General features: G+C 50.0%; 3 protein-coding genes across 8 annotated transcripts; 1 reads left to right on the top strand and 2 right to left on the bottom strand.

The window, feature by feature from the left end:
- Positions 1 to 24,360: 24,360 nt before the first annotated feature.
- Positions 24,361 to 67,601, bottom strand: SCARA3 (scavenger receptor class A member 3). 3 transcript variants are annotated; one of them, XM_060102598.1, is made up of 7 exons: positions 66,926 to 67,601; positions 45,871 to 45,972; positions 44,528 to 44,647; positions 43,114 to 43,212; positions 41,084 to 42,127; positions 38,555 to 38,695; positions 24,361 to 26,061 (listed from the first exon to the last, which is right to left on the bottom strand). In XM_060102598.1, the coding sequence occupies exons 1-7, from the start codon at positions 66,930 to 66,932 to the stop codon at positions 25,610 to 25,612; spliced, it is 1,965 nt and encodes a 654-aa protein (XP_059958581.1). In that variant the 5' UTR covers positions 66,933 to 67,601; the 3' UTR covers positions 24,361 to 25,609. The 3 variants fall into 3 exon arrangements, with proteins under 3 accessions (XP_059958581.1, XP_059958582.1, XP_059958584.1); XM_060102601.1 differs by lacking the exon at positions 24,361 to 26,061 and adding an exon at positions 38,179 to 38,216; XM_060102599.1 differs by lacking the exon at positions 38,555 to 38,695.
- CLU (clusterin) lies at positions 66,433 to 96,008 on the top strand. 4 transcript variants are annotated; one of them, XM_060102605.1, is made up of 11 exons: positions 66,441 to 66,533; positions 66,744 to 66,813; positions 68,983 to 69,136; positions 84,557 to 84,673; positions 85,954 to 86,102; positions 88,435 to 88,605; positions 90,116 to 90,527; positions 91,580 to 91,684; positions 94,386 to 94,615; positions 95,337 to 95,506; positions 95,758 to 96,008. In XM_060102605.1, exons 4-11 carry the CDS (start codon positions 84,595 to 84,597, stop codon positions 95,765 to 95,767), a joined length of 1,326 nt encoding a protein of 441 aa, XP_059958588.1. In that variant the 5' UTR covers positions 66,441 to 66,533; positions 66,744 to 66,813; positions 68,983 to 69,136; positions 84,557 to 84,594; the 3' UTR covers positions 95,768 to 96,008. The 4 variants fall into 4 exon arrangements, with proteins under 4 accessions (XP_059958586.1, XP_059958588.1, XP_059958587.1 ...); XM_060102604.1 differs by lacking the exon at positions 68,983 to 69,136; XM_060102603.1 differs by lacking the exons at positions 66,744 to 66,813; positions 68,983 to 69,136 and having other exon boundaries at positions 66,433 to 66,533.
- A 9,494-nt stretch (positions 96,009 to 105,502) lies between these two features.
- LOC132491709 (L-gulonolactone oxidase) lies at positions 105,503 to 128,362 on the bottom strand. The gene is made up of 13 exons (XM_060100537.1): positions 128,298 to 128,362; positions 126,368 to 126,485; positions 125,492 to 125,593; positions 122,714 to 122,839; positions 121,009 to 121,103; positions 117,031 to 117,121; positions 113,729 to 113,914; positions 112,974 to 113,081; positions 112,047 to 112,123; positions 108,179 to 108,328; positions 107,141 to 107,305; positions 106,285 to 106,375; positions 105,503 to 105,631 (listed from the first exon to the last, which is right to left on the bottom strand). The coding sequence occupies exons 1-13, from the start codon at positions 128,360 to 128,362 to the stop codon at positions 105,503 to 105,505; spliced, it is 1,503 nt and encodes a 500-aa protein (XP_059956520.1).
- Positions 128,363 to 128,864: the final 502 nt, after the last annotated feature.

The raw sequence follows: 128,864 nt of genomic DNA, 5'->3' as shown, positions 1-128,864 counted from the left end.
CTTGAGCATGAATCCTCAGCCTCCACTGCTCTCTTCAACCTCTCCCTCCTGGATCTTCTTCCCACTGCACACGCCCTCTCCAGCCATACTGAATTCCTCTGCTAAGCCATGCTCCCGCTTAATGCCAAGCCCATGCCATGTTGCTTTTTTGCTTTCCTTTTTCTTTTCAAGAACTCCTACTTAGACCCTGCCAGTGTCAGCTTAGATGGCATTTCCTCTGGATAGGTTTTCCTGGCCCCAAGACTAGTAGCTGTTCCTCTATACATCCCTAGGGTAACACCACTTGTCTTCATTAAGCTACCAGCTCCTCCTCCTGAGCAGGGACCATAGTTTGATGACTGTTGCTTCCCCAGTGCCTAGCCCAGTGCCTGACACGTAGTAGATACTCAATAAATACTTGTCAAACAAATGAATATATGAATAAATGATTGGATTCCCACGTTCAGATGCAGAAAGTGAGGTGGGAGAGGCCAAACGAATTATTCAAGGTCATCCAGCAGGGATCTGCACAGAGGTCCCTCTGGCTTCAAAGCCTATTGAATGATGGGCACCTCGTCCTTCAAGTGCACTTGCTTTCCTAGTCCCAGGCCTCTGACTCAGAGATGTCAGCCTTGGTGGCCCTGGGGATTAGATTTCCAGGGCCCTCTGGGGTGGTTTACCGTCGGCACTGATCTCCAGTATCTCCTGCCTGGGTCTACCAAGGTCCTGCAGAGGTCCCTGCCAGCCAAGTGCCTGTGATAAAAGACAGCAGCCCCAGAGGGAGGCAGGTGGGGGCCTCCGAATCAGCTCCAGTCTCCTTGGACCCGCCCTCCTTCCCCCTCCCCTCCTCATCCCCCTCAACTCTCATTTTCTCTGGCCCCGGTACCTGGAGAAAGTCAGGTTGCGAGGATTTTCGGGGGGGGGATGCAGTGGTGCCCTCGCTAAGTGCTCCCTTAACGAGCAGAGGAGTGAGTTCCATTTTGGCCCAATTCAGAGGACACTGCCCTCTGGGGATCAGTCCAGGCTGAAAGTTCCGATTATTTTGCAGCTTTTGCAGCAAACATCCACTCCAAAAACATGATGTCACCAAAGGAGGCTTGATTACCCTGTGGGGTGCTGGCAGCAAAGACACCCCTCCCCCATCTCCAGCAGGTCCTCCCTCAGGGGCGAGACAAGAACACTCATGTCAAAGCAGGAATGGTGCTTCTGAGGGGAGTTGGCCCGGTGTCGTGTGTGTGTGTGTGTGTCTGTGTGTGAGAGAGAGAGAGAGAGAGACCCAGAAACCAGAGATGGGAAACAAAGCCTATGCAGGAGTTCTGAAAGGCTTTGATGAACTATCTCTGCAGCTCTAAGCACAGCTAGTTCAGGAAGCTTCCCTCCAGTCCAGCTCAGCCCAGGGTCTTTACTATTGACCTGCAAAGTGAAGGGGGCTCCAGCTAATATTTCTTCTGCTCCCCTAATGCCTTCCTCTTTGAGAGGCCAGCACTGAGCCCCAAGAATCTGCAAGGCAACCATGAACCCCTCATGTCCACACGTTTTCCCTTCCTCCCTTGCTTCGTTCACTCCTTTTCCTTTTGCTTCTATTCTTTCCTCATTCTGCATGTTCCTCTTTTTCCTTTTTCCTTTCTTCTGCTTCCTCTTCTCATCTTCTTTTCACGTTAAGCTAATAACATCTAACCTTTATTTATCCATGATGAGAGGCCAGCCCCTCATTTATCTTAACACCTTATGGGTAGTGTGTCATTTCATAAAAAGTTTTTCCTTTAAGTGTTTTATAAGAGTAATCTTGCTTGTTGTAAAAAAAAAAAAAAAATAGAACGTACAGGTGAGCTGAAACCAAACAAAAAACAACAACAAAAAGTTAAAGTCCCACCGTAATCACATCTTTGACATTGTGGTGTACGTTCTCCCAGATTTCGCTTTAAGAATGGACACTTCCAAATCTACTAGGAGATTCTTTAGAAGTCAGGAGTCCTGGGTCCGCAGTTGAAGCTCGGCCTTGAGCACATCACAGCCCCTCGGCCTCCCGTCTGGGGCTCAGTGTCCCCGGGCGGCACCTGCATCGCAGGAAGAGGCCTGCCCCTGCCAGCTGGTAGCACGCCCAGGTCAAGAGACCAGATTTTTTTTGCTCTCAAGAAAGCCCCAGCCCGTTGCCTTTTGCCACCATCCCGAGAATCAGAGCTGGATTCCGGGCATGGCCACACACCTCTTCGCATCCCCTCAGGCCCAGCCTGACTTCTCAGCTTTCACTGTTTCTGCCAATGCGTTGGAAATGGCAGGGCTCCTGTGTTCCCTCCACCTGCACTAACAGAGGGAACGTGCTGCCCCAGCACTCCTTCCACGTGCTCAGCATCCCCTGCCAGGCCCAGGTGCCCCACGGATGCAGGTGCCCCCGGGAGGCTCCTCTCCTGGATGGCTTGGGGCTGTTTCTTCCCTGGAGCATCATGGCCAAGTTTCCGTGGCCCTGCATGCGTGGACCCTGGGCCAGGGCTGTGGGTGTGGGCAGCTTTGGGTTCCATGTGGGCTCTGAACAGGAAGGGCTTTCATGTGGGTGCCATCTGGACTCCTGGGCCTGGCCCCGGCCCTGGCAGGGCCCGACGAGGGGGAGCTGCAGTGAGAAAAACACTTTGTGTTTGGGAGCCTGTTGGTGGCACGGGAGGACGGCAGGGCAAAGCGTTCGTGCAGGCTGAGAGCACAGAGACCAGTGGACCCTGTGGGAAGGAGACGAGAAAGCCGCTGCCACCTAAGAAGCAGCCTCGGCAGAGACACCGGGCAGAAAAGTCCGTCGGGTGGTGATGGAAAACAATTTCTCGAGCCTGCCTTTGCTCTCTCCGTCTCTACAGGCTCACTGAGCCTAATCAGGTCAAGCATCCAGCTCCCGCTGCCAGACATGGTGGCATTGTTTCAATCCCCCGCCCTACCCCCCCCCGCCATCCCCTCCCCCCCTGAGAACCGAGTTCTGACAAAGGAGGCCCTGAGGGACAGGCCTGGGAGGACAGAGGCCAAGGGCTGGGGAGGCAGGGTCACTCCTTCTCTCCTCCCTCCCGCTGGTTATTTTTCTCCCTGGGACTTAAGGGAGAAAACAAGGCTGCCTCTGGAAGACCCGGAGGCTGTTTTTGTTTACATAAAGGCACTTTCTGAGCAAACTGCTCCCTGAAAGGTCAGCGCTCATCCCAGGCAGCGCTGGGACCCAGGGCGGGTTTGGGAGATGTGGGGAGAAAGGAAACCGCAGGCCACTTGAGGTCAGATGACTTCACCGGAGAGGGGAGGGGAGCTTCCTGGAGACGGGGCTCTGGGAGCCTCTTGCTGCTCCGTAGAACTCGAACAGGGCTTGTTTATCTGTCTTCCAGAGCACCCCACAGCATGGCAGAGAGGCCAGAGCCACGGGCGGGACACAAGGGAGCTTGGCATCTGGGCCCGTATCCCACAGCCTCTGGCTTCACCTCCCTAGGCCTGAGTGTGCATGAGGGCACCAAGTAGAAGCACCTTGAGAACCCCCCAACCCATATATTCTAGGTGTTCAGCAAACATTTTCTGAGCAAACGCCCTGCACCTGGTATGATACTAAACCCAGGGGCCCGGGGAAGGTGACCGATAGCCCTGGTTTGCCTGGGATTCTCCCAGTTGTAGTACTGAGCACCTGGGTGTTTGGTCAGGCCAGCCCCAGACCTCAGGCAGCTCAGGATCTGGAAACAATGTCAGCTGTATAACAGCATGTGATGAGCGGCCTAATAGAGGGTAAACAAGGGCGTGGAACTCGAGAGACGCAGGGACTAGCTCTTGGGAGGAGAGCTGGGAAATTTCACTACGGTGACACCGGTTAGCAACGAGGAGCCATGGCTGGATTTCTTTTGTTGTTGTTGTTGTTGTTTTTTTGCGGTACGCGGGCCTCTCACTGTTGTGGCCTCTCCCGTTGCGGAGCACAGGCTCTGGACACGCAGGCTCAGCGGCCATGGCTCACAGGCCTATCCACTCCGCGGCATGTGGGATCTTCCCGGACTGGGGCACGAACCCGTGTCCCCTGCATCGGCAGGCGGGCTCTCAACCACTGCGCCACCAGGGAAGGCCCAGATTTCTTTTTTTAATAGCTGTATTGAGGTATAGTTTATTTTTATTTCTATTTTTTTTAACTTAGAAAAATCTTTATGTATTTATTTACTTTTGGCTGCGTTGGGTCTTTGTTGCTGTGTGTGGGTTTTCTCTAGTTGCAGCGAGCGGGGGCTACTCTTCATTGCGGTGCGCAGGCTTCTCATTGCAGTAGCTTCTCTTGTTGCAGAGCACGGGCTCTAGGTGCACGGGCTTCAGTAGTTGTGGCACATGGGCTCAGTAGTTGTGGCACACGGGTCACTAGTTGTGGCTTGCGGGCCCTAGAGCACAGGCTCAGTAGTTGTGGCGCACGGGCTTAGTTGCTCCGCGGCATGTGAGATCTTCCCGGACCAGGGCTCGAACCTGTGTCCCCTGCATTGGCAGGCGGATTCTTAACCACTGCACCACCAGGGAAGCCCGAGTTCAATGAATTTTAACAAATATACGTATGTTTTAACAAATATGTATACAACAAATATATATATATATATCCGTGTAACTGTGACACCAGTCAGAATATTTACATCACCCCAGAAACTCCCCTAGTGCTCCTTTAGCGTCAATCCCTTGCTCACCATCCCATCCCAGGTGATCACTTACCTGGTTCCTGTAACTATAGATTAATTTTACCTGTTCTTAAGCTTCTTATAAAAGGAATCATACAATCTGTACTCTTTAGAGTCTGACTTCCTTTGTTCAGCCTCATGTTTTTGAGATTCACCCAAGATGTTATATGTCTCAGTAGTTTGTTCCTTTTTTTACTCCAGAGAATGGATATACCACAATTTTTTTTTTTTTTTTTTTTTTTTTTTTTTTTTTTTTTTTTTTTTTGCAGTACGCGGGCCTCTCACTGTTGTGGCCTCTCCCGTTGCGGAGCACAGGCTCCGGATGCGCAGGCTCAGCGGCCATGGCCCACGGGCCCAGCCGCTCCGCGGCATGTGGGATCTTCCCGGACCGGGGCACGAATCCATGTCCCCTGCATTGGGGACATTTGTAGTTGTGATCTGTGCAGGTACAGTCCTCATCCAAGGACTCATGGGTGACCCAAGCACAATTTTGGGGTCTCTTATATGCACATATCTCTCATTCAATGCCCTGCTCTGCAGATTCCAGTTGCTTCAGCTGCTGCAAACTCTGAACCCTGACTCCTCAGCTCAGCAAAACTGCTATGCTTAGATTAGACTTCAGACCTCTGCCTTCAGTTACAAAACTGTCTCCAGGGTGATCATGGTGTTTACCTCGTGGGTTTTCTTTCTCTCAGAAACCATAGTCTTAGATTTCCTTTTATCCACTATCTGAAAACAGTTGTGTCATATATTTTTTCTAGTTTTATGGTTGTTTATAATGGAAAGACTATACCTGTTATCCTGTGATATCCAGAAGTGGAAGTCACCCAGTGGATTTCAGACAGGCAAGTCTCAAAATCACTTCAATTCGTATCATATGGTAAGGTGTTGAGGAGACCACTTAGGAAACTGTACCACATTTTCTACTCCCTTTACATTCCTTCCTTTTTCTGGATCTTTTTTTCCAGTTATAGCCCTGCCCTCTGATGATTTGCTCCTGCTGGGACTTGAAGTGATAAACAGATGTGTTTAATTCCTTTGGGTCAGTATTATGTCCTGGCAGTTCATAAATCGGCACAAGTCTCTCTCTTTTGTGGATAGCTTGCATTCCTCCTCCGTGTCACGTTCACAAATTAGATCATGAATAACCTGTACTGACCAAACTATCAGGGAGGTAAGCTTCTTATTGATCAGAGCCCCATTTACTTCTTCCTACACCTCCCTGCCCTTCTCCTTCTGAGAGGATCATTTCCTCAATTATCTGCTCATTCGTTTCTTATTCTATACGTGTTTTTCCTCTCTCTACTTTATTTCTTATTAAAAATTTTTTTTCTGGGGTCATATGAATATGTATATATCTTTGTATAAATTGATTTATATGTATTTATACATATAAATTCATATACATATATATGATTTACACAACCTGATGGGGGATGTTCATGCATATGTTAGTGAGAATGTGTGTGGCATAATTTCTGTGGAATGAAGTTGGCAAAGTGAGGTTGGAGAACATCCAGAGGGAGAGAGAACTATTTATTTACTAAGCATTGACTCTGAGTCAAGGCACTAAAATATACCCTTTACACACAAACTTCATTTAATCTTCATTACTACTCTATGAAGTAAGGATTCTTATACTTAGTTTTCAAAAGGAAAGCTGGGGCTCAATGAGGTAAATGTAACTTGCCTCAGACACAGCTGGTAAACAACAGAGGAAGGAGTTAAATCAGTGTTTCTCTGGCTCATATGTGGGCTCTTTTCACATACAGTACTTTCTCCCTAGAAAGATGTCTGTTAATAAAAGTGATCAAAGGGCATGTAGTTCCCTGACTCCTGAGGGTGGGAAGAAGATGTATGGGGAAGTAGACCTATGGTCCAGTATTGCCTTGATGGAAATGGTCAGATCTTAGGAATCCCCTCTAATAATCTCCCACCTGGAATCTGAGTGATCTGTGAGGGTTTGTGATCAGGCACTGGAGAATGAAGAGGGTGGGAGAACTTAGCCGAGGGGATCAGAGATTTAAGTAATTGAAAACTGCAGAAAAGGAGTCATAGGATTCACAAGGAAATGGTTCCAAATCTAGGAGGAGAAGGGATTGAGGATGAGGTCACAAGGAGAACAGAACCCTCAGGTGACAAAAAGGTCGCTGAAACTTACAGGAATCCACGGGGGGCGGGATTAATGAAGCAGACAGACAGCCTTCCCAGAAGTCACTCACACATGAAGAGACAGGAACTGGGTGAGTGCAACCAGCCTCCCCTGGTCTCAGCAAGGGGTGCCAACATCACTTATTAGATCATCAGGATGAAACGAGTGGTTCTAGTTAGAAACCTTGGCACGTTATGAAAGTATATTGAAATGAAGCATCATGTCATGACAAGTGCGAGAAGAAGGGAAGGAGTCAGAGAGTTTGAAGAAGAGAAGAAAGTAAAGGAACGTAAGGATTGCTCAGAGATTCTGCCACCCTGGCCAAGGGAGACAGACTGAACTGGGTGGGGTTCAAAAACGGGGTGGCTAGAAAGCTGTGCTCTGATGAATCCTGATGATTTGCTAAGTTCTCTCCAGGCTCAATTAAATGTAAACACTCCTTGCTTTGGAAAGGTGGCGTGACATCTTTACTTTTTCATATTTTAAAATAAAAATAATTGATGAACACATTCACAAAATCCAAAAGGTGCCAAAGAATATACAGGGAAATGTAGGTCTCCCCTCACCTCTGTCACCCACTTCCCCAGCCCTGCTTTCCATAGGGACTCCTATTATCAGGCTTACGTGGCTCCTTCCAAAGAGATCTGCAGTGTTTAGAAACAGCTATGAATATATTGATAGCTTTCACAAAATGACAGCACACTGTACGTGTTCTTTTGCACTTTGCTTTTTATACATTTTAACTTTTTGAATATTTTTTGGAAATTATTCCTTATCAGTAGCTAGACAACTGCCTTATTACTTTTTAAGAGCCACATACTTTTCCATTGTAGAGCTGTATCATAATTTAACTAGTTTCCTACTGATGGGAATTCAGGTTAACTTCCAGTCTTTCGCTATTACATACTGCATAGTCGGCAATAAACATCCTTGAACATACATCACTCTGTGTGTGTGTGTGTATGTGTGTGTGTGTGTGTGTGTGGTATGAGGGAGCAGGGAGGACCTAGGAGTGGAGGCGCAGGGTCAAAGGATACGTGCATTTTGAACAATGGAGAATGGTTGTCTCCCTTTTTTAAATGCCTGCTGGCTGCTCATTTGTGAAACCATCTGCCTGATGGGAGGAAATTGATCAGATATACCACAACATACGCTCTTTGTTTCAGTTCTTCCAACAATGCTGTGAGGTACAGAGGCAAGTCCTTCCTATATTTTGTCCAAGAAAGTCAAGCCCAGCAAGGCGCTGGCAATCCCAGTGTAACCCGGCAACTTCCGGTCCGTCTCTTGGGTACCCTAACACTGGGAAAGGTTGCAACTCTCTGGATAAAGGACAGAGATGCTAGGTCTCTAGAACTATGTGTCCTTCATGATAAATAACCGAAATCAGCTTTCTGGTCCAAACCGGTCTTAGCTGTGGGTCTGGGGTCTTCTGCTGCCTCCAGCTCAGCTTGAGCAGAGCTAAGAGAGCACAGCTGGGCCTGCTTCCAACCCACCAGGTTCTGTGATGTCTTGGGGTCCTGAGACAACGTGGCCGGGCCACCCCCAGACACAGGATTCCCCAGATCCTAGAGCATTTAGATGTCTTTTTAGTGTCTGCCTACCCACATCCAAACACAAGAGGACTTTTGTTCTGAAATGGGGCCTTGGGGAGCCTGCCCTAGCCACCCGAACCCCTCCTCTGTGACGTGGGGAGATGATGAGCTATAAACAAGATGGGGCTCAATGCGTTACTAGCATCGCTTTGGGTCACTTGGTTTAGCTTGGAACCACCACGGAATAATCACGCTTTTGATGGGAAGCCCCATTTCATTTCCTTGTTCCTAGGGCGTTTCTACCCCCAGCCTGGCCTATAACCCTTTCCCTCTTAGCTTTCCAGGTTTTGAGGAAACAAAAGCTGTTCCCAGTGTCCCCCCAAGTCAACCCCTTGGTTGGAACTGGGGTGTCTACAAGACCCCCCACCCCGCCAAGCCCAGAGAATGTCTCCCCTGGGCACTGCCAGAACTGGTTTATGAAATTTCTCTCTCAGACCTTTCGAGTTGCCTGGGCACACACTCCTCTTAGATGCTGTTTCTGATTTCAGGTCTTTTCTGACTGACTGGTTCGGTCCTAACGTGTTCAGAGTATTTCCCAAGGAATTCCAAGTTCTAAGGAAGGGCCTTGGGGCTGCTTAGGAAAGCCTCTTTAACTAAAGAGTTCCCCACCCCCTTTTAAAAAATTGTGAACTATATCATACATTCAGCAAAGTACAAAAACATATATGTACAGTTTAAAAATAAAATTAAAGCCAACACCCATGGAACCATCACCAGGTATAGACATAGAATATTGCCAGTACTCTAGAAGCCCCCTCTGTGGCCCTCCCTAATCTATTTGATATGTTGAAATTCAGGTGAGAGCTCTCCTCCTAAGCAAGTCTGAAAAACAATGAGTCACTGTCATTCTGGAATGCCCCTCCAGCTATACTCACAGCATCCAGTCACACACAGGGCTGTCTTCTCCCGGGCCTATGAAGCTCTGGAACTTTGCTCACATCCAGTCCTGCCTCCCAGCCCACCAATGGGTTAAGAAGAAATATTAGCAGGTAAAAAACTTCACAAATGAATTGTATTCGTGAGGGAGAGGTGGCTGTTTACGGTCAATCTTCCTTTGCCTTTTTTTTTTTTTTGAAAGTCTTTTTGGTAGGTTGGTTTGTCTTAGGCCGCTGTCAAGGACTTTGGTGGTTCCTTCCCCTTTACCCTGTGTCTTTTCTATCGCTTTCCTTCCTTCCTTCCTTCCTTCCTTCCTCCTCATTAGTTATCACTGACCATCAGGCATCGTGGGCCCAAAAAACATTCCCTCCTGTAGATGGAAATAATTTTAGAGTACAAACTGCGCATAGGTCACTAATTACAGGTGCAATTACTGGTCACAGAATCAAGTGCTGTCCATCATTTTTAGCTAGAATCCCTGAAGGACAGGAATTCAATAAATATTTTTAAACCACTGAAAGTTTCCTGGGTTGCTGTATCGTTCGGGATCCACTTGGAAGTAGAAATCACACCAGTTATTCAGATAGAGAGTATTTAATACAAAGAAGTGTGGACTGGGGTAAAGTCGTCCATCAGAGAAAAGGCAAGGAGGGAACCCTAAGGGACCACAGAGGCAGGAAGCAGTCACCACCCCCAGGGCTGGTAGAACAAAGGGTCAAGACTGAAGTATTGAAACTCAGAAACTTGGAAGAGGGGCCCATAAGGCTGAAACTCGGATGTCTGAGGACGGGGCTGACCCTGGTATCTCTGAGCTCGGAGAGGGGGATCAAGCCCTGTGATGAGGGGCATCAGCCATCTGGTATCAGTGTTTCCAACAGGGGAGGGGAGGGGCATGCCATCAGGCTGCTTCTGTGTTTGACAGACTTCAAACTGGATTCAGCTGCTGTTATAGGTGAAGAAGGGAGGTTGGGGTGATGCTCACAAGAAACAAAAGCCCACAGGAAGCAGGTGGGAAGGAGTGAGTCTCCTTCTCCTGGCTTCGATCTCTGTCTACTAACCCCTCTGGGCAGAGCGTAACCGGAAGCCAGGTGAGTGAGAGAGTCCTGGCATCACGAAGCAGTCTTGGAGCAGGGTGCAGAGTTTGGGACAGACAGACAGTAGCTTCATAACTGACCCAGTAGGTCTGACAGGTAACCCAGGACTGGCTCCCCTGAGACCACGAGCCAGGGGCTGTATTTAGTCCGTCTCCGCTCACAGGGATGGAGCACTCGATTCTGGAGAAGCAAAGATGAACGTGTGAAACACAGTGCCTGCCATCAGGAGCTCACAGTCTGGTGGGAGAGCACGTATGCCTGCAGGTTATTACAGGGTGGACAGTATATGTGAAATGCTCCCTATTTACAGTTCCCCCACCATCATCCTATTTATTTCTCCTCCTACTTGCAGAGAGATGATCAGGGAAGGCCCCCCTGGGGAGGTGACATTTGCGTGGAATTCTGAAGGAAGCGGCAGCAGCCATATGAAGGTCATGGGGAAGAGAGTTCCAGGCGGTGATACCTACCGTGTTCATACCCTGAGGCTGGCGCCTGTCTGTTCTGTTTGAGGAAGATCAAGGCCACCGTGCCTGGAGGCAGGTGGGGGGCAGAGGCACAGTTAGAGGAGCCAGCAGGGAGCAGGGCAGGGGAACCTCCCGAGCCTTGTTAAGGAGTTGGGATAGGGCTTCCCTGGTGGCGCAGTGGTTGAGCGTCCGCCTGCCGATGCAGGGGACGCGGGTTCGTGCCCCGGTCCGGGAAGATCCCACATGTCGCGGAGCAGCTGGGCCCGTGAGCCATGGCCGCTGAACCTGCGCGTCCGGAGCCTGTGCTCCGCAATGGAAGAGGCCACAACAGTGAGAGGCCCGCGTACCAGAAAAATAAATAAATAAAATAAAATAAAATAAAATAAAATATACACACTACTGTATATAAAATAGATAACCAACAAGGACCTACTGTTTAGCACAGGGAACTCTACTCAATGTCTTATAATAACCTACAGTGGAAAAGAATCTAAAAAGATTCTATATATAACTTCTATATATAGAACTTCTATATATATCTATATATATATCTATATATAGAAGTTCTATATATATCTATCTATATAGAAGTTCTATATCTATCTATATATCTATATATATCTATGTATCTATATCTATCTATCTATATATATATCTATATATATATATCTATATATCACTTTGCTGTACACCTGAAACTAACAGAACATTGGAAATCTATTTTTCAAGAAAACTTTTTTAAAAATTAAAGAAAAGAGAAAATTTCCAACATACACAATGGTAACATGACTGGATACCGAACCCCATGTCCCCATCATCCAGTTTTACAATTATCAATGTTTTGCCAATTGTGTTTGATTTGTCATATCCCATTGAGTACTTTAAAGCAAATTCCAGACATCAAATCATTTCCCCTCTAAACATTTCAGGTGTGTACCTCTAACATACAGAGGCTTTCAAAAAACCATAATCACAATACGTTATCACACTTAATTTCTTAAATGGTCTAATCATAAAGCTGTGTTCAAGTTTCTAAGATTTTCTCAAAGATGTCTTTATAAGTTGGTTAGTTTAAATTAAAGTCCAAAGTTCACACGTTGCATTCGGTTGATATGTCTCTTGAGTTTCTCTCTTCAATACACTTTGACTTGAAGATGAATTTTAAGTCTCTTTTAATCTATCACATTCCCTCTTCTCTTTGCTTTTCCCATGCTATTTATTTGCTGAAGAAACTGAGTCATTCTGGGTTTGACCGGCTGACACCTCAAGCTCATGCAGATGGTATTAACATGTTTCTTTGGAGCCATTGTATGTAAACTGGAAGACAGATCTAGAGGCTGGATTACAATCAGGGTCAATTATCTTTTCTTTCTTTTTTTTTTTGGCAAGTTTACTGACTAGGTGGAACTGTGTACTTTGTACTGCTTCATAGCAGGAGGTATGTAATGTCTGGTTCTCTTAAAGGAAATAATTTCTCATTTTTTTATTTTTATTGGAGTACAGTTGATTTACAATGTTATGTTAGTTTCAGGTGTACAGCAAAGTGAATCAATTGTACATATACTAAAGGGAATAATTTCAATTCACCTCAATGAAAGATTTTGCTGTGGACTTTTTGGGTAGATAATATATTTCAGGTTTAAAAGTTCCCTTTTATTCCTAGTTGGAAAAGATTTCTTAAGAGTCATGAATGGATGCTTCATTTACTACATGCTTTTTCTGCATCTGTTTATGTATTTCCTTTTCTGGTTTTGGTAACAAGATTTTCTCTCACAGGATAAGTTGGGGAACGCTCCCTACTTTTCTCTGTTCTCTGGAAGAGTTTGTGTTGGATTAGAATTGCTGTTCTTTGAACATTTTCATAGAATTTGCCTTTAAGTCTTTCTGCATGGGCCTGGTGTTTTCCTTGTGTGGGTATTTTTAACCACTGATTTAATTTCTTTAATGGTTTCTAAATATTCAGGTTTTAGACTCTTGAGTCAGTTTTGGTGAGTTGCACTTTCCAACGAATTTGTTTGTTTCATCTAAGTTTTCAAATTTATTGGCATCAAATGTTCATATTATTTCCTCTCAATGTCAACTTTTTCATTCCTAATGTTCTTTATTTATGCCTTCTTTCATTTTTTTTGATCAATATTGCCTAAAGTTGATCAGTTTTATTAGGCTTTTAAAAGAACCAACTTCTGGCTTTTTTGATCCTCTCTATTCAAAACGTTCTTTTTCCCATTTCATTAATTGTTGCCCTTTATTATTTCCTTCTTCTATTTTCTTTATATGTATTCCTCCTGTTCACTTCCTCACACTTTTTAAGTTGGACACTTACCTCATGAATTTTAGCCTTTCTTTTTTTTCTAATTAATATGAGTGTTTAAGGTTATTAATTTTCTCTCCAAGTATGCCTCAGCTACACTGCTCAACTTCTGAGACTTAGTCTTTTCATTATAAGATTATTTAAAAATATTTTCTATATCTATTTCAGCCTAATTTTTATTATAATTTCTTTTTTGACTCAAGTTTTGGGAAGTGAATTTCTACTTTATGATTTTTAAAAAATTGAGTGTTAAGCACATATATACAATGGAATATTACTCAGCCATAAAAAGAAACGAAATTATGCTATTTGTAATGAGGTGGATGGACCTAGAGGCTGTCATACAGAGTGAAGTAAGTCAGAAAGAGAAAGACAAATACCGTATGCTAACACATATATATGGAATTTAAGAAAAAAAATGTCATGAAGAACCTAGGGGTAAGACAGGAATAAAGACACAGACCTACTAGAGAATGGGCTTGAGGATATGGGGAGGGGGAAGGGTAAGCTGTGACAAAGTGAGAGAGTGGCATGGACATATATACACTACCAAACGTAAAACAGATAGCTAGTGGGAAGCAGCTGCATAGCCCAGGGAGATCAGCTCGGTGCTTTGTGACCACCTAGAGGGGTGGGATAGGGAGGGTGGGAGGGAGGGAGATGCAAGAGGGAAGAGATATGGGAACATATGTATATGTATAACCGATTCACTTTGTTATAAAGCAGAAACTAACATACCATTGTAAAGCAATTATACTCCAATAAAGATGTTTAAAAAAATTTGAGTGTTAGTTTATATTCAGTGAAATGCCCAGATCATGTGTATAGTTTGTTGAGTTTTACCAAATGCATAACTCTGTATACATCACACATCTATCAATACGTAGACCCTTTCCACGACAGCAGATAGTTGCATTATGCTCTTTCCATCCACCCCTACTCTTCTTCTGCACAGTCTAAGGCAGCAACTGTTCTGATCCTGAGCATCACAGAGTCACTTTGCCTCTTCTAAAATTTACTGTAAACGGAATCGTACTGTATGTCTTCGTTCGTGTCTAGCTTTTTTCTCCAGTGTAGCGGTTTTCAGCGTTGTTGCGTGTATCTTTTGTTTTTCTCTCTCTTCCTCCTCTTCTTCATCCTCCTCCCACTCCGTCTCCCCGCTCCCTCTTTTGAGTAGTTCATATTCCATTGCACGAAGATACCGCAATTTATTTATCCAGTCCCCTGTTGATGGATAGTTGGGCTGCTTCCAGTTTTCAGTGATTATGATGAAAGCGGCTGTGAATGTTTTTGTGTAAGTCTTTTTGTGGGATATGTTTTTATTTCTCTTGGGTAAATACCTAGGCGTGGAGGTGCTGAGTCATAGGGTGAGTGCTTGTTTACCTTTCCAAGAAACTGCCAAAGAGTTTCCCAAAGACGTTCTACCATGTTCACACTCCCACCAGGAACATCCTCACTAACACTGGACATTTTAAGTCTTGTTTTTTTTTAAGTCTCTTTAATTTTAATTATTTTAGTGAGTAAGCTGTGGTATCCTAGTTATTTTTTAAAATCAGTTTTACTGATGGATGATTTACATACAATAAAATGCACACATTTTAAATATATAATCTGGTGGGTTTTGACAAATGTCTACAACTGTATCACCACCAACCCTACTCAAGATATAGAACATTTCCATCACCTCACAAAATTCCCTCATGCTCCTTCGCAGCAAATTACACCCTACTTCTTCCCCAGGTAACCATTAAACTTATTCCTACCACTTTTGATTTGTTATGCCTATTCTAGAGTTTCATATAAATGGACTCATACATGAGATACATTTTTTTTTTGGTATGGCTTCTTTCACTCAGCGTAATTATTTTCTTGTTTATTGCTGAGTGGCATTCCATTGTATGGATGTACCACAACTTGTTTATGCAGTCTCCTGAGGGTGGATATTTGATTTGTTTTTACTTTTTGGCTATTATGAATAAATCTTCTATGAATATTCTTGAACAAATATTTTTGAATATATGTTTTTATTTTTCTTGGATAAGTTCCTAGGAGTGGAATGGCTGAACTGTATGACAGGTGTATGCTTAAATTTTTAGGAAACTACCAACCTGTTTTCCAAAGAGGTTGTATCATTTTACATTTCCACCAGTGGTGTAATTGGGTTTTCAATTGCTTCTCATCCTAACACTTGGCATGGTCTGTCTTTTTTTTTAAATAAATTTATTTATTCATTTATTTATTCTTGGCTGTGATGGGTCTTCATTGCTGCGTGCGGGCTTTCTCTAGTTGTGTCGAGCAGGGGCTACTCTTCGTTGTGGTGTGCAGACTTCTCATTGCAGTGGCTTCTCTTGTTGCAGAGCATGGGCTCTAGGTGACCAGGCTTCAGTGGTTGTGGCACGCGGGCTCAGTAGTTGTGGCTCGCGGGCTCTAGAGCGCAGGCTCAATAGTTGTGGTGTACGGGCTTAGTTGCTCAGCAGAATGTGGGATCTTCCCAGACCAGGGCTCAAACCCATGTCCCCTGCATTGGCAGGCGGATTCTTAACCACTGTGCCACCAGGGAAGTCCTGGTCTGTCTTTTTAATTTTAGCTATTCTAACAGGTGTGTAGTGGTATCTCATGGTGGTTTTAATTTGTCTTTTCCTAATCACTAATGATGTTGATCATCTTTTCATGTGCTAGTATCTTTTGAGAAGTGTCTGTTCAAGCATTTCACCTATTTTTATGGGTTGTTTATCTTATTGTTACTGAGTTGCAAGAGATATTTATATATTCTATTTATAAATTATTTGTCAAATATTTTCTCCCAATGTGTGACATGCCTTATCATTTACTTAACTGGCTCTCTTTTTTTTTTTTTTTGCTGTACGCGGGCCTCTCACTGCTGTGGCCTCTCCCGTTGCGGAGCACAGGCTCCGGACGCGCAGGCTCAGCGGCCATGGCTCACGGGCCCAGCCGCTCCGCGGCATGTGGGATCTTCCCAGACCAGGGCACAAACCCGTGTCCCCTGCATCAGCAGGTGGACTCTCAACCACTGCGCCACCAGGGAAGCCCTTAACTGGCTCTCTTAATGTGCAGATTTTAATTTTATGAAATCTACTTTATTATATTTTTCTTTTATGGTTAATGCTATTCTTGTTTCAGCTGAGAAATCTTTGCCACTCCAGGATCATGAAGGTATTTTTCTGCATTTTATTCAGAAGCTCTGTAATTTTAGTTTTTAAGTTTAGGTCTTGATCCATCTTGAATTGACTTTTGTGTATAGTATGAAGTAGGGGTCAAGATGTATATTTTTTCCTGTTTAGATATTCAATTGTTCCAGTACCATTTTTAAAGAATCTTTCTTTTTCTCATTGATTTCTTTTGATGCTTTTGTGAAAAAAAATCAGTTGACCATTTAGTATTGACCTTTTTTCTGACTCTGCTCTGTTCTGTTTGTCTATCTTTGTGCCAATACCATACTGTCTTGATTACTATATCTTCATATTAACCACTGAAATCAGGCAATGTAAGTCCTCCAAATTCGTTCTTTTTTCCAATAATTTTTTTCTTTTCTCTTTTGCTATTCTATGTCATTTATTTCTATGTGTCTTTTAGCATCAGCTTCTCCATTTCTACAAAAAAACATGCAGGAACTTTGTTTGGGACTGCACTGACTATATATCAGTTTGGGGAGAATACATGATATTGAGTCTTCCAATCCATGAACATGTGTATCTCTCCATTTATTCTGGTCTTTCGAAATTTCTCTGAGCAGCATTTTATAATTTTATATGTAGAGATTTTATACAAATTTTGTTAAATTTATTCCCAAGTATTTTATGTTCTTTGATTTAAAAAGCTTTCTTCTTTTTTAATATAGTCGTTTAAAGCTCTATACTTCCTTCTAAGCACTGCTTTATCTGCGTCCAACAAATATTGGTATGTCGTGCTTACAATATAAGTTTAGAATGAATATTCAACCGTTGCTGGGTGCAGTGTTCTCACATCATTAGGTCAAATCGGTTGACAGTATTGTTCAAATTTCTATATCCTCATGGCTTTTCTGCTTACTTATTCTGTTTCAAATACTGAGAGAGGGGTGTTGTGTTTAGGCCTTGTTGCTGTTGGTCTAGAATTAGTTCAGAGTCAGCGCACAGGCCTGCACAGATTCTTGCCCTGTATATTTCAGCCAACCACTCAGGGGAGCTCTATGCAGATTTCTGGGGATCCACCTCTGCACAGCTCCCTCCTGCCCAGTACCCTGTCCGGTACCCAATTCTAGCTGCCTTGGCAACCCTAAACTCTGACCTCTTTTCCTTCCAACCCGTGGGACCAATGATCTCTGAATGAACAAACTCAGTGGGATGCCCACACTGCCTATTCAGTGTTTAAATGTTTCTATGTCCAGAAGAAGGTTGTTTTGTGAAGCTGAAGTAAAAACAACAATGGATGATGGGGAGCAAGTTCCAAATTATAAACTTGTGGGTCAGGCTGGTTGGAGGCATTTGGAGGTTTTGGGAGTTCAGAAAAAGAAGCAACCATCAGGTTATAAATCTGGTTAAAGTCATCAAGTGGAGATTCTTCCTTTCATATGGGGGAACTCTGCTTTATCACAAGGGACAATGTCAGAAGAAACAGAGTTGGCTTAGGGCAGAGGTGTTCAAATGTTTTGATCACAACCCCCATTAATAAAAAAAATTGGATTATTTCTTTGATCTCCTAATATATGTAAATTTATTTATGAATTATTTTCTGTTTTTCTATTATTGGTTAATGTCTCAAAGCCAAATTACACTTAGAATGATGTTGATCATGAAGGATAATAAATATAAATCTATTTTCAAGTCATAGTTTTGATCAGTCCACACTTTTTTGGCCAACTTCATGTCTGATCTGATTATGTGAAAACAAAGTGTGACCCTGAATGAATAAAACACAACAAGAAGATGTTTTAATATTTAAAAGTTTGTTCCTCCCCGCTGGAGGGTTTGGCGGGGCACCCGTTTTGGAGACCTTGGGTCTGGGGAGAAGGACGTAGGGAGGTTAGCAGCCTGGCTAAAGATCGGCATCTGGCTTCCTTGTGGAAGCCTCCAACTTTCACAGCAGGGAGCACACTCCTGTCTCCAAGTCCTTCACTGTTCTCACTAGTCCATTGTCATGTTTAGTGATGAGGCAGCCAGGATGGGGAAGCCTGGTAGCCCTGAGACTTGGGGCCTTGTCACAACTTTGTCACTAGCTTGCTTTGGGACTTTGAGCAAGTCTGTTTCTGTGGATCTCGGTTTTCTCAGGCCCCACTGAATTCCCAATCCCACCGATCTGGAGGAAGTAGCTCTGAGACAGGCTGGGACGTGGGGCCCTTTGCTACAATGCTTACACCGGGACAAACATTTCCTTGAGCAACAAAATACAAAGAAGCTATAAGGGACTAAAAATAACTGCATGTGGGTGCAATTGGGGCAAATTCTGGACAAAAAGATACAAAAAGACCAAAGAAAACCCCCACTGCCACTTCTGAAGAGCAGGGGGCAAAAGAAGCATACTGTGCATGCCACCTGCATCCAGCACCACCTAAGGGGTAGGCAAAACTCCTAAGCCACCTCTCTGGCCTGACCCCTGGACACATCCCTACCCTCACCCCATATAAGGAACCAGCTCGTGCCCCTGCTTGGGGACGAGGGGCCCCAATAAACCCTTGCCTGAATTTCTTGTCTGGCCTCTTATCAATTTTTATGGACTGGGGAAGGCCAAGAACCCTGGTCGGCATTAGCTCGGCATAGCTGGCTTCCATTCATCCTGGGTTCAAATCTACATAATATATACGTGGCCTTGAGCAACTTACTGTTTTGAGCCTTGTTTTCTGACCTATAAAATGTAAAGACATTTAGTTCATGAGGATTAAATGAGATACTATACATAAATCGAAAAAAAAATATTTTCCTTTCTCTGTCTCTTATGCCTGTGGTTCTCAGGTTTTACCTGGGGTGTTGGAATTCCCTGGGGAATTCTCCCCCACACTCCTCCTGTCCCACCCCATCTCTGTGGTCCTGAAGCACTGGGTCTGGGGTGCAGGCCCGCAGTCTGAATTTTTGCGGGTTCCTGGGTGGTTGCCCTGCTGAGGGCACTGCACCAGCCTTTGCACCTCTCCCACTACATCAGACACAGAGCCTTGCCCTTTGAAGCATTCAAAAGAAAACAAAAGGACTAGACAGGTGAAGGCAAGGAAAACAAGTCCCCAGGGAGGTTGCTCAGTACGCCGCCAGCCTATGTGTCCAGGCAGCTCCTTGCCAGCCCTGCCCGCCCTATTGGAATGTAGGGCGTGGTCAGAATGTATTTGTCAGTTCTTCACTCTCCTCTCCTGTGGCTCTGTTTTGACAGTGTGTCCAGGGCTGGCATGGCAGGCGTTGCCAGCTCAGCCCTGGCTGGGGAAGAGGAGCAGGAGGAAGGCCTGGAGGTTCTGCCCAGCCCACTGTCCTGCCCCGGCTGGCAGGGCACTGAGGCTGCTGGGGAGGAAGGGTGGGCAGGTCGGGGGTCTTTAGAGGTGCTCAGGGACGTGCCCCAGGCCTGTGACCTCCAGGAAGCCCCTTGCTCTGCTTAGAAGAAGGCTCAGGAGCTCTTCAAGATTTTGCACATCTGGTGGAGATGAAAACAACCCAACAGTGAAGGCCGTGATCCTAAGCCACCGACTGCACCCCACTGCTGTTGCCTCTCAGTCTGGATGCAGACTTTCCTGCCTTGGCCCTGGCAAATTCCAGGAAAGCAACCAAGCAGGGCAGGAGGAACAGCACTTGCTTAGAACTGTAGGACAGAGGGGTCAGGCACATCCGATGACTCCCAGATGGAGTCGAGACCAGGCCACTCTCTTTGTTTCCTGATGAAGAAAGTGAAGGTTAGAGAGGGCGGTGCTGGGCCGACTTTCCCCCGATAAATGGAGGACCCAGCAGGGAGCAAGCACGACCCACCCCTATTCCATGTCCACCGAGGGTCTCTATCGTGAAGCCCACCCAATCTCCCCACTGGATGCGGGTTGGATCTATTTCCCAACGTTTATGCACAGAACAAGATACTGATTCACAGAGTTTGCTGCAAACTTTACAATTCTGACTGCCGGCCCTGCTAACCCCTGTGGTCAGCTCTTAGGATTTTCGGCAATACCTACAATGGTCCAGATGCCCTGAAGGGCCGTGTTAGTACCAGGAGTGTTTGATGACATGAGACAGAGAGAGGGATTGCAGGGGGAGTACTTTCTGGGGAACGTGCAGCGGTTGGTGCCCATTGGTCCTAACCAACAGCAAACTGAAATTGCGGCAAAACCAGAGACATGAGAACTTGCTTTGCCCAGGAACCGAGACACCAGAGTTCTGGTCCCGGTTGGTCAACGAGCCCTTCAGCCCCTCTCAGCCTTTGGTTTCCTACCTGAAAAGTAAAGAGGTTGAGCCCGATGAATTACAGCTTGTTCCAGGCTCTAACCAGGCAGGGAATGTGGGTGGGAGTGTGCAGGACCTGGAGTTCTGGCCACTCATCTACAGAGGAAAATGGTGAGTAATATTGCCATCCAGGAAGCCTGGGTCTGTAGGATAAACACCACCATGATGATGCCTGATGTTTACGGGATGGTAACCCTTGCCGGGCACCAGACATTGAATTGTGTCCCCGGAAAATCCATATGTTGAGGCCCTAACCCTCAGTGTGCCTGTAACTCAAGACAGGGTCTTACGAGGAAATGAAGGTTAAATGAGGTCATAAGGGTGGGGCCCTGATCTGATAGGACTGTGGCCTTCCAAGAAGAGGAAGAGAGCCTTCCCCCTGCCTCTTTCTCTCTGTCTCTCTCTCCCCTTCCCCCACACTTCCTCTCCCGCTACCATGTGAGGGCAGAGCCAGAAGGCAGCCATCTGTAAGCCAGGAAGAGCTGGTGCCTTGATCTTGGACTTCAAGCCTCCAGAACTCTGAGAAAATAAGTTTCTGTTGTCTAAGCCATCCACTCTGTGGTATTTTGTTATGGCGGCCTGGGCTGACTAAGACACTGGGAAACTGGCCAAGAGCATCATCTTACTTAATCCCCTCAGCAACCTCATTCGGTAGGTCCAGTTGTAATCCCTATTTTACAGGGGAGGAAACAGAACCACAGAGAAGTTAAATCACCCAAGACTGAGGTTCAATAGAGAAACGTCTAAAAACTCATTATCGGACTTCTCTGGCGGTCCAGTGGTTAAGGTGCTGCTCTCCCAATGCAGGAGGTGTGGGTTCAATCCCTGGTCAGGGAAGATCCTGCATGCTGCACGGCATGGCCCGAAGAAACAGAAAAGTGGAATTGTATAAATAAATAGATAGATAGATAGATAAATAAATAAAGTGTCCCAGATTTGACCAGTGGGAACCCCTTTAGGCTGGCTCCTGTGTCCTTTAAAAACAAACAAACAAAAAGACACAAAAACAACAACAACAACAACTCACTATGTGACTTTGGGAAGTTAATTAATCTCTTCAAGCCTTAGTTTCCCCATCTATATAGTGGGAATAATAATAATATATGTAGATACAATATAGAGAGAGATTATAGATTTATAGACATTATAGCTGCATTACAAATTGTAGTGAGGGTTAAATGAATAAATATATGAAAAGTGCTTAGAATGGTATTCTGTTGCATCGTAGCTCTCCCGTCGGTGTTTGCTATTATTACTGTCGAGGTTATTCTCCTGTTCCTCTGTTGCCAAACACAGATTTTGTGGCCAGCTTTGCTCATGGTCACTCTTGCTCTGGTGCCTCTAATTTTTTACCACGTGATCCCTCTCCCTCCGCCTCTTCCCCTGTGGTCACAGCCCACTGGATCAGGGTAGACCCCTGACCCGCAGGGTGAGCGATCAGATTGCTCTCCTAGGGCTGGGAACTGGAGATTGTAGGACCGGGTCGTTTGGTGGTCAGCCGTCGCCCTGTTATGCTGGGCCTCCTGCACACAGAAGACGCCGGTCAACAGAAAGGGGACAAAGAGGAGCAGGAAGGGGAGGGCAGGGGCCACTGAGAGGAGAGAGATAGGAGACTGGCTGGTTCTCTGGAGTGAAGACGGATGCTTGAGACGCTGGCAGCTTTCCACATCTAGTCACCCTGAGGTGCAGTTGTACGTCAAGTCTCCATAGCCTTGATTTCACCCGCTGCATCCCTATCATGACTGCCTGCTCCTGATTTCCTTGCTAGAGCTTGAGAGGGCTTCTGGGACCAGGGAAACCAGAGGTGGTGGTGACTGCCTGGATGGACCCCAAGGGCCCGTCTCCACCCTGTGCCTGCAAATCAAGCTGATCCCCCAAAACCACACGGTCAGGGATGTGTTGGTGGCCATTGTCCAGGACCCATGAGTTTTTCTTAGGTGTTTTTGCTTATGTTCTGAAATCAACTCAGTTTTTCATCCTTGCAGCCTTGTCTCTCATTCTGGCCCCCAACTCATCCCTTGGAATTCATCCCAGACCTAACTTTTCTGGACTTGGACTCTGGGACGTTGGCTTGCTCCAACGCCTGCGTTTTCCTGCTCTCGTTTCCCTGGCCCAGCTCTCTGGATACCTGCGCCCATGCCGGCCCCTCCCACCCAGGGGTACCCCTGCCAGGCCTGTCATCCACCCTACCCAGGACAATGAGTAGTGAGAGTTTCCTGGAGGTTTTCCTGGGGACCCAGACTGTGAAATGACAGCACTAGATGGTCCTCACTGCGTGCCCCAAGGCCCAGCACCTCTGTGCCACGACCCGTTCTTCTCCAGCCCCCAGCCTGCCCCGCACGAGGCGGAGACGCATCTTTCACTACTGCTCCCTCCTCTATGAGAGGCGAGCCCCCAGGCAAGGCCGCTTCAGCCCTGTAACCCCGTAGTACCTAACTCACTGCCCAGCACATCTCAGTTGTTGACGGGGGCAGGTGGGGCAGGGACCCTGAGCCACCACGGGGAGTAAGGAAGTGGTGGGCGCCTCATGCCATGGTCCCTGGGGCCCCATCCCCGTCCTTCCACCTCTCTGCTCGCTTCCTCTACCAAACACCCTATGAGGCTTAATTTCAAGTGCTGACTTGACCGGGCCACGGGATGCTCAGATGTCGGATTAAACATTATTTCTGGGTGTATCGGTGGAAGTGTTTCCGGAAGAGATGAGCATTCGAATGAGGTGAGCATTTGAATGGGTGCACTGAGTAGAGAAGATGGCCCTTCACTAAAGCAGGTGGGCAGCCTTTCAGTCTGTTGAGGGCCTGAATAGGACAAAAAGGTGGAGGAAGGGAGAATCCTCTCTCTGCCTGACTGTGTGAGCTGGAACATCTGTCTTCTGCCCTAGGGCTGGAACCGTACCATTGGCTCTCCTGGGCCTCCAGCTTGGGGATGGCAGATCATGGCACTTCTCAGCCTTCCTTTCTCTGGAGAATTCTGACTAAGATGCTCCCCCCAACCCCTGCCCCCCACCCAAAAAAGTAAAAAAGCAAAACGAGGCACAGGGCTTTCACTAGGCCATGTTTTACTGACGAATGAGGTTACTATGCTACCATAGTCTGAATGTTCGTGTCCACCCCCCCAAATTTCTATGTTGAAATCTAACCCCCAGTGTGATGGGCTCAGGAGGGGGGGCGCCTTTGGGAAGGGATTAGGTCACGAGGGTGGATGACTCTCATCATTTATGTTGTTTCTGCTGTTTAGAAGTCACCCAGTCTGTGGTGTTCTGTTACAGCAGCCTGAACAGACTAAGACATATGCCTTGAAAGCCAGCCGAGGGCACAGCCCCTTCACGCACCCCTGATTCCTGGAACAGGCCCGGCTGATTCACAGAGGACCCAGCTGTCCTTTGTTTCCTGTGGACCCTGGAGGGCCAGGTCCTTTGGAGCAGGTCTGGTCTCCTCCCCCTTTTCTGTTTTATCTCCTTGTCTTAGGGACAAGACGGGGGAGCAGGGGGTATCACTCAGGTGTCCTGTCTTATTTTCCAATCTCGTTCTAGCCCAAGAGCTCTAGGGCCCTGCTGTGAGATTAGCAGGCTCACCTTGCTTCCACTGGGTTCCTGCTCGCTGTGGCTAATCCCTCAGCCACGCTTGGTCCCTGGCCCCTGCAGGACCACTGGGAACTCCCAGCAGAACTCAAGTGTTTCCAGAGTCAAGGGCCAGGGGGTCTGACCTGGACTCCACAGTGGGGCTGCATATCTAAGGGACCCCTTGTGCACTGGTTCCCCTTCAAAGGCCAGGGGAGGTGGAGCCCCTGAAGGCATCACGGTCCCCGTCAGGCAGAAAGGACCAGAAGACACCTCCCTCCTGGAAATAGCTCTTTACTGAGTCGGTGGTACTACGTGGCATGATATCATATGTAGACAGGAGAACTACACGGCAGTGAGGGCAGGAGTGCAAGCCAGTTGCACACCTGTTACAAGAAGGGGGGAAGGCTTCTGGGAGGGGGAGGGGCCGGTCTCTGGGTCAGGCTGGGGAGGGGACCGCTGTAAGCCCCCATCCCAGGGGTGGTCGTTATCTGTTAGAACACAAAGGAGGAGCAGCTTCCCTGCGAGTTTGCCCTTCTGGGGGTGTCCCAGTCCTCCTTGCTGCTGGCTGTGCAGGAGGCTGAAGGTGGGTGAGGGGTGACGTCAAAGGGAGCCGGGGCCCCTTCCCCTCATCTGGTCAAGCTGCCCATGCAGAGAGGCCTGGGGCCATTCTGGGTCACGGTGGGGTGAGGTCAGGAGGAGAGCAGGCCGGGGGAAGGGAGAGCGGCCCAGCGGTCAGCCCCCCCCCAGTTGCCACAAAGCAGTCACCCCCCGGATCGGAACGGGGCCTTCTACTTTGGTAGAACGTTCCAGGGCCTGGAGAGTGTCCCGGTGCAGATGAAGCTCCTGCTTGGATTCCTTCTGGGATGCTCCTGAGAGGCGGACGCAAGGATGAAGCGAGGAATTTTCTGGAGATGTGGAAAAAAATGCTGAACTCCTGGGGGCACAGTGCTCAGGGCCCAGGTGGAGTTGCTGTGTCCCGTGTGAGTTCCCGGGACTCTGCTTCCATGGTTACAGGGAAGGTCTTGTGGTTGCCAAGTCCACCTCGTCCCTCGAGTTTGAACCATAATCCCCTGCAAAGCTTCTCCTGGGTGTTTTCAACCCCTGGGAGCCTCAGGGAACTGCCCGCCAGCTAGGATGGGTGTGAAGATGCTAGAAAGACTAGCGCTGGTCACCAATTCAGAGCCAGAATTAAGACCGCTGCCCCGAGGTAGCCACTTCCCTGGCAGGCTCAGCCACAGGAGAGGGGGCTTCTCCTGCCCTCTCCTCCCGCCCAGCCAAGGAAACCCAGTCAGCCCCCTGGCCAGCAGGGAAATGTGCGTGTGCGTGTGCATGTGTGTATACGGGGCTGCCTTCTATGGTATAGTCACTACTGGGAAGCCCGGAGGTGCAGGGGCAGGCCTGGGGGGAACGCTCTTTGGGACCAAAGGACCACAATGTGTGCAGGTGCGGCTTTTCGGGGGACTCTCTTCACCCGAGCACCCTTCCCCACCTTCTGCGTGGCAGTGTCCAGGACTGGGCCGCTCCTCAATAGTGGCTCTGGCTTCCCGGTGGGCCTGGGGGCCCAGGGAGGCCAGGGGGACCCTGGATTCCTGGTTCGCCCTTTGGCCCCGTGGGCCCCCGCTGGCCTGGTGACCCTATCTTCCCAGCGATCCCTGGTTTTCCCTGAGGCCCCTCTGGCCCTGGAGACCCTGGGGGCCCCTCTGGCCCTGGGGGCCCCACATCCCCTTTGGGGCCTGGCTGTCCTCTTGGGCCTCCAGTTCCAAAGCTGCCCTTCGAGCCTTTGAGGCCTGGGAAACCTCGCTGGCCAACCGGCCCCCTTTCTCCTACAGGCCCGGTGTCCCCTGGCTGCCCTTGAGGACCCTGAGGTCCTGGGGGGCCCAAGCTGCCGGGGTCTCCTTTTGGTCCTCTGCTGCCAACAGGCCCTTTCACGCCCACATCTCCCTTGAGTCCTCTCGGTCCTGGAGGGCCTGGGGCACCTAGGGTCAGAGAGAAGAGGGGAGAGGTCAGTCCAGGAGCGCAGGTGTCCCAAGGCTCGCCCGTGAAGTAGACGCCTGGCGGTGGGCACTGTGACGCCCGAGGGTCCGAAGCCACAGGGCCCAGGTCTTCCGACTGACTTGACCCTCTAAGTCGGCTTGGCCACCGGTGAAGGGGGGCTGAGAATCTCACCTGCAGGCTGTGAGCCCATCCTGAGCTGACATGCGTTGGCATTTGGCATGAGGCCTGTGCCTGGAGGGCACTCATTGTTTTGACTTCAGGGCTTGGCCGTAGTTCCACACGTGCACTCAGGTTGGGGGCTGAGAGAGCTGGACGGCTCTGGGCAAAGGCCACAACCATCCAGGATCATCTGTCCTTCTCTGGAGACCGGCCTGGAGGCCTACACTCATTATGGACTTTGACTGCTGTCCTGACCTCCTGCCCCAAGCCCATCCCAACCCCAGGATTCGCCCCTGACCTTTAGGCACCTGGGACCAGGAATGGAGTCAGGTGACATGGAGGAGACACCCAAGAAAGTGAAGCCTGAGAAGTGGATCCCTCCCAGTGTGAGTGGGTGAGTGGGAACAGCAACAACCCAGAGAAAGGGCAGCTCCTCCAGGAAGTCCACCCTGACTACTCCAGCATCTTCTCTGAGCTCTTGGAGCTACTACTTTCTGAATCTTTTAGTTGACACATAGAAAGAGAAGTCACAATATAGGGAAAGCAAATCCTTGGTACCTCTCTGGTGGATCCCACTAGACTGTAGGGCCCCAGGAAGATGGGGGGTGCCACGGCTCCCATCCCCTGCCCTGGGCTCGGAGCCCAGGCACACGGCAGGGGGAGCTCAGTATACACTTGAGAGCGTGATTCACCAAACAGCTGTGGACCCCCTGCTCAGCTCTGGCCTAGGGCCTGGGAGAGACGCCAGGATGAAGACACTCTTCTCTTCCTTAAAGAGCCCAGTCTAGCACTCAAGCCAGGGGTCAGATGACCTTAATGCCCTTCCCGTCTGCCATGTAGGTCAGAGTCAACACCTCTCAGAGCTGTACCAACCCTGAGGACACAGAGCAGAGTGTGGCCGTCCCTCTGGCCAAGGCCCGTCAGATGCCCCGGGGTCAGAAGAAAAGAACCCTCTGGCCTAAGGAGAACAGGAATTGTGGAGAACAGCTTTAGCCCCCGCGGGGTCAAGGCACCGCAAAAGCCTGGCTTTCTTCAGTGGTCTTGGCACCGGGTCTCGGGCTGCCCCCCAGGCCTGGCCTGGGGGGTGAATTCTCACACCCATACTCGGCTCTCCCTGAGAACTCTGCTGTTACACCATCCCCTTTGTAACAGAATCCTGGAGTTTTTGAGCTCGGTGGGAGCCGGTCCAACTCCTCCATGTCAGAGAGGAGGCATCTAAAGCTCAGAGAGGTGACGTGATAGCCCCAGGGGGGCCTGAGCGGAAACCAGAAGCCGGGTGGGCCTCTCAGAGAGACGGGATCTTCTCCGTGGGAGCCGGGAGCCCTCCCAGTGGCCGTGACCCAGTTCTGCGGCCTCGACCCCTGACACCACCGCTGTCCATCCTGGCCGGGGCTACCTGCTGCCCGCCCCCAGCCTCCCCCCACACTCCCACCCCCTCGGTGCCCCCCTCACCTCCCTCCCGGAGTGTTTCTAAGTGGAGCAGGGAGTCAGTGAACCCCATCCTCCAGTGACGATCTAAACTGGGGCCCAGACAGACTCAGCCCCACCAGGGCCAATAAAAACCTTCCAACCCTTCCCTGACACCTCCTGCCCATGCCCGCCTCCCACACACAGCAGGGCTGTGGCCTGCATGGGCTCGGCTCACGTGGCCTGCGGGCGGCACCGGCTGGGATGCCGTCATGGGCTGGCTGGGGTCTGGGAGCGGCTTGACCTGCCCTTGTGTCTGCAGCGAGCAAGCAAGAGTCTGCAGCACAGCAGCCAGAACAACACGACCCAATGAGGGCACAGGGCGACCCCGGGCAGGGACCACCTGCCCCAGCCCGGCAGGCATGGCCGGGAACCAGCAAAGCCGCTGCGCCTGTCCTCAACCCAGCTCTGCCCTTGGCGCCTGGGCCAGCCGGGGCTGGAAAAGCAGAGCCATTCGGAGGTGGAGAGGCCCCCGTAGGCTGTGCAAGTGGAAGGGAATCAGAGGGCGTGGAGTGACGCTGGGCAAGTCGCTGCCCGTCCGCGCTCAGACCATCTGTAACATCGAGGTTGCACCTGACCGTCCCCCAGGGCCCTGCGGCTCCGCGAGGACCCCTCCTCCTGCCTCTGTCCCTCCTGCTCCAAGAACGTGGCTCCCAGGGCTTGCCCCAGCTCCTTGGTTCTTCTCTCTTTCTCTATAACCACGGCTGTGGCTTCCACTCTTGTCCCCTGGATGGATGGTCCCCAGCCCCAGCCTGGACTCAGGAAAAGCCTGAGAAATCTCATCTGGACAAGGACGCCCACGGATGCAGCGGGAGCCCCTCCCTCCTTCCGTGGGACCCCCCAGCCTTGCTGAGCCACCGTCTTCGGCGCTCGCTCGTCCTCTGTTCCCTGGCCCCTAAGGGCACGGCGGCTGCAAGGGTTTCTCACGGTTTCTACACCAACCGCGGGGAGAAAAGGCAGAGAGTAAAGGCCTCTCTTTGGCTTCTCCCCTCCAGCCCCCTCGGGCTCCTCTTTCTGGGAAAGCTCTTGGGTACCTTTCCCTGGCTGGGGAAGGCTGGGTGCCCACGGGCCCAGGGTGTCGGTTTGAGCAGAAGCCTGGGTCGCACCGGCCTCCTCAGCCCCTAGTGCAGGTGGAAGGAGGCCCGGCAGGACAGGGGTCACCTCCCTCTCCACTGCCACTGCTGACCCCGTCTCTGAGAGCCCACGCGGGTCTCCCCGTCAGTGGCCTGGAGGACATCCGGTGGGTGGCTCCACCTGGGGCAGGACCTGTGTTGCAGGCCTTGGCCTCTCTCACTGCCCCGTCTCGGTGTCGGTGCGCCTACGATGGCCCCGGCTCACCCTGACTTCTCTGTGACCTGCTTTCTCTTGGGTCACGGCCACTGGGAGGGCTCCCGGCTCCCATATAGAGAAGATCCTGTCTCTCTGAGCAGTGAACGTTTGCCTGCCTAGTCTCTCCTACGTCCCCAGCACCGTACATTGAGATCGTCACCCCATTTTACAGATGAGAAATCGCGGTGCAGAGAGTGGCGACTTGCCCATCATCACCAAGCAGGAAGGGTGGAGACAGGATGCAAACCCAGGCCTGAGAGGCTCCTGGTCTGGTCCCCAGACCCCCTCCCACTGCCAGGACGTCCTGCCGTCGTGCCACTCGGAGGAGGTGGAGGGTCCCCACAGAGCTGGGAAGGGGTCACCTGAAGGACTCTCTTCCTCTGGTGAGCCAAGCCTCTGCCTGTGCCTCCAGAGCCAGCCATGAGTCATGCAGTCAGAGAGGGCAGAGTTGGCAGGACCTGGGTCTGGCCCGGGAGGAAGTCAACAAGCAAAGCTTAGCGGTTAGCATGGGGGGAAGGGATGCAGGCAGAGGCTGACCAGGGGCCCCTCCACAACAGGAGGCCCTTCACCCAGCCTGTAACAAGATCTGGGTATCGGAAGGGCTAAAGGGCAAAGTGGGGGACAGGGAGCTAAATGCGTCTCTGAGCAGCGGGGGCACATTTGAGACAAAGGAGGAAACGTGAGCAGCCGTGGCCGAGGTGGGGAGATGCACTATGGAGTCCCAAGAAGGCCCGTAATTACTCAGGAAGCTCTGGGCTGTAATTAGGCCATCCCCGCCCATTAGCACAGAGCCACAGCTGACTGCATGTCTGGGACAGGTAGGTGGTCTGTTCCTGGTCTGCACTGGGAGTGGGGAGAGGGTGGGGGGATGAGCAGAAGCACCAAGCCCTCAGGGTACCAACACTGCCCACCCGTGGGTAGGGGGGTGCATGGGCGGGGAGGGGGTGGGTGCGGTCCATCTCATAATCCACAGCAATGTGCCAGCTTACAAAGGGAGACGGAGACAGAAACAGAAGGAGAGGCTCTCGGGAGACTGGCCTGGTGCCCTGGAAGGCACACTGGCCTGCACTTCAGAGGACCCGAGTTTGAGTCCCAGCTCCCACATTAACAAATTGGGTGGCCGGGTAAGTCATTTGGCCCTCTTTGGACTTCAGGCTCCTCTTTGTTCAATGAGAATATCAGCCTGGGTCAGGGACTCTCAATCCTGGCTGTTGTTACCTGAGGAGCATTGAAAAAAATGCCAGTGGATTTCCATGTCTGCCTGTGATGGATTAATTTGTACAGACTCAAATCTCCCACTGAGAACAACCAGAATCATTAGACAGAATGCCAAGACATCCTTCTGAGAGCTCTGGAGAGCGATCAAGGGCCGGAATCCCAGGGAGAAGGGAGACTCATTGAAGAAAGCCAGACCTTCTTTGCCTCTTTCTCCTCTCAAGGCATTTGTTGACTAGTAATTGGTTTGGGCAGAGAGGCTGAGAAGCTGAGGAGGGTTTTCAGCAGCTTCACTGGGGCTGGGGCTCAGGGCTGCCAAGGTCCAGGGCTGAGATTCAGGAGAAAAGGAAGAAAGGAAACTGTGTGGGCATCTGCGGTAAGGACCAGGGGGTAGAGAAGCTGAGCAGAGAATTAGGCTTCATTCCTTCAGTCCTGTGGGGCTGGGGAAACGACAACCTGAGTTCAAGGCCAATAGGTAGTAGTGCCCTATAAACACTCCTCAAGGACTAGGCCCTGGAAGTAACAATGTAGCAGAAGTAGGCCAGGTGTCATGGTAAGCTCTCCCGCAGGCACCAAGAAGCTGGTATAATTCTCCTTTTCATTAATCCCCCTTGCTTCTCAATAACAAGCGAACCTACTAATCCTCCAAGTGGGCATGTTCCTCCCCGCCTCCCCTCCAGGTGGCTCCTCCGCCCTAAACCACAGAATAATTCCAAGTTCTCTTTACAACATGTAAACTCCTGGACACTGTCTGTGGCAGGAGGAAGGAGGTGAGTGCTTAGGGAACGGATTGGTAAGTGTAATCCCTCGTCCTCAGCTTCTGCCCTGTGGTCCTGCTTTCATTGATGCACTCAACGAGCAAATGTTTCCTGAGAACTTTCCAAAGGTCAGGCACTGTGCTGGGTGGGATATAGGCAGGGCAGATATTATATTCCTACTTGTAGATGAAGAAGCTGACTTGAAAGTAGCCAAGAGGGCTTCTATGGTGGCGCAGTGGTTAAGAATCCACCTGCCAATGCAAGGGACACGGGTTCGTGCCCTGGTCCGGGAAGATCCCACATGCTGCAGAGCAACTAAGCCCGTGCGCCACGACTACTGAGCCTGCGCTCTAGAGCCCGCGAGCCACAACTACTGAAGCCCACGCACTTAGAGCCCGTGCTCCACAACAAGAGAAGCCACCGCGATGAGAAGCCAGCGCACCGCAACGAACAGTAGCCCCTACTCGCTGCAACTGGAGAAAGCCCGCACGCAGCAACGAAGACCCAAAGCAGCCAAAAATAAATAAGTAAATAAAATAAATTTATATTAAAAAAAAGAAAGTAGCCAAGAGCCTTGTCCGAGGCCACTCAGCAAATAAGCAATGATGCTTTCTTGGCTCCAATTCCCAAACGATAGTCTCAGGGTAGGCACTGTCTAGCACACACACAGAAATCCTCCTATAGAATAGGAAGAAACATTCTAGGAGAGGCACAAACTATAGAAGTACCGCTGGCTTTCCGTTTGGCAAATGGAGACTCAGAATTCATCACAGAGCTGGAAGAAGTCTCAGAGAACAGCTGGTCTTATCCATTGATTCACATATGAAACAAAACAAAACAAAACAAAAAACCCCCAAAAAACCAGAGGCCCTGAAAGATTAAGTGATTCTGCCTAAAGACCCACAGCAAATTAGAATCCAGGCTCCTTCCCCGGACAGTTTAAGAGACCCAGAGCTTCAGTCAGCACTTGGCACCTTCCACCCTGGCTGTGGCCATTGCTGTCCCTCTTCCTTTATTCTGGAGAGCAGCTCGGCTTCAGCCAGAGGGAGACCTCATTGCCAGCCCCAGCGCGAAAGCCTATCAGCACCTGTCTATGAATGAATGAATGACACGTTCCTGTAGGAAGGGATGTTCGTTTTGTCCCTGAAATTTTCTTTCAGATGTGAGAGGCTTTATATGTGGTGATTTAACAACCAAGAGAAATGTTGCCCAAAGACACAATTTAAACAAATATGCAGAGGTTGAACGGAGAGTCCAATGTAGCTCAAGTGATGTCCCACCTTGCTCTCCGGTTAGGATGAGGTTCTTGGACGAGACCTCTGCCATCATTAGGACAGGAGCAAATATAACGTCCCATGACTATAGTTGGGTTATCCTTAGAGTGAGGGTCTCAGATTGTTCCCTTACTAACACTCTTGGTACCATTTCCTTCTTTTCCAGTCTATCCCACACATGACACCTAAGCAGGACCTGAGTGGAAATGCCTTTTTGGTATCTGCTCTCAGCGTCTCCTCTTCTGGCTGGGCCCTAGATGTGTGCATCTCAGAGCCATGGCAAGGGGTCAGGATCTTAATCATAGTGTGACCTTGAGCTTAACCTTTCCCTTAACCTTTCCCAGTCTCAGGTCACCCTTCTGTAAAGTGAAGACACCAACACCTGCAACACGTCTTGTCCACAAAGGTTGTCAGGCTAGGGGAGGGAGAGATTGGGAGTTTGGGACTGACATGTACACACTGCAATAATTAAAATAGAAACCTACTGTATAGTACAAGGAACTCTGCTCATTATTCTATAATAACCTAAATGGGAAAAGAATTTGAAAAAGAATAGATACACGGGGCTTCCCTGGTGGCGCAGTGGTTGAGAGTCCGCCTGCCCATGCTAGGGGACACGGGTTCGTGCCCCGGTCTGGGAGGATCCCACATGCCGCGGAGCAGCTGGGCCCGTGAGCCATGGCTGCTGAGCCTGCGCACCCGGAGCCTGTGCTCCTCAAAGGGAGAGGCCACAACAGTGAGAGGCCCGTGTACCGCAAAAAAAAAAAAAAAAAAAAAAGAATAGATACACATATATGTATAACTGAATCACTTTGCTGTACACCTGAAACGTATACAACATTGTTAATCAACTATACCCTGATACAAAATAAAAATTAAAAAAAAATGTTGTGAGGCTAAAATGAAACAAAGTGCATGAATGGGCTTCGTCCTGATTGAACGCAACCTAAGAACAACAAGATTACCAGAGGATGAACCACGAGAACTATCTGCTAATGCCTTCTCTGGAACAATGCATCCTAGAAGTCACACAGATACGTATTTTAGATGAAATACTGTGGGACTGTTTCAGTTACTAAGGAAATACTCAGTACCTGGCTTTGTTGCCAGAATATGACAACAGGCAAACTAGATCTTACCTCACCTCCATCCCCTGCAACACCGCCAATCTAGAGTAAAGAAAATATGAGCAGAAATGCTCACTGATATAAAATGAAGGTAACACAGGTTTGAAACCAAATGGTTAAAGAGAACCAGAGAATCAGAGAGGTTGGCTCCAAGTCTGAGCTCTGTGAAGACAACAGCGCTGTCTGGGATCATGGGGCCCTCCCTCCTGTCTCCTGGAGCTCCCTGAATGATAAGGCCCAGACTTCTGGACCCCCCAAATGTGACTATACATTCTAGAACCTCCAGATCTCAGTGGCTACATATTCTATTCTCTAGAGCCAAGAGCTTCTATATTTTCAGGTTGAACATACTTCCACAAACACACGCACTTCCTGGGGAAGGGTCCAGGAAATTGAGTATAGTCATACAAATTCCTGTATGGAATCCCAATTAGTCTTCTGGGCCATTTTCCAGGAGAAAAACTGTTGGGAATATTGCTGTGAAGGACTAAAACGGAAAGGTAACAGTGTTTGTTATGGGCTGAATTGTGTTCCCTCAAAATTCACATGCTGAAATCCTAACCCACTCTGAATATGACCTCATGAGACAGGGTCTTGACAGAGATAATCACATTGAAATGTTGTCATTAGGGTGGCCCCTAATCCAATATGACTGGTGTCCTTATAAAAAGGGAAGACTGAGACACAGAGACGGACACACACAGGGAAGATGTTATAAGGAGACACAAGGAGAAGATGGCCGTCTACAAGCCAATGCCTGGAATAGCTCCTGCCCTCATAACCCTCAGAAGGAACCAACACTGCCAACGCCTTGTCTTTAAACTTCCAGCCTCTAGAGCTGTGAGATAAGAGATTTCAGTCCTAAGCATCCCCAGTCTGTGGTGCTTTGTTACAGCAGCCCGGGCTGACTAATATAGGGCTTATATCAGAATGAAGTACTCATAAGCAGAAGCCATAGAGCATTTCAAGTCAGTTAAAAGAGTGGGCCAGGTAACCAACCTTTGATGTGGGATCTAAGGGGAAACTGAGGGCAGAGCTGTCCCAAGGGGAGCAAGAGGTCAGTCCCTTTTGGGGAAACGGATGGACGGTAGACAGGAATAGAGTGCAGAAACTCCACCAGGAAGCCTGTGCTGTCAGCAAGAAGCATCTCTCGTTTGCTCAGGTGCTTTTAGGGGAACGCGGGTCTTAGGTGACTTTGGAGGAGAAGGCCACTCAAGGCAGCTCGCACAACATTGGATCTGAACCACCTTGCATCTGAATCCCATTTCCCTTCCTTGCGAGCTGCGTGAGCTTGACTAGACCTCATCTGGCAGCCGGTTCTTCAGTTTCAGGGACCATGGGAATTAAAGGTGATAATGCATGTGCCCAGGGTCTTTGCACGTTTGCTTCTCCACCTGGAGCGCCTCTGCTCATCCTTGCCAGCCCTGCTCTACCTGACTTTCTCCCCTGTTCTCAGGCCTCATTTCTGATGTCACCTCTGGTGGTTGATTTCAGGTGTCAATTGGACTGGGCCGGGGGAGCCCTGATATTTGGTGTGGACAAAGAATGTCGCCTGCCATGTCAGTAAACAAAGGATGTTGCAGCCATCAAAGCATCCGTCACTGCAGCCACCCTTGACAGTGCACCCTGAGGGGATTCAGGATGGAAGACAACAGGATACTGGCCCAAGATAGTGAAGGTACCTATCAAAGGAATAATTTCATTAAGCCCAGACTCCTGCATCTTCCCATACAAAGAAGAGTGCTAAATTCATTAACTTGAGATGTCTGGTTTTTCTTTAATGAGGAATAGTCTTTTGATGTTCAACTACCTGGATTTTTTGGCAAAAACTCCTATATGTGCTGGCTTTTCCCTTAACTCTTCGGAACAGTCCCTGAGAGCTATCTGAGAGGCTGTCTCCTGGGCTTAAGTCCTCGGTATAGCCGCTGAGTAAAACATCATTCTCAACTTTAAGATTGTGCATTTTTTTCAGCCGACATTGGTGCAACATCATTCTGGGTGTGTCTGTGAGAGTGTTTTGGACAAGATTAGCATTTGACTTGGGGGACCAAGGAAAGCAAATTGCTTTCCCCAGTGTGCGTGGGCCTCATCCAATCAGTTGAAGGCCTGAATAGAACAAAAAGGCTGAGTAGGGCTTCCCTGGTGGCGCAGTGGTTGGGAGTCCGCCTGCCGATGCAGGGGACACGGGTTCGTGCCCCGGTCCGGGAGGATCCCACGTGCCACGGAGCGGCTGGGCCCCTGAGCCATGGCCGCTGAACCTGCGCGTCCGGAGCCTGTGCTCCGCAACGGGAGAGGCCACAGCAGTGAGAGGCCCGCGTACCGCAAAAAAAAAAAAAAAAAAAAAGGCTGAGTAAGAGCGACTCCTCCTGCCTGACTGCTTCAAACTGGGACATCAGCTTCCTCTTGCCTTTGGATTCAAACTAAAACATCAGCTCTTCCCGGGTCTTGAGATTGCTGGCCTTCAGACTACAACGACACCACCAGCTCTCTGGGTCTCAGACCTTTAGACTCAGGCTGGAATTAAAGCATCATCTCTCCTGGGTCTTATGCTCGCTGACTCACCCTGCAAATCTTGGGACTTGCTGGCTTCTACACCTATGTGAGCCAATACCTTCAATTCTTTATAATACATCAGTCTCTCTCTCCAGAGAGCCTACTGGACACAGCATAAATATACATCTTGGTGGCTGGTTCTGTTTCTCTGGAGAACGCTAATACAGATTTTCGTACCAAGAATGATTCCAGGTGAACAGAATTTTAAAGATGAGTTTTCTGATCTGGTCTGGGGTTTCTGGAACGGGCTCTCACATATGATTAGATTTAAAGATGCTAAGGACTCTCTATCCAGTAGTAAAAGCAGCCTGAGAATCCCTGGCAGTAGAGATACCCAAAATAATGGAGACGCCTAAGCAAGGATCTAGGCAACCATGTATATTATACCTTTGAACATTTTGGTCAAAATAACAAGTATGATGAGATTGGCTGGTTGTTTCTAGTGTTACTGGACAAAGTGGGGAAAGAAAAGGATGAGCTCAGGGATTCGGATTCCCAGCTCAAGGGCCCCGTAAATGACCTGGAAGCTTCTATGTCTGCCCTGAAGGAGACCCTTACCCGCTGTAGCCACAGGGCTGGGATTGCTGAAAATCAGACCCGCAATCTCCCCCTGTGACTGGCTGAATTACAATGCGAGTTGAACTCCCAGCCTCCCAGGGTGTCTCCTGCTAAACCCAGGCCACGGACTGGGAAGGAATGGGATCCTGCAAGTTGGAATGGGGGTGTGTGGGAAGACCCTGATGGAGCTGGGGAACTTGAACCCTAAATTCTGATGCATCTCCTCTGCCAGTGGCAGCTGTCTCTCTGTCCCCAGGAGAAGTGGCCTCTCCACCCCCGCCCGTCCCAGGGTATTAACCCTGCGTTGCCTGCGGAAAGGGTAATGACCGGCCCTGAGGCAGCTGACCAGCAGGACACTGCTGGTTCTCCCCAGTGTCGACCCCACCACGGCTCTGGGCTTCCAGACCTCTGAGCGGACTCGAGTCCCAGCAGCCCCTGAAGTGAGGTACAAGGCGTGACCCGTGAGGAGGTGCACTACCCTCTGCGTTTTCTAACTCCTGCAGATAGAAACCCGGCCACACGTGTGGGGATGGGTATGAAGGCTGTGGGATAAATCGTGGAAGGAACGTAAAGTTGGATCAGGCGGCATTTATTGCCACGGGCTCACTAAGCAGGGATTCTGCATCTAACTTTGCATCTTGGGGAGGAAGAAAGGGCTCTAACAGTTTGCTTCGCTGCTTGGCTGAAATATGGCCAAAAGGAGACCCACACTGAGTGAATTAGAATTGCCAGACCTGCTTTGGTTTAATGTAGAGAAAGGGATTCCATGACTTAGGGAGATGGGAATGTTCGAGTGAGTTTGTCATATGAAACCTACTCACTTCCCCACCCTGGGAAGGTCCAGAAGACATGCCTTTCACCACGACTGTGAGAGAGAAACTTGAGAGGCAAGCCCTGGCATCCCTGGCTCTTCTCTGTGGGCCAGACTTCACAGAGGGAACTGCAGTCACGGAATTGGGAAACGTAACCACAATGAGAGTGATTGGATCCGTGGTGGCAGGGACCAGAGGCGTCACTCAAGCCCCGAAGGCAGGGAGGGAAGGGTCCCTGTGACGGACAGCAGGGTCAATGCCGCAATCAGAAGGGCCTGAGTCCTGCACACTGATGGTATTGGTTAGCTCATCATGGGGTTCCTAGAAGTGAAATAGACAGGAAGCCTACTAATTCTTACTTGTTCTGTGTAAGCAGAAAAGTTCTAGGTCAAGTGAACAAGAGTCTAACTTGAATCATAAAAACAGAGTGTCATAACCCCCAACCAGTTCTCAGACTTGAGCCACTTTATAGACTCAGAACCCCTTGAATGAAGAGGCCAGGTCCCCTCGAGGAAGGACCCTTGTACACTACCAACAATATTTACTACTAATCATTTTTCCAGCCTTCCCCAAAGGGCCCTACGGTCTTTTGCCAGGATAACTGTGCATTGGGCAAGAGGAAATAATCAGAACTTTCAGGCACCACTGGACACAAGCTCTGAACTGACACTGATTCCAGGAGACCCAACCATCACTGTGACGTACCAGTCAGAGTAGGGACTTATGGCGGTCAGGTGATCAATGGAGTTTTAGCTGAGGTCCATCTCATGGCGTCCTATGTGAATGCTCACCAAAGGTGATATCAGCAGAGGAGGATTTTAATAATCAAGTGAAGAGGAGGACTTGTTCTATGGGTTCCAGTCAGGCTTCTTCTCCAGCCACCCCTGTCATCAACCAATGGGCTCATGAACAAAATGGCCATGGTAGCAAGAATGGAGCTTATGCATGGGTTCAGCAACACGGATGGACTTCCAGTCGCCAAGGCTGACCTGGCTACAGCCACTGCTGAGCGCCCCATCTGCCAACAGAGGGACCAGCAATGAATCCCCAATATGGCACCATTCCCCAGGGTGATCAGACAACTACCTGGTGGCAGGTTGATTACATCGGACCACTTCCATCATGCAGTGATTTGTTCTTACTGGTTTAGAGACTTATTCTGGATATAGAAGTGCCTTCCCTGCATGCAATGCTTCACCAAAAATACCAGCCATGTACTTACAGAATGCATTATACATGGTATTCCACACAGCATTGCTTCTGATCAAGGAACTCATTTCACAGCAAATGAAGTGCAGCAGTGGGCCCATGATCATAAGATTCACTGGCGTTACCATGTCCCCCACCGTCTTGAAGCAGCTGGCTGAAGAGAAGGGTGAAATGGCCTTTTGAAGACTCAGTTACAGTGCCAGTTCTGTGGTAATACCTTGCAGGGCCGTATATGCTCTGAATCAGCAACAAAAACATGGTGCTGTTTCTCTTACAGCCAGGACTCCGGTCCAAGGATCCAGAAGGGGAAATGGAAAGCCACCACTCACTATTAAACCTAGTGCCCCACTAGCACATTTTTTGCTTCTTGTTCCCAGAAACTGATGCTCTGCTGGCTTAGTGATCTTAGTTCCAAAGGGGGATATGTCTGCCAGGAGACACGACTCCATTGAACTGGAAGCTAAGACTGTGGCCTGCTCACTTTGGGCTCCTCATGCCTCTGAAATAACAGGCAAAGAAGTTACTGTGCTGACTGTGCTGACAGACCCTGACTGCCAAAGAGAAATCAGACGACCTCTCCACAATGGAGGTAAGAAAGAGCACGTCTGGAGTCTAGGAGATCACTTAGGGTGTCTCTCAGTATTACCATGTCCTGGGATTAAGGTCAGTGGAGAATTACAACAACCCAATCCAGGCAGGACTACTAACGGCCCTTCAGGAATGAAGGCTTGGGTCACCCTACCAGGTAAAGAAGCACAAGCGGCTGAGGTGCTTGCTGAAGGCAAAGGGAAGACAGAATGGGTAGTGGAAGAAGATGGTTATAAACCCTAGCTGTGGCTCTCTGACCAGTTTCATGAGCGAGGACTTTGTCAAGAGTATTTCCTCATTGCGTTATGATTATATATTGACATATATGTGTATATATCTTTGTTTTATTCCCTCTCTTATCCCCTTATCACGTAACAAAAAGTACAAAATGTATTGACTTTATATCACAGTATTTAAATATTGTTAACTTTATGTCATAATATTTAAGTTATGGGATATTAAGAAGAGTAGGGCTTCCCTGGTGGTGCAGTGGTTGAGAGTCCGCCTGCCGATACAGGGGACGCGGGTTCGTGCCCCGGTCCAGGAAGATCCCACATGCCGCGGAGCGGCTGGGCCCGTGAGCCATGGCCGCTGATCCTGCGCTCTACAGCCTGCGAGCCACAACCACTGAAGCCCGTGCGCCTAGAGCCAGTGCTCTGCAAAGACAGAAGCCACTGCAATGAAAAGTTCACGCACCGCAACGGAGAGTAGCCCCCGCTCTCCACAACTAGAGAAAGCGCACGTGCAGCAACGAAGACCCAACACAGGCAAAAAAAAAAAAAAAAAAAGAAGAGTAAACATCACTCAAGGACTTTACCTCCTCTTCTGGGGAAGGGGTTAGTGCCTTTTGGGTTACTCTCAGGATCGTTATATCATGTATATTAGGCAGAATTATGACCTTGTTACTTTCTTCATTTGGAGATTAAGCATGATTTAAGGAGATGTGCATGGGTGTCAGGTTGATGAGGGACACACTTGTGACAGTTCATTTTTATGTGTCAACTTGACTGGGCCACGGGGTACCCAGATATTTGGCCAAACATTATTCTGGGTGTGCCTCCATTGTGTTTATGGATGAAATCAACATTTAAATCAGTACTGAGTAGGAACTCTGCTCAACATTATGTAACAACCTAAACGGGGTAAGAATTTGAAAAAGAATAGATAGATACATGTATATGTATAACTGAATCACTTTGCTGTACACCCGAAGCTAACACAAAATTGTTAATCAACTATACCCCAATATAAAATAAAAAGTTAAAAAAAATCAGTACTGAGTAAAACAGATTGCCCTCCTCAATGTGGGTGGGCCTCACTTAATCAGTTGAAGCCTGAATAGAACCAAAAGCTGACCCTCCCCTGAGTCACAGAGCATCCTCCAGCCTGACAGCCTTCAACTGGCACACTGCCTCTTCCTGGTTCTACAGCAGCTTCCAACCTTTTGAGTTGAACTAGGACATCAGCTGTGCAGATTTTGGACTTGCCAGCCTCCAAAATCACATGAGCCAATTCCTTATCATCTCTCTCTCTCTCCTATATATCTGAAGAACTCCGCCTAAGACAGGGGTGAGAGGGGAGGAGAAGAGGGCATCAGAGTGACAGGCATCTGAAGGGCAGATGGTTGAGAGCACCAGGAAGGGGGTGGGAAGGGAGAAAACAAAAGAAGACAGAGTTTCCGAAAGATGAGCTCTACCTATATCTCTCCGTGGGCCCAATTAAACAGATCCACACATAAAAATCCAAATTTGTATGTCGGGCAAACTGAGGAGCCATACACTTTTCCAAAAGAGGTTGGCAAGGACGTAAAAGCTGCCAGTCACCCCAGGAATTTGCTGCAGGATTGTATCAGCCCACTGAGATTTTTGCCCCAAACCAGGTCCTCCTGTGTTTCCCAAGGGCACTGAGGCCCTCTGGGAGCTCCCCGGCAGCCCGGCCCAGATCTGGCTCTCACCTCGTAGGATGGTAACGTTGCGCAGGATGTCCCCGTGTTGCGTGTCCACGGCCTTCATCTCCTCCACGACCATGGACAGGTTGCGGATGTTGAAGTCCAGGCGGGCGCTGAGCAGGCCGAAGCGCTCCCGGAGCAGGTCGGTGGTGGCCAGCATAAGGGAGACAGTCTTGTTCAGGTAGTAGAGCTCCTCAGCCTGGGTGTGAAAGCCCAGCGTGCAGGAGAGCCGCACGTCATCCAGGTACTTGAGCATGCTGTACACGTGGCTGTCAGTGGCGTTGATGTTGGTGAAGATGGTGCCGATCTCGATCTCATGGGAAGCCATGCGTCCTTCCAGCGTCTCGAACCTCTCCACCGTGCGGTTCTGGGCGTAGTGGGTGTGGTACTGCAGGTCGTGCATGTTCTCCTCGTGTTCATCCAGGAAGGACGAGATGTTATCCAGCTGCAGCTGCAAGCCCATGACCTGCAGCACCAGGTCGTGCATACTCTCAGAATTCTGGCTGATGCTCTGGGAGGAGGCCCCCAGGGTGGCCTGGAGGCTCTTGACCGCTTCTCCCGTCTTGGCCGAGGTGGCACGCAGGCTGCTGAAGAGCCGCGTGTAGTTCTGCCAGTCGGCGATCATCTTCTGGAGGGTTAGGGTCTCCTCATCTGTCTTCCGCCGGATCCCGTGGATCCACTCGGAAGTCTGCCCCACGGTGAAGTTGATCTGGTGCATCGCAGCCTTGACGCTGTAGTACTCCTGGGTGAGGTCCTTCAGAGACAGGTCCAGGCCGGCTGTGGTGGCCTGCCAGCCTCTCACCTGGGCCAGGAAGAGCCCCAGAGACTGGTTGATCTGGTGGACGGAGAAGGAGCAATTGCCCATCTCCTGGGAGATCTGACCGCTGGTGGTGGAGAGCAGTTCGTGGGTCTGAGAGGTCTGGTCCAGCTGGACCTCCTGAGCCAGAAGCATCTTCTGAATTCCCTCCAGCTCCGCCTGCAGCTTTCTGATCTCTTGCCCCAGCTGCCCAGCCTCATGGCAGAAAGAGCAGTTGTTCGGGGCTTTCAGCTCTTCAGGAGAAAGGGACAACATTTTGAGTTGCTGAAGGATCACGGGACAAAGGTTGCTTCTTTAATGTTTCAGAGCATAAAGAATCGGCAAGGGGCTTTCCTATCCCTCTTCCTTTCCTAAGACCTGGTATGAAATCCTTTTTGGAAAAGTCTTGCCACCTCTATGCAATCTTATTTCTACCAAATGTCTTTACTCTGACCTGAAATGTAGGCTTTAGGATATTTTCTCCATCTCACCACCAAATTCTTGAGAGTATGTATCTTCATAACTTTTCCGAGGTTGCCAAGAACCTCCCATTTACCTTTTATGTTTAAAATTTCTCCCCACATTTTAATATTTGTGCTGATTTGAGCCTGTCACAAGCTCGTGAAGAGGGCACAGGGATAGTTTCCCCCCGCGACTGATGAGAAATGACGCTCAGAACAGTGACTTGCCAAACGTCACTCAGCTAATTAGTGGCAGCATAGGACTTTCTCTTCCCACCAAGCAGACCCCCTCTAAACCCTCCTATTATGGCTCCTTCTGTCTCATTCTCAGAACGAGAACATCTCTTGTGAAAGCAAGAGATAAAGAGACAGTAAATTGTGCAAACTTTAAGGCAGTGATGAGGAAAGGGCCGACCTGTCAAGAGCATAGGGAAGATCTTAAAAGTAATTTCAGATACGTGAAGATATTTGGCGAGTGGCCAGCCTTCCGCTTGCTTCTCTACCTGGAGGCTCTGGCTAGATCCATGCCACTCACAGAACCCCAAGCCCCATTCCTGGGTGCATCCCAGGGTAGCAGCCCTCGTTGGCTGGATGTTCTCCAGCTGGACAGGGAGGCTGGGAGTCATGGCTGTCTTTCCCTCGTGCCTTGAAGCTTGGCGAAGGCTGCCCTGCTCCAGGGCACCATGGCATGGGAGGAACCCTGCCCCCCCCCCAGCCCCTGTCAAGTAATATCGGCCTTGTGTCACGGTCATTAGCACATCTGGACACTGGACACTCACCCAGCCCTTGGAGATTTTCCTGCATAGACACAAGCTTCTTGTCATAAAGGGCCTGGGCCAGGGAGATGTCTTCTGAGAGAGAGTCCACTTTCCTGAAAACTGCAGGGGAAACAGAGATGAGAAAAGGGTCTTAGCTCAGAGAAACAGCAGTCGTTTGTTGAGAAGACAAACCATTTATCAGCCCCTCTGCGGCCAAAACCATTCACTCTTCTGTGGAGCTTCCCAATGGCCAGAGTCTGTCACACATCTCTTAAAAATATATATCTGTGTATCTATATATTTATAGACATAGATAGATATAACCTTTTTATATATCTCCCTTAAGTGTATATATGTGTTTATACATATGTGGGTATATATGTATATATTAGAATATGTAATAGTACATAAATTATACATATACATATCTAATTTCCACCCCCCTCAGATTTTAGAACTAGGATCTGACCACAGGGTAGAATGGGGACAAATAAGAAAGGAATATAAAAGTAAAAATTATTCTTAATCCTATCCATCTCCGTGCCTCCTTTGCCTCACCTGAGTCCCAGCTTTGTCTCTAATATCTAGTACATTGGAGCAAACAAACCTACAGGCTTCCCTTAGTAAAAAAGCTTTTTTTAAAATCTGAAGCCAAGAATGAAATGAGATTGCAATAAGAAACTTTCCAATGTGTTTTCACTTTTTAAACATAAATTGTGTTAGTATCCAGAAGGCAGAAGCTACCTGAAACTGGCAGCACGCCATCACCTGGGTCAGCCACCACAGTCATACAAACTGCTGAGTGTATGAGAACCACCAGACTTCAGATCCCTGGGCCTCGCTGGCAAGACTCTGACTTGGTAGGTCTGAGGGAGACCCAGGAATTTGCATTTTAACAAATCCTGGGGGCAACCCTGACGCGGATACACATCCAACCTCACTTTGAGAAACACAAAGGCCATGGAAAGGGCTTAGACATTGTCCGATCTGGTGACTTCAACCCTGGATGTACACCAGAATCATCTGAAGAGCTTAACTACTGAATTAATTCCATTATCCGAGGGGGGGCCCAGGCATCCATATTTTTTTACAGCTCCCAGATGATTCCAACATGGGGCTGAAACTGAGAACTACTATCTAGTCCTAGCCTCTCATTTTCCAGTAGGAGGACAGAGGTCCTGAGAGGGGAAGTGCCTTGCTCAAGGCCACACAGCTAATTATTGACCAGAAGTTACAAGTTAGTCTTTGCAGTTTGAATCGGGCACTAAGAACCCCTAGACAGGAAGATGCGGGTTCTGGTCCGTGAGCCACGGAGATCTGTGTTTGTCTTTGTAGGGGGTTTTGGCACGGAAAGGACCCCCGATGAGAAACTCCCCCGCAGCCCGGGGGTGGAGATCCCCAGACTAGCGGGATGCTGCTGGCAGCCTGCACTCACCCAGAGAGGCCAGCACGGCCACAGACACCAGGAGGAAGGCCAGAAAGAGGTAAAGGATCCGCACCGATGTGTGCAAAGACAGGTTCTTCTGGCAGCGGCTGCAGCGGGGCCCCGGCCGGCCTGTGGAGAGGGGGGACAAAAAGAGGCCGGTGGCAGAGGCCGCGGCTGAAGGGTCAGTTCTCCTGCTCTGGCCTGTCTCATCCCATTTTGAACCAGCCTCAGAAAGGGAGCTGTCCTGGACCCTCCCCTCTACCCACTTCACTGCCTTTTCTGGAGGTCCTAGAGCTTTTACGAATAGGTAAGACCACAGTGAGGATCTTCAGGCTACACGCCCATCACACCATGATTCTGTCTCCATGGCATCGTCATTCAGCCCGTGGTGCAGGAAAACACCGCTTCCCGAAACATCAGCCCCCTCACAGGGCAGCCAGCCTTGTCTCACCATTGGGTGACCAACACCCCCCAGTTTGCCTAGGACTTTCCCGGACTTTAGCACTGAGAGTCTTCTGTTCTGGGAACTCCTTGGTTTTGGGCAAACCAGGATGGTTTGCCAAGACTGTCCGAGTTTGAAAGCTGTAAGTGACACGTCTTGGGAAACCCCTCCGTCCCAGGCCAACCAGAAGGTTGGTCGCCAGTCCCCAAACTTTGCAGGTAACCAGAAGTTCTCCTGGAAGCCAAACGGAGGATTCCAGTGTATCAGTTGGTCCTTGTTATAGAGGAAGTTGGAAGAAGGTGTTCCTGGCGGCCCTGGGAGGTGGCCCATGGCCAGCGGGAAAGCTGTGATGCTCCCAGCTGTGAAATTTCTAAGATGGATTCAACTTCAGCTGCACGTTATGAGTACCAGGAATGTTTAAATACGCTGATGCCCGTCCACGCTCCAGACCCAAAGAGATCAGAATCTCGAAGGGTCGGTCTCAGGCATCCCTGGGTGGTTACCATGCACAGCCAAGATTGAGAACAGCTGCTCTAACCTATACTGAAATCCACCGAGAAGCCCCACTGCAAGTGACAGTTCAGAGGGCGTTGCTGTCTCAGATCAGCCACATGCCAAGCTGGTCCCGTGGGCCTGAGAAGGACGGGCCACTCGATGGGCATGGGATACAACGAAGGGGACAGTTCTGGGCCAGCTGGAAGAGAGGCCCTGGGGGAGATGGTCCCGGACAGGTCTGAGGAGGAGCCCTGGAGACAGAGGTCACGTGTGTCAAACTTTGACTTCATCTGTGCCGCGTAACCCAGGCCCACGCAATGCTTCCAGGGAGCAGCGGGGAAGAGACAGCCAGGACTTGGAAGCCATGTGGACAGACAAGTCTCTCCCCAGCCTGGGATCGGCCCGGAGCCCTTACCCTCCTGTGTGCACGGGAAGGACGGCATGTCCTCGTCGTCCTCAGCTGCCAGTTCCTCTTCTGTAACACACAGCGCATCTCCGTCGCCAGCGGCCGACCTCACTGTGATGAAGCCAGAGCTGTGAGACCCAGGCTAGGGAGCCACACCCACCCCTCTCCAGCTGCCCCATTCTTTTTTTTTTTTTTTTTTTTTTTTTTTTTCTTTTTGTGGTATGCGGGCCTCTCACTGTTGTGGCCTCTCCCGTTGCGGAGCACAGGCTCCGGATGCGCAGGCCCAGCGGCCATGGCTCACGGGCCCAGCCGCTCCGCGGCATATGGGATCCTCCCAGACCGGGGCACGAACCCGTATCCCCTGCATCGGCAGGCGGACTCCCAACCACTGCGCCACCAGGGAGGCCCCTGCTGCCCCATTCTTTTACTGTCCCCACACGCTGCGCCCACCCCCCGCCCCTGGGTCCAAGTCAGCCCACCTGAGCTCCAGGTGACCTGACAGCAAGCAGAGCAAAGAAGTGTGGAGGTCAGAATCAAGTGGCTGAGGAACTGGGATGTCCCAGCACCTCAGGGGGAGGAGAGTTCATGATCCCTGGGAAACTGGTAACGACACGCAGACCAGCCCAGATGCCTTCTCTATCTGTCCTTGCTCAGACCCCTGGGGTGCAGTAAGAAGAGATTGCTTGATCTGGCTCAGCACCCTTCTATTTTCCCTGACACGTTGTCACCGAAGCAGGATTCTGCTTCTGCAGGGACAAGGGCGAATCTGGCCCCAGCACAGTCCCCACCAAGACTCTGCATCCAGCGCAGCTGGGGGGCTTCGGAGAGGAGAAGCTGGCAGTGTGAGGACACGGGATGGGCACAGCCTCTGCCTCATACACTGCCTTGTGCAGGACGTGCCAGGGGTGGAAGGGACCGCGGCAGGAACAGATCTCATGCCGGAAGGCTGATTCCATGCTCGTTCCCTGGGATCACGTGCTCGCTAAATAAGACCTAAGTGATGTATTCCCTCATTCAGAAGATTGCTCCCATTCCCCCAGATACTGCATAGCCCTTCCTCCTTACAAGATCTGGTCTTTTTATGAATGACCAGAAGAAAGATGTCTAATATTGGCAGAATGAGCCGGACCTCCAAGTGGGTGTTTGAGAAATGAGCTGGTCTGCATCGAGCTGACCAGGGCTTTTGTGCTGGGAAGTCGGGGTGCAAGCTTATGATGACAACAAAGTTGCTTGGCAGATAGTTGGCAGGGAATTTTTTAAGCTACGCCTGAACATCCAGAGGCAATAAAAGAAAAGATCAATACATTTGACTACATGCTAGTAAAACAACACTTGTGCATGGCCATAAAAGCAAATGACAAACAGGGAGAAAATACCCACAACATACATCACAGATGAAGAGCTAATATACCAAATTTATAAAGAGCTTTTAAAAATTGAGGAAATAAAGGACCAAAAATCCTACAGAAAAATGAACAAAGACCCAAACAGGCAATTATGAAAAGAGATATAAAAATGGCCCCTGACTAATTTAAAAGATGTTCAACTTTACTCATAAGACAAATGCAACTTAAAACTACACTGTGATAATATTTCTCACCCATCCCATTGACAAAGATGCAGAGGACAATACACATTGTTGGCCTAGGTGGTGGTGGGAGTTGGGGTCTGAATGCAAAATGGCCCAAAGCTTGTGGAGCGGGGCTTTAGCAGATGCATTTACCCTTCAACACAGCAATCACACTTTTAGGAATTTGTCCAGAATATAGACCTCCAACAATCTGAAAATATATGTGACAAGGTTATTCATTGCAGGATTACTTGTAATTACAAAATTTGGGAACTATCTAAATGTACAACTATAGGAGATTGGTTAACACATGCTGGCATGTGTACACGCAATGGGGCTCAGTGCAACTATACAAATGAATAAGGAAGTCTCTATTAACCGATGTGGAGTCATTTCCAGGAGATATTAAATGAAAACAGCAAAGGAGCACATATGGTATGTCACTTTTTTGTAAGAAAGAAGGGAAAATAAGAAAACACGCATATATCTGCTTATCGTTAAAAGAAGATAAACAGGAAGAGTAAACTGAAAAACAATGAAGTTGTTTTCTACTAGGGATGGGGTGGGGGAAAGGGATATACGAAGGAGTCACAGTGCTCTGAATATAATTTTTTTGTATAGTTTGACTTCTGAAAACATGTTAATATTTTACATATTCAAAAAATTCAATTTTGTTAATAAAAAATACTTGGAACCAAATAAGCCTTGCTTGCTTGAATGAATACAATAAACATACTAAGTGGGGGAAAAAGGAAAGAGGAACTAATCTAAGTAAATTATGACACAGTTTGGACTCTGTAATCTCAGTCTAGGATGTGATAATGTAGGATTGGGGAAGAAGTGCAAACAAATCTTGAACTTTTAAAGCAATTTTATTTCTTGGTGTAGCACGGGTAAAGCAATTCTGAAGTTATTTTACATTAATTCAAGATTCAGCAAATAGAGTAAATGCATTGATGTGGTTTGGACCCAGGGTTCTCACTGTGAAAAAAGGGATACAGAAATATACAACGGGAGAGACAAATAAGAACCCCTTGCAGCTGGACTGAAATTTGAAGGTATCAGTGGGAATTAGTAATTTCTAAAATATGTTTATGTGTGTACATATTTGTTTATGTTCATATATATGTATAGATGCATCTATATTTGTAGCTATGTGTATGCATATAACTTTGTTTGTTGAAAGGTCCAGGAAGCAAAGACACCAAAATAGCACTGAACACCCCTAGCAATCCAGTTGGTCTCTAATACCATTTCCCACTACAAAGAACCCAGGCTTCTTAAAGAAATGGCTGATTTTAGGGTCGGGGCAGAGAGTAGGTAGAAGATGAATCTAGAACATCTTGCTATTTCAGAAATAAAGGGAATGCTCAAAAAAAAATGATAGGGGCATATCAAAAAGAAATAGAAACCAGCCTGAAGATGCCCCCACTGGCCAAATCTGGAACAATTTGAGCACTAAAATAATTAAGTATAATAATGAAATTACAAGTCATTGAAAAAACAGGAATCCATACCAATGATAGACAGACAGACAGGTAGGGAGAAGGGAGGGCTCTTCTTACTGCTGGAGTTGGGAGATCAGCACTCTGCAATCATCATGGTAAAGACCAGATCAGGCAAAAACCATCAGTGGATGCCACCTCTTGGGAAAATTTTGATGAAGAACAGTATATATGTATGCTTATGTATAAGCTTTATTCATGGCCTTAAACTGTCTGCTTACAGACTACTTATTAGTTGCAAGGGAGGAAAAAACCCAGTAATTACATATTGGGGAAATCAGGTAATGCTGACCAGCACACACCATCATTTATGTAATTTGCTGGCCAAGAGTGCATAACCACAATCGAATCATGAAGAAACATGAGAAAAACACAATGTAAGCACTGTATTTTTAAAAGTTGGGGGGGGCTGTATTTTTCAAAAATATTAGAGTCAAAAAAGACAGTGAAAAGTGAAGAGACATGACAACCAAATGCAATCCTTAATGTTAAGCTAGAGCCTGCTAGAGCCTGGAGGGAAAAGAAAATCAATCCATCGAGGTTATTATCTGATCAACGAACATCGGAATACATATGGTACATTAGATAAAGAATTGAAGCACATTCATGAAGTTCATAATTGTACCCTGATCTTATTCCTGTTCTTAGGAAATCCACACTGAAATATTCAGAAGTAAAGAACCATGATGTATGTAACTTACTCTCAAGAGCTTCAGGAAAAAATTATGTGTTTGTGTGCATATGCAATAAGTGTGTGTATGGATAATACTGCAGTGAAAATCCTTATACGTAAAATGTTACGCACATATAGGACTTTCTTTAGACAGTTTTCTAAAAGTGAATTGACTGGATCAGATTGTAAGAACATTTTAATGTTCTAGAAACAAGTGAACAAACTGACATCTAGAAAGGGCATACAAATTACACTTCCGCCCACATAGCATATGAATATATACCGATATACTAGTCCTTCCCCAATGAGTCGTATAAAAAATAAATGTCTTTATGAGTTTAACTCAAAGAATCTCCGTATTTTATCTTGCACATTTAAGAATTATTAGTGAAATGGCACATTTTCAAGTGCTTACGAACCATGCCTTTCCATGAATTAACTATACGTAGCCTTTGCCCATTTTTCTGTTGAACTGTTGATTTTTCTTTTCACAGAAGGTTTTGATGAGAACATAACCTATCATCATGTGTCTTGCAGATGTTTCAATACATTTATTTCTGAAAATTGTTAAAGCTTGTGTGTGCATAGCTTTGGGGCCACCATAATGCACTCCAGGGGGAGGGAGAGGGTGGGGAGGTGTGGAAGGGCATTCATGTTGTAGCCCCTGATTAAACAGTGGATCCTGAGGGGTCTGTGTTCAAGACTCTTTCTTCCAGAGGGCATTTCCTAGACTTTTGCCAGGTGCCAGGGGAGCTACCGATCTGGGACCACTGCGGTTTGATTCCTTAGACTGGATCACCCAAGTGTGCACATAGAATATATACTAGATCCCCAGACCAGTTGAGGGCAAGCCTGTGTTAACCCAGCACCGCCCCTTTCCCCTCACCCGGATTGTCTGGAGATATCCCATTTTCCTTGTCAGCTCTCTAGCAGGTAGGTTTCGCATCTAGCCTCTTTCCCTTCCCCTCCCCCCTTTTCAAGGAGCAGACTGGCTGGGGTGAGCCTCAAAATCGTTAACCACAGGTTTGGGCGCTGACCAAACAGTAGGAAGACCGTGGCCCAAAAAAATAAATAACCCCAACCAGAACGGCTGTCCCAGGGTGACAGCACCTGGAAGCAGCATCTTCTAGGGCTGGAGTTTTATGCTGGGAGGTCTTTGGTTCAGCAAACGTTCACAAGTGCCCCTTGGGCCTCTCACAGCCTTGTCTCCTCCTGCACCCAAGACTAGAGATTCCTAACATCCAGCTCAGGGGTGTGTGTGTGTGTGTGTGTGTGTGTGTGTGTGTGTGTGTGTGTGTGTGTGTGTGTGTGTGTGTGTGTGTGTGTGTGTGTGTGTGTGTGTGTGTGTGTGTGTGTGTGTGTGTGTGTGTGTGTGTGTGTGTGTGTGTGTGTGTGTGTGTGTGTGTGTGTGTGTGTGTGTGTGTGTGTGTGTGTGTGTGTGTGTGTTACGCGGGCCTCTCACTGTTGTGGCCTCTCCCGTTGCGGAGCACAGGCTCCGGACGCGCAGGCTCAGCGGCCATGGCTCACGGGCCTGGCTCACGGGCCCAGCCGCTCTGCGGCATGTGGGATCTTCCCGGACCGGGGCATGAACCCGTGTCCCCTGCATTGGCAGGCGGACGCTCAACCACTGTGCCACCAGGGAAGCCCTGAGTTCCTAATTTTAAGCGGGTTTTTTCAGCTTGGTCCCTAGGGATTTCCCGTTTTCTTTCAACTCTAGCTATGCTTTTAGCAGTTTGCTTGTAGTTTATCAGGCACTTAAACTTTATAACCCAGGAATATTTTAAGTTGGTAATGCTAGAAGTAGAAGCTCCAAGTTTTGTTTTTCTTTGTTGCCTTTTTTAAAGTGATGAAGCGTTGGATCTTGCCTTGGGGCAATCTTCACAACGATGCTATAAACTTCAGAGTCGAAAGTACCACTTTCATAGGCAAGAAGACTGAGGTTCAGAGAAGTTAAGAGTGTTGCTTAACAGCACCCAGGATACGTGGTGAAGCTGAGATCTGAACTGAGAAGTCTTCTCTACCACCCCCACTGCCCCCTAACGAGCCAAGGTTCTACAGATGCTAAGAATCCTTGCTCCTGCGACTACAAGGTGAGCAGGTAGAAATGAAGGGGGCTGGGCCCAGGACTGGGCATGGTTCTCAGGTTCTCTGGCAGTGACCCGGAAGCAGCCTCATTTCCCAAGTGCTGTGCTGTCGTGACCACTGTGACCTACCCGGGAGCCAAGAGGCAGAGTGGGCAAGGAATACCCGATAAGTGAGGGCAGCCCTGAACGGGCTCAGTCGGGGAGGGACTGTGGGTAGCCCCAAATTAAAGATGCCACGGGGGCTTCCCTGGTGGCGCAGTGGTTGAGAGTCCGCCTGCCGATGCAGGGGACACGGGTTCGTGACCCGGTCTGGGAAGATCCCACATCCCATGGAGCGGATGGGCCCGTGAGCCATGGCCACTGAGCCTGCGCGTCCGGAGCCTGTGCTCCGCAACGGGAGAGGCCACAACAGTGAGAGGCCCGCGTACTGCAAAAAAAAAAAAAGAAAAAAAAAAGATGCCACCACCACTGCTATGAGTGCCCTCTGCTTGTCCTCCAGGTCACGACTTACATGTCACCTCCTAGCAGCCTTCCTCGAGCTCCCAGACTGGAGGAAGTCTCTTGTTTGTTACATATTCTTCCACGTGGTTTGTATTTTCCCTTTGTGGAATGCAGTATACCTGTTATTATTTATCCAACAGCTCTCTTCCTCGGTGTTTAAGATCTGAGGGTGGGGACCGTGTCTGTCTTTTTCTCTGCTTGACCCAAAGCGCCTAGCACGGGGATTGGCACAGAGAAGTGCTCAACAAACACAGTTTCGCATGGGGCTGTGAATGGTTTTGTTACCCTTCCTGGTAGGCGGTCTGTGCCTGCATGTGTAATTATGGAGAAGCCTGGTGCAAAGACCAAGGTCGGCCCCCTGCCCTCAGAGACTCTGAGTTAATGCCGGGGGAAGGCAGAGACCTGGGTTCATACCCTTTATCCCCACAACTAGCCTGACAGAGAGACAGGGTGAGAAGTTATCCTCCCAGTTTTACAGATGTGGAAGCTGAGTTAGGGGGAGGAGGGTTAACTCTGAATGCCTGGCTAAAGCCACAGGGACAGCTAGTGATGAGACTGGCTGGGACCTGGGACCCTTTGCTGCAGTGCTTGCACCTGGACAAAAACATCGAGCAATAACATACAAAGAGACTATAAGGGCCTAAAAATAACTGCGTGCGTGCACAGTTGGGGCAAACGATGGATATAAAGATACCGAAGACCAAAAAAAATAACCCCAACTGCCACTTCTGAAGAGCCGGAAGCAAAAACAGGGTGTTGGGAGCAAAAGCGGGGTACTGCACGTGCCCCCTGCATGCAACACCACCTAAGGGGTGGGCAAAACTCCTAAGCCATCCCTCCGGCCTGCCCCAGGGACACACCCCTACCCTCACCCCATATAAGAAACGAGCTCACACCCCACCCCCGTCGGGGAGCAAGCAAGGAAACCTGTTGTTTCAGGGGCCCCAGTAGAGCCTTGCCTGATTTTCTTGTCTGGCCTCTGATCAATTTCTATTCACTGGGGAAGGCCAAGACCCCTAATCTGTAAGAGCAGCAAAGCCTCCTGAACTTCATGCTTGAGTTTCCTCTCCACAGTAACAAACGGCAGGTAGCCTCCGTCTGATACAGTTAGTGTGTTCTCGTGTGTGTGTGTGTGTGTGTGTGTGTGTGTGCACGCTTTGGAGGAGGGTGGGTACAGTAGCAGAAGGCAGGCTGACATGACTGGTACCCCTTATACGTATCCCACGAAATCAACCTCTTGAGCCCGGCTTTGTGTCTTACGGCTGCTACCCTATCACCAATCGGCCGACAGTTGAAGAGGAAAACATTGCCTGGGGTGTCACCAGGGCTGCCATCGCTTCCCCATAAACGAGCGCCACAGGCGAGGCGATGCCTTCTGTGCTGTGTCAGACCAAACCCCCGCCCTAACGAGCGGCACCTTCTCACCCCCTGATAATTTCAGCCAGAACCACGCTGTGGGCTGTTGGATTTAGAGCAGCCCCGGGGGCCCCTCAGGGAGGTATTCCTTCCACTCCTTGGAGCAGAGACTCCTCCAGGCCTGTGTTTCTCATCTCTCTCCACCCCTGGTGGTGCTTCCGTGCCCGCCCCTGTGACCAGGCCTCCTCCCTCTTCTGGCTCCAGGGTCAATTTCATCACTTCCCTGTTTATAGCCTTTGCAGGGAATCTGGGAAGACTTAAATCAAGCAAGATGGACACCAACCTTCAGCAAACACCCCCTCGGAAAGCACACAGCTCTGGCATAACTTTGCTCTCCCGCCGAGAGCCCCTAGATTGGCAGTCATTAGCAAGTGAGAATTCATCGAGACCCGTCCCATATCCCATACTTTGCGGAGCCACCCGCGGGAAGGCGAATGACGGCCAGCGCGATCTCAGCTCTCTTTAGATGAGGGGCTTCGCAAATGCTTGGCCCTATTCCCTTTTTCCCTTTGCTGACATCACAGCTCCATAACTCACAGCCCTACCTCTCCCCGCCGCCCCCCCCCCGGTCCCATCCCCCAAAGAGATCTTCTCTTTCTAATCCTTCCAACTTCCTGTTTACTAGCGCTGAGCCACGGACCCTGGGGACCCCTAATTTACCTACGGCTGGAACGCTATAGCAACTGTTCCACTTCAGCCTTGTTCATCTGAATGAGGACATAATCCAAATCTTAGAAGCCAAACCCTGTGCAAGCACGCACTCATTATCCTCACATTACACCGAGACTGAGCCAGTCAGAGGAAGGATGAGGAAACATAAAGAATTGAGAAGAGCTGGGCTTGAGGACACAGAGGCTATGACGGATGAGAGGCTGATGGATGAGACAGGATCTGTACTCTCGCCTTGCACTGGACCAAGTGGGGTCAGCAGAGACAGGAAAAGAATTTTCCACCCCCCTCCGCATCTCCCGTGCTGCCTGTTCCCATGCCTTCTGGGGCCATGTGACTTAGTGTTGGGTGCCCCAGCTTTCCAGAGCTTTCAGAGAGAGGGAGCAGGAAGGGAACTTCCAAGGCACAGAGCCCACCTGTCATGTTACAAAGGCTGGCAGAGGTTAGGTGATCTGTCAGCTAGTTAGAGGTTCCGAAATGCCCAGGGATCTGAAGCAGGTTGCAAATACACATACAGAGTGCTTGCAGAGTTACACACACCCAGCGCAGACAGGCCACAGAGCTCGGAAAAGGCCTCTTCCATCCAGGCTCAGCATCTGTTTACACGTCTGGCCTGCCAGTGGTTTGTCATCCCCATGAGGTCAGGAAATCTTCCCTCAGCCTCTTTCAGCACAGGGCTGACCTCATAGTGGGTGTTCAAAAAAGATGGGTTTACTGACCTTTTGAGAAGGCCTGCATCCTTAGTTAATTGTTAACTTCTGCCCTTTTAATTAAGAGCTGTTTTACTAAAAAAATTTAAAAAATTAATGATTTAAAATATGGTTTAAATATGGTTTATTCTTAGAGTTCTCTATGGCTAGGGAGTGTTGGGGAGTTCTGATGCATTGAGGCTGCAAAGGCTTAAAGCAGCAGAGACTTAAAATGGATATACAGGGAGGGGCCTAATGTTTGGATTGAAAAGGAATGAAAGGGTAGGTTGGGGGCGGTGCAGCAAAATTTAGGATCTTCTTCCCCTCCCTTTCTCAGAGCTGGAACAAGGGATATGATTTTCCTCTCCTAAAGCTAAAAGGCCTCCCTTTTTTGGGGGGGTGGGGGGTGGTTAATTTTTTCCATGTGTCCAGTTAATCACTTTAGAATACCACCAGCATTTTTATGGCCCTCTCAAATCAGGCTGTGGTTCTTTCCTGCATCATACATAAACCATCCATGAAACTGAGCACTTCCTGACATGCTGAAAACTGAGAAGCACCTGCATGTCAGTGTGGGCTGCCAGGTGCCTGGAATGGCTGAAGATGTCACCACAGTTGTCTGAAAAGAGGCCACCTTTCCAGGAAGGCAGAAGTAGCTTCTGTTACCTTCTCTCTGTCTCTCTTTTTGTACTCTTCTTTTTTTTCATTTTGCTGATTCCAGGAGAAAGGCCACTGGGACAGGAGGGGGTGGGCTTGGCAAAGGGCACCGGCAAAGCTAGGGTAATGCCTGGAACCTGAAGTGTTCAGGAAAACCCCTCTCTTGAGACAAGCTTGGGACAGCCTGCTGCTCTGGGTAGCAAACATCGAAGACTCTGTGAGCCAGTTTCAGCCTCCCCTGTTCCAGAGGCCCCAAGGGATTGCAGCCGTCATGAGGGGGCATCCTCATCCCTGTCATGAAGAAGCCAGGCCCATGAATGACCTACTGAAGGCACAGCCGGGCCCCACTCTTCAGCTAGCGATCTCTACCCAAATTCCAGGCAGTGAATTAAAAAAAAAAAAAAAAAATTAGCCTTCAAAGACAGCGCTGCAAGCCCAGGCTCATAAAGTAGTGGCAACCACTGGAGTCTTGAAAGAACCTCTGTTTCTCCCATACCTACAGTCATAATCTCCAACTCAAATATCAGAAAGGCAGCCACAAGGGAACTCCCTTGTTTTTTTCAAGCCTCAGCTCCCACAGAGCACGTTGTAGAGAGTTTGATTTGAAGGTGCCAGAGTCGGCACATGGCTGGGTGTGACTTTGGCTCTGCTGGGGCTGAGCCGGGTTCACTTGTCCCTCTGGAGGTGGAAAATAGCCCCGACCTGTTAACCAACTGCTAACTCAACTGTGGTCGCAGAATCCAGCTTTTGGTTGACTGAAAATGTGGTGTTGATTCACGCTTTAGCCTTTCAGGGACTGCAATCTTCCATCAGAGTCAGCAAAGCGGGGAGAGATTCGAGGAACTGCATAAAAGGTCTTTCTTTGGGAACTTCAAGGAACATATTTTGATGATTATCTTCTACGGAGTTCACAGAGTGGGTTTTCAGAACAGCCAATTGGGGCAGTAAAAATAAAGATTTCCGAGTCTTCTCAGGAGCCAGTGCTATATTTACAGTTGCAGAATAATTGTAGTTTATGGCTGGAGAATGCTATAATTAAGGTGGCAAAACTGGTTTCATTGGAACCCTTCGGCCATGACCCCCTCCCCACAGGCTTCCGCTGGGGGTACGTTTATATTCGGATGGGAATCAGTCCGTCCCTCTCTGCTCTGACGATCGGGTCCTTCCCTTTCAGATTCTCCTGCTCGGCAAGGTGTCATGACTTGCTCCCGTGACAGTCACCTCTTTTCTGCTCCTTCATTCCTAAAATCCACATTCGATGCTCCTGGGACAGGCATTTCCTCTCCTGGCTGCCACCTCCGCCTGCATCCTCAGGGCCAGCCCCCAGCCCCCAGCCCCCAGCCCCCAGCATCTGCTGCCTTCCACGGTTCCTGTAACCACAGAGGTTGTGGGCGATCTCCCTGTTTATCCTAAATGACTTTCCTCCCCTTTCTTGCCCTCAGTATTCTAACTGGGGCACTCTTGGCATTTGAGTGGCACAGGTCTCCATTAGACAGGATTTACCCACGCCGAGCAGACCTCTGGCGTTCTGACCCACCGAATGCCAGTAGCAATCCCTGGTTATCTGCGACAACTCCAGATGCCAACCCGTACTCGTGGGTTCCACATCCGCGGATAAAACCAACCGCGGTTAGAAAATATTCGGAAAAAAATTTCCAGAAAGTTCCAAAAAGCAAAACTTGAACTTGCTGAGTGACCAGCAACTATTTACATAGCATTTACAGTGTATTTACAACTATTTACATTTACACTGGCATTTACAGTGTATTAGGTGTAATAACTAATCTAGAGATGATTTAAAGTATATGGGAAGATGTGTGTGAGTTATATGCAAATACTATGCCATTTTATATAAGGGACTTGAGTATCCTTGGATTTTGGTATCTGTGGGGGACCCTGGAACCAATCCCCCGCAGATATAGAGGGAGGACTGTATCCTTTCAAGGGGCTGTATAACCTCTCTTTGAGAAGAGAACCCCGGCTATTCACTCAGTACAACAGACCTTAACCCTCTCCCATCACATACACAATGGTCTCCTCTGTGGACACAGCAGCTCCCCCATCGATCCTGAACCCCACAAGCCCAGTAGGGTGGGAGGGGCGGGAATCATGAGTTTCTTGATCTTGATTGTTACCTCTGGGCCTCCAAACCCCTCACTCTCTGCTTTTCACCACTTCCAGTCATGCTGTCCCTCGCAGGGGGATTCCCCTTCCCCTCTCTGGGCTCCGTGTACAAAACAGTGAGAATACCATCTCCTGCACAGAGCTGCTGTGAAAATGAGACAACGTACAAAAAGTACCTGGTGCATAGTAAGTACTTGATAAATGGTAGCAACAGCCATTTTTTTTTTTTTTTTTTTTTTTTTTTGCGGTACGCGGGCCTCTCACTGTTGTGGCCTCTCCCGTTGCAGAGCACAGGCTCCGGACGCGCAGGCTCAGCGGCCATGGCTCACGGGCCCAGCCGCTCCGCGGCATGTGGGATCTTCCCGGACCGGGGCACGAACCCGTGTCCCCTGCATCGTCAGGCGGACTCTCAACCGCTGCGCCACCAGGGAAGCCCCAACAGCCATTTTTATTAGGATTGTTTTTCTATCCCGCTTGAATTGCTGCTGTCATTTATCTTTCTTAATGCCTGTCACTCTCAGGACCAATTTCCAGCTTTCAAGAAGTTCGGTTTTCAAACACACGTCCTACAGAGGACTAGTTCAAAATATTCTTTGTGAAAAGGGGTTCTTTGATCAAGTAAATCTGGAAAATGCTGAATCTTCCATCACCCTCTCGAGACTCACATTAACACAGTACACATTTTGAAAACTTCTGCAAAAAAAGAAAAAAAGTCCATCTCTATCTGTGTTTAATTCTGTGTTTCTGAAACTTATTTCACCATACAGTTTCTTGCCATTCTTGAAAACAATGATCTATTAAATCCAATGGAACTGGTAGTCAGAGGTGCACCCACATTGGGGAATACTGTTCTGGATAAGTACATCACCTGGATTCTATGATATCTTCATCCTGTCTCCCGCCACCAGCTTTAATGAAGGGAGCATGTTGAAAGCCCACCGGGTCTCTAGACCGCAGGGCTCCTTGACCTGGAATCTGTAGGTCTCATCTCCACGCTGACGGCAGCTCAGCCTCTGCACACCCTCTGGGGTAAACCTAACTGCTGTTCTGTCTGCATGATCGCAAGCAAGCTCCTTTCTTGCACCCTCTCCTGCTGTTTTTCCTAATCCCCTGCACTAAGTCTTTTTTTGTGTGTGTGGTACGCGGGCCTCTCACTGTTGTGGTCTCTCCCGTTGCGGAGCACAGGCTCCGGACGTGCAGGCTCAGTGGCCATGGCTCACGGGCCCAGCCGCTCCGCGGCATGTGGGATCCTTCCGGACCGGGTCACGAACCCGTGTCCCCTGCATCGGCAGGCGGACTCTCAACCACTGTGCCACCAGGGAAGCCCTGTAGCTTGTTTTATACAAGTAGTTTGTACCTCTTCATCTCCTACTTCTGTCTTGCCCCTCCCCCCTTCCCTCTCCCCACTGGTAACCACTCGCTTGTTATCTATATCTGTGAGTCTATTTCTTTTTTGTTATAGTCACTAGTTTGCTGTATTTTTTAGATTCCACATATAAGTGATATCATACAGTATTTGTCTTTCTCTGACTTATTTCACTCAGCATAATACCCTTGCAGTCCATCCATGTTGCAAATGGCAAAGTTTCATTCTTTTTTATGGCTGAGTAATATTCCATTGTATATATATGTGTGTGTGTGTATATATATATATACCACATCTTCTTTACCCATTCATCTGTTGACAGACACCTAGGTTGTTTCTTTATCTTGGCTATTGTAAATAATGCTGTTATAAACTTTGGGGTGCATATATCTTTTTGAATTAGTGGGGTTTTTTTGGATATATACCCAGGAGTGGAATTTCTGGATCATATGGTAGCTCTATTTTTACTTTTTGAGGAACGGCCATACTGTTTTCCGTAGTGGCTGCACCAATTTACATTCCTGTCAAAAGTGCACAAGGGCTCCCTTTTCTCCATGTACTCACCAACATTTGTTATTTGTGTTCTTTTTGATGATAGCCAAACTTCAAATGAGCATGGCTTTTCACTCAGCAACCCCTTCTAGGGATTTTTTTCTAAGGGGATATGTATACCACTAGGCAAAGATGGAGATGTAAAGATTATCACTGCATGCTATGAAAAACCTGAGGATAAATGTATATACCTTAAATGCCCATTGATAAGGGATTGGTTAAATAAATTGTTGTAAAGCCATACTATGGGATGTTATGCAGCCAATAAAAAAGAATGCAGATCTATACTTACTGCCTAGGGAAGATACCTAGGTTCTATTGCTGAATTTTATAAATACATACATAGAATAAGCCATGTTATTAGTAGTATAATCTTACTTATGTGAAAAAAAATCCATGTGCAAATATACACTGAAGGATTTCTGGAAGAACTCTCTTCCAAATCTTGTCAATTATCTCTGAGGGGTAGGAGTTCAGGTGAGTGCAATTTTTGTTTTTCCTTTTCTGAATTTTTCAAAATTTTTTTAACGAGGATATATGGTAAAAAGATTACATGCAACTAGGAATGCAAAGAGCCTATGTCTACATCCTTCCTGGGGCCCCCATAAAGGCAGCTTTTCTTCTTTTTAAAAAAATATTTATTTATTTATTTAGGGTGCTCCGGGTCTTAGTTGCTGCACGTGGGATCTAGTTCCCTGACCAGGGATCGAACCCGGGCCCCCTGCATTGGGAGCACGGAGTCTCACCCACTGGCCCACCAGGGAAGTCATAGCCTTTCTTCTTTCTACAGCAAAGCTCAGCCACTCCTATCTCCTTCATCCCCAGGCCCCCATCTCCCCTTCTCTCCTCTCCCTCCACCTTCCAATGGGCAGGCCAGCACCACCTCGAAAAACCATTCACGCCTGGCCCCGCTTCTTACTTCACCTCCTTAGCTCCCTTTTCCTGAAACTTCTCTAACACAAGGCCTTCCTGTGCCTCCGCTTCAAATCCACCCACTCCCCTCTAGGTTTCTGCAGCCTACTTTGTTCAGAATCAAATAACCCTTAGCTAAGCCTGTCCATCAACAGTCACACTGTTGACCATTTTCTCCTTCTTGGAACTTTCTCCTCTCGGTTTCCATTACATTATGTCCTCCTTCTCCCCCGGTGTCCCCAACCGCTCCTCTTGGCTCTGTTACAGGCTCATTTTCTTCTTCCCTCATTGCTTTCTCTAAAAGTAGAGATTTCCCAACCTGGGGGAAGGCCATTAGAGAAGTAGCAACCAGGCCATCTCCTGACAAACCCTTCTAGGGCTTCTCCAAAGTCAACAGGAGTCAACAGGACACAGCTGGAGTCCTTGGCGTGGCACCCACAGCCTCCCAGTCCTGTGGCTCCCTGCATTTCTCTGCCAACCCTCAGTCTTCGGGCAATTCAAACACCAGGTGATTCCCATCACCGGTGAACACAGCCAATGACAGTGCCCAGCTTTCACCAACATGCTTCCTGCTCCTCCTGTCTCTTGGATGACCCCATCCAAATATTGCTCACTGTCTACTCCTCCCTAAAGCCTTCCCGACCTGCCCCAACTTGAAAGGCTGTTTCTTTCTGGGGATTCCTATGCAATCTACTGTATATACCACTCCCTGGTTCCTTCACATCATCCCCCTTGCTTACTTGGTTCTCTTCTTAAGTGTGTATGTTTTGTCTCCGCCGGAGGGCATCCTTGCTCCCCTTTAGACTAGCCGCTTCCTCCCCCAAAGTGGGTATTGATACATGTTTGCTGACTGAAAGGTGTGGGGCAACATCTCAGAATAACCACTATTTAACCTGGGTTCAGTTGGATGTGAAGGCATCCCATCTGCACCTTAAAGGAGTGTCTGCAGGTCTCCAGCTAGACGTTTAGGACAATGTCGGGTAAGGGTCTGGGGCTCAGAGGATTAAATCCAGTATCACCAGCCTGTCCTGTGTATCCCATCCTTGAGACTAGGTGGGGCTGTTCAAGGAACGGGAGTCCTCGGCTGAGACCACAGACGCTTCCAGAGGAGGAGCAGCAAAGGAGGAGAGATGGGAAAGGACCAATAACACCGAAACCCTCTCCTTGGGACCTCTCTTATGCACTTAGCACTTTCAGACTTTTTTTGAATGATTTGGGCACAAGTCGTAAGTGTCCCAGGAAAGGGTACGCTCCTGGAGAGAAAGGACAGTGTCCAAACTCTAAGCCCTTCTCTGCATCTTTTTTGGCCATTAGACAGACATAGACACACAAGCCCGGGCACTTGGCAGTTGGTAAAAAAAAAAAAAAAAAAAAATCGCTGGTTAAATAGAAGCATAAATCTTTACCAAATACCTGTGTTAGGTTCTGGGGACACCATGGGGTGTCCTTGCCTTTAAGGATTTCAGCCCAGTGGGGGACTCAGATGTAACCACTGAACAAATATAATGGACACCTCCTAAGTGCCAGGCCTTGTGCAAGAGTGAGACAAGAAAAAGGCAGCCAGGGTCCTCCCACTCATGAAACTCACACTTGGATGCTACCCTGTGGGCTTTACAGTCTTAGTCTGGGGGGAAAATGTGGATAGACAGACAGATAGATAGAAATATACATACCCTCACAAAAGGAAAAACATTAGAGGAGAATGTCAGAGCTGGAAAGAAGTTCAAAGAACACACAGTCTACTTGCAGATGAGGAGACTGAGGGCCAAGGAGCACCAGTGACTTCATCATAGTTATAAAGTGACAAAGCTGGTGTGTGACAGGGCTAGGCTCAGCCTTGGGCTCAGTGCTCACAACACACACACACACACACACACTAAATTAAACATGATCAAAACACAGTGAATATATGAGTGACACGGTCCATCATGCTGCTGTATTTGCCAACTCTGTACTTGTAACACCCAGCACAGCTGCCTGTCCTTCACGAAAACCTCCAAGCTGTCCACCAACATCTATTGAGAAGTAGAATTCTTTGTCCTTGCTCCCAAATTAGCTTTGGGGTGGGAGTCTTTTTTTTTTTTTTTTTTTTTTTTTTTTTTGCTGTACGCGGGCCTCTCACTGTTGTGGCCTCTCCCGTTGCGGAGCACAGGCTCCGGATGCGCAGGCTCAGCGGCCATGGCTCACGGGCCCAGCCGCTCCGCGGCATATGGGATCCTCCCAGACCGGGGCACGAACCCGTATCCCCTGCATCGGCAGGCGGACTCTCAACCACTGCGCCACCAGGGAGGCCCTGGGGTGGGAGTCTTCAGTTATTAAAATCACTCCAGCTGGATGGCAAGGTGACCAGCTTGTGTGTGTGCGCACGTGTGTGTGTGTGTGTGTGTCTGTCTGTCTGTCTGTTTGGAGCTGATCTCCAACATCTGAGCCCCAGGGCACCCCTCGCCCGCATCGGGCCACTTACTGGCTCTGTGCACCTTCGCCATGTCAGCCCCTTCTAGTCGCAGGCCCCCTCCAGTGTCCCAAGGTCTGGGGATGGAGGGTCAGGCTTCCAAAAGGGACGCAGTCTGCACATTCATGAGTGGATATATCTCCCCTGCCAAGTTGCAAGAGGTAGATTTTCCTGGGATCACACTGCTGTTTTCTGAGACCCCCCTGCTCTCCTGCCCACCCTTTGCCTGTGGGCTGTGGGCACTGCTCCCCGATTCCGTGGGGAGGGGTCATTTCCCCTAGGTTTGCGGAACAGCAGGGTGTGGCCCTGCCCGTCCATGGCAGCTGAGGCCAAGTCTCCCAGGGACATAGTGGCCCATGAAGTAGGCCCGCTTCCAGGCCATCTCTTTACCAAGTCACTTCCGCTCCCTACGTGGCTCTCAGGCCCGGAGCTCCTGGGCTGAGTCACAGTGCATCAGAGCAAGATGGTTCTCAGGGACCACCCAGCAGGGGAACGAGGCCCAGAGGGGGAAACACTGACCAGAGCCTCACGCGGGGCCAGGACTAGAGCCTCTGTCCTTGACTCTCAAATCAGTCACCTTCGCAGGGAAGCAGGCCGCTTCTGGAGGGATGACTCACGTGTCTGGGAGGGGATCTCACGACAGGACCCTCTCGCTGGAGATGTGGGAACAATTCCACAGGTGGCTGTTAATGGCTCAGACAAGCCAGTGGGCAGCTCCAAGGTGGGCCCATCACCAGGGGCTGGTGGCAGCTGCGTGCCCCTCAGGTGTGAGAGGGGCTGGACCCGGAGCTGGGCCCTGCTTGCATCAAAAGATGCGGCTGCCTGGGAGGCCCGGCTGCCAGCCAGTGGGCAGGTGGGCGGGAGGCGCCTCAGGGTGGAAACAGCTGGGCTGGCAGAGCGGGCCCTGGCGCCTGACCACTGGTGGCAGCGTGCCGTAGCAGACCTGTTTTCTTGTTTAAGTACCGTCCCCGCCAACCTCCACAGAACATAACATCACCGTGTTTTGCTTTGAGCGGGGATAGTGAATCTTTGCCAGCAGATGTACTTCTCAGATTGGTGCGGCCCTCGGAGGACAGTCTGAAGCCAGCTTCCCCCGGGGAAGGGCCATCCTGGAAGGGGCAGCCCGCTCTTCTGGGCACTTTATTTTTTTCCACGTGGGTAAAAAAAATCCTGATTCTTCACACTGCACAGATGCCCCCAAGGCCAAATACTGACTGCCTGCCCTGGCTTTTCCATCTCAGGTAGAGGGGGTGGCTCTTCCTGGCCCCCGGGGAGGATGAGGGGAGACCCTGCAGGGAGGTGGGCTGGGAATCAACCCCGCCTTCCCCGTAGCTCTGCGGCCCGGGGCCCTGGGAGGTTATGGAAGATCGTAGGTTTCCCGAAAGTGGGGGAAAAACACACAAGAGCTGCCCTGAAGGCGTCAGCGGACAGGAATTCGGCCCCAGGTGGCGGTGAGGCTGCTGTTTTAGGGAAAAGGAGTGAGAGGGGCAGGACTTGGTTTTCTTTTCTTTTTTTTTTTTTGCGGTACGCAGGCCTCTCACTGTTGTGGCCTCTCCCGTTGCGGAGCACAGGCTCCGGACGCGCAGGCTCAGCGGCCATGGCTCACGGGCCCAGCCGCTCCGCGGCATGTGGGATCCTCCCGGACCGGGGCACGAATCCGCGGCCCCTGCACTGGCAGGCGGACTCTCAACCACTGCGCCACCAAGGAAGTCCGGGGAAGTCTTTCTTCTTTTTTTTTTTTGCGGTACGCGGGCCTCTCACTGTTGTGGCCTCTCCCGTTGCGGAGCACAGGCTCCGGACTCGCAGGCTCAGCGGCCATGGCTCACGGGCAGAGCCGCTCCGCGGCATGTGGGATCCTCCCGGACCGGGGCACGAACCCGTGTCCCCTGCATCGGCAGGCAGACTCTCAACCACTGCGCCACCAGGGAAGCCCAGGACTTGGGTTTCTTGCTCAGGGCCCACAGCCTCCCAGTCAGCAGGCCAGGAAGACGCTGGGACCCGACCACCTGCTTCAGCCGGTCCTCCTCATACACCTCCTCTCAATACCTGTTCACACCAGCTCTTTTCTCCGCCGCTTAGAGGAGTCGCATTGCCTCACTGAGTTTCAGAAAGGCGGGCCGTGTGTTCCCGACTGCCTTCCCGGGAGCTGGGTGTCTCCTCCATGTCAGGGGACTTCGGCCCTGCGTGGCTTTTCCCTGGTCTGTTTTCCCCCAAAGAGCTCTTCTGGAATGTTGGCGGAGCCAAACCACTCTGAGAACGCGCGCATCACCATCAAGGTCCAGAGCAGCGTGGGCCCCAAGCCTGTGGTGAGATGTGGCCTCAGACCTTTCCAGAGGCTTCTGGTAATGACCTGCCCCGGGCCGCTGACTGGGCACAGGACACTGCACAGATGTGGTAGCTGAGAGCAGGAGCTTGGTGAGAGAGGCTGCTTTCTGCTGCTAAGGGAACTCCCTGGGGCTGATGATAACTTGCTTGCCTCGTCCCAGATAGATCAAGACGTGGTGAGGCCACCGGGAAGCACAGACAGAGGGACCGGAGGCCGGAGGGATGTATGCATTAGCAAGCACACTGGCTGGAAGTCAGGAGCCCTGGGCCGGTCCCCCTGACGAGCTGTGAATCTCAAGCAAGTCCCTTCTCTCATCCACAGTCTCAGCAACGTAATTTGCGGGGCCCAGTGCAAAATAAAACTGCTGGGCTCCCTTGTTAAAAAATTATTAATAATTTCCAGACAGCGACAGCAGATCACTGAGCCTCACATGTGGCGCCCTGGGCCCCTGGGGGACTGCACAGGTGACACACCCATGAGGCTGGTCCTACCTGCTTGGGCCTCAGTTTCCGCAACTATACAACATGGAGGCTGTGATCCATCAGAGGTATTTACCCGTGGAGCCTTTTCTTCACAGGAACCCTCAAACCCTTCTATGCAAATGAAGCGGCTTCGCCAACGCCAACACCACCTGACGGCACGGTGGAAAGCCCTGCGGATGACCCCGGAAGTCCTTTACCGTTTCGACATTCAGTTAAGTGGAAGAGGGGCTAGGAGCATAAGCGTCTGCCCCAGTGCTATTTGAAGGATTATCGTAACGCAGGTGACGGAGCATCAAAACCCCGAAGTTCCCTGTCCCACAGTATGACTCCAAAGCCTGCTTCTCCCTTAGCCTGAGAATGACCGTGAAGACCAGGGGTGCACTCTCCCGGGCCTCAAGTAAACCAGGCCCAGGGATGGGTATCAGGGACCAAGTTTGGTTCTTGTTTCCATCCCAAGAACTGGCTGCAAGGACCACTGCGGTGAAGCCCGCTGGCCTGGGGAGAGCTCAGGCCTGCACCACTGATCTCCCCCTACTACTCTGCACCCAGGAGGTCAGAGGACAGTCAGCCAGGGTTCAGAGGTCAGGAAGGACTGGGCCTGGGCTGAGAAACCCAGACACGGCAGGTCTCTCCTGGGGAAAGGGTGGAAGTTCCCGGAGGAGAATCCTGGGCCTGGTGCTGGGCAAAAGGCTAAGTAAGTGAGGGCCGCAGAAGCCTCGGAGATGGGTCCTCCGGATGGGGTGATGCTGGGAGAAGGTTGGGCTGGTAACATGGTTCTGTGCTGACAGGTTTAAGGGATCAGATACTTCTCTGGATTTACAATGGCTTTTTGGGAAAGGGCAATGGACGGTGAGCACATTCTGCACCCTCCTTCTCCTCTCTCTCCTTTGACTCTGGACTTCAGGGCTCCATCCTGTCCTCCCAATACCTTTCTCCGGAGGATACGAAAGAGAAGCCCACGCACTCCTTACCGGGTGAGTCCTCCCGTCCTCGCCCGCCCGCAGAGAGAGGTGCCCACCGCGCCCGGGCAGGGTGAGGGGTCCCGCAGGGGCTCGCCTCGGAACTCCCGCGCGCGGGCGGGCTTACCTTTCATGGTCCCCGCTCCGGGGCCTCGGGAGGGCCCCGCCGGAGGCGGCTCGGCGGCCGTGCGACCCGGGCTGAAGCCGGCGGGTCCCGGGAGGGCACGGATCGATTGCCGCCCTACGCGCCGCCCGCGGGAGTGGGGCTCGGTGCCGGAGTCACGCCGGAGCCCCGGCTGCGGAGGCGGTGCGCCGAGAGGAGGGTCCGCGGGGTCGCAGCCTGGGGGCGCCGCGCCCCGCCGCCCATGCCGCCGCCGCGCTTCCCGTGGAGGCCGGCGAGGCGAGGGCTGCGGCCGCCCCCGGCCCCGCGCGCCCGCCCTCCCTCCCTCCTCGTCACTCCTTGGGCCCCGGCCCAGATCAACTTCCTCGCTCTTTTCAAAAGTGCCGCGGCCGGGCCTCTTTGTGCCGCCGCGGGCCCCCGCGCCGCGCCCGGCGCCCCCGGAGTCCCCTCGCGCGGGGAAGGCCCCGAGCCCCGCCCGCCGACCGCCTCCGGGCGCCGCTGCACTGGGGATTGGGGGCGCACGGAAGGCTCTTCCAGAGCAATCGTTCGCGCGGTGGGGGCCGCCTGGTGGCTGGGGGCTCTCGATTTCCGCCCTGGACCTTTTCCTCACCCATCTGCGGGGTAGAGGGACTGGAAAAATTAGGATTCCCGGGTCCCGGCCCCAGCCCCTCCCGTCCTCCGGGTTGCCTGGGACTGAAAGTCCCACATCCCTCGGTCCGGGGCAGACCCGGACGGTTGGTCAGGCCAGCTCTGGCACTCTGGGTGAGTGGCTTTGGGCGGCCACTCCATGTCTCCAAGCCTCGGTTTTCTGCAGGAGAAAACTGGGCCCTGAGCGCTCCCAACTTCTGTGACTTTGCTCCTGGAGAGGCCTCTGGTATAAACAGTGACATCTGAGGGAAACGGGCCTCAGGCAAAGGAGTGGTGACTCTCTCGTCCGTCGGAGGCCCTCCTCCGGCAGGGGAGTGTGGGGAACATTCCACGCCATCCCGGACTCCCTGAGGTTGCATGCATCCTGTGAGGAAAGACAACAATTTAACGAGTAATGGTGCTGAGGCGTGATGGCCGTGGTGGCAGGGTGGGGCAGGGGGAGGCGGACCACACAGTGGGGACCACCTGGCCTGGCCTCTCTCCATTGCTACATCAGCCCCTTTCCCACATCTCCACACCGCCATGCCCACCCCCATGTGGCCCTTGGAGTAAAGTAGGTGAGGCCAAAGGGGGCAGAGAAACTTTCTCCTAAGCCTGGGAGCTGAGAAGTGGCCAAGGACAGCCACCCCCGGCGCCCACCCCATTCACAAATCCCAGCCAGTCAGAGAGGGGGATGCTCAGCTTTCTCTAATCTCCTTCCCTTCCCAGTGGCAAGTTTCAGTTCAGTTCTGTGATCTCAGCAGAACCTCACCATGGCCTTGAGAGAGGGAGCCAGGAACCTACTGCCCATTTTACAGGTGAAGAGACTGAGGTTCAGAGAGGCTTTCGCCTGCCTGGTAGTAGTCACGAGGTACTCCTGGGGCTTTGAATCTGGATTCCAAGTCTGCCACATGAACCTCAGTCTCCCAGACTGTGGCATGGATCAGGAGGCTGCTTTGTAAACACCAGGGAGATAGCCACCCACAAAGCGTCCTTTAGGCGGTTTACCTATGTATTAATTAATTTAATCGTCTTAGCAGCCCTATGAGATAAGCACCATTATAGTCCTAATTTTTCAGAAGATAGATATTGCGCTTAGTGTCACGTAGCTAGTAAGTGGAGATCTTGGGATTTGAACCCAGGGAGGCCGAATCCAGCGCCTTTGTCCTTAGCCACGGTGCACCACCCTGCCTCTCACAGAAGCTACTCAAATATTTGTCAAAGAGAGAACAGACAAATGACCCTTGGTTTTTCTCCATGCTTTCTTTAGTTGACTAGATCCAAGATGTCTGGTGAGAAAAAGGTCCTAACCTTGTATGTGGGAGGATCCTCTCCCACCACCTCGCCCCCTTGGGATTGGAGGATGTATGTATGTGTTGCTATGGTAATGCAGATGCATCAGCAGAGAAATGAAATATACTGGTGTCTGGCTGTAGATGGACCCTGAGTGAGCAGAGCTGGACCCAGCCCTGAAGAGGTTCAGAGGATGAACTCCTGCTCCAAAAGGACTGTGGGATCAAGATCAAGATCACAGATGACAGAGGAAGAAGGGGGGAGACCGGATTTCCTAGAAATTACACCAGCCTTTGGGTGAGAGTTTTCAGCTGTAATTTCAGGCAATTTCTATCAACAGCCAGAGGGGTGAACCCAGGGTCAACTGGGATAACTGCCCCTGAGAGACCAGATTATGGAACTGTTAGGATGTGGCTCAGCTGGGACTTGAGTGCAGAGGCACGGACAGCACCAGACAGGGTAGGCAGGGTGGGATGGGCTACAGAAGGTTGCTTAATATTGTTTCTAACTTGAGTTTGGGTGGGAAAGGTGTGGGGATAGTTGATTGCAGCACATACACCATACTTATGTTGAAAGTCAAAGGAAACCGCTAAAGAGCAGAGGTCATTTAGAGGAAAAAAACCAGAATCACTAGTGGTGGAAACTTCATGTATTAATGAAGGTACAAAGTCCCAACTCAGTCCTTTTTTTAAACTGAAGTATAGCTGATTTATAATATTGTGTTAGTTTCAGGTGTACAGCAAAGTGATTCAGTTATATATGTATGTATATATATATATATATGTGTATTATATATATATATTTCAGATTATTTTCCATTATAGGTTATTATAAGATATTGAATATAGTTCAACAACGCACTATCTTAATAAGACAAAAGTTTATTTCTCACATGACAATCCAGTGTGGGTTGGACAGTTCTCTTCCAGATGGTGACTCAGGGACCCAGGGACCCTCCATCTTGAATTACCACTGTCTTCAACAAATGGCTTTAAGGTTGCTGCAAAACAGAAGAGAGAATGGAGGATCATGCATAGGAGAATTATAAGGGCTGGGCTGGTATACAGCACTTCTACCCATATTCCATTGTCCAGAGCCCCTCATAGTGAGAGAGCTTGAAAATAGACTTCGCTGTGTGCCCTGGTTAGAGGGAGAAGCACAGATGAGGGAGCATGGACATTCTCCGTTCAGGCCACCTTCCTGGTCACCAAATACCTGTTTGCTCCTTTCTTTTTGCACATAAAACATGTTCATTCCTCCCCAGGAAGGCAACTCAAATTATGCCCACCACTGAGCTCTAAGTTCAGGCTCTCCCTGTGAGTGTCTTTTCCTTCAGGTCTGGGAGTGGCTCCAGTCCAAATGGAGGAGCCTGGATCAGATAATCACAATAAAAACACACATTCAGAAAAGGGAAGAATAAAAGACACACAGTAGCTACAGGTCTGTGGAAATTTCGAGATCCCACAGGTGCTCTAAAGGCCCCTAATCCTGGGGTGGGGGAAGTTCTTTGCTTGGGCCCTCATTCAACTCTGGAGGAAGTCTCTTATCCATTATGTTCTGGGCTATGGCCTCTAGAAGGTTCTCCCTGCTTACCACCCTCCTGGGACACATCTGAAGTGGAGGCTGTGGGTGGGAGGTGGTGAGCCTCCCCTGAGAGCTGCTTAATTCTCACAGTCCGTTATCTCCTAGCGCAAGGTTGTTTTTCATCTCCAACTGTCAAGATGACAGGTAAAGGTCTAGGCATGTGGGGTTTTGTTTGTTTCCCAAGAAAGTCCCTCAAAATTTTAGCAAAGTCTCATCTATTCGCTTCGAGTCAGTGTCGTGTTATTTTTAAATTTTTTGGCTGCTTTGGGTCTTCGTTGCTATGCGTGGGCTTTCTCTAGCTGCAGCGAGCAGGGGCTACTCTTTGTTGCAGTGCGCAGGCTTCTCATTGAGGTGGCTTCTCTTGTTGCGGAGCACAGGCTCTAGGCGCGAAGGCTTCAGTACTTGCAGCATTCAGGCTCAGTAGTTGTGGCTCGTGGGCCCTAGAGCGCAGTCTCAGTAGTTGCGGTGCACAGGCTTTGTTGCTCTACAGCGTGTGGGATCTTCCCGGACCAGGGCTCAAACCCGTGTCCCCCGCATTGGCAGGCGGATTCTTAACCACTGTGCCAACAGGGAAGTCCCAATTCTGGCATTTTTGAGCATACAGCGGCCAAGAGGTGCCTTGCAATACCACTCTTTACGAGTGGGAGATGCCATATAATATGAACTCTTCTAGCCTGAGAAATCCTTAAAGGGGGCTTCATATCATCAAATTAATACCTTATTTTATGAATTCTGTAAGGGTGAAGTTCTGAGAAAAGCAGTTTAATTACAAAGGATGCTTCAGAGCTTGTACAGATCTTCTAGATTAATATGATAAAGTCTTCGCAAAGACAGACTACTTAGATTATTCATCTGAATCAATTATAAGTTCAGGAAGAAAGTGGCTGACTTCACTTGGAGCTGGATGTAGATGAAAATAGAAGGATCCTTGATGGTCTGTAAGAAGGAGTAGCCTCTTTTAGCTGAACTATCCACTGGACAGTGGAAAGGGATCCCTGCAGGAATCCACAATTTAGATTACTGCAAATAGGACTGGAAAGATCCCTGTCTCCAGCTGGCCAGGAATCTTACACACTAAAATGGGAAGATCAGAGCTGCAGGGTCATGACTCCTTTTGAGGAAGATATTCTCCAAATTTGTTCCATAAGAATTTCTTTATAGCAGAGGTTGGGCTTTTTTTTTTTTTTTTAACATTCATCCGCTTTTATCTATCTATTTATTTATTTTTAAAATAATTAATTAATTTATTTTTGGCTGAGTTAGGTCTTTGTTGCCGCGTGCGGGCTTCCTCTAGTTGTGGCGAGTGTGGGCTACTCTTCGTTGAGGCGCACAGGCTTCTTATTGCAGTGGCTTCTCTTGATGTAGAGCACAGGCTCTAGGCGTGCGGGCTTCAGTAGTCGTGGCTCGCAGGCTCTAGAGCACAGGTTCAGTAGTTGTGGCGCACGGGCTTTGTTGCTACGCGGCATGTGGGATCTTCCCGGACCAGGGCTCGAACCCGTGTCCGCTGCATTGGCAGGCGGATTCCTAACCACTGCACCACCAGGGAAACCCCAAGAGGTTGGGCTTTTGTGGTAAAAAGGGTCCTAATGTACATTTCCAGCTATACTCTGGATAGAGACCTAGAAGGTTATTTCTTTGTTTCTCATTCAAAACTGGAAGAACAAAATTTAGAACAATCTTGACAGATGCCTACAAGTGCACATATGAGAGAAAATTCAAGAGAAATAAATTTAAACCTTACATTTAGATTCACCCTCAGTTGCACTAGCAATGAATGAAGCTTAGTAATTCAGAGAAAAAGATCTAGGTGATGGGAATTCCCTGGCTGTCCAGTGGTCAGGACTCGGCGGTTTCACTGCCACGGCCCAGAGTTCAATCCTTGGTTGGAGAACTAAGATCCCACAAGCTGCACAGTGTGGCCAAAATAAATAAATAACTAAAAAGATCTAGGTGATATTTGGCCATGCATGGTTTTCATTTATTTCTTAAACAAATATATTTTGAATACACAGCCAAGGACCGTGCTAGTATCAGGGATATGTTCCCTATCCTCATGGATGTTACAGTTTTGATACAAATCAAAAATAGGGTGAGGACTTCCCTGGTGGCTCAGTGGTTAAGAATCCACCTGCCAATGCAGGGGACATGGGTTCGATCCCTGGTCCGGGAAGATCCCACATGCCACAGAGCAACTAAGCCCATGCACCACAACTACTGAGCCTGCACTCTAGAGCCCGCGAGCCACAACTATTGAAGCCCGCATGCCTAGAGCCCGTGCTCCGCAATAAGAGAAGCCACTGCAGTGAGAAGCCTGCGCACCACAACGAAGAGTAGCCCCTGCTTGCCACAACTAGAGAAAGCCCGCGCACAGCAACGAAGACCCAATGCAGCCAAAAATAAATAAAATTTTAAAAAATAATAAAATGACCTTTAAAAAAGGCAAAACTAGGGTGAGACTGCTAACAAAATAAATGGAATCTTAGATGGCACTAATTGAAAAATTAATTCAGGTAATTTAACAAGTATTTATTTAATACATACTGCATGCTGGACTATGTCTTAGAGAATGGGAGCACAAAGCTAAATGAAACAGGGGAAACGTTTGAACTATCATCTGATCAATTTCAGTACAATATACTTAGGATTTTTCAAACTTTTCCACTGCCATAATGATAGAAGTAGCAAAAATATCTTTGAAATCTTTCCTTTTATTTAAAAAATGATATAAAAGTTGCATGCCATAGCATGATGAAACAATGTTTGTTTTAATATAAAAATAATGGTTTTCCTGGATTGGGAGTGGGTTGGTGGCAGGCTGGAGAAATGGTGAGGAACGTGGCAGAGGATTCTGCATTAGTACTTTTGTACTATTTGATATTTTTTAATTATATGCATACAAGACTTTGATAAAAAAATTCATTTAGAAATAAAAATAATAGTTTAAATGACTTCTAGAATATGTTATGCTTCTAAATAGGAAGAAAGAATATAAAAATGTGAATTCTTCCAAAACTATTATGTACTTTTAGTGAAACTATAATTACAATATCATTTTTTTTCAACTGGGCAGAATTAAATGAACATTTATAGAAAAGCATTAATGTCCAAGAACAGCCAAGAAAATTTGTAAAGGAAGAGTGAGGGAGATTACCTTCTCAACATTAAATATTGTTTTAAAGTCATGTGATAAAAACAAAATATTACACATGAACAAAGAAATAAATCAGAGGAATAAACTAGAAAGTCATTAAAAAATCTGAATATAAAAATTAACACAGTAGAAAGCTAGAAGAAAATTAGAATAATTATTTTCACCTTATTTCCTTTATTGTTCTTTTTCTCAGTGTTACCCAATATCGCTCTGTTTTTACAGCCATACGAAAGCTGACAGGCCCTGGGATCTTTTCCCAAATAAATACTGATTAGTTAACGGGCTATAAACTACAATTAATCTCACTTTTGTCCTGAGTGTATTCATAATTTAATATAATTTAATATTTCTTTGATTTGTAGGGCCTTGCAGGGCCTTACACTTGCTCTCACGTCTGTCTTTTGTGGTGTATTAGATGCACTTAAGTCTAGGTTAAAATTTTTAGGGACTTCCCTGGCGGTCCAGTGATTAAGACTTCACCTTCCATTGCAGGAGGTGCAGGTTCGATCCTTGGTCAGGGAGCTAAGATCCCACATGCCTTGCAGTAAAAAAAAAAAAACATAAAACATAAAACAGAAGCAATATTTAACAAATTCAATAAAGAGTTTAAAATGCTTTACATCAAAAAAAATCTTAAAAAAAATTTAAAGTGTCTTTTGAAAGAATGCTAATGAAAGCATCACTTCCTAATATTATTCTATAGCTTTTAATATTTCCATTGCTGTTATATTTTTGCTTTTCTGAGGATACGGCCCTATCTATTATCTATCTATCTATCTATCTATTTCTTTTTATCAGCTATCTATCATCTACTATTTATTCTATCTATCATCTATCATCTATTATATCTATCATCTATCTATACCTATTTATCTCTATCATCCATCTATCTTCTGTTTATGTATCATCTATTGTATCTATCATCTCTATTATCTATCTATCTCTAACTCTACATCTAACTATCTCTCTCTCTAGCTATGTGACATCTATCTATCTCTATCTAACTATACCCAATCTACACTATGCAGTATTTGGGCATGTATTACATAATAGACATCTACCTAATAATTTTTTTATTTTAATTTTTTTGTATTGAAGTGTAGTTGATTTACAGTACCATATTAGCTTCAGGTGTATAGCATAGTGATATAGTATTTTTAACGGTCTATATTTTAGTGAGAGGAAGACATCCTTTTAAGCAAGATAGGAGACCTAGAAAGTATAAAGGAAAAGATAAATTTCACTACGTAAAAAATTTTAAGAGCTTCTATAATCAAAGGTAAAAGATACACGACAGCTTTGGTAAAAACATTTGCAACACACATAGGATTACCTCATTTATTTAAAGAGCTCCTATACACTGGTAGAAAAAAAAGAATGCATTGTCAATCAACTATACTTGGATTTAAAAAAACAATGGATAACCCAATAGAATGCACAAACAATATGAATAAGCAAGTCACAGAAACAGAAACTTTATTTTAAAATGAATAGTTGAAAACCATAAACAGGCAAAGCGATTAAGGGAGCAAAATGTCATTTTCTCCCCCTGGAGTGGCAAAAATTCAAAAGGACGATATCCAGCCTTACGGTCACATAGGAAATGGGTTTTCTCAGAGACAGTGGGAGTAGCTGCTACTTTTTGGGAAAATCATCAGCCAGTATGTATTAACATTAAGACAAAACATTCTCTTTTACCCTACAGTCCCAATTTGAGAATCTCTTATACCAATAAAGGCACCAACATATTAGGATTTATGCAGAAGTCTGTTTATTGTGGCACAACTTATAGTGACAGAAAAAGTTGGCATAGGAGAATGGCTGAATAAATTATGTACAGTAGTTACGGAAAAGATCTATCTAAGCATTGACTTGGAGGGCCAGCCATAATATTTTATTAAGTGGAAAAGAGCATGTTGCAAAGCAGCATATATAATCTGATTTTATATTTATTTTAAAGAGAAAAGAAAAAATAAAAATCCCTTATACATTTATATATGTAGTATATATTATGCATATATATTATACATACACACACATTCTAAATACAGATGTAAATAGACATCCATTGCTTTAGAAGCACGAGATTTAGAGGGGAACTGAAAAAAGACAGGGAGAAAGAAAGAAAGAGAGAGAGAGAATGAAGACTGATTACTCACTAAATATTAACTTGTCTCTCTAAATCTAAGTAAAACTAGAGCCACTTGCTTCTGTGTCTTTGTGTACAGCCGGCATACCATAGCCTGCCCCGGGGGGCCAATATAAACGAATTTGAGGAGCACAGTTTGTTAAAACATAATGTAAAAGTAAGCAGAGAGGGCCTTGGGGGTTCCGGGAACTTCATATCAAATCACATGTAGTGATAGTCTTGCTCACTGCCCCCTCAGCTGGCCAACCAAAGCTGTTGTCTTCCATTTGTTCCTAAAGCCACGCTAGAGAGACAATGACAGGGTGGAACACCCTAGGGGCAGGGATAAGCAGAGCGAGGGTCTGGTGACCTCACTCTATGAAAAGGAAGTACATTTGAGATAGAATATTTGTTTTCAAATACTTAGAGGGCCATCTTGCAGGGGACAGAGAAAAGATGCAAGGAAGCAGATTTTAACTCAGTGTAAAAACCTGCTAAGATTCCTTTGACCTCCAGTTTTCTCTTCTATAAAGTGAGACTGATACCACACACTCTAGCAATGACATAGAGATGCAGTAGGGATCAGATGGGGCAAAGTGTAAGCTAGGAATTCATAAACTGGAAAGCAGTGGTCCTCAACGTTGGCTGTGCATTAAAATGACTTGGAGGGTTTAGGAAATCCTGATGCAATCTCAGGCTGCACCCAGATCACTTCAATCGTGACTTCTGGAGGTGGAATTCAGGCATGGTTAATTTTTAAAGTTCCCAGGTAATTATATTGTACAGTTCCAATGAGAATCACTGATCTAAAATAATTATCCGTTGGATTCCAGGTGGTTGTGGAAAAAGTAGATTTGACCTGAGGCAGATCTGGGGGCCAATTTTAATAAACGCCCATTAGTCTAAGAATTGGAGCTAAAGGTTAGCGTTGACCAGCGCTGGAGTGAGATGCAGTTGGTCCTCTGTATCTGCAGATTCCAAATCCATGAATTCAACCAACCACGGATTGAACATATAAAAAAAAAAAAATTCCAGAAAGTTTCAAAGAGCAAAGCTTGAATTTACTGAGATTCTGATAACTATGTACATAGCATTTACATTGTATTTACCAGTATTTACATATCATTACAGTGTATTATATATTATAAGCCATCTAGAGATGATTGCTTATAATATGTATAAGCAAGAAGTATATGGATGTGAGTAGATTATATGCAATCACTATGCCATTTTCTGTAAGAGACTTTTATGGATGTAGGTAGGTTATATGCAATCACTATGCCATTTTTGTAAGAGACTTGAGCATCCTTGGATTTTGGTCAATAGCATGATGAACAGTGAACATAGTTTAAGTAATATTTGTCTACTTATAGGTCCATGATAAGCAACTCAGGAGAGACTAGCCCCAGATCTTTTCCCAAAGAGATCTTGTTTGGGAAGATAAGGGAAACACATCTGATGGAGTGAATGTTTCTGGACTTTAGGTAGGCCCTGAAAAAGCAGTCAGGATGCCTCCGCATCAGCTGTGGGCTAATTTTATCTCATCTGATTTTATCATCCGTGACTTTTTATGAGCCCATGATTGACTGAATACACCCAAATAATAATTAGAGCCTGGAGAGTGATTCTTTTTTTTTTTTTTAAAGATTGTTTTATGCCACTAAATTTTGGGGTGGTTTTTTATATAACAATAAACAACTGTATTAGCTGCCCAAGCTTCAAACATGGGAAGCATAACAGGGTACTTACTGCTCTTGTCCATTTCCAACTTGTTCCACTTCTATCAGCAGTGGTTAAGCTGCCGCCCTGTTGGTAGTGCAGAGCTGGACCGCGTGGCAGAGGTGGAGTGCATAACAAAGACATCGCCTAGCAGGGGAGAGAGGGTGGGCAAAGCATTAAGAGATGAACAGATAAATGTAAAGCTCTTTACTTTCCCCCAGCCCCCTCTCCGATGGTCCCCCACTCCAAGAAAAAAATCAAGCCCCAAACCCCAAACCTGATCACTTAAGTCCATGATGGGAGGAAAAATGATTAAACAGCAGCCTCTGCCAAAATGATGATGAATTCTATATGAATCAGCCAAGTGACTCAGCAGCTAAATAAAAGCTTATCTCGAGTGTCTGGGCAAGGAAATAAAACCTTATCTCGAGTGTCTGGGCAAGGGAGCAGGTGGTCCCACTCTGCTTTGTGGTCAGTCCTCACTAGTATTGGCAGGCCCAGGGTTCGAGAGAGGCAAGTTCCGGAAGGCCAAAGGGCTGGGGAAGAATCTTGCACTCAGTGACAACGCAGGCAGCAACAAGCCCGGGGCACCACTGGGAGAAGTGACTAGCTGCCTTCAAATATCTGAAGGGATAGCAGCTGGGAGATGGATTGGGTTTCCTCTGTGTGGTTCCAGGGGACAGAGCTGGGCTTGGGGTTGTCCCTTGCAGGAGCCAGACTTTGACTCAACAAACTCTACACACAGCTAACTCTGTAGATGGTTTTACTAGACAATTGCTCCCATGGAGGTAGTGAGCTCCCTGTTGCCAGGGGCATTCAAACAGAGGCAGGATGACCACCTGATGGGAATGTGGCAGCGGTGGCATCAAGTAGTTAAGAATGGGCAGTTAAGAGTCAAGTAGTGGGGCCTCCCTGGTGGCGCAAGTGGTTGAGAGTCCGCCTGCCGATGCAGGGGATACGGGTTCGTGCCCCGGTCTGGGAGGATCCCATATGCCGCGGAGCGGCTGGGCCCGTGAGCCATGGCCGCTGAGCCTGCGCATCCGGAGCCTGTGCTCCGCAACGGGAGAGGCCACAACAGTGAGAGGTCCGCGTACCGCAAAAAGAAAAAAAAAAAGAGTCAAGTAGTGGAATCTAAAAAAAGGGTACAAATGGACTTATCTACAAAACAGAAATAGAGTTGCAGATGGACAAAACAAACTTATGGTTACCGGGGGGAAAGTGGGGAAGGGGTAAATTGGGAGATTGGGAATGACATATACAAACGACTATATATAAAATAGATAACTAATAAGGACCTACTGTAGAGCACAGGGAACCCTATTCAATACTCTGTAATGGCCTATATGGGAAAAGAATCCAAAAAAGAGTGGATATATGTATATGTATAACTAACTGGTTCACTTTGCTGTACACCTGAGACTAGCACAACACTGTAAATCAACTATATGCTAAAAAACAAACCAACAAAAAAACAGAATCAAGTATTGGGTGAGGGCTGTACCAACTGGCATCTGTGATCTACTTAGACTACTTAAAATCCAGTGATGCATTTATGGTCAAAAGATTATGGTAAAAAGATTTAACTTTTCCTTAGCGTTTGATCTGCTGAGCCTTGTGTGCTTAGCAGCGAGCTAGAGTCATCTAGTGATCTTTCCCAGAGGACCGCAGTCATGGCTGTGAATCCTGTTATTTTCTCCCAATCCCTTCTTCCTCTCCTCCCTTCCCCTACTTCAGCTGACTACGGCAGATCTCCTTGCCTTGTCCTCCAAAGTCCGATTTTTAAAAATATAATTATTACAGATTTGTGCCTCCTGTGCCAGATGCTGGGGGAGCTGCAGAATAGAAAAGTTACAAGGAGCGTGCTCAGAGAGACTTCTTCTGGCCTTGGGCACTGATATGATGCTAAGGAAGAGGCAGTTGCCATAGAAAATGTAGCTGTTACTGATAATTCGACTTTTTAAGGAAGATAAAGTGAAGCCTCAGGGGAGAAATATTGTTCCCAACTGTCGACTGATTTTTTTTTCCTTCTGAGCTGATGATCTTCTCACACTTGGCATTGCCTTGGGTTAGGGTGAAGGGGACCTCAGAGATGATACATTCCAGATTCCTCATTGTCCAGAAGGAAGAACCTGATACCTCAGGAGTGGGGCTTAAAGTCTTTGGTCCAACCAAGGTCACCCAGAGCCTCGGGACAGAGCTGAGACTGTGGTCAGAATTCCATGCACCCAGCTCAGGTCCTCCCCCATCCCCTTTTTTTCACAGGCCTAGAAGCTCCCTCTGTGCACCTTCCTGAAAAGGGTGGGGTCCTAGTTGCCCCTGGACCTTGGGCGACCAGGGACTGGGCCTTAGGCTGTATCTCAAAAGTTGTGAGCAGGACAACTCAGCCCCTGGCCATAGAGCCCTTCATCTTGCTGGTTTTCAGTCGGCCAGCAAACCAAGCTGCCTATACCTGCCCTGCCAACCCATCTCCCCCAGCCAGTATAAGAACCACCCTCCAGCCCCTGGACCTTTCTCCTGGGGCTCAAACATCCTAGGGTCAGAGTGCATGGCTCTGTTTCTTCCCCAAGAAGTAGCTATGCCTGAGGGGCTTCTCAGTTAGTCCCCTCCCCGCCAGGGCGTGGTGTGACGCCTCCCAGCCCTCTGCCACACCAAAGCCCCCTGCCAAAAAAGTCCTGTGGCAAGATTCCTCCTGAGCCAGCAGAGGAGACTTGGGGCTGCTGGAGATCAGTGACCCTCTTGTAAGCAGGACCAGCAGAATCATTTGCGCGGCCCCCTGCACCATGACAACGCAGGGCCCCTTGTTCAAAAACTCTTAAGAATTTCAAGACTTGGGCAGTAGCTCCTCAAACCAAGTGTGGGGCGGCAGGGTCCCGTGCTCATGAAGCCCGCCCTGCTTGGCTGGGTCCCAAGCGGATGGGGAAAATACTTGCTTAACGTCCAGGAGTCAAGGAGCCTGGGAGGCCTTCTAGTTCCCCATATGGATGCTGTGTTCATCCCTAAAAACACATTTCTGTTTCCTCCCGGCCAGCAGGTCGGCCAAAGGACCACCAGGTCAGGTGGGGGTTCGGGAAGCCGGCATTTTGTACTTCCTGTGTTTTAGCACGACATCCCTCTCCATCACACCCTCGTTATTTCTGACGCTGTTCTACTTCAATGGAGCCAGAGAAGTGGCGCGTGTTGAATGCGAAAGATTAACGTTCAATTGGGCAGCGGAACAGTGACGTTCTACTGGGGACGAGGCACCAGCCAGGGGCGCAGAGCATCCCTCCATCTCTGCGGAGCTGGGCGCCAGCTGTGTACGTTAGTTCAGGCTCTGCCTTCCTGGGGGCGCCGTGCCCCAGCTCTGAGCCCCCGGGGGCGGGGAGCCGGCAGCCGTGCGCGCCCGCACCCCAGGGTCTGTCTCCGCCGGAGCCTTCCGCGGTGCTGATACGCGCCCCCGCGCCCCCGCGCCCCCTGCCGGGTGCTGCCCCGGACATCCACCCGCCCGCACCTCCGAACCCCCTCCCGCACCAGCTTCCAGAAAGCTCCCGGTGCTTTCTACCGCATTCTTTGGGCGTGAGTCATGCAGGTTTGCAGCCAGCCCCAAAGTGGGTGTATACGCAGCAGAGCGCTATAAATACGAGCGCCTCACCGTGCTGTGCACGCGGCGTCGCCAGGAGGAGCGCTCGGGCACTGCTGACCGGTGAGATGTCCCCACCTTTCCTGCCCCTGCGCAGAGCCTGGACGGGACTGATGAGCGGGCGGGGAGCGGCACCCAGGCGAGGAGAGGACGGCCACTGGGAGTCACAGGGCTGTCAGAGGGGCGCTTTAGTTGGAGTCGCGGATCCAGGGAAGGGAGGTGGTCGGAGCCCCATCACCAGACAGCCGAGCCGGGACCGAATTGCCGGCAGACAGGCAAGGGACTCCGGAGGCCCTTTGTTCATCGGCTCCAACCACAATTCTGTGGAGTAAACGCGGGATAGATGTAAGGATCCTCCTTTTGTAAAGATGTGGAAATTGACACTTGGAGGACTGACGCTGTTGCGTGAGGCCAGGCTAGTGAGTGACAGAGCTGGCCTGCACTTGCAGCCTTGCTGCAGCATCTTCCTCGGAAAGGTACTGATCTCCAGGGGTGGTTGTGAGCTTGCGCGCATGAGTCATCTTGTTTGCTCGCGAAATTCTGGTTCTCTGGATTGTGTGTTTATAAGTAATGATGCTTTGATTTAAGTATATGTTGCAACCACTGAAATCCTACCCTTTCTGCTTCCTAATGCACCAGAGTACATCAGAGAAACATCACACAACCTCCATCAGACTTCAGACATCTGATTCAACTGTCTCATTTTATAGATGATAATCTGAAGCCTGGAGAGGATAGACAGCAAATAGGTATCAGAATTGGGATTAGAGCCCAAGCCTTGACCTTCCAGAATTTCTGGACCTAAGGAAAAAAAGAAACTGATTATTATTTTTTTTTTAAGAGTGAAGCTTGGAATTTAAGAGTAAGTACAGATACTATCAAAGGATGCTCGCCGGAGTGTTCATGATCATAATAGTGGGAAATTACAGACAATTTAAATGCCCGGCCTCGTGGGATGGCAAAATAAAGTACATCAGAAAAAGGACTCTATTACACAGCCACAAAAGTGTGCTTTTTTAGAGAGTATTTGAAGACAGTGGATGTAAAGGATCCGATTGTATGCAAATGCATAGAAAAGAGGAAATATACCACACTGCTAATGTTTGCCTCTCGATGGTGTGAATTGACAGGTGAATTATTTTCTCATTTTTCTTTTTGGTTGAGTTTTCTGCGTTTGGGGAGGCAGTGGGAGAGGAGCTTGGGCTTTGGGCTTTAAACCCTGCAGCTTACTAGCTGCGTGACCATGTCCTCCCCACGGCTTCCTCTGGGGAAAGGAAGGCCTTGGAGTGGCTTGTTCAATCAGAGCCGTTGGCAACCAGGTGCCCTGGCCAGGAGATGGGTGGGGAGGTGAGTCAGTGCAAAGGGAGGGCAGTTTGGCCACGCAGCCGCTGCTCTCCTACTGTCCTTGGACTAGTATCAATATCACCTGCAAGCTTATTAGAAAAGCAGTCTCTGAATCAGAATCAGCATTATAACAAGACTCCCGGGTAATTCGTAGGAGCTGATCACATCACTGAGGCAAAGCCCACAGTCGGGGAGGGACCACAGGTGACCTTTGTGTACCTGCCTCAGTTCCTCTGTCCTTCTCCCAACACACCACCTCCTCCCGCTTCCCCGATAGATACTGCCAATGCCCATGATTGATCCTACGTCAGTTTTGAAGGAGTCGGAATTTCCTATGATTACATAAGACCCTTGGGTTTACAGAACACATTCCCATCTCTAAGGTCTCTATTAGGTCCATTTTACAGGTGAGGAAACGGAGGCTCAGAGATTTAAGTGACTTGGTGTCAAGGAAACAACACTGGACTGGGGTTTGGGAGGGCTGAGTTCTCATCCTGGGGTTGTCACCAGCTTGCTGCAGGCCTTGGGGAGCCCCGTCCTGTCTCTGGGTTGGGCCTCCCCTCTGAGGTGGGGAGAGATTGGGCAGGAGACAGGTCTCTCTCCCAGCTCAGAACTCGATGGCTCCCGTGGCCCCCAGGCTCTTGGTGGGAGATCCTGTACTGACCGCTGGGATTCCAGACTTCTCATCCAGAGCTCTTGCCTTTGGCTGCCCTGTCCCTCTTTTCCTCAGGACCCAATGCCCTGTCTTCTGGTCCCAACCTATTTCAGAGGCTCGTGTCTGGATTTCTCAGAAGGCTTTGCTATCGGGGGCCTCTGCTGGAGGGGTGTTTTCTCGCCAGCTTTCTCTCTCTGGCGTGACAAAGGCTCTGTCCCTGTTTGAGGCGTTTCAGGCTTCAGTGAGCAGCTGGGGCACAGCCACGCAGACCTGCCCGCTCACCATCTCTGGAGAAGGCGGTGACCCGTTCTCTTCTCCCACGCTGCTCGGGAACCACAGCCTGGCTGCCTTACTAATTATGTCTCAGGAGAGACTTGCCTTATTAATATTCTCCCAAGGGTCCCGATGGGCCTGCCGAGTGGAGGGCAGCTTCTGGACGTGCATCATTTCAGGATGGGGAGACCCCCTTCCCGTTCTCTTAGGGGAAACGGGCGAGTTCAGATGAGCATTGGGGTGAAGCGCAGTGCAGGGGGAGGGGTTTCTGTTTTGCAACAACTTCAGCTTCTGGGAAAGGGTCCATTGTGTAAGACCAGCTGGTCCAGGGCTCAGGGCAGCTAGCCGAGTGGTGGCGGGAGGACCTTGGCACACACGCTGCTGTGGGCTTAGAGGGACTGGCTGCGTGAAAGGGACCTGGCAGAGCAGAGTGGCACGTCCTCCCACAGGGACTTTTCCTGGGGAGGTTCCTTGCCCTGCGCCCCCTCCGCCGTTAATCCTTTGGCTTTGCCCCGCCCTCTCTGTTCCCTGAAGACAGCCGTCCTCCCCGCCTTGCTCTACTCTCATCCACGCTAGGGATGACCAATGGATTTATTTCCCTGTAGCAACCCAGAGGCTGTCACTGCCTCAGACCCTTGAAAAGCAATTTCAGGAGGTGTCGAGCCTTGGTGGGGACCGTGCTGTGATTGATTGGTGATGCCTGCTGTGGGCAGGATGGGTTGATGCAGACAGCAGGGGGCTGTCTGTGCTCTGGGCTGCAGTTCCCCACTTTAGGGGGACGGCAGAGGCCAGATGAGTGACCCAGGAGAGGTGTTTTCAGGGTTTGTTTGATGTGAGCAGGTATCATCAGATAGATGCCCTTTCTGGATGCAGAAAGCACATGTGCCTTTTTTAGGCATAGTCAGCTATTATGGGGGACGAGGAGAAGGAGGAAGGAAGAGGGTGGCTTGGACCAGAGCCCAGTGGCTGTGACTCTGGAGTTCTCGTTTCTTCTATATCAGGCTGCTGTCCTGTGGTTCCTCCCCGGACCCACTTCCTCCACTTTCTTTTGAAGGGGCCCAGTGGCAAGCCTGATACTTTCTTGTCACTTCCCTGGGATAAACAGTCGGTGACGCCAGCTGAGGGGAGAGCGGAGGGCAAGGCCTCGGCAGGGTTCCTGGGAAGCCGCACAGGCAGCAGGCTGGGCCCGTAACCAGCAGGCTGTCTAGCTGTTACCATGACAGTCCCCTGTTCTCTGCAAACAGAGGCGTGCTAGGATTCTAGAATTGGAGAAGGAGGCAAGATGAAGACTCTACTGCTGCTGGTGGGCCTGCTGCTGAGCTGGGAGAATGGCACAGCAATCTCGGACAAAGAGCTCCAGGGTAAGTGACCAGGCGTGCCCTCCTGGCATGCTTCCCTGTGTCAGGGCCCCAAGGGTTAAGACCACCTTTGTCCTGTGCATCGGATCGGGTTTGCTCTGCCTGGGCCCCTCTCTCGCCGGCCTAGACTCCTTGTGGTCAGGTGGGCTTCCAGGCAGTTTCAGGTAGACCCCAGGCCCTTTCTGGCTGCTGCAGCTCGTTTGGCTATTCCCCTCCCCGTCTGCTCGGTCCGGCGTCCACACCTCTTCCACGAAGCTCCACGAAGCCTGGACCATTGGAGCCTCTGTGGATTCCCCCTTGAGTTTCCATAGCACTTACTACCTGTATCCACCGCCTTTCCACCTAGAAAACCAATGTTCCGGCTTCAGGAAAGGCGGAATCGCATTCACTACGAGGGCTCGTCATCCCTCAGAGCCCAGCGGGTGGTTCCCCCTCTTCTGCCAGGCCTTGCCTGTCTTTCCTCTGCCCCACTCTTGTCCTGTGAGCTGACTGACTCTCTGGGGTCATAGTTCAAAACCCAAACGTTGAGCTCAGAGCTGGGCGGAAGTCTCGCTCCGCCCTCCCCAGCTGTATAACCCTGGGTAAGTATCTTTAGCCTCGATTGTGCAAAGGGGTGAAGACAGTGTCAAGAGTATTAAATAAAATGCACGTGAAGTGTCCAGCTCAGCATTTGGCCCGGGATAAGAACCAGAGAAGCATTGGCTGTCACTTTCGGTACTTTGGTGACATTGTCTCATTGCATTTGTCACAGGGGGTGGTGTCTGATCACAGTCTCCTTGAAGGATGGTGCTATTAAGTCACCTCTGTGGCCCTGTCACCTGACACTGCATCGGAACAACGAAGTTCAGATGTTTCCTTAAACTGCATTGCAGAAAGACTTGTATCCACAATAACACTATTTTATATTTTGATGCTTAAACAGTTACGCTTCCAGGATTTTTTTTTTTCCTTGAAAAATTTCTTCTGCAGCTGGGTAGGCTGCTTCTCCAGAGCTCCAGGGGCGGACTGGGTTGTCCCTCCTCTGGGCCGTGTCCGCTCCGATGGTTTGCATTTCTGAGCAGCTGGGTGTAATCGATTCTCTGGCCCTGGGTCTACAGTGAGCCCTGGGATGGAACCTGTGTCAGGGCAAAGCTGGGGCCCGAAGGCTGCCTGCCAGGGGGATCCCAGCCATGGCAGCCCCTAGGTCCACTGGCCTTTCTGACCATTCCAGCTGGTTCCAGGGTTATATCCCCAGCACCATCCCTTCCTCTGGCCTCATCTACCTCCCTGCTCTTTTCTTGCAGAAATGTCCACTGAGGGGAGTAAGTACATTAATAAAGAAATTAAAAATGCTCTCAAGGAGGTGAAACAGATAAAGACCCTAATAGAACAAACCAACGAAGAGCGCAAATCATTGCTTGGCTCCTTAGAGGAGGCCAAGAAGAAGAAAGAGGTAAGAAGAGCCCGGTGACCCCCTGCCTTGATCCACTGTGCTGGAGGGAGGGAGGGGCCATTGCTCTTCTGAATGCCCTGCCAGGTTACTATGGTGACCCGCAGGCCTTCTCCGGTTGTGTCAGCTGATACTGGGGCTGTGGTTAACAAATAGGGAAGGTTTATTTGCTTTTGAAAGCTTCAAGCAGTGAGATCTTGGATCTGGTTTTGTTACAAGCCTGGCCCAGGGCCTGCCGCCCAGATTCACTTCAGTAGATTTTTCTTTTTTTTTTTTTTTTTGTTTGTTTGTTTGTTTTTGCGGTACGCGGGCCTCTCACTGCTGTGGCCTCTCCCGTTGCGGAGCACAGGCTCCGGACGCACAGGCTCAGCGGCCATGGCTCACGGGCCCAGCCGCTCCGCGGCATGTGGGATCCTCCCGGACCGGGGCACGAACCCGTGTCCCCTGCATCGGCAGGCGGATTCTCAACCACTGCGCCACCAGGGAAGCCCTTCAGTAGATTTTTCTAAACCCAGACTATGTGCAAGCTCCAAGGCAGGCTTTGGGTAGGGTCTGTCACTGTCACAGGTTAGGAGAGGGATGGCACCCTACCTTCAGGAAGCTTATGTAGTAGGGGCAATACCTTGGGGGTACAGCAGGCACATGCTGTATTGCCCAAGTCTCTAGAGTTCTGGACTACTTCGTAAAGAGGCACCTAGGTCCAATGGTGTCTCTTTACGAACATACAAAGCTAAAACACTATAATTCAATAAGCAGCTTATTTAAAAAGTCGGTAGTGTCCTTCAGGGTCTCCTCAAAGCCTATTCCCACTGCCACCCTACCCCTAATGACAGAGATACTGAGATGGGGCCCCCTGCCACCTTCATGATCCCTAATGCATAGAGTAAAAGCATTATAAAGACTCAGAAAAGTTGTGCGGTAAAGGAAGCACGTGTAACTTCATTTAATCCAAGTGTTTTCCAAATCGAATTGACCATGGAATCCATTTATTTTTTTCCTGATCGCTCGTAGCACAGTTCCATGGAAACCACTTAAGGAAATGTTGGCCTGGGTGCAGCTCTAACTTTCTTTGAAACTTAGTGCCTTTCTTGGCATCAGTATTAGTTCTCGTCCCACTATGAGAAACCTAGAGCCCGTGTAGAAGTGGCAAGTCTTGTTCTTGAATTTTTGCGCCTCTCATTGGAGTTTGATATTTGACAATCCAGGTTCTATGATAAAGCATATCAAGTTTGGAAAAAGGCTCCATGACTTCTTAGTTGAGGAATATGCGAACCAGAAAGAAAGGAATTGAGCAGCAGAGTTGATGCCTGTGAATTGGCCCACTAGGAGGCATGGTGGCCTTCCCCATCTTGGACGAGGCGGGCAGGGGACACAGAGCAGGAGAAGATCTCACATATTCAGATATTCATAGTGTAGCTTTGCTTTGGGGTATGGATGGTCTACTTAATTCTTTGAAGAGTAATACACTCATTTATCAAGATTTTAATATAGAAAAGCAGAAGTTTTTCCATAACCCTTTTACCTAAGGACAATTCACTTAACATTTGATCTATTTCTTACTACATTTTCTCCTCTGTACCTTTTGGACAGTGGTTATACTCAAACTCATGAATTTTTAACATGAAAAATGCTTATTATAATATTTAAAGCTTATTACAAACCTCCCCCGGAATGCTGTCCTATCTACCTTTCGTAGGTACCACAGTTTCCTTAACTTGTCCCCTCGTTTTGAGCATTGGGGTTGATTCCAGTATTTTTGTTGCCACACATGAATATTGTAACAGATACCTTCAAGCATATGGATTTTTCCTTTATTGCAGGAATTCCTTGGGATAGATTCTTGTAGAATTACTGGATCAAATGTCATGGTCATCTTGGAGAGTTTTGGTAGTAGTGGTGACTTTAATTTCGGAAGCTTACCTATTCCCGTGGCATGCTGGGGACCATGGTTGCAATAGAGAAATAAGATTCAGGGAAGCTTTGAAAGATGACATTTAAATTCCAGAAGTTGAGACTAGAAAGTGGGGTATTAGCGAGAGGGAAGTCCTGGGGTAAAGACGGTAAGTGCAGCATCAGAGAAAGGAGCTGTCCAGATGGGCTCTAATGGCTGGAAAGGACTAAGGAGCAGTTGGATCTTGAAGACGAGAGGACGTTTAAAGCCAGATGGGGAGGGAATTCCAGGTGGGCAGATGCGGGAACATGTGAGCCAGAGCAGGGGTGGAAATACGCACCCCATGTGGCCAGGTTGGGCCAGGGGGCCAGCACCACTGTGCCTGCTTGGGGAAGGGGAAGCCGTGGTTTCTGTTGCTATAACCCAGCCTGGGTCCTCCTGTAGGATGCCCTGAATGATACCAAGGATTCTGAAACAAAACTGAAGGCATCCCAGGGGGTGTGCAACGAGACCATGACGGCCCTCTGGGAGGAGTGTAAGCCTTGCCTGAAACAGACCTGCATGAAGTTCTACGCGCGTGTCTGCAGAAGCGGCTCGGGACTGGTTGGCCAACAGGTGACAAGGGGCCCCGCTTCTTCAGCACAGCCTGGGCTCTGGTTGGGCAGTGAGGAGAACTGAATATGCTTCTTTGATTCTGCACCCAATTCCAAGTGTGGGGATTTCCCCATCAAGCATTTCTCCCGCACCAGCTGGGTGTCCTGCAGTTGAACTCAGCTCTGACTCTGTCTACCCAGAGACAGCGTCGGACCCCACGGGCTCAGGGCTCAGTCCCACAGGACGCCTCCTCATCCCCACCCCCAACTTCAGCCGCTGATCACAAGTCCAGGTGGTCACCTGTGTTTCTGATGGACTGGCTGTAGATTAGAGGTTCCCATGACCGCCTCCTTGGGTTCAATTAATTTGCTAGAGGAGCTCATAGAACTCAGAGAAACATTTTACATACTAGATTATTGGTGTGTTATAAAAGGTTATAACTCAGAAACAGCCAGATGGAAGAGATGCCCAGAGGGAGGGATGGGGAAAGGATGGGGAACTTCCATGCCCTCTTCGAGTTCAACAGTCTCCTGCATCTCATTGGCACATGTGTTCATCAACCCAGAAGCTCCCCAAGCCCATCCTTCTGGGTTTAATGGAGGCATCATTACATAGGTACGATTGATTAAATCATTGACCATTGGTCATTGATTCAAGGTCCAGCCCCTCTCCCCTCCTTGGAAATCAGGGGGGTGGGGCTGAAAGTTCCAACCCTCTAATCCTAGGGTTGGCTCCCCTGGTGACCAGCCCCCATCCCTAGGTGCTTTCCGAAAAGTCACCTCACTAACACAACAAAAGACACCTTTATTGCTCTTATCACAGGAAATTCCAAGGGCTTTAGGACCTCTTTGTCAAGGACCAGACCAAATATATATTTTCTTATGATAAATCACAATATCACAGCTTCATTTCACATGCCGGATGCAATTGATTAGTTCTGGATGCATTTGGGCCCAGAGCGCTGTGATCAATTGGTAATGTCTGCTATGAGTGCAGTAATGTGGAGTCATGAAAAGCACCTGTGCCAGGTATTTGCCATCTTCGAAGACTCTCATTCAACAATTATTAGCTGCCTAACGTAACACATGGCTCCACGGTATGGCAGAGCCCTGCATCCACTTAAACAGAAGGAATTAAGAATTTTTAGTACCCTATTATTGATCCTCCCTACCCTGCGGGCCTTGCTCAGCTAGGGCTCATGAATTTTGCCCTTTCCAGGAGTCCCATCAGTTGGCCCTTGGCTGAGCAGCCTTGGGGATCACCAGTGGCCAAAGAGGACGGCAGACTAGTCTCATGTGACGGGCCCTGTGACTCTCTCAGCCTCGCAGGTCTTCCTAAACTCTTCCCCTCGGGGTCAGTAGAATGGAAAGGCACTGACCTGGACAGTTCAGAGATGGGGAGCCCGTCCCAGCCTGGCCTTCTGCCACCTGCTGTGACTCTGAGTTGCCCCGGGTGCAGGCAGGAGGGGCTGGGCCTGGCCCATCTTGACAAGGCGGAAGCACCCCTGACTGTCCCCTGTCTCCTGTCACAGATCGAGGAGTTCCTGAACCAGAGCTCCCCCTTCTACTTGTGGATCAACGGTGACCGCATTGACTCCCTGCTGGAGAATGACCGGCAGCAGGGCCACGTGATGGACGCCATGGAGGACAGCTTCAGCCGTGCATCCAGCATCATGGACGAGCTCTTCCAGGACCGGTTCTTTCCCCGGAAGTTCCAGGACACTCAGTACTACTCGCCCTTCGGCTCGTTCCCAAGGGGATCGCTCTTCTTCAATCCCAAGTCCCGCTTCGCCCGGAATGTCATGCCTTTCCCCTTGATGGAACCCCTGAACTTCCATGACGTGTTTCAGCCCTTCTTTGACATGATCCACCAGGCCCAGCAGGCCATGGATGCCCACATGCATAGAATTCCCTACCATTTCCCGATGGCAGAATTCCCAGGAGGTTAGAAGGATGGGATGGGAACTCACAGTTCATTGAGATGCTAACCTGTTAGATGCTCAGAACTGTGGCCGGGGCTTGGCGTGTGTCATCTGAATTCCACCCCCAGAAACCTGGGGAGGGTGCTCTCATCCTGGTTTGATGGGGAGAAAAGTATGACAGGATGGTAAAGGAGAAGGTCCAAGGGTTCGCAGCTGATAAACTGGGAGCCGGTCAAATCTAGCCCTGCAGGATTCGGAATCTGTTCTTTCAGTGTACCAAGCCCCTTCTAGCAACTGGAGGACATGACATTGACTATTTCCTCTAGAGAACTAGACCCCTTTGTCTTGGAAACTCAGGTGGCTTTATGTGGATGCCATGCATATATTGGCGACAAATTATATAATCAGCTCATGGTACAGTTAAGAAAGCTGTTTGTGGCTGTAACCTTAGGGTCTGGCAGAGAATGGGCACACAATGAATATATTTTGAATGAAGGAACTCTAACATGGACACGAGAAGCCAAAACTTTCAGAAGGGATTTCCTTCATTGAACCAATAGATACTCGTTGGCCACCCCCATCTCCTAAATGCTACAGTTTAACTGGCACTGGGCTGTGGCTTGAAACGGATTGGAAACACAGGAGGGTATTGACTTGAACAAGGAGTTTACTGCATATCCATAAAGGGGGGCTCCCTGTGTTATAAGGAGGTTCTAAGGTGGATCCTATTCCTGCCTTCAAGGTGCTTGCTGTCTGGCCTGGGGAGAGAAATGAGCCAGACAGAATGCAGAGCAGAACGGGTTATGATGCCAAAGAGAAGTACGAGCAGGCAGGAGATGTGCCAGCAGGTGGGGATGGTGGGGGAGGGGGCCGAACCCAGCTCAGGGGGCCCTGGTGGTCCCGCTGCAGGGAGCCCCAATCCGAGCCTGTGTCTGCAGGCAAACAACCAGAGTCCAACCTGCTCTGCCCGCAGAACCATGTCAAAGGGCCAGACAGTAGTGTGGAAGGGCTCTGGGAGATCGCGGTGGTCCATCTCTGTGTCGCTCTGTCTGACTTTCCCTTGTGTGTTTCCAGAAAACAGCAGTGACCGCACCGTGTGCAAGGAAATCCGCCACAACTCCACGGGATGCCTGAAGATGAAGGACCAGTGTGAAAAGTGCCAGGAGATCTTGTCCATGGGTGAGTCGGGGGGGCCCCGTGGTCTCTTGTGTCCTCGGGTCTCCATCACCTCACTAGGGCGGCTTTTATGGGCTCAGACGGATGGGAGTTCAAATGCCAGTTCTGCTGCCTTCCAGCTGTGACTCTGGGTGGGGGAGTCCTTTGCCTGGCTCTGCTTGGGTCCCCATCTGGGGTCGCGGGTTAAGATGAGGGGCTGTCCCTGAAGTCAGGAGACAGAATACAAGGTGCTTATCACAGGATCCAGCTCACGGTTAGCAGGCCGACGGTGGCAGGAGCTGCCGTGCTTTTCCAAAGAGCTGCCATCCTTTGACTTCCCCCGGTTTGTCTGTTCCCAAGGGCCAAACCTGGTACACGTCCTCACGTTTTGCTGCAGACAGTGAGAGTTTAGGCAGTGTGGATTCTGTTAAACAAACTCTTCCCATGTGTGTGTTACTAAACACCCTTGTAAGCACTTTTAAAACATTTACTCTTTTCCCTGGAATAACCGGGGTGGCTACAGTTCTCATCCCTGGCTTACAGAGCAGGGAACTCAGTCAGAGAAGGTTGGTGACCTGCCCAAGATTACACGACGCCCTGGGGGCGTTTGTGACGTGTGTTCCCAACCAGTCCTGCTGTGTTCTCTACCCTGAACACGTGGGTCTCTCCTAGTGGTACCCTAGCTTCCCGGCAACTTTACCTTTGGTAGGTTGGTCCCTGAGGCAGAGGAAATACCTCCCTTCCGCTGTTTCCTTCGGTTTTATCAGGGGGGCTAAATTCTTCTTACTTGGAAATAGCACCTATAAAAGCCGCGAAACGTTTCCTGGCCCACAACAGTCTATGCTCGGAAAAAGTTCATTGTTTCCCTTGTACCGAGCGGATCGATCTTACGGCTTTGCTCTTAATACTTTTTGGGTATTAAGGCCTTCAGAGTCTAGTTAAGTATTCCTAGTCTCATTGCTGTGATTTTAGAAGCTACTGCAAATGAAATACAAGTGCTGTAAGAGGCTGATCTATGAAGAAGCGAGAGGTGAGTACACAACCTCCTGGGTTTATCCCATAAAATACCGTGATTAGAAGAGTGTAAATCACACCGTGAGAAAGTCACGTTAGGGCCAGAAGAAGAGACCTACAGATCCCCAAGCTCAGATGGGTGCCCCTGGCCCTGATCTTAATGTTCACTGATCACAGCTTCCTGAAACAGTGGTTTTCTTTTCTACATTGAGGAAGACTTATGACATCTTATCTAAGGTGCTTGCAGCCATTTGAGCATGTGCTACCCGGGACCTCCAGACTGGAATTTCACAACTTTGATACTACTGGCGTTTTAGACCAGATCCTTCTTTGTGGCGGGCTGTCCTGTGCACTGTGGGATGTTTAGCAGCATCCCTGGCCTCTACCCACTGGAGGCCAGTAGCCTCCCACCCTCACCCCAGTTGTGACACCAAAAAGGTTTTCAGACCTTGTCAAACATCCCTGGGGACAGCACCGTCCCAGGTGAGAGCCACTGCTCTAGACTGCTACCCAGTTCTCCATGACTGTCCTTATTTTCAATGATTCCCTGGTAAGAAGAGTTACGTTTCGTCATTATATATCTTTTTCAACCCAGTTTATTGTTAATAATCCTATGTCTTGCCCCACCTGACATTTATTTTAGTAGAAATCATTACAGCCACCATGGTGAAGTGTGCAAAGAACTCCCCCTTTCCCCTGACTTGCTTGGGTTTGATGTGCTCTTTTGGGGATATTTTTCAAAAATCAAGGGAGAGAAAAACAGTAGTTTTGAGAGAGAGAGAGAGTGGGTAGTTTCCAGCTCTTATCCACCTGACAACCTGCAGTGGGCACTTGGTGACCAAAAGCAATGAACTTCCCTGCTCTCTGGTGAGCTTGGCGACCAGCCATGGTGGGCAGGTGGGCAAGCCCGGATGCCCAACCCCAGGCTACTGTGCTCTGTGGCCCGAGGGTCCTGACCGACTCTTCTGCTACCCAGGCTCTTGGGGCCAGAATTTCCAACTCTATAGATATAGGCAAGCTTGGAGAATTTTCCAGAACCATAGACTCAGAGTAGGAAGAGCCCAAGTTGAGGAGTTAAAGCCCAGGGTTCAACATCCTGCCCTCGCAAATCGTTCATCCTATGACTTTAGGCAAATGATTTACGGCTCTGGTCCTCAGTTTCATTATTGATAATACTTAACGTCAGAATACATCTGACTATTAGAGATCACGGCTATCCAGAGCGCTTGGTGGTGCCTGGTACATAGCAGGTACCATGCAAATGGCAGCTACAAGTAACATCCACCGTTTCCTGAAATGACTAATGGAGGGAGGAGGGCAGTGAGGTCTGAGAACGTGGAGCCCTGAGGTCCATGCTTCTTGAGGTGTGGGCAGTGCCCCTCATTGCTGGTCCCCAAGGAGGCAGGGTCTTGCACCCAAAGAGAAATCAGTGATGTCACTGAGACAGTTTAGTCCAGCTGACATTGTCTCCCAGAGCCAGACTTTCTCAATGAAGGCTGCGCGTGCTGACTTACATTCCGGGCGAGCTGTCTGTTTTGTCTTGGGCTGCTAGCGAACGCTTGGTGGACTGGAGCTTGGAGTAGCTCTGCCTTAGCTCTGCCTTAGGTCCTGGCTGCGTGAACTGGTTGCCATTTGTTTTCATCCCTTTTTAGCTCTTCCTTCACGTTTCTGTCGTTTGTCTTTTTTTTTTTTTTTTTTTATCTCCGGGCAGACTGTTCAGCCAACGACTCCTCTCAGCTGCAGCTTCGCCAGCAGCTGAACATATCCCTGCAGCTGGCGGAGAAGTTCAGCAAGCTTTATGACCAGCTGCTCCAGTCCTACCAGCAGAAGATGCTGAACACGTCCTCGCTGCTGAAGCAGCTGAACGAGCAGTTCACCTGGGTGTCCCAGCTGGCCAACCTCACGCACAGTGACAGCCAGCACTATCTCCAGGTTTCCACGGTGAGTCTATCCTGGCCACACGCTGAAGCTGGGCTCAAGGTGTTGTCTGGAGCTCATGTGATCCTGCCCCAGGGCTGAAATAGGGTGAAGACATTCAAGAGGGCTTGTCTGCTTTTCACTGAGCATTTGTCCTATGGCAGGAAACAAAAACCTCAGGTCCAGTGGTGCGTGGAAACCTCATCACTCAGCGACGTGGAATGTCATGAACCCATTTTACAGATGAGGAAACTGAGAGGTTCAACAGCTTACCCAGGTCTCCTATCTGGAGGGTGATCACCTGGGTGTGTGTTTGAACCTGTCTGCCCGGCTGCAGAGCTAGTGCTCTTTCTGGGGAGCTGCCTTGCTGCCCTGTCCTGCCTAGGATGGCTCATGAATTGGCCCATCGTTCTCCTCCAGCGATAAGAAGCTTCCCTCTAGCGCTGGGAACCTTTTCTTTTTCTTTCCCTGATTCCTCTTCTACCACTGCGTGGCCAGTGGCTCCTCAAAGGAAACATGTTTTACTCGGTGGGGCTCCCCCGGGTTGGTCCTTCGTGAATGATATTTACACCCACAAACGAGGGTCTCTGCATTAGGGCATTTCTGTTCACCAAGTTGTATAGATGTCGAGGTCAGTAAAAAGCAAAGGGGTCCACTGATCTGAATTAAGCCTGACTTCAGGTGCCAAATGAGTCCGTGTTGATTGACTGTTCTTTCCGCCCTCTCCTGACTTCTCTCCTTTTAGGTGAATTCCCACAGTTCCGACCCCAGCGTTCCCTCCGGCCTCACTAAGGTGGTCGTGCAGCTCTTTGATTCCTACCCCTTCCCTGTGATGGTCCCACAAGAAGTCTCCAATCCTAAGTTTATGGAGACCGTGGCAGAGAAAGCGCTACAGCAATACCGCCAGAAGAGCCGGTGAGTGTGCGAGCCTCACCTGTGGTCCCTCTGGGCCCAGCAGGTCCCTGGGGACTGAGAAAAGGGCAGAGGACCTGGCCTGGGAATTGCTGCTCCGGCAGCCACAGCGCAGGCAGGAAGCCACGAAGTTACTGGGAATTTTCTCCTTCCTTTGGAGGATGTTTCTTCTGGGTTGATAAGAATTGGAGTGTTGGCTGCTGCCTCTCCATGAATATCAGGCCTCAACTTCCCCTCCCCGCCTTCTTTTTCAGGGAGGAGTGAGACGTGAACGTTGCTTTTCCAAGTATGGGGGTGTCTGCGTCCAGCTGCCCCCGCCATGAGCCACAGTCCCCTCTAGAGAGCTCTGCACGTCCGTCCCCAGCTGATCAGGCCCTGGGCTCGAGGCCCTCCTGACCGCACCCAGCTTCTCCCTCTGGATTTGCACTGTAATGCCTGCATTTGCTGATCACGGGAAGAACTTCCCCGCGTACCACTAACTCAATAAACCGCCTTGTAATCTGAATGCTCTGCTGTGTCCTCTTTATGCTATTTTTGTTTGGGTTTGTTTTTTTTTTTTAAATCTCCCACACACCTTCATTTGGGTGTGGAAGAAAAAAGGAGAAAAGAAAAAGCAATGGCTAAGATGGTATATTCTCATAGAGTTGAGAATAAAAGGAGTGGGACAGTGAGGTTGACCCAGTTCAAAGACTTCTTGCTTTTAGGAAGAGAGATGTTCCCTATAGCCAGCTAAAAATACGGTTCTGAAAACTGAATCTTTTCCATTCCATTATAAAGCAGATACATATTCTGATGGGGGGGGGGGTGATACCCTGAAGGAATACATTGAAAATTAGCGTGCAGAACGGGTAAAAATAAGGCATACCAGTTATTTCCATACATAATTGATATTTTCCTTATGGAAAAAGTAGTCCCCCCCAAAACAAAACGAGGTAATTTTCTTTTAGTTGTAAGAGCCTAGAATCCCTGAGGCACCTTCTTGACTGTGGCATTGATTGGCCACTGTTTGTCTATACAACCTTTATATCTTTCCCTCAACCCCAGGAATTTCTCCTCTGCCTGGGTTTCTCGTGATGACTATTCACCCCTCACTCTGAAACGTAGCTGGCCTGCAGGACCCTACGTTGCCAGCAGGTGGCAGTGACTCACCGCGGTACTTCACATTAAGAAGCCTCTCCATTTATGAATCTTCTCTACAGAATTCTGTTCATCAAATACACTTCAAATGGAAATAAAAGCCAACTGGATGCATCCCAGGTTTGTAGCAAAGGCCACATGTAAATTAAAAGCTTAAAATATTCTTAGTTTACCATTCCTTGTTTCTCCTTTCTAAGTTATCAGCAACCCTGCCACACAAGCAACAAACTCCATGGCTTAGTATATGTCCACAGAAGCTAGTACTTTAGTATTGCTATCAAGGAAGTTCAGAGTAAAGTCAGGGTGATTCACTTAAAGATATACCATAACCTTAATTAGGGTTATGGTTCAGAAGGCATTTGCTAAAATGACCATAATTGTAAATTATATATTACATAATTGTCACAGCTTATGTTTCAAAAATTATTTTCTGTTTTCCATTATGTTGCTGGATGCTGGCAGTCATGACCCCAAGTTGTTGCTTCTTTTTTACACAACCTCCTTTAAACTCTCCTAGACCTGCCCCTTAAAATTCAGAGGCTAAAGCTGACTCGGTTTCACTGGGACCCCCTTTCCCCCCCCTTCCTTCTTTGCAGAGTGGCCTGGTTTGAGGGTCCGTGGACGTCCCTCCATCCCCAACAGAAGTTCCAGCCTGAGGCCCCAGAAAGTCCGAGGCAGGAAATGAGATGTTGGTTTCTGGCTTCTAGGATCCTTGCAGCAGAATGGGAGCAGGGCTTGATCTTCTGAGAAGAGAGGGCTTGTCCCCTGCCTGGCAAGGGGAGTGGTACAAATCCACTGTCAGCCTCTACGTTGACACTTGACAGCCTTCTGCCAGAAAATTGTAATTATATATCATCTCTGATGAGGTGCAATGACCCCAGAGTTGTGCCGTGTGCAGCTTGGGCAACTGTAACCAGCAGCCCTGGGCCAACCACAGTGCTCTAACGCCTGGGCCAATTGCTTTTGTGTAATCCCATCGGGTCCCTGCAGTTCCCCTCAGGGCAGGGGTTATTTCCCCCCTGCACAGCACAAAGGCTTCCAGGAGTAGCCTTCATTAGAGAAATGCCCTGTGACAGTGAGGCCTAGAGGGGAGAAGACCCCCACCCCAGTTCCTTGTGGCCCACAGAGACTACAGGCGGGGACCCCGGCTTGCAGCCCTGCACTGTGAAGGGGTGGGGAATAGGGGAGCCGTGGGAGCCCGGAAGCCCCGCCAGAGTGCGCCAAGCAGAGCTCGCCACCTAGTGGTGAGGGTGGGCTTGACAGGGGCCACTTGGCTAGGGCTTCCCTTCCCCCAAAGGCCTCCAATTAGTCTCCTTTAGGCATCACCTCCCCTGGGGTTACAAGGTCACAGAGTCACAGTTGACGGGATTGGAGGCAAATGCTCACCACGGAAGAGAAACTTTGTCCCACCCCAAGGGCGCGGGAGGCTTAGACTGCTGGCAGGGGCCTAAGGAGGACACAAGCACCAAGTTCAAGGCTGGCCCAAGGACACCGTCCACTTGTCTAGGAGGAGAAGAGACCACTCGGTAGTAGCAGCCGGGTCAACAGACCAAGCAAGACCCCGCCTCACCTCAGAGGAGCTTGCCCAGTAGCGAGGACACCGGGGTCCAGCGTGGGACCACGCCCCCTCCCTGCTCTGCTCAGAACGGGAGGAGGGCAGCCTGTGTGCCCCTCACCTCCTCCACCCCTCCTCCCTTGATGCGGGAGGCAAAGAGTTTTGCTTTGGATGGGAGGGTGACGTTCCATAGAAAACTTTGGGTCGTTTTAGTAAGCGTGACCTTTTCAGGAAGAGAAAATCCAATCGGCATGAGCTTAAGTGATGGGAACAGCGGTCAGAGTGAATCAAACTGTTTCACGTTTGTGCCTCCAAAGCAATCGAAACTCCACCATAAACAGATTCCCGGAGTCGCATCCACAGCTGAGCATGAGGTGCAGACAGGAAGTGGATGGGGGAGAGGTCACTGGGAGTGCGGGTGTAGACATAATAAGGACCATGTATCTGCAGTCATGCAGAATTGGGATCAAACCCAGGTCTGATTCTGGGGTCCATGGGGCCCTCGCTGTCCAGGCTCCCACCTTAGGATCCTCTCTAGATCCAGCATGTGCCCGGGATTTTCTCGCTGTGACAGGATAGCTTGGCAAACCCAGGAAGTATGAAATGGATCTAAAGAGAGCTTGAGAGGGACTCGGGTCTGCAGAATTTATTAATAGAACTGATGATTACCAAATCAGTCAATATGATAGCAAGTGAATGCCAGGCCAAGTGGAACAATTTAGGAGGTTAATAATGAACTCTCTGTTTGCCTCTGGGATATCTCAACCCCTCGGTCAGAATCCTCCCGGAGGATGACACTGCACAGGTTGGGGTGGGGTGACGGCCGTTGGTCCAGCGCCTCCCGCCCTGCACCCACCACTCTGAGGCCTCGGTCAACAGTTGCCTCCAGCCAGGTCAAGTCCACTCCGAGGTTGGGGAAGGGGACTCACTCAGGCTAGGAGAGGGAATGGAGACAGTCAGCACTTTACTTGCCCTCATCTGTTTGTTGCCTCCAGCACCAAAGGAGTAAAGATAGCGACCTTCAGCTGGGACCAGACTTCTCCTACAACCTCCGCTTGATATCCAGACCCTTTGGAGACCAATTCAATAAAAACGAGCACCTGACCCAGGCTGACCGCCACACAGGCACATCACGGCGGTGTGGGTGACGGGTGGACCACTTACTCCAGCCTCACATCCATAAAGAGGCTTTTGCCCTCTTTAGGAAGGGCTTCGTGCACAGGTATAAAATCACAGAGATGCACTCACAGCACCGAAGGAAGGCGTTCATTCCCCAGATTCAAGCCTGCGACCCCTCCCCAGCCCACCTGCCCAGAGTGCACAAGGTATCATTCTTTTTTTTTTAATTAAAAAAAAAATTTTTTTTTGGCCGTGCCCTGCGTCATGGGGGTATCTTAGTTCCCTGACCAAGGATGGAACCCCTGCCCCCTGCAGTGGCATCTCGGAGTCTTAACCCCTGGACAGACCTCCAGGGAAGTCCCAAGGTATCATTTTTTAAAAGAGCAATTATCTGGAGCCTAGTGTAACATTCTCTCACTCTGTGTGTGTAAAAACATCCATTTGTGGATGTCAAAACTTAAAACAAACCACAATTTTGATAACTCTTTTTGGGAACTTTCTAGAAATGTCTGGGCCGCTCTTGACCCTGCCACATGGGGAAGGAAACTCAGGATAGAAACGAAGATAAGCCAGGCTTGGGTATTTAGTGCAGCTTCACTCAGACACTGCCTTGTGTTTTTTCCCCCTTCGTTCACGGGTTCCTCACGGAACTATTTTTCGTAGTTATCCTTCGTAGCTGTTTTTCCAGCTTCCACTGCCCCATCCTTGGAATAACTCCTGCCTTGGCCTCATTTTAGTGACTGGAGACCTATAGGTAAGATCTTCCTAGTAGCGGACCCAGAGACACCCCTTCTAACTGTGAAACCTACCTTTGTGGAGAGATCTCTTCCCTCTCGGCACTGCCCCTCCTCCAGGGCGTCCCTGGGGTTTGCTCCCTTCTCTGAGGCTTTCCTGGTCGCTTTAGAGTTTGGGACTAGCCAGCTTCATGCCTGTAGGTCAGAGGGGGACGCTTTGCCCCGCCTGCGCCCGCACCTCGAAGGATCCCGACAGCTGCCACCAGGGGGCGGCATGAATCCCTGTTCCGGGGCTGACAGCGGATGCAGACCTTGAGAGAAGGACCAGAGTTGCGCTCTGGCTCCGCTGATGGCTGGGCTTCGCTGCCCTCTCTCCCTCCAGTCAGGTGACCCACCCACCTCCCCGTATCTGTCCTCTGGGCCCAACCCCTGCTGGTGGCCAAGTTGACTCTGCAGATTTGGGGTTATCCCCATGCAGACGCCTACAATTGAAGTGAGGGGGCATCTGGCTTGGCTTTTAAATGTCCCACATCTTGGGAGGCTTTCTGAGCGGTGGTGCATCCTTCTGGGACCCTCAGAGCTCACCCGGAGCCCTCCCGTTCTCAGCGGTGAATTTGTGGGGTGCTGGGGCCAGGCGGCCGCCCTGAGGGGAGGAGATGTCCAGAGTTCACTCACTCTGCTTGATGAGATTTATACAGTTCCTTCTAGCTGGTGACCGCTCACCCCAAATTCAACTCTGAGAGCCGCTCACGGCCCAACAGCTCTGATGCTGTACTATGGTTTAGTTTCACACTGGCCCAGGGGGACCGCCTTCCTCATCCTTCCAGCCGATTCCTTAGCTGACGCCGGCGATCACTGTTCGCTGTTAGAAGTACAGGCTCTGAGCCTCAGCACCCACAATTTTTCTAGTCCTCTGAGATGAAGAGAGTGTGTGCCACTGGGGCTCATGCTACCTGAGGCTTGGACCTGAGGGCATTGCTGGGAGATACGAGAAGCCAGTCAGTGGGAACCTGGACCAGCAGTGGCCAGGAGGAGGCGAGGCAGGAGAGAAAAGTGGATCTGGATTTGCAATGCCTTCAGAAGCCCGATTTATGGCTTCAGTACACAGTGGGTATCAAAAGGACTCTGCAAGGAGAATTTTTTTGGGGGGAGGATGACCTTCAGGCATCAAAAGATCTCAACTCAAAGGAAGAGTAAATTATATTCATCAAAAGCCTGATCCAGAAAGGGAACCCGGGTTCTCTGGTAATTAGAACGTCTATTTCCAGAACATTCTTTGGCCTCAGCATTCCAGGAACTGAAGTTTTACTGAACCTCAGGGTTTGGGACTTAAGCCATTGCACCGTGTGTTCCTTAATGTCTGTACTTCTCCCCCTGGGGTAGATGTGAGGTGCCATAAAAGCACACAACAAACATGGCACTCCTGCCTTGGGCGGAAATGTCGTTTAAAGATTTGGAAAATAGAACATTACTCAAAAGTTTAAAACACAATTACATAATGAAATAGAATGCAAAATTCATAGATTTTAAAAATTAAATTCCAGCTACTGAAAATATAGGGCTTCAGGATGTACTTTGGTTTACTGGCACTGCCTTTCCTAACTTGCTATGTGACATTGGACAAGTATCCTCACCTCTCTGAGCCTCTGTTTCCTCATCTGTAGAACATGCGAGTGACTCGGACTCCGTCATTTCCCAAGCCTCAGGATTTAGCCTGCCATGCTTTTGTTTGTATTAACTTCACCAATCCATCTCTTTCCTTATGTATCAGTCAGGGTCCTCCAGAGAAATAGAACCAACGTGTAGGTTTGTGTCAGACTGATTTCAAGGAGTTGGCTCAAGCCTGAAATCTGTAGGGCAGACGCACAGGCTGGAAACTCAGCCAGGAGCTCTTGAGACAGAACTTATTCTCCCAGAAACCTCAAGTTTTTGTTTTTAAGGCCTTTCAGTTGATTGCATGAGGCCCACGTACATTTTTTTTTTTTTTTTTTTTTTTTGTGGTACGCGGGCCTATCACTGCTGTGGCCTCTCCCATTGCGGAGCACAGGCTCCGGACGCGCAGGCTCAGCGGCCATGGCTCACGGGCCCAGCCGCTCCGCAGCATGTGGGATCTTCCCGGACCGGGGCACGAACCCGTGTCCCCTGCATCGGCAGGCGGACTCTCAACCACTGCGCCACCAGGGAAGCCCCCACGTACATTTTTGAGGGTAATTTCCTTTAGTTAAAGTCAACTCATGGTAGATGTTAAGTGTATCCACAAAATACCTCTTTCAGAACAACACCTAAGTCGGTGTTTGATGAAACAGTTCAGACTGTAGCCCAGTAAGCTGACACGTACCTACTGCCCACACCTGGTGGCGGTGAGTGGGGCTGGTTTCATGGGTGCCTGGCCTGTGCAGTGCTCAGAAGGACCCATGCTTGTTTCAATGCTCTGCTATCACCCTCCTGAAATTCTCTTTTTTTTAGTTGAAGTATTGTTGCCCTCGTGAAATTCTTAATTGCTTTGTGCTGGGCCCTGTGAATTACACAGCTGGTCCTGCTGAAGCGGTAGTTCTTACCCTGGAGGCCGTGGACTTAGGTCTTGAGCCAGCCTCTCTGGGGAAGTTGAGTCCAAGTGGACTGGCCAGGTCTCTGTGGCTGTACCATTTCCCTGACACTTCATTACACACTCCCTGGTATTGCTATTTAACGTCCTATGCACATTAGTCTTGTTTCCCTGAATTTGAATATAAATTTCTTTACTTTTATTGGGGTAAAAATATATATAACATAAAATGTACCATTTAAACCATTTTTCAGTGTACAGTTCAGTGGCATTAAGTACATTCACTTTATGGTGAAACCATCACTGCCATCCATCCCCGGAATTTTTCATCTTCCCCAACTGAAACCCTGTACCAGTTAAACACTATTTTCCTACTCTCCCTTCCTCCCAGCCCCTGGCACCCACTGTTCTACCTTCTGTCTCTGTGAATCTGACTACTGTGGGCACCTCATGTAATTGGAATTGTACAGCATTTGTCTTTGGGGGACTGTCTTATTTCACATAGCAGAATATTCTCAAGGCTCATTAATTGTAGCATATATCAAAGTTTCCTTCCTTCTTAAGGCTGAGTAATAGTCCATTGTATGTATATTCCACAGTTTATTTATGCAGTCGTCCATCAGTGGACATTTGGGTTGCCTCTACGTTTTGGCAACTGTGAATAATGCTGCTATGGACATGGGTGTGCAAATATCTGTTTTGAGTCCCTGCTTCCAGTTCTTCTGGGTATGTGCCCAGAAGTGGAATTGCTGGATCATGTGGTAATTCTATGTTTAGCTTTCTGAGGAACTTCCATACCGTTTTCCACGGCAGCTGCACCATTTCATTACATTTCCACCCGCAATGCACAAGGATTCCAATTGCTCCATGTGCTCGACAGCACTTGTTATTTTCTGTTGTTATTATTGTTTTGATAATAGTGATCCTAATGGGTGTAAAGTGATATCTCATGGGGATCATTTTCATTTCCCTAGTGAGTAGTGATGTGGAGCATCTTTTCATGTGCTTACTGATCATTTGTGTATCTTCTTTGGAGAAATATGTATTCAAGTCCTTTGTCCATTTTTTTAAAGGAATTTTGCCTTTTTATTTTATTTTATTTATTTATTTATGGCTGTGTTGGGTCTTCGTTTCTGTGCGAGGGCTTTCTTTAGTTGCGACACGCGGGGTCCACTCTTCATTGCAGTGCACGGGCCTCTCACTATCACGGCCTCTCTTGCTGCGGAGCACAGGCTCCAGACGCGCAGGCTCAGCAGTTGTGGCTCACGGGCCTAGTTGCTCTGCGGCATGTGGGATCTTCCCAGACCAGGGCTCGAACCCGTGTCCCCTGCATTGGCAGGCAGATTCTCAACCACTGCGCCACCAAGGAAGCCCCTTTGTCCATTTTTGATCAGTTGTTTGTTTTTGTGTTGTTGAGGAATTCTTATATAGTCTGCGTATTAACCTCTTATGAAACATGATTAAAATATACATTTCTGGATGCCAGGAACCTGTCTTAAGGTTCTTTTTTTAAAAGAATAAATTTATTTATTTAATTTTTGGCTACATTGGGTCCTTGTTGCTGCACACGGGCTTTCTTTTAGTTGCAGTGAGCGGGGGCTACTCTTTGTTGTGGTGCGTGGGCTTCTCACTGCGGTGGCTTCTCTTGTTGCGGAGCATGGGCTCTAGGCGTACGGGCTTCAGTAACTGTGGCACTTGGGCTCAGTAGTTGTGGCTCAAGAGCTCAGCTCCGAGGCATGTGGGATCTTCCTGAACTAGGGCTCGAACCTGTGTCCCCTGCATTGGCAGGCGGATTCTTTTTTTTTTTTTTTTTTTTTGCGGTACGCGGGCCTCTCACTGTTGTGGCCTCTCCTGTTGCGGAGCACAGGCTCCGGACGCGCAGGCTCAGTGTCCATGGCTCACAGCCCCAGCCACTCCACAGCACATCGGATCCTCCCAGACTGGGGCACGAACCCGCGTCCCCTGCATCGGCAGGTGGACTCTCAACCACTGTGCCACCAGGGAAGCCCCTTAAGGTCCTTTTAATTCCCCCAAAGCACTTGGCACCTTGTAGATGATCAACAAGAGCCTGGTGAAAGAATAGCCACAAAGTGTGGTAGGTCAGAGGCAGCTTGAAACTAAGTTTGCAGAAGGGGTATGAAGAGCATTTTCCAGGCAAGTCCGAGACCCGTTACCTCTGGAGGGCAGCCGGGAATCAGGGAGCCCCCTGCTCCCAAAGGATTACCTTGGAGATGAAGAGGAGGGAGCAGAGAGTGAATGAACTCTTAGCCTTTATTAAAAAGAAGACAAGGAGAGTCCCAGTCCCCAAACATCCCCTGGAACAGATACACTGTAGGCCGGGCTATGGGAGGTCAGATGGACAGGTGGACCCTCTGGAAGAGGGCAGTCCCAGGGCAGGGGCCACACACCTGAGCATCTGCAAGACCCTCGAGGGTGAAAGAAAGCAGAGCACAGCACACACGACCTCTGTGCCCAAACACATGCCAGGGGGACCCCTCCCTACAAGGGTGGGCGGAGGATCCCTGGAGCCCTGGACACCCAACCAGTGGGTGGAACCTGTGAAAGGCTGAATCCTGACCTCCTAGACACAGAACATTTGGGGGCTTCTCTGTCTTCTGGGAAACAGGATGTGGTGATTGCAGGCTTGGGCTAAAAGGATGCGGCTGAAGAGGGAAATGGGGATTTGATGCTCTTCCTTACATGGGGTTCCTGCGAGGATGAGGGGAGTGGGAGCTGCCCAGATCCAGGCTGCTTACTCTGGGTTAGAGCAGCTGTGGGCACCGTGGCAGAGCGCCTGGGGGAAGAGGTCTGTTCCCCATCAGGCCGGAGGGACACCGAGCCTTCCACCTCATGGGAAGTGGGCCTGGGGGATGGGATGGGGTGGGCCCGACTCGTTTTCTATTTGTGCTTCAGTAGAACACCTTCTCCAGGTACACATTCAGAAACATCCCCGAGGGGTCCAGCTTTTCTCGGATGGCACAGAACTTCGGAAAGGCAGGATACATTTTCTCAAAGTCCTTACGGGTGCAGTTGTGGGCCTGAGGAAGCAACCAGATACAACAAGCCTCGTTCCCTGGAACCGGCATTTCACGGGGGCTGCAAACAGGCACCCACGTCTGGATGCCTGCATGTGTGACGCTGCTACCCCCAGGCACACACAAGCACATACATGCACGCATTCATTCACATGCACCTATAATGTACAGACCCAAAGAGGAGGGAGGAAGTTCTTGGGAAATAAAGAAGGAAGGTGTTCAAATGCAGCATTAAACTTCCCGTTCCCTTTGCCACCCGGCAGTGTGTCCGAGGAGAGGGCTCTGGCCCCAGTTCAACTGCTAATTGTAAGTAAGTCCCGTCACCTCTGAGAGACCCCTAGTTTCCCGTCTGTTAAATGGACCCACTGCCTTATCCTGCTCGTACAGTTACTATGAGAATGAAATAAAATGAAAGGTGAGGAAGTTTTCTGAAAATTCTGAGAGAATTACAGTCACTGGGCTGTTGGAACATGAATGCAGAGGGAAGATGGGTCTGGTTAGGGTCGTGGGGGCCCTCCTTCCCATCACTTGCTCAGCGCAAGGTTCCCCACATCTAAGCCTTGGGCAGGCAGGGCAACAGGAAGGAGAGGCGCCCTCTGGTGGAAGCCCCGGCTTACGGCAGCTGCCCAGCTGACACCCGCCATGAAGCATCCTACCTTGGCCCAGTGGGGCCTGCCCCCCACCTTCTTCATGATGGTCTCGTAGGCCAGCCAGTAGTCCAGCCGCGGCACGTCCTTGCCGTAGGGCCTGGGGAGGAGGCAGAGGAGGTGAGGCCCTGTCCCTGCTTTGCACGGTCCCACCCACTGTTATCAGGCACCTTGCCTGCACCGGCCCAGCACTGGGCTCTGCCCTCAGGACACGGACAGCGGTGACCCAGCACCTTGAGGGCTTCTGCTCAGAAGGATGTGGAAAAGGTTGACATCCTCCTGCATATTTTTTAACTGGCTACTGAAAGTTGTCATGAGTTTAAATAATTTTAAAGATTTGTGTGTGTGTGTATGTATATATATATATATACATATACATACATATACATACACACACGTACACACATATATATGTATGTATATTTATATACTCATGTAGCTTGAAGATTTCCATTTTAAATCTAAATATTTAAAAATGTAAATTAAAAAAATTAATGTAAAAATTACTTTAAGGAGATATATACATATATATATATACATACACACACACACACATATATATGTATGTATATTTATATACTCATGTAGCTTGAAGATTTCAATTTTAAATCTAAATATTTAAAAATGTAAATTAAAAAAATTTAATGTAAAAATTACTTTAAGGATATATATATATATATACACACACACACACACACACACACACAAATCTTTTCTGTGGCCAGGATCAGGGAAGTCTCCCGGGAGAAGGTGGCATTTGAACTGGCCTTGAAAGCTGGGGAAGGAGAGGGGTCCCTTCGAAGCAGGGGGGCAGGGTGGGGGTAGGGAGCCCAGCCCCACCCCGCCCCCTCCGCGAGCTGGTCACCTGTACATGATGATGTTCATGTAGCAGCTGTCGCGCTGGAAGCAGGGGCTCAGCAGGATGTCGTCCCCCCGGGCGAAGCGCACCTCCACGGGGTAGTGGGCCACCACCTTGGGGTGCGCCTGCAGCATGGCCTTCAGCTCCAGCAGGGCCTCCTTGGTCTTCTCTCTGCACTCGGCCCAGGGGGATGGAACCCAGACCTCAAGAAAGGGCCTCCTGAGCTCCCATGAGGCTCTGCACGGCTTCCCAGCCTTGGGGGCCTCAGGGATCCCGGTCCCCAGGAGGCCCCTTCCTCGTGGCTGCTCTCAAAGTCCTCCTCACAGAAGAGGAGACCTACCAACTGCTCCCAGCTCAGATCCCAGGGCCCCCGCCCAATCGGGGGCTCCCCTTGGGCCTCTGACCACAGCTGTCCCATGCCCCGGCCTCCTCTCCTTCAGACAGAGTCAGGTCACTCTGGTTCCAAGACTTCTACTTTTTCTAATAGTGCTGCCCCAAGAGTGTGGTGGCCTCAGCCCCCGAACATGGTAACAGAGGCATCCCTTAAGCCCTGGGCACCCCCCCACCCCCCCGCCTTTTCTTGGAGAGGGACAAAGAGGGGCAATTCAGAGAGAAAGCTGCAGTGATCTGGGCTACAGACCTAGCCTCAGTCCTGAGGGGGTGTGTCCCTCGGGACTGAGATGCAGAGTACCAGTCCCCAGCCTGCTCCACGGACTCTGCCGACCGAGGGACAATGCAGGGGACAGTCTTTCAGAAAAACCAGATGCTGGCCAGGAAGCACTATGCTTCAAGCCCAAGCCTGCTGTTACCCGGCCGCATGGCTGGAGAGGAGCTGATGGGGAAAGCGGAGGGGATCCCCTGGCTGGTTTCCCTGAGAGTCACAATGGTGCAAGGGCATTGGATGGGGATTCAGAGCCTCCAGTTTGCCCCCCACTAATAACAGGTAGAACAGGGAGCCTGGTTGGCAGTGTACGTGCTAGGGCAGATACCAAGGGGATCTGTTTATTGCTGACCCACCCACAGGCTGGCCCACACAGCCCCTACCTGGGGATGGCCCAGTCCTGCACGTGTTGCTTGAAGCGGCACTCGTAGGTGAAGATCTTGTGGCTGCGGTTGCAGTGTTCCTTCTTCCCATTGAACAGGAGCCAGAAGAAAAAGCGGTTGATCCAGCCCACGAGGCCTGGCAGGAAGGTGCTGGGGGGGCAGGGCAGAGGGGCCTGTGATCATCGAATTATCCAGCAGTGAGTGAGTGAGTGCCGGCTGTTTGCTGGGCACTGGGCTGAGTCCTTTACAAACCAGGACTTCATTCTCCACACACTCTGCCATGTACGCTTACCTACAGCCTGGAAACCCCTCCAGGGAGCATGAAGATCGCCCTCCGTCACGCTCTCCATGGGTGCCCCATGATCCAGTTATGGATTTTATCTCACATTTTATCCCTCTCTTCCCCTTTAATGACTAGGTTATTTTCAGGGTTTGGGTTTGGTGAAAAACCCAAACTGTGATTTAAAAAAAAAAAAACACATAACATAAAATTTACCATCTTAACCATTGTTTAAGCGTACAGTTCAGTAGTGTTAAGTATATTCACATCGCTGTGTGGTGCATCTCCAGAATCTTGCAAAACTGAAGCTCTTTCTCCACTAAGCAACAGCTCCCTCCCATTGCGCCCTCCCTCCAGCCCCTGGCAACCCCCATTCTACTTCGTGTCTCGATGAATTTGACTACTCTGGGTGCCTCATAAAAATGGAATCACACACTATTTGTCCTTTTATGTGTCTGGCTTATTTCACTTAGCATAATGTTTTCAAGGTTCATTCACATTGTAGCATGTGTCAGGATTTCCTTCCTTTTTAAGGCTGGATAGTATTCCGGTGTATGGACATACCCCATTTTGTTAACACAGTCATCCATCGGATACCTATGTTGCTTCCACCTTTTGGCTGTTGTAATAATGCTGCTGTGAGCACAAGTGTGCAAATATCTCTTTGAAATCGTGCTTTCAATTCTTTCTGATATATACTCAGAAGTGGAATTGCTGGGTCGTATGGAAATTCTATTTTTAAGTTTTTGAGAAACCTCCATACTGTTTTCCCTAGTGGTTGCACCATTTTACATTCCCACCAACAGCACAAAAGGGTCCAATTTCTCCACATCCTCACCAAAACCTGTCATTTTCGGTGTAGTACCACCACAAGCCACACCATAACAAAGGTCTTTGTACTTATATCCTTACCAGATTGTTGGGGCAAAGGGCAGGCAGAGTTTTAATTTCAGCAGGTTGCTGCCAGTTTAATTTACATAAGGACTGTAGTAATTCACCCTCCTTCCACACCTGGCCATCCTGGGAGGACTTGATTGTTGTAAGTGGCCAGTGGGGGCCAGTGGCCTAGCATGGGGGCTGGGCTCATGGATTGTTGTGTTTGGAAATGAGCTGCCCAAGGAATTGCAAAGGGAAGGCTCTGCGCTTCTTGGGCCACGAAGGAGCCGTCACCTGGCTTTCTGCTCTGGGAAACTCATTCACCAAGTCACATTCTTCCAAATGTATACTTACACACACACACACAGATTAAAGTTCATTTTTTTTGTCTTTATAAAATAAATAAATTTTCACTGTAGATGTGTTGGGAAGCCAAGAAAGCAAAACCAGCCTTCTCCTTGCTTCTCCTTCTCCTGCAGGGGTTGGGAGGCTGAAGGGTACACGCTGCAGGGGTGGGGTCGCGGGGTGAGAAGGGTAAAAGCTGCAAGGGGTGGAGAGGAAGGGTACATGCTACAGGGGGTGGAACAGGAGGAGAATGCCGTCTCTCTCAAGGCAGATGCTCTCTGGTGTCCCAGGCCAGCATGGCCATGGGGCGGCTCCCACCGGCCCCAGGGCACAGGGCTGTTCTCAGCACAGGAGCTGAGCTTGACCCTGGTCCTGGCTGACCCTCCAGGGACCTGTTCCCGAGAGAGCCTGTCTCTCTCTCCTGGTCATCCAGGGCCAACACCATCACCCCTAAGGTTGACCGCTACTGAACACCTCAAGGACAGGGACCAAGCTTTTCATTAGCATTTCCCACACAAATCCTATGAGCCTCCTCTAGGTGCCAGGCGTTCTTAGGGCCTCTGAGGGTTGACAGTGACAGGACAGACAGCATCCCTGCCCTCATGGGGCTACAGTGAGTCTGATCGCAAAGCAACCATTAAGTTACCAGGTACCCAATCAATTATGTTAATTTTCATTCCCGCATCCTTGGGAACATAGTTCAGCGAGAGGCCCAGAGCTGCAAGGATAAGGCTGGGTGGATGCAGTTTCCAGAAGACACGAAAAGGGGGCCACGTGGGCTGTGCTCAGAGGTCATGAAGCTCCCTCGGAGCATCCGCCCTGGCTGGGATGCGCCAACTGTGATTTAGAGCCCAATTTATTTGGATGCTCCCTGGGCCCGGACTCCACAGACACAAGCACATAAAGCTGCCAGGCTGCCGTGATGGAAGTGGGGAGAAGCTGGCTGGGCATTTTCCACTCTCACCCCTGATCCGTTCTCTGATGGAGCGAAGGCCTCTAGGCTGGGCTCACCGTCTTGAAAAAGACACCCAAGTCCTCAAGATAAAAGACTAGATGGCTACATTTGATAAAATTACATACATCTATACATCATAAAACACCACGAAAGTGAAAGATAAGACACCGACAGGGAGAAGGTGATGCAACACACATAACCAGCAAAGGACTGGTGCTCAAAATACACGGAAATAAAGCTGTACAAAACACTAAGAAAAAAACAACCCAAGTTTCTAAAAGAACAAAATACGTAAATGGGCACCTCACAGAAGAGGAATCTGAAAGATCAATAAACTGAAAAGCTGGGCAACCTTATTAATAATCAGGGAAATAAGAATTAAAAACCATAATGAGGTACCATTTAACACACAGCATACAAAAATTTAAAAGCCTGACAGGTCCAATTTTGTCCAGCTTATGGAAGACAGAGAATCTTACAGTGCTTGGCAGTTAACTTGGTATTACTACTTAGGCGAACAACTTGATCTTATAAAACTAAAGATGCTTATACTTGGTGACCCAGGAATTCCACTCATGATTATATACTCAAGACATCAGAAGCAATTTTCCAGAATGCTCACAGGAACGTTGTTTGTAATGGACAAAAAAATTCCTGGAAACAACCCAAATATCCATCAACAAGAGCATGGATAAATACATTGTGGTAAATGCATACAGTGAAAAATGAATAATTACAGCTATTCATATCAACATGGAAAAATATCATTATCAAAGCTGAATTACCAATTTGTTATTTCAGGATTCAGAATACTACAGTATCAATAAAAGCAAGAGGATGATAAGCATAAAGTTTGGGGTGGTGGTTGACCTTCTGGGGGAGATACTGTGATCTGGGAGTTCCACCAAGAGGACTCCAATTTTATTAGTGTTATCTTACTTCTTAATATGGGAGCAACAACAAGATGTGGGTGCTTACTCTATTACTCTTTATATTTTAAATTTGTGTTGCCTATATTATTTACATGTATGAAACATTTCAAAAATCTTTACCTGATGCCATTCCATGCCTTGGCTGGATACAGAGTCACCACTCAAGGCCCCATAAAACCGTCCCCATCACTCAGAGTTACATGTTTGGTGGCAGACATGGAGCCTGAGCCTGAGCACAGACTTCAGGCTGGGAAGGAGGTAAAAAACAGGACAATACGAAGCTTCACAACACCTGTGAGCCAGGGAGTGAGGCTTGGGCACTGGTATTTTTTAAAAAAGCTCCCCAGGGTTGAAAACCCCTGCTCTGGACCCAGGAGACAGACCCAGTTTGCACAACTAGGTAGGATGTTGTTCTTTTGATGGACCACATCTGCAACAGCATATGGCAGGTGCTGGGAAAAGAGACACGTGCATTCCTACCTGATCCAGAGCAGGAACTCCAGTAAATAGAATCCAACAGCATAGTCCCAAAACCAGTTGGCTGAAGAGGAGGGAGGCTGGGAAGCAGAATCTGTGGTCAGTTTGGGGCCAGAGCTGAGTGGCTCCTTAGAGGGAGATGTGTCCCGGGAGAGGCTATGTGTGTGTCATGGGGGAAGGGTGACCCACCTGCCAGGACGATTGAAAGCCTCACTTCCTACCGCTGATTCCCGTGCCCTATCCCCTCTGTCTCGTGCTGTTGTATATGTTCCTGTATTCATGTATGTTGCGCAACACAAAAATGTGCATCTGTCCCTCGTCTTCAGAGCCCACGAGCCGGGTGTCCAGCCATCATCATTTATGAACCCTACGCCAGCCCCTTACACACAGTAGGTGTCCTGGCTTTTGCCTGACTTGTTCAGTCAATGTCATCCTAAGTGATGGTTTTGTTTTCTTCTGCTGAGAAGCAGCTTGTTTGCTAAGGTCATGGTGGGGAGACAAAACCAAGGGTTTCTTCACCTGGACGGTTGGGGGTGGGAAAGATCGGGGTGCTGGAGGGAAGGTGGGAGGTATTAGCTGGCTTCTGAGGTCTAGCCCAGCTTCCTAGGACTCAGCGTATCCTGTCCTGCCCACACCTCTGTCCCCTGTTCCCCTGCCCCACATCTAGATAGTCCCTTGACCTCACCCCTACGCATCCCTCCCCGCAGACACGTGGACCCCTACTGGGCCCACCTTCCTTCTCCCTTCCACACTCTGGCCTTTTGTGCTTCTCTCCTCAGGCTCAGTGATGCTCACCCTTGCTTTTCCTCTCACTTCTCACGGATCATCAGCACGATAACAGATGTCAGGCGCCCTGGGAGCTGGCGTGGGGGTGGGGGGACGTGTGGGAATGGCGGGCTGTGTGTGAGGAGGGGAAGATGCCCCGGCTACCTTGTTGGTGTGGTCCTGGTAGATGACGCTGACGTTCTCGCTGTGCGGGAACCAGAGGAAGCGGAAGTATTCGGATTTTTTCAGGTGGCTGTCCAGGTTGTCAAGAACCTGTCCGAGGCAGGAGGAAGGAGTAGAGATTGTATTGGTCACAGGATGACGGTGGGGATGCTGGAAGTCAGAGCCCAGCAACAAAAGAAAATACCTTTTTTCAAAAGAAAAAAGCCTCATGTCCCCTCTAGACGAGGGTGGGCTCCCTGATGGCCAAGCCCTCCAGGTGGGCTGGTCATGAGCCACAGGAGGAGAGGACAGGAAGACAGGACAAAGGACTGTGACGATGGCTTCCTGCATGTAAAGTCGGGTTTGAAGATTCAGCTTCTAGGCCATTTTTTCCTTCCCTTGTGTGTCTTTCCTTTCCTTTCCTATTCCCTTCCTCCCGTCCAGCACGCGTATCTATCCTGGGGCTTCCAGCCTGAATTCTGGAAGAGTCCCAGGAAAGCCACCACGAGGGTGCAGTGTAGAGCCTGTGACACCTCTCTGAGTCAGCCCGCCCTCTCCACTGGCCCGCTGTGACGTTGCACAATTCCCCCCTCCCCCAGCCCCAGCTTGGATTCCTCACCCATCGAAGGTCTGGTGAGGTCAGCCCACTGCCCCATGCAGGGGGCCTACAGAGCCGCGGGGGCTCTCCGTGGAGCATGGCTTATTAATGCCCTCCATTTATTTTCTGAGGCTGAGGGGTGATGCAGGATAGACAGTACCTCTGTCAAGGTTGAGGGAAAGGAGGTCTCCTGCAAGGAGAACTGGGGCACGCACTGCAGGGTGATGGTGAGGATGACTCCAAGGCAGCCCAGGTGCACGCGTGCCGCCTGGAACACCTCTGCGTGGCTGGACTCAGAGCACTCGAGAATGGTCCCGCCGGCCGTCAGAAGGGTAAGCGCCACCACCTGGCAGTGGGAGAAGAGCCACATTTCAGAACCCCTAGACTTTGCGTGAAGCCCTCACTTCCCCGTTTGTCCTTGGAAGTGAGGCCAGGTGTCTCCTGTTCCCAGAAGACCACCGTCATCTGGTCACAGGGAACTTTCCCAGCTGGGTCTCCATTCACAGCCTGAGGGAGCCTCAGTCTTGGGGGAGGGAGAAAGGGGAAATGGGGAGAAGGAGGCTGTGTCTGGGTGGCATCAGCCCTCAGCAGGGAGGGGGCCCATATATCACATGTGGGACCCCGGTGGCTTGTCCTCCCACCGCTGCCTTGATCATCCTGTGGACTTCACACTCAGGATGCAGCGAGCTGGTCCTCTGCCCGGAAGAAGTCTAAGATGAGACAGGCTCCAAAGAGCCCTGAAGCCCTGGGTACAGGTGGCTTGTGAAGGCAAAGGGAGGATGTGTGTGCATCTGGGGGAGAGCCGACCCTGCTGTCCTAACACGCAGCCCGGGGACCAGGGTCCCCTGCAGGCTCTCTCTGCCTGTTGCCCCCCTGGGCACCAACTCGAGTCCATCTTCTCATTCGGGGACCTCTCGCTTGCCTCAAGAACTAGATTCCCCTACTCGGCCACACACAACTGGAAACCTCCGGTCTCTGCAAAGAGTGGGCTGCGCAGTTGAAGACAGGTGGTTATCGTCCGTATCCTTGCCCTCGGCCCCATTTCCAGAGGAATCCTCCTTCACTGCCTGTTGAAGTACTTCTCCACACCCTACTACCTGCTCATTTGGATGGAAATTGCTTCCGACGTGTGCAGTTGGTGGCTGGGTGCTCAGGGTGAGAGAACAGATAAAGCTGAACTAATTCTAATTAACGGCAACCAAGACAAAAGAGGAGAAATTGGGGCAGAAATGGGGCACGGTGGCCCTCTGTGGGAGTGAGGGCGTCAGAGTGATTTTTATAAAAACCAGACTTTGTCTGAGATCCAGGGCAGAGCATGAGTGACACACTGCAGCAGGGTCCAGTGACAATAAAGGTGGACAACGATTCACCAGTTGTGTGACCTTGGGCATGTGATTTAACCTCTGTTTCCTCCTCTGTGAAATGAGGATAATAACCAACTCAGAGAGAGTATGTGAAGCACCCAGCTAACTGTCTGGGGTTCAGTGGATATTAAAGACGCCAGTCCCCTCCCGTCTCCTGCACGCAGGGGCCCATCCCGCTCAGCTGAGCCTCCTCAGGGAAGTGGCCAGCAAATCTCACGTGCGTTTTGATTTCTGACCACTCAGAATTCTTTTCCATACTCTGCTGATCGTTTTGTAGAAACTGAGGCAACCAGCTTGACCTCACCCCTGGAGAGTAGACTAGGACTGTGGCCAAATCTCGGGAGGGCTGGTTTATTATCCTTCACCCCCAGTTACCACTGGGCTCTCCTGGACAGCGATCCCCGCTCTGAGGGGGTAACGACAAGTCTACAGAGGGCTGTGAGTGCCTGGGAATCAGGTTCCACAAAACCTACCTTGCTTTGCTTTGTGGTCAAATGCCCTGGGCCTTTCCCCTTCCCTGGCTCACGGCATCCCCTCAGGATGCCTCTCCCTTGCCTGGTGATTCTCTGAGGCTTTTGTGCTTGAAGGAGGGGGGAGGAAAAGGACAAGGGCCACCAGTGTGAGTGCATAAGGCTGATGAGAAAGCAAAGTGCGGATTTAAAGAACAGTAACTCTGAAGTGGCTCCTCCTCGTGGTGTGTGAGAAAACAAAGTGAATCCTTGGAAAGCGCTGTTGGCCATTTCCTTTCCACCCCATGCAGCTCTGGACCAGAGCACGTGGGACCAGCTCCCAGAAGCCACAGTCAGACAGCACCTGCCGGGGTGTCCGTCTTCTTTAGAACAGGGGAGCCGTGCTCCTGGCTGGTTGACTGGGGAACACGTTAAGCCATCGGTGCGGTCAGTGACGCCACGATGCTGAAATTTCTTTGACAGCGTAGAGTGTGGGCTCTGGAAAGGGCCTTGTCCTACATACAAACCCATCACAAACATGTATTGAGCACCAACTGTGTACACTCAGCTAAGCACCCTGCACACATTGCTTTTGTGATCGTCCCCATTCTCCAGGGGAGCAAACTGAGGCAGCCAGAGGTAAAGAGACCTGTCCCCTCCCTGGTCACACAGACAATAGTCAAAGAGCTGGGAGGCAAAAGCCAAACCCCAGCACTTAGCAGTGATGCTCCGATGGCCAGAGGCCACATGGCCCAGAGTGTAGGTGGACTCCTGCAGGGAAGCAGGCGGTGAGCTATGGCCAGCGCGAGGGTGTCTCTCTCCCCCCCGAGGGCGGGCGGCCCGCCTCCACGGGCACCCCCAGCAGCCTGCTTCACGGAGCCACAGCCTGGCCTGTTAGAAGGTCCTCCTAATACTGAAAGTTTAAAGGAGTTTGCCCCCCAAAGGGGTGGCTCCTGATGCAGGCGTCATGAACTGTCATCCAGCCCCCTGGCATGGACACATGCTGTAGCATCGAACACCCTCCCTGGGTTGAGGAGTATTCTCCCCAGGTGACAGCTGAAAACAGGGATGTCCAGAGGAGTTAAAAATCTGCCCACATGCTGCACACAGTGCACATCGGATGTGCACATCTGGGGCCCAGGTCTGAGCCCCAAACTTGTGCCCCAAACTGGGCTCTCATGAAGTTTAAGAAATGCTTTTTGGTGAAGGTCAGGTGCGGATCCCAGGCCCGCCTGTGCTGGGCTCCTTCCTGGCTCCTCCCCGACTTGCTAATCTGGAAAGGCCCCTTGCCTTGCCTGGCTCCTGCCTCAGACCTTTCAATGGGGATGGAACCCTTTGCTCTGCTTGCCCTTTTCCCCAGGGTGGCCAGGAGGCTCCTGAGAGGCAGGGCTGCGTCCACATGCACGAGGGCGCCTTCCTCACTTGTGTCTGCTGGGAAGGGATGAGGGTTAGGGGAGACAATGTTTCTGAAGGACCCCTGCCGAGTCTCCGTCAGAGGTGAGACCGGATGGGTTTGAGGCCCTCGCGGAGCTGTGCCGACACGGCCCTGGAGCACCTGCTTGTCCAGCAGCCACGGTGCAAAGGGTGAAAGGGGCTCCGTCCCATCCTCCCCTCTCCCTGGCAGTCAGCGGTGAAGAAGATAGGCTCACCTGGGTGGCCAGGATGCCGTGCTTGATCCCCGTGTTGTGCGTTCCGGATCCGATGACGCCAGCTGCAGTCACGTCTGACACGGCTCCCAGGCTGGAGGGAGGTGGGGGGACGAAGGGACCAGTTAGGCTTCCTGTGACAATGCTCCCTGGGGTTTCGGTGTGAGGCCCCTCAGAGCAGAATAGTTGATCCATCTCCTGCCTGGGAATCTCGTCCCCAACTTATCACATCTTAGATCGTCTGACTCAAGCCAGCCCTTGTCTGTGGGCCGCGTGGCCCGTCAGATGAGCTAGTGGGGGTACGGCTCAGCTCCGAGGGGCGGCCTGCCTGCCTGCCTTGGGCTTTCTGCAGCCTAGAACATCCCTTTCCTCCGACCTCCATCTGCCAGCGATATCTTCTCCACCAACCACAGGCCAAACGCTCCTACTAAGACTTCTCCAGACCCAGCCTATCGAGGCCTGTAGAGTTCCCGTGTCAGAATTGCACACACAGCTGTCCCAGGATTCTAGGAGGACGCAGGAGAAGGAGACCACGTCGCCCCCCACTCAGAAACCTCCAGGGTCCCCTGGGGCCTCCAGGATCAAGCCCGCACCCCTCAGCCTGGTGTTCCAGGCCCTGGAACAAATAATAAGAGGATGCTGTGTGCACGAAGACCAGATTCCTAAAGGGGAGAAAGACGCCTCCACCGGCGTGGGCTCTGAGGACAGGAATTAGAAAGATGTGCTCAGGTCTCAGGGTCCAGGAAAGAGAGCGGGTCAGGAGTTTTTAAGAAATCTTACTTCTCAGGAGCTTTCTCTGAGACATCGCAGCCCCAGCTGAAAGGAGAAAGGAGCCAGTGTTTACAGAAGGCCCACTGGGGGCCAAGGAGATTGGAGCTTTGCACGCTACACGACAGCTTCACAATAGCCCAGTTGCCTTGGTTCACACTGGAGAAATGGGCCCGGCCAGGAGGGCGGGGATCAGACCCAACCTGGCCCTCAGCGCAGACCCAGGGCCCCTGAGGCAGGAAGGTCCTGACTTCCAAAGAGGCAGGTTGACAATGATGAGAAAATCTAGCCTCATAACCCTCCTGCAATGGGGCCTGGGGCGGCCCTGGTGAAACAGGAAGAGGATGAAAGAAACCGATGCCTCTTCCTTCCTCTGCTCTCACCCTTGTGTCACTCTGGCCTTTTTGCCCACATGAGTTGGGTGACTTGGTGATATCACCCCTTGTGAAAATACCAGAATGTTAAAAGAAGACCACAGAAATCCTGTCCCAGGGAATGCCCCAGCATGTGGAAAGGCAGATGCACGAAGATGTTCATCACAGCATCATGAACGATAGTGAAGAACTGAGGACCACCGTGTGCCCATGACGGGAGGGGATGGTTCACCAACCTGCAGTATGTCTATGCTTGTCCACGAAGCTCACAGAGACTAAAGAGCAACACGGAAATGGGCTTGGGACCACGTTGAAAGAAAGAGCTGATCTAAGTGTCCATTGACAGATGAATGGATAAGGATGCGGTACCTATATACAATGGAGTATTATACAGCCATAAAAAAGAATGAAATAATGCCATTTGCAACAACATGGATGGACCTCGAGATGATCATACTAAGTGAAGTAAGTCAGACAGAGAAAGACTAATACCATATGCTATCACTTATATGTGGAATCTAAAATACAACACAAATGAACTTATTTACAAACCACAAGTGGACTCACAGACATAGAAAACAAACTTACGGTTACCAAAGGGGAAAGAGAGGGATAAATTAGGAGTTTGGATTAACAGATACACACTACTATATATAAGATGGATAACCAACAAGGACCTCCTGTATAGCACAGGAAACTATATTCAATATCTTGGAATAACCTATAATGGAAAAGAATCTGTAAAAGAATACATGCACACACGTATATGAAACTGAATCACTTTCCTGTATACCTGAAACTAACACAACACTGTAAATCAACTATGCTTCAGTAAAAATAAATAAGTAAAAGAAATAAGCTGGATAAACGTGAGGCCCTCAGGGAAGAAGTCCTAGGAAGGAAGGATTAGACTTTAGTCCCCCGAGGGGTGGAGAGAACAAGCCAAGGGGAGGGGTCACTTCCGGAGTCTGTGGAGCAAGACAGAGCCAGGAAAATGAAGGGGAAACCGACACTTACTTAGTAATTACTAGGTGGGGCACCTTTGACTCAGGCAGGCCTCTGAGCGCCCCTATTTCACAGACCCATTTTCTAGATGAGAACTCTGAGGCCCAGAAGGGTCAAGGAACTTGCGTGACAGCTGGTATAAGGTAGAATCAGGATTCGCACCCAGGCCCGCTTCTGGAGCTGGGGTCTTCACCAAGCTGCTGTCCTCCCTCTTAGGAGCAGCGCCTGTGTCCCGCTCCCTCTGGCTCACCACACAGTGGGAGCTCCAGAGCTTTCCAGCTGCGTGACTTTGAGAAGCACCTTTGCCTCAAGACCCTGCTTTCTGCGTCCTTAAATGGGGGTTCTGGTCCTTCCTCCCAGGGATGATGATATGATGAGAAAGGGCATCAAGCCACCGGCATGCGGCCTGACACAGCTCTGTGCTTCCCCCCAAGCCCCCAGCCACTCCCGAGGTCCCCACAGCATCCTTGGAGCTGCAGACCTAGGTGGCCCCTGGGATACACAGGACAGGCCATCCAAACTCCCTTTGAGAGGCAGATGAGCCCTGTGCAGGCAGGTACTTGAGGAGGACTGGGTCCCCAGGGAGGACAGAGATATATCATGAACAGGGCACAGAGATGCTCCAGGGCCCAGAAGCTAAAGCCTGTGATTAACAAAACATATCTCCTGTCGTCGCTGGTCACGGAGATGTGTCCGCTAGCTGCACGCAGACCCCTGTACACTCCCACACCTTCCCTCTCCTGGGCTTTCACTCACGCTGCTCTCTCTGCCCGAATCCCTTCTCTCCTCGCGTTTTTCTGGTTCACATCAGGTCATCCTTTAGGGCTCAACCAAGGGGCCCCCTCCTGCAGGAAGCCTGCCCTGATTCCCATCCATTCACACATTTCCCTGCCTGCCAAGGCTGAACATGGGACCCAAGAACCCCACAGTGCCCTGAACACTTCTCTGACATCGAGCCTCTTGCTCTGTGTCACGCTTCTCACTTCGTGGGTCTGCCTCCCCCACCCTGCAGGGAGCTCCTTGTGAGTGGGTCTGGGTTTTATTCATCCTGGCCTCTTCTGGGCCTGAGCAAAGCCTGAACATGGTAGACACTCCATAAATGTTTGAGTTGCCATGACCCTTGGAGAGGCAGAAACAGAATGGTTTTCAGAGTGAAAAAGTATAGTGATGCCTCAGGGCCTGCACTGAGAAAGCTAGGTGAATGGACCAGCCACACTTGAAGACCAACCACAGGCTTCTATGGTGGCAATTTCCAGCTGTGAAGAGATTGCTACCCCAATATCCAAAATAATTCTGTCACTTGTTTCTAGTGGTTGAAACCCCACAGTTAGACATTCACTCCTTTGGCTGCATTCAGCCACATTTATTTCCTATTTCAGTGGAAGCCTCCTGATATTAAACTTGAGCATTTACTGATACCATGTTTGGAAGGAGAAACAAGTGAAGCCACATATAGGTATACCAGGAAGCCCTGTGTCTCAATCAGCATGGTCTTCTTCTTCTCTGACTGCTTACTTTGTATATCTTTCGTTTGGGTTCATATCGTTTTATTGCAAGTTTTAAGAAAGACTTAATGCATGTTTTTCCCATCCCTGTACTAGACTTTTTTTTTAATGCTAGTCTATTTGTTTCTATTCTCACACAATAGCCCCTGAACACAGGTGATGGGGAGATGGGTGCTCTGTGGGGGAGGAACAGGGGTCCGGAGAAACAGGTGCATCCTAAGAAGTGCTTCTCTCTGGCTCCTGACAGATGCTTGAGTGTCCAGCCAAGGCCAGGGCAGGGAGCAGGGGCCATCACTGGCCCACCTGGGAATCAGGGAGGTGGCTCTTACTTGGACAAGGCCAGGCCGTGCTTGTCCAACTGTGGGTGCAGGTCAGCCAGGAGGATGCCGGCCTCCACGGTCACCTGCTTCTTCTCCGTGTCCACCTGCAAGAGACCAGCAGAGATTGGGATGAACTAGGCCATTGCCCAGTCCTTGGACTGTAGTCCCGCAGGGCTGTGAGTACAAGCATGTCTCCCGCTGCAGGCAGCCAAAGGGGTGCAGGCAGAGCCCTAGAGTGCTGGGGCTTTGGGACTATTCTGCGTAACTCTTCTTTTTTTTTTTTTTAGAAGATGTTGGGGGTAGTTTATTAATCAATTAATTTATTTTTGCTGTGTTGGGTCTTCGTTTCTGTGCGAGGGCTTTCTCTAGTTGCGGCAAGTGGGGGCCACTCTTCATCGCGGTGGGCGGGCCTCTCACTATCGCGGCCTCTCTTGTTGCGGAGCACAAGCTCCAGATGTGCAGGCTCAGTAGTTGTGGCTCACGGGCCTAGTTGCTCTGTGGCATGTGGGATCCTCCCGGACCAGGGCTCGAACCCGTGTCCCCTGCATTAGCAGGCAGATTCTCAAGCACTACGCCACCAGGGAAGCCCTGCGTAACCCTTCTTTTCACAGGGGAAAGAAATAAGAAGCAGGGAAGAGAAGGGATTTGCCCGAGTCACTGCGGGGCTGGGAGAACTGTGCTGTGTCCTGACACCCACGCCCCCAACCACGACTGTCCCGGGGGCTGGGGGAGGAGCAGTCTCCCTCCCTTTCCCAGCGAGGAGACTGAAGTTCAGGGACTTGAAGTCACTTGCCCAAGGTCACACAAACATCGGTGGCGGAACCGAGATGAGAATCCCATCTGTGTGACTCCAAAACACACACCCCATTGACCCCGAGCCCAGAGCCCGGCAAAATCAATTACCGGAGGCCAGTCCTCACTAATTAGCGATCAGAGTTAATTTCTGCCATGACTGATGTCTTGACTGGAACATTTTCTACGGGGTGGTGACCGTCAGCCTCAGCAAATCAGGAAATACATAGTAGAGAGAAACCCGGAACCTCTGCTAGCAGAGCTGGAGGGGAGGTTACCTGGCAAAAATTACAGCTCAGGAGAGCTGGCCCCGTCAGGTCAGGTGAGAACAGGAGTCCTCCTAACAGGTGGCATGCCTGCCAGTACTCTCACTCCCAGGCAGGCACCTGAGGTGGTGGTGGGGGGGCCTGAATTCATGGCTGAATTGCATGGACGGTATCCCAGCACAGGGCTGATGTCAGACCCCTGAGTCTGCGGCCCGCTCTGCTGTTGATCAGCTGTGTGACCTTAGGCAAATCACTCTCCCTCTCTGATCTTCAGTTTCCCCATACGTAAAACAAGTTAAGTGCAAAGCCTTCTGGATTTGTCATTGTGAGTCCACCTCTGGGGGCCTGACTTGTCATTCTTGTTCTAGAGAAGTGGAGAGGAGGCTCTGGCCGGAGGGGAGGAAGGATATCCTCTCCGTGGCCACAAGGGGGCGCACAGACCAGACCAGAGGCCTGAGCAAGCCCAGGCAGGACCCTGGGGAGGGGGGGGATCACCGGGGACCAGGAATTGGGGGGGTCACTTTGGGACTCAGAGGTGGGGAGGGGATAAGGCCCAAGGGAAAAGGCTAAGGAGTCTCCACCTGGACTCTGAGACGGAGACCATGGCTGCCCGGCATGGGGCCCAGCAGAGGTGGGGAGCCCCGGGCTCCGGGTACCTTGAGGACGCGGTTCATCTTGCCCATGTGGATCATGAAGCCGTCGGTGCAGGCGATGTCTGAAGGTGAGTGGCCACCGCCCACCACCTTCACCCGCTTTTTCTGCTGCCTGGCCAGGGCCAGCACCTGCTGAGGCAACGCCTGCGTCAGCCCCGGCCCAGGCCTTTCTCCGTGACGCCTCAGGGCCGCCCAGGCTCTGGGCCCCCAGCCCCCCGAGGCCCTGCCTGGCTGGAGGCCGCTGTGCAGGCCACTCCGGGAAAGAGCCAGAGAGACGGGCCAGGAAGCAAGCGGGAGAGAGAACCAAGGAAGCACCCCAAAGCGGGGCTCCTGGGCGTGCTCCCCGAGGCAGCTGGCAAACCTGATCACATTCATCTCCTGGGCAAAACCTTTCAAAGTCACCTGGCACCTTCAGAAGAAGGCCCGTCTCCTCGTGTTGGCCCACATGGGCCTCAGCTCCCTCCCGGGGTGGGATGAAGGCTCCCGGGGGCAGGGGCGGTGGCTTAGTTTGACACTGTAGCCCCGTGTCTACACCGGGCCTGACGGGAATAGGCTGTCTCTAGTGATGTTGAATGAAGAAAGAAATGAATGCACGGTGTCACTCAAAGGAATCCATACTCTTTCACCCTTGTGTCTGGGCATGGAACACCAGTCTCAGGATTTATACCTCGAGGGGTTCCAGGGTCAAGGAAGACTGGGAAATGCTCCATAGCACTTGTCTTCCACGCCCACCCCCATGCGTGAAGCACGTTTAAGGCTGCAGGTTCTACTGACTGTCAATACAGTGAAGACATCTGTTTAACACCGTCTCCCTCGCACTCCCTTGACCACACAACTATTTTTATTTCCCTCCCCGCCCCCCGACCCTACCAGCTCTCCAGGGAAACACGGGCCTGCAGTAGCCTCCTCCTACTTGTAATCCACAGTTGTGCAGGCTAGCACGGCTAGAAACAGCCTTCACACGCAGGACATCAGCACCCCTCCACCCTCTCCCCTCAGCTCAGAATGAAGCCTTTTGCCTCGGCATTCAAGGCCCTCGGATCTGTTCAAAGCCACTTCGCCTCCCAGCCTTCCTCTTCTGCCCTCCCCGTCCCCCATGCACCCTCCGGCAGCCACGTCTGACGACTCTCCAGGTGTCCTCCTCCCCCTCCTTCACCTCACACTGCCCTCGCCCAGCTCCCTGTGGAGCTCCTATGCATCCTCCAGGGCCCGGCTCAGGGACCACTTTCCATCATTCTCATGCATGAGACGTTGGGGGTTTTGAATCCTGGTTTGGATCCTGGCTCTGACACTTACTGATATGGGAAAATTACAAAGCCTCTCTGGGCCTCAGTTTGCTCATCTGGAAAATGGGGATAATAATCACTACCTCACAGGGGGTTGTGGGTATGGGTGAGACCACAGATATGAAGCAGTGGTGCTGAGCACTTAGTGGTGACAGTGTCGTTCCCCCCACTCTCCTCCAAGTGCCCTCACACACACCTGTGCACAGACTCACACCCATGCACACACACGCAGCATGAATTTCTCCCTTCTCTGTGCTCTGCTGGTGCTAGTGAAACGTCTGCAGCCTCTGGGGTTAGTCACATGCAGCCTGTCTTAGGGGCAAAAGCCTTTTAAGGGCAGAAGTCGGGTCATGTCCATTCATTCATTCACTCACTGATTCAACAAATATTCAGTAAGTGCTTCCTGTGTACAGGTCACAGGGCTGGGTGCTGAGTTTAAAATGGAAAACAAGACAAACGTGGTCTTAAATCCTTATGAGGGAGAGAGACAAACGCATGCAAATGTTCATGTCAACGAAATAACTGCAGGTTTTGAACATGCAATGAAAGAAATAAGCAAGGAGCTGAGATACAGAAGATGGGGAAATACTCAGATAAGATGGTCTGGGAAGCCTCTGAGGAGGCGATTTACTTTGACACCTAAAGGATGAAAAGGAGTCAGTCCCATTAAAAGCGATGGGACAGGCATCCCAGGCAGTGGGAACAGCAAATACTAAGGTACGGAGGTAGCGAGCCAGGGAGAGAGGGACCTTAGGGAGGCCGGAGAGACAGGCCCAGAGGATGCATGGCCTTGGGGTCAGGAGTTGGGGTTTTATTCCACAAACAATGAAAGCCTCTGAAGAGCGAGGAAGTAGCCCAATTCAACTTAGATTTTAAGAAAATTTACTTTTGCTGATTGTGGAAAGTGCATTTGAGGGAGGTAAGAACTGAAGCTGGGAGATCAGGGGTGAGGCCATCACAGGCCGCGGCATGTGAGGAAGGGACGGTGGCCTGGGCTTAGTGACAACAGTGCCGGAGAGAAGGAGGTAGGTTCTAGAAACTTCTGAGGCAGGACTTGCTGAGGTCCGATAAGGGACAGTGACCTACTTCCTGGCTTCTAGTTTGAGCAATCCCGTGGTTGGTACAGAGTCAGGGAAGACTACACTAGGACAGGTTGAAAGCAAACAAACATCAAAAACATCGTTTGGGGCATATAAATGTGTGATGTCTTTGATGAAAGAAGTCAAAAGCAAATCTGAAGTTCAGAGAAGAGACCTGAGCCAGAAATAAAAATCTGGCAGTCATTGGCAGACACCGCAAGTGGTCACGCAGCAGCAGTGTTCAGCTGCAGCCGACCCCATGGAGCTGTCACCCCACTGGCAGTTCTGGGCTGGGGATGAGGGTCTTAGCTGGGAAGCCCACCTCCTCTCTGGGGCTAGCCTGGTCCGCAGGGCCCAGATGGAGCTGGAGGTCCAGTGGCTGGACCACTGTGCGCTGTGCTGAGATGGACACTCACCTCTCTGATCTCCTCCACGGACGTGGGCTGGTAGTACATCTCCGGGTAACAGCCATAGGTCCTCGCCCAGTTTTGGAATTTGACTCCTTTGTACCCATGGACCTGTGATAGGACAAAACCCGGGTCACCACCAGTAAGTGGTCTAGGGCCGCCCTGACCCCGATCCCACTGTCCCAACATCGTAGAGATGGGAGGCTGGGGCCACGGCGCTGGGCCACTGGGAAGCTCAAACACACAGTGGAAGCTCTAAAGCCGTGCAGCCACGTGCGGGCTTCCTGCTACGATCTCCCGTGACCCCCATGGTCCGGGCAGCAGATCACGCAGAAAACTCGGTCCCTCCTTAGGAGAAGGGGGCTGCATGGGGTCAGGGGTGCAGCCCTGGGCGACAGCACAGCAGCCTTTCCTGGCCTGGAGGCCACAGCAGAGAGCCTTGGGGAAAAGACTCCCGTTTGTGGGATCCCCGCTGCGTGCCGGGCACTGTTACGGGGTCCTCCACATGTCATATCTCTCCGCGTGTCATACCTTATTTAGGCCTTACAATAAAGCCACGAAATAGGTAATATTACTGTCACTTTCAGGAGCAGAAACTGAGGCCCAGAGAGGTAGAGTAACCTCCCCGAGCTCACAGAGCAACCAAGGAAAGACACAGGAGTCCAACCCCGGCCTTCCTCTTCCATCCCTTCCCCAGCACCCCTGTGGCTCCCCAGGGCCGCGAGTCCAATTCAAGAGCTTCCCCGTGGCCTCCCAGTAGCCCCACACCTGCCCTCATTTTGCCCTCCCAAGCCGGGTTCGCAGGCCCAGCCTGGATGCGGACCGGCAGGGCTGCCCACGTGGCCCTACCATGGCTCCAGCGGTGGGTCAGTGGCCTTGGCGGACTCCGGCTTCCTCGTGGCGCAGAGCACAGGGCACCGGGGTGCGGAGGCCAGGCGGAGCGGGGGGCTGGAACCAGCAGCGCGGTGACGGTGACCGCGGGAGCTCAGGACCGACTCTGCAGCTGCAGCACACAGAGGGGCTTGGGGCCCCGTCAGAGGTGGATAAACAGTGTGACGACAGGCTCCACCCAGACAAACAGCCGTGTGGCCTGCCCCCTGCCCCAGGGCTCCTCTCAGACCGCAGGGCAGATAGGCAGCATTTACAAGGTGGCTGATCTCTTCCGGAAAGCTGTTGAGCTCTGACACCAAGTATAGGCATTCTGGAGACGAAGGACCCCCGGCCTCGAAACTGGGTCCTTAACGTCACCGGTCAGGGGGGCCCGCGTGTTAGTTCATTTGTCAGAGCTGGGGGAGGGATGCACCAGGCTGCCCATCGCTATAGGGAGACAGAACGGGATGCTGGTGGCTGTAGCAGGGGGGCGCGGGGGACAGGGTATGGGGAGGCGGACGAGTGACCCTCAGACCAGGCAGAGTCTTCTAGCTGAGGTCTTCCTTCCCCAGGCCTTAAGGCAGGCAGACCTGGGTTCCTGTCCCATGCTTTGCCGGTTAACCTCTGTGAAGCTCAGTTTGCTCTCCAATAAAGTGGTGGCGCTTTTGCCTAATCCTCTGGGTGGACATAAAGGTTAGAGCAGACGTCTGAGAAGCACTGGGACACCATCAGAGCTTGAAAAGGTATCAAGCTATTGCATCTGCCCCCAGCGTTGAGCTTTTGGTGGCAGGCTCCTTGGCACGTTCCTGTCCACGTCACCACCCCTTGGCTCAGTGCCTGGCAGCGCACCAGCCTCTGAGGCACGTTTGTGCAATGAACAGATTAATCAGTCACTGAGCATCTTGGCATTCGCTCTCTCCAAGCCAAGAGCTGGGGTCTAGCGGGAAGCGTGAGCAACAGCTCTAGGGTTTTGGAGGCGAGGCCGGGCTGGAGGATCGGAGCTTGGGGTCAGATATACACAGAAGAAGTTCTGGAATGGGGGTTGGGGGACACCTGTGTCCCCCAAACCAGGATCTTCTCCAGCTGCCAGGTGCATATGTGTGTGCGTGTGCATGTGTGTGTGTGCGTGATCACACTCCCCAACTGCAAAGTTGTGTGCTGAGGGGGAGTGCTCCCCACAGGGAGACCCCAACTAGTGGAGATGCTGTTGTTTATGATTGCTTAGCAGCAGCTCAACAGCAGAGAGGAAAGTCCCAGGTATGGGTGAGGAATCGAAAGAGCTCAGGGCCACAGAAAGGAGCCGATTTGGCACAAGAGCTGGGACCTGTGTCACGGGCTGAATCGTGTTCCCCCCACCAAGTTCCTAGGTTGAAGCCTTAACCCCCGGGACCTCAGAATGTGGCTGCATTTGGAGATAGGATTTTTAGAGGTAATTAAGTTAAAATGAGGTCATTGGAATGGGCCCTGATCCAATATGACTGTGTCTAGATAAGAGATTAGGACACAGACACAAACGGAAGGCCAAGTGAGGACACAGGGGGAAGACGGCTGTCTACACGCCAAGGAGAGAGGCCTCAGGAGAAACCAATCCTGCCGACTGCTTGGCCTTTGACTTCCAGCCTCCAGAGCTGTGAGACCATGAGCGTCCGTTGTTGAAGCCACTCAGTCTGTGGTTCTTTGCTGTGGCTGCCTGCAAGCCTCTGTGCTAGGGTCTCCACCAAGGACTTTATGCAGGAGAAGGGCAAGGCCCCTTGCCTCTGTGCTGTTTCCCCCAGGCTGTCCCTGGTGGAAGTCAGGGCCAGGGCGCTCCAAGGCGGCCAGCTCCATCACCCGATGCCAGCACCTCCCCATAGACTCCCTGCCTGGGAGAGGCAGGCCTTGGTAGGGCTGCAATGGGGAGGCCCAAGGGCTGAGGGATGGAGAAAGCACCTATCAGGTTGGCTACTGTCCCTCCTCCGAGTTGGAAGGGGGTCCAGGGGCTGTGGCCACCAGATGGGGTGGGGCGAGCATGGTGCCAGGAGGGCAAAGAGGCCCATGGCCAGGAGGGCAGGGGACAGCCTGATGCCACCCCACATAAATAGCTTGCTTCCCGCTCACCCTCAAGCCCTGTCCCTCAGCTTCAGGCGAAATGTACCCTGTGCCCACCCACAGATGTTCCTCTGCAACTACAGTGGGAGCCAGGTTTTCTCCTTTGGGTGAATGCACTCTGAGGCAGGACATTCCAGAAGCTGGATGCCATGGGTGTCGGTGGGCCTGGACTGTGCCCCCAGACTGCCTGCAGGCTCCCTTCCCTCCTCTGCTGAGCTTTCCTGAAGCCTGGAGTCACCCACCAGGCTTGCTTTCTTCACCCCGTGCTACTGCCCTTGCACGGAACGCTTCCTCCCTCACCCCCAAGCCAGTCGCATCACTTTTATGAATCACCTTTTTGAAAAAATAAAATGACATGAAAAGAAATATAAAGATCAGCAAAAATGGTGTCTATCAGTTAATTCAATCTGCCTCGCCACCATCT

Source organism: Mesoplodon densirostris, chromosome 6 (assembly GCF_025265405.1).
Source record: "Mesoplodon densirostris isolate mMesDen1 chromosome 6, mMesDen1 primary haplotype, whole genome shotgun sequence".
Taxonomy (NCBI): domain Eukaryota; kingdom Metazoa; phylum Chordata; class Mammalia; order Artiodactyla; family Ziphiidae; genus Mesoplodon; species Mesoplodon densirostris.
Note: the sequence above shows the minus strand (reverse complement) of the source record. Positions and strands in the feature narration are given on the sequence as shown.

Coding starts and splice junctions, on each gene's coding strand:
- LOC132491709 (XM_060100537.1), bottom strand. CDS start 128,362: ATGCTCGCCCCACCCCATCTGGTGGCCACAGCCCCTGGACCCCCTTCC. Junction 126,486..128,297: donor TCCAACTCGGAGGAGGGACA/GTAGCCAACCTG, acceptor TGTGTGCTGCAG/CTGCAGAGTCGGTCCTGAGC. Junction 108,329..112,046: donor GAGTTCCTGCTCTGGATCAG/GTAGGAATGCAC, acceptor CTGCCCCCCCAG/CACCTTCCTGCCAGGCCTCG.
- CLU (XM_060102603.1), top strand. CDS start 84,595: ATGAAGACTCTACTGCTGCTGGTGGGCCTGCTGCTGAGCTGGGAGAAT. Junction 90,528..91,579: donor GATGGCAGAATTCCCAGGAG/GTTAGAAGGATG, acceptor GTGTGTTTCCAG/AAAACAGCAGTGACCGCACC. Junction 94,616..95,336: donor ACTATCTCCAGGTTTCCACG/GTGAGTCTATCC, acceptor CTCTCCTTTTAG/GTGAATTCCCACAGTTCCGA.
- SCARA3 (XM_060102598.1), bottom strand. Junction 43,213..44,527: donor GGCCGTGCTGGCCTCTCTGG/GTGAGTGCAGGC, acceptor TTTCCCCTGCAG/TTTTCAGGAAAGTGGACTCT. Junction 38,696..41,083: donor CAACGTTACCATCCTACGAG/GTGAGAGCCAGA, acceptor CCTTCTCTTCAG/CCAGCTGCTTCAAGACGGTG.